The sequence below is a fragment of the Parambassis ranga genome, chromosome 12 (assembly GCF_900634625.1).
Source record: "Parambassis ranga chromosome 12, fParRan2.1, whole genome shotgun sequence".
Lineage (NCBI taxonomy): Eukaryota > Metazoa > Chordata > Actinopteri > Ambassidae > Parambassis > Parambassis ranga.
Genome location: NC_041032.1, coordinates 14,310,384 through 14,451,566, shown reverse-complemented (window position 1 = coordinate 14,451,566; position 141,183 = coordinate 14,310,384). Strand labels below are relative to the sequence as shown.

Genomic DNA, 141,183 nt, shown 5'->3' with positions numbered 1-141,183 from the left:
CAGGGGGCAAGCCAGGGGCGGTCAAGGTGTAAGGTGTCGCCGAAGGAGACTGGCCAAGTGTAGGGAGAGAGCAAAGACAACTTCAATCAGTGCAGGCTAATCCCCTCAAAAATACGGGAAGGAATCTTCTAATATTTTTAGCTGATGATTCAGGGGGGAAAGAGACCGGTGGACAGACGTGGATGGTTTGAGTGATATCAGTTATTTCAACAAAACAAATGCTTTCGTTCTGAACAGTCTTGCACTGTTATAGCAGCACATTATGATGACAATGACGGCAATTTAGGAATAATATGACAAAGGATGCGTTTTAGCTTCAGTGGATAAGTAGGTGACAGCACAAAAAACACAATAAAACACAGATTAGCACTAAATTAAACACAACAGGGGGAGAAAAGGTAGGCCGCTTCGACACTGCTGAGTAATCTATAACCATTTGTATCATAAACATTACTAAAAAGTCAAATAAATGATCACAGCATGATTGAAGACAGCTATAAAAACACAGCTGTTTGTGCAGGAGTTTAGCTTACTATTATTGACTAACACAGCCACTCCTGAGAGAACTAAAAAAACAGGAAGCTGTTCGAAACTGAGACAGACTCATACGTTTGTTGATTGTTTCAGAAAGAACATTTGCTGCTTTGTATATAGAAAAAAAAATGCTTTTATGTGCTCTAAACAAAGCTTATGGTGACTTGAAGTCAGCTGACACAGCCCATCCTACATGGTGTCTGGGAACTACGTGTGTGACTGACAGGGGGTTTTATACTGTACATAGACTGAGATATTACCATAGGCTCCTCACCACCTGAGACAGTTTGAGCTCTTGTTCGTCTGGTCTGGGAACTCTGCTGGTGACAACAATGGACATAAGGTCTTTAGTTGCTTTCACAGTGGAGGTAAAAGGGGGCAAGTATTTGGGCAGCGGTGAAGTTAGAGTGAGGACAAAGCTGAATGGACAAAAGGGGGAGGTATTCATTCTCAAAGGAGGTGAGGGGTGGCAGAAAGAGAAGGATTGGAGTCTTTTGATTAGGGGCCAGTGAGAGAGAGTTCAGTGGCTGTGAATTAAAAAAAAAAAAAAGTGATTCAATAACTTGATTACACACTGTCTCATTGGTGAGTTTTGTATCATAAATCAACATTAATTGGACAGAAAGAGGAGAAGGAGCAAGCAAGGGAGGACACAGGTTCTTTTCACTGGAATGTAAATTGAATCTGGTGCCAATGCAGCACCTTTAACTTCAAACTAGGCAGGATAGTACACTCGGTCAGAGAAAAGAGGTGTGCCTCGAAGACGTAGGAGCTTTGAGGTGATTTACAGCTGATGATCACAAAAGGAAGTTTCAATAAACTTCATGTGGACAGCTGCACACAGGTACCAGCTCTCTGACAGCAAAGAGCATTAGACACACTATAGATTGATAGCGCAACATGCTATCACTCGATAAATCTCCTAATAATTGCAGTAACAGTAATGCAGTCAGCGTTTCTGTTGAGAAAGCTGAGATCTGTAAAACGTGTATTAAATATTAAGTACAAAAACATTTTCTCCTTTCAGACACGACAGCGTTGTTATTCAAAGGAAAAAGGCTGACATCAACTTTTACTTTTGCTTCAGCACGGCAGAGCTCCCCGCTGCTATGACTCAGCCGGGTGACAAACATCTGATTCAGATCTTATGACGGTGTGTTGTCTCCACTGATGCTACGACTCCAGACTGCTTGAACCTATTTGCGGCTATCCTTAATCTTACGTCCTACTAGGACGGTCAGTCTGCGGGGTAGATTGCTGTAGAGCCAGCGTTTCTGTGATTCATCAAACAAAAAGTGGAGCGTGACTCACAAAGAAGAGCAACTAGTGAGGAAAGAAGAGGTGTGGCCATCCTACAGAAACAAGTACAAGTGAGGAGGAGAGAAGGAAGGTGAAGGTGAGGACACATGCTAGGCAGCATCATCTGAATAGGTGAAAATATTCAATTGACAAAGGAGCCTTGATTTAATTCTGCATGTGGTACAGCCACCACAAAAAGACATGCTAAGAGGGAAGAGACAACAATACCGACCTGCTAAGGTAACAAGAAAAGGAAGGGGGTAAAAAAGGAAAGACAACAGGAAGGAAGGAAGGAAGTCAAGGGTTTAGACATATGTACCATAAGAGGAGGAGCCTGGGCCTGATCGCTGACGCCATCCGTCATGCTTGAGGAACGGAGTCTGTTTGACAGCTGGGTCTGTTTTAAAGCAAGCAGGGAGAGATTATAAAGTTTTTCACTTCAGAACGGCACGTCCTGCAAATTGTAATGTGACAACATTAGGTCAGATGTGGTTTGGGTCAAGTCTCACCAGAGCAGAGCTGGGGCCTGGCAATTCACCATTAGTGTCAGGGGTGAGTGACAACCTCAGATTTAAATCTTCCGAGAACTCCTGTGTGACGGGTGTTGGCGGATGTTGCGGCGTCATGATGGAGGAGGGACCAGGAAGCGACTGGGTCAGGCTCTCGTTATCCTCCTCTGTTATGAGTTCCCAGGACTAAAACAAGGAGACACAATAGAATATGTTTTAGTGTGACCGGGAACAGCTGTGACCATATAAATATATATATATGTATGTATGTTTATGTTCTGCTCGCTCACGTTATCTATGTCTCTGGGCTCCAGGTGCTCGTTCTCCAGGTCTTCACTGATATGGCGCCTGGAACGGAAAACGCGGTGTGCTTCCTGATGGATTTGCCGCTGCTGATTGTCACTCTCGGTCTCTGAAATCACATCCCTGAGAGAAAAGAAGTGGTGTGACATTATAAATCACATGTCACATGTCGGAAAAGGGCCGGAAACATTACAGATTTCGCTTAGATTTTTCAGCTTTAGTCAATTCATTTGCATACACCTCTCTTTTATCTGTCCCCAATATAAAACAGTCTCCAGGAGATGATTATTCTGTAAATGTTGTGTCTTGTGCTGTGCCAACATACATGTTGGAGGGCCGTTTCCACTGTGTAGTGCGGTTGTTGTGGTTGACATAGTAGGTGCGTCCCAGGTTGTCCACCTTTTCTTCCCAGCCTGGAGGCAAAGGAGGCAACAGTTGCTGGGGTCTCTGAGAGCCCGAGTCTGCAGACTCATCCCATCCCTGAAAGGGAAAGTCCAGATTTTTTTGCCAAAGATGGTCACATATCCCAGCAAGCCGCTCATCACACACTAGATTCAAGCATGGAAATTACATTAAACATGTGGTTGGTTGCATTTTTTTTTTTCCTGTGTTGTGGTTTTCAGTGTCTGAGTTGACATTTACTGGTGTTTATTTTACTCTGAAAAGCTGCCAGCAGCCTGGGATATCTGAACAAAATGTAAGGCTGACAACACTTGAAAGGATAGGTAGGCTCAGATGGAAACCACAACAAACAGAGAGCACTAGTAAAGCATAATACATATCACTTTGAAGGTGGTGGAGGATAGGAGCATCAAGTAAAAAACATTTTTTTTTTTACAGTGAGAACATGATGTGAAGGGAGGTTATTCGAAGTGGCTTAAAGGTTCAGAACTTTGTCTGCTTCGATGTCACCTTATCTGTGAAGCCTTTCACTGTCTTATAACACTTACTGTGCTTTTACCGCTCCTCCACAATCCACAAGAAGTCCAAACTTGGATCACACATACACACGCAGGAACACACATTAAAGTAAAAGAGGGAAAGCTTCCATTTCTCCAAATAACAGGCTGCATTGTAAATGATTTTTCCAGACTCTGACCTGGAAAGGCTTTTACCAGATTCTGGCAGCGAGATGCTTCCCAGAGAAAATAACAAAAAAGAAGAGCCATTCTTTTTCCCCCCCGTCTGCTAATTTCTTCTCCTGCTCTCACATTTCTGTTGAGACATTAACTTTCTACTGTGTTTTCACTGTGAGAAGTGAAGGTGAGAGACTGGAAGGCCATGCTTTAGGTAATGCTACATCAACAGTTTACAGAACCTTACCTCAGCCTCCTCTCTTATTTCTCCAGCCTCTTCCTCGTGTCCTCCTTGTTTGGGCAGATAAGCCATTTTCAGGCGCAGGTAACCCTTCACCCTGGACTTGTGACTAGAAGGATATGTCAGCCTTTTAGTCCCATATGGAATTTCACCTTCATTTTTCAACACTTAATAAAGAGGGAAATTTATATCTACAGACTGTTTCTCAAATACGTTTGTCACATCCAGTACAAACTGACCTTCTTGGCCGCAAAAGGAAGTCTTTAAACGTGTAGGGACGCTCCATGGCGGGGTCCTCTGTCTGCAAATTGAGAACAAATGTTCATTCATTTCAACAGACAAGTGATTGTGCATGTTAGACACTATCAAAATATTGACAGTGTCACCAGTTTAGAGGATGGGTACAACCGATCTGCACATGTATGCATTGCTGTACTTCTCCTATTACATAGCAGACAAAAAGTCTTTTGTAAATTACAGCTCAGTGTGATCCTGACTGAGCCGAACCAATCTTTACTGACTGCAGCTCACCACATACTGATCTGCGAGATACAGCTGATATCAAAAGTGACATCTAGGATGCCGGTTTTAGTAACAAAATCTGAGATGCAGTGTAGCTATTAATGACGTATATGTGGCGGCTCTCGATCTAGGATCCACTGGGGGGAAAATGTAGCTAACACAGACTGCTTCTGAAGAGTCAACACTGCTGTCCTGATTCATGAGAAATAAAAGAAATCCTTCTACAAAAGGCCTTACAGAGTAAGGAGGTGATGCCAAACGTAATGTCCAGTAACTATGAATAAGCAAGAATAACATCCTGATAAAGTAAAGAAATGAGTCGACAACATTTATACAAGGCTGCTCAACCACTTTATCTAATAGCTAAAATAAGAGTTTCAACGTTTTGTCCTCTGGGCTTCACTCCTCAACATGACTCAGCTGTAGCTCTTATCTACTCCTAATTTCCAGCCCCTGTGGGATGCCAAATAGGACATTAATAATTAACCCCAACAACTTTCACTGATAGGCTTTTAAGTTTGACAGCTTAGACGGAACTTTAGAGAGACACACAAGCAGCTCCAAGCTAAGCTGGAAAAGACTCCCAAGCAGCACACACCGATTCTGCATGTTGTTGTCGCTCTTATTTTCCCCACTAAGCTACACTTTCCACATATATGCGAGTGTGTGAATCTGTCAAGTGTGGCATTCCCGATTGGCTCTTGAAGGTAGCCAGCCCTCAGCAAAGTCATTCTGTTTACATTTAAGACAACCCAGTTTCCATTTCTACCACCAGTAGAGTGCCGCAACACTTTCTCACACTCCAAGCAGGCACACACACACACTCTCTGCCTGACCTTCACAGAGGTTAATACGGCACAGCAAAATTGAAGATAAGAAACAGCTGAGTATTCAAAACAGTGAAAAGCAGTCAAGTCTGCCCACACAAGTACACACACTCACACACACACACACACACACGTGTAATAACTTACCGGCAAATGACTGAGAGGAACATCAACCTGTCCCAGGAAATCATCTCTAGTCTGGGGGAGGAAAGAAAATATAAGGTCACCTTTAGTGGTGTAATTTTAGAAGTAACACATTTTTTTGAGCGTGTCTGGGGAAAGCCAGCGTGTCCAGCAGGGGTAGTGAAGGGAAAAACCACAATGTCGAGTTAAATTAACCATGTGCACCAGTATGATTTTGTGTGTCTTTTGTCACAGATGGAGAGAAAGGCAAAAAGATTTTCATGTCATAGGCAGCCCCATCCAGAAATAGCCTTATTTATGAACACCTGTGGACATCTGCAGCCAAAATACACTACGGTAACCACTTTCTGCTACATTTTACAGAAACTACTGCACCAAATCATACAATATCTTCCGTTGTCAGGTGTTACAGTCACGGATCAGGTGACTTTAATATTATTTTCTCTACAGATCGGCCCAGATTTCTGCAGGTGTCCAGAGAGAAGGCTCAGTGTAGGATGTTATTTATGGACAGGCCCCTTTTGCATCACATTATAGGAGGAAAAACCTGTGAAACCAGCAAGGAGAACAACATCCACAGCCACCAGAAAGAAGCCAAGTCAACTAGACAGAGGGAGAGTCGGACAGATATGACAACAGGGGAGAACAAAGGAAAGTGTATGTTTTTAGATTTCAGAGGCCCAATGATTTGTCCATGATCAAGCAGTGTTTACCTGTCCGAGATGAAATAGCCCATTCTTGGAAGTAGCCTGTGTGTGGGACATAACTCATTTAGACAAGAGGCGTGGACTGACACCGATTTGACAAGAGACGCTGGGATGAAATAGTGCATTGTAACCTCCGTAGTCCAAAGTTTCACTTGTGTAACTATGGTGTGGAGGATTTAATGAGTTTGCAAACAGTCTGCAATCTGCTGTGTGTAGTAGTGTGCTCTGAGGCTTTCATGCACAACGGCAGAAATGTTCAAAGTTGTGGCATCTGTGAATGATGCTCCACTGCAGCACAAAAATGTGCAGTCATAAAAAGCATGAAGTGATGGAAACATTTTCCAGCTGAGCTCAAAGTGAGGGAAATCCAGTATATGCACTTGATGTGAGAATGAAATTTAATCATATTTGTGGCCTCCTAACTGTGAAGTAGCAGAGAAGAGCTTAAAAATGAGACAAAAACAAGACTAAAAGAAGCGAAACATTAACATCTACAGACAGAAAGTTGTAGCTACACAGTATTCAGACTAACTTGAGGTGTAAAGCTACCATGCTGGTTTATTCTAAAGAATAAGTAGAAGCAGTGTTAGGAAGAAAGTGCACCGGTTTTCCCTAGGGCTCTATGATTTCCGCGATCACGGAATTGCGGAATTGGCCGATCGCAGAATTTGACATAATTTGACTGTAGCGCAGTTTTCGCGTGTAAGAGGAACGTATGTCTGGGGAAAACTGCATGAAGGGAAGCTAATCCGGGTAGCACAAGAAGCCCCTTCCACAGACTGAGCCCCGCCCCTTTCAAAACACTGTAACCATGGCGAAGCGGCTGCATACAGCTCTGCCTTCGTCACCGAAAAAAAACTGCGAAACTCTGCGCCCCTCAGTACAGAGCCGAGCAGTTCCCGAACGACTTCTGTGCGCCACGTGACTCAATAAATTTAAGTTAGTTTCTATTCAATTTAGTCATTTACATTAAAAACACAACGCTTCTGGTAGTAAAATAAGGTCAAAAAATGGGATTCCCAAAAAACTATACTGTAAAAAACAGATTTCCCAACAATTAAAACGTAAAAAAACGTAATTTGGGACAAAATAAAACAGATTTTATAGGGCCCTACTTCCCCCACTGTTAACAGACCTGGAATTAAATGGTGAAAGGTTAGAAATGAGTCACATAAAAACACTAGGTTATTAATGCACAGGCACATAAACCAACACTTGTTAATGTATTTGTACTCTATCACACACACCTACACTGAAACACACAGTATGCACATTAAATTACTCCATCTGGGAAATGATAAGTCACTGCTAACTTCATTTCCCAAACGACTCAGATGACTCATTACCAACAAACGCCTGAGTATGACAATCCCATAGTAGTCTCCTTCACCTATGTTGGTCTGTATTAATGTGAAAATGATTGTGGTCAGTGAGTCACACACAGTGTAAACAATATTAACAGCGACCTCGCTGCTTCCATCTTTTGAAAGAGCAATGCCTGTCTCATATGGGACACATGTCCTCTCTAGAGACTTAGTGTTTTTTTTACATCCTTACCCATAACAAGCATTTTAAGCTGTGGGTATGTGTATGCAGAGGGATATAATTGCAGAGTCATTTAAGGGTCACATTTGAGCCTGCAGCTGCCTCCCAGGACCAGGTTACATTCAGAGAGGGAGGAGGGGACAAAGGAAGAGGCCTGATGCACGTATGAAAACATCGTGGAAAATAACTCACGTTTACTGCAGGTCAGTTTACCCAGATAACCACGTAACATTCGCTTTTTGAGTTTTATATAGATTTTGGTTTCTGTGAAACACACTGCAGTCTCCAGGTAGCTACAGCACATCTGATCTGAATCCACAGATCACACCAACACAACTCTTTTTATGGATACTGTATATAAAGAGATGTTGCTGTTCAATTCACACGTTTTGGGCCTTAGTAAGTCTCAGATATGAACAAGTGAGTAAAAATAAAATGTGCTTTAGACTATGAAGAACTAAGAATTGGCAATGCAAGCTACAGGACTGCTATGAAGCTTCAGGACACCATAGGAGTATATGATATAGGGCCACTTGGATTCAGTCCAGGCTAGCACTGAGGTGTGAAGAGGGTGCCTCACCTACTTGACAGTCTCCGTGCTGACACGACTAAATTACAAGGGCATGAACCTCAGAGACATCAGAGCTGACAGAGAAAAGCCCTTCACAACAATAGCACTTCTTAACAAACGATGAGACCAAAATAAAAACAGAGTCCCCCTTCCCATCCATTTGCAGTCCTGCCCCAGGTAAATATAGCCGGTCTAGTGGCATGCAGAGTCTCTTTGTGAATGGCAACTCGTGGGGATCTAGGCAGGGCGGAATAGCTGTCTGCAGCTATTCCGTCTGGCACACATGCACACTCATGTTATCCCGTGCATGGGTTTTAAAAGGGGCACTCCAGACTCCAGGCAACCAGTTGGGGAAGACCTGTCATTAGGTCTAAATGAGGATTTCCGAGTTCTAGAGAAACAGGATGCCAGAGAGTCACCACATGTCAGCATATGACTTAAATGAGCTAAAGAAGGTGGCGTGCAATATGTATTCGAGTGTAGCCTAAGTGGTACCAACGTACCAAGTAATTCTACTCAATTGCATTTCCTTCCAGGTAAAACAATAGCACCTGTTTTTATATGTGTATATTTTACAACGTGTATTGTTTACATAAGTAGACTTTTTGTGGCATTGACTTTCACCACCGCACTTTTGGCACACATCTTCACTAGAGCAATGTCAACTTGCAAACTTTAATTAGACTAGGGCTGCAACGATTACTCAAGTACTCGAGTAATATTCAAGGGCAAAATGCATCAACAACTAATTTAGTACACGGTGACTCATTTAGTGACGTCATCAGGAATGATTCTCTTGCGTTTTGGGGCGCAAGAGGTCCCGGGTTCGAGACACGGGTGAGCTGTTCACACACACACACACACTTTTGGCGCCGGGCATGGAGGCGGTCGTGGGCTGAAGCTATGACACTGCAGCGGTCCAAAGCAGGTATCCACCTGCTGCTAGATGCAGCCGTAGCTTTACGCGTGATCCAAGTATTCAAGTAATCGCAAAAATAATTGGCGAGTATCAAAAAATACTCGTTTGTTGCAGCCCTAAATTAGACCAAGTCAGAACACTTATTCTTATTGACTAGTCAAAATGTGCACACATGACTTTTAAAGAGGCTTTAAATAATTATATTTCTTTATTCCAGGGGTGACGAGGTAGACATGTTGTGGACCAGAGCAGAATAAACCCTCAGGCAGCACACTGGAAAGCAATTTGTTCAGACAGTTTCTTTTGGAACCAAACTATCTGGAGTAATCCTTAAGTTAAAATCTATTTTTATGTAACGCTGCATTTTTAAGGTTCAGTTCATTCTACGTAAACACTGAGGAAAGCTTGTGCATCGCAGACCTTTGCCTTTACATCGCTTTGGCAGCGGACAGCAACATCGAAAGACTTTAAGGAAAAACACTGATGTTGCTTTTGAACCTTTTAAATCGTTATTTGGGCAGTTATGACATCTTAGTTCTTAATCACCTACAGAGCAGCTGCGAGGATACACATCCATACCAGCCTAGAACCAGAGAAGGCAGGCCGCCTGCCTGTTCTCAAAATCAACAACCACGCTCGAAACAGACTAAAGATAGAAACAGCCAACTCTTAAAGAGCCCTGACTGCAGCGTAAGGGTATTATCAAAACTTAAGTGTCACATTTCTGTGAAACAGAAGGCAACAAGTGCGGGGTGGTGGTGGTGGTGGTGGTGGGGGGATTATCCATCATACGTACGCCTGTTCCTGTTTTTCTTTCATAACTTGAATTGCCTGTGTAAAATTTCAAATGCCTGTGGTCATGAAGTGAAAGAAAGCCAGTGTGTGATTTAGCTCAGCAACTGCGTCTGTGCTTCTCTGTTCCCAGAATGTCACCACCCTCTTCCTGCACATACAGATCTCTCCTCATCTGAGCTGGGGCCAGGTAGTAAAATAAAAAAAAAAGTTAAGTACACCAATCTTTACAGATTAGAGATAAACGTTTGTGATAGTGACTACATAAATTTCCCTCCATCTGTAACCTTACTATCAGCCATGCTTTTGGCAAGACCATATCTATACTTACTCCACTTAATGTCATGTGACCAAGATAAGGCCACTATTTTGTATTTTTTACCAGAACACTGAGGACAATGAGTCTACAAATCACGTGAGGTGTTTTTAGAGTTACAGATGAGCTTGTTTCATAAGCAGATTAACATCCTACCAAACTTTTTCAATAATCTTTACCTTGGGATTATTCCGTGTCAGTTCATGGCCAAGACTCACATCCTGATCTCCACCTCCAGCTGGGGTGAAATATATCTTGAAATGTGGCTGTCTTCTGGGTGTTTCCCCACTGATTTTAAACGTACAACCATTATTTCTGTTTCTTGTTTCTGTCTCCTCGTCCGTTTGATCCTCCTCTATACTCGGGCTGTCAGCACCAGTCTGCCGATTTTTGTTTTCCAGCAACAGCCTCTGATGAGACGAACTTCTCTGCAGTCGAATTCTTGGGTAACGCACCATACGACAACCCCTGGAGCTGCCGTGGTCAACATCTGTGCATTCTGGCTGTGATGCTGCAACCTGTTGTCTGGTCTGGCTCTGATCCTGGTTCTGATTTTGCTGGAGCTGAAACACTAGTCTCTGTGTTGCGCCATTAACACCAGAGCACTGGTCTGGGCTCTGCTGCTGAACGGACCAGCCGGAACCACCATAAGGAAGAATTCTGAAGTGCTGGACATCAGAACCATCAGAATTCCTTTGGATGCAAATGGCGCCAACACTGATACCAGGTTGGCCTCTGCTATGCATAGTATGTCCCCTGGATCCAATACTAAAGACCCTACGCTTTGGAAGGTTCGGCCCTGTGAGAATAGGTTGCGAGTTCGAAGACTCTGGGCCACAGTATGGAGGAGGTGGATGATGTGGAAAGTCGACTCTATTCAGCGGTTCGGTATAGGCAGGCGCAGGTCCTGGAGGAGAATAACAAGGCGGCGGGACATCGTCAGCCTGGCCACTGGAGTCTCCATTACCTGAGCCATTTGATCGCTGAAGAGAAATGTGCATGGACGAGCTCTTCGTGGGACGAGGCTCTGTGTAGGAGGCAAGCTGGGGTATAAACATGGAGGAGCTGCGTTTAAGCGAAGGCTCGGAGCGCAAAGCAAAAGCCGCCGATGGGACGTGCTGCATAGCTGACTCCTGAGAAGGCCTAGACCGCGGAGGTGGCTGCATACGGAGTGCCATGACCACATCATTGTCTCCCTGCTGCTCCTCAGAGTCTCCCTCCAGTATCTCCGGTGCTGTGTTACTGCGGCCTGAGCCAAAGTACAAACGCAGACGTTGTGCCATTTTCACCTCACGTCCCACAGCTCCCGCTCCCTCTCACGTTCTCTCTGACTGCCTGTTGGTTCTCTCCTCTGGCTCCTGTCTCAGTCTTCTAGTGTCGCCCACTTCTCCTTTGGCTGGGTAGATGACTGATCCTCTTTTTTCTTCCATTCCTCCCCTCCCCGTCTTCCCCCTTCCCCCTCCCTCACTCTGAGAGACTCTTCCACAACTTTCCTTCCCACAGTAAACGTACGGAGAAATTAACATACCGCGAAAACATAACCACAGCAAATAGCTGACACCTTCACACTCAGCACTAAGACGAGAGGCAGAGTGAAGTCTAAAGAGAGGAAGGGGAGAGGGGGGAGCCCCAAAAAAAAAAAGAGAGAAGGATCCCTGTATACCAAACTATTAGTACTACCAAGCACTAGCGACAGACAGCAGAAATAGCCCTAAGCCGAGTGACAGCCAGCATTCCTGACGTGATTGGATAAGAGCTGCCAGCGCTCCTGGTTTCCGAGGTGACAGTGGGTTGCCTGTCAGTCATGTGACTACAAATGGCCCCACCACCTCCTGTTACAAACCTCATGCTGCCCTCAAAGTGCCAACTGCCCCCCTCTACTTCTGCTTCCCCCCTGTCCCACCCTTCCCTTCATTCACATAATCTCTTTCTAACACAGTGCATTCATCTGCCTTCACATCTCTCATCAAAGTCTATGTACTTTTTTCTTCTGCCGATCATTGTGACATTACTTTACCCAGAAACTCAAAACATCATAGTCAATATGGGCAATTAAACCACGTTGTACTGATCAGAGCAGCACCCTACGATGGTGCCAAGGGGGAAAAAACTGAGAAGAAGAGTGAGAAAATGAAACAAAAATGCCCTATCATATCCTCTTTTAACCAGGTATACTGCTCACATCATGACTTACTAAATACCAGCTAGAGCCCAGAGTGTAAACCACACTCAGTTTCTTCTTCTTGCAGCTTGGATATAGAAGAAAGAGCATAAGGAAGGAAGTTGTTGCTAAAAATGGACCAAAAAAAAGTGGCAGCAGAGTAAAGAGCAGACTATCTGACAGATTGCAGCTTTGATAAGGCAAACGGAACAGTCATCTCTGGGGAACGACGTGTCTACTTGAAAGAGAACGGCCATGCACGCATGTCTCCCATACACAGCCAAATACTCAAAACTGGCTGGTGGTTTTATAGGCCACTCTGTGCGCATCCAAAAACCACCCAGGACACAACTCAGCTGTGAACCTAGTCTGCAATGCTAAATGAAATCAAGCAGACAGATTGCGATGCTTAAGTGGTTCTAATATTCTCTTTGGCTTGAGCACAGAGAATTTACATACAACATGGTGTACATTCATTAAAGAACACCTTGTACTGCTTGACAGCAGTGTAATTCACCAGAGTATCAGCATGTACTACTTTGCCCTGAGGCTAGAGTTCGTTAAGGAGTTGACTGCCTCCATGCACAGAGCTGACAAAGTCCCTATCATTATTTGGCATTTCAGAAAAACGTGGACAAAAAGTGAGTGCCTTGTCTTTAACTCTATGACTGATCTGACCCATGTGCGTCACCTTGTCTATCTCAAAAAGCAACCAGCAACAAGTTAAGTGATGGTGTATCAGAAGAGAAGACAACAAGAATCAAAGCTCTCCATTGTGCTCAAGGGGGCAGGAAGAAGACGAGCCTTATCGACTGGAGACAGAGAATCAAGAAGGAAGAGAATGGAGTACAAGAAAGAATCATGACTTGGCAGCCAGTTCTGATGACACGCTGCCTACAGAGTGGGGCAGAGTCAATAAATGTGTATGTGGAATGTTATAGAGAATGTTCTGTATAAAAAAAAAAAAACTAAATGCCAATGTGTGGTCCTATGGCAGCAAGCCCAGATACCAAATAATGACATAACATGCATGCTTCAAACTAGACACTACACTGTATTGTGGGACTACACAATCTTTTCTCTCAGTCTCTCTACTGTATAAATACAATATTTTAAGCTATTACTTAAGAATTCATCAGTTTTACAATCATTTAAAAAGGTCGAGCTTATACTTTTTTTTATCTCGTCTGACAAATAAACCACAAATTAACAGATATAAAAGAGCCAGCAGCCCCTTCGAAAAAATACAGACCAGTGTTGGAGGAGCTGCCTTGGCATGCTCCTGGAGGTAGACACAAAGCACCTCCTCAGACATATAAGGAGAGGACTGTGCTTGAGGCTGCCTGTGCTGTGCTTTCTTGTGTCATCGTCTTCTATGCTACACAACAGACAGCTCCCACTGTAGTGAGGGGAGGGAGGAAACATTAGAGCTGCCCTTTTCCTAACAGGCCGAGTGCCAACAACCCCCCCTCCCCACATCCTCAGCGGGGCCGTCTGGAACCAGTGCATGCTCTGATTTTATCAGTATTTGAAGAATAATGCACATTTAAACACATCTAAATGAGATTAAATCAGAAAAAAATCTTTCCAAAGAACTACAGACGGCACTGTTACAAAAGACACTCCCAACCTCCAGCGATGGTCAGCCATGCACAAAAGCAAAGGCCCTGAAGCTGTCAAGACCCGTCATGAGGTCCTCACAGAATGTGCCTTATCAAGCTATAAATTCTAAAACAACGTTGTTGTTGCTGCATCTGCCGTTTCAGATCCGCACAGTTGCTAAGAATACATGACAAACAAACAAACAAACACACCAGACAAGCCTTTTTGCTTCTTTTTTGCTTCTGCAGAGTTTTTTTTTTTGGAATGTCAACAACCACTTCATTCACCTCCATCGCTGCTGAAGAGGGTTCACAGAGGTGAACATTAAACACGAGCGCGAATTAGCCGACTAATTATGAAGATGTACTTGTTTTTTTTTTTTTTTAATTGCTGCAACACTTGACTCGGCAGGCTTAATGTAGTTGTCATGGCAACTGAGGGCCAACAACAGGTTTCATTTCACAAGTCAAGGAAAGCAGTGTTCTCGTCTGTATGGGGGGGGGGGGACATCTGAGCAGAGAATGTTAGAGCTGCTGGTGGATGACGATCCCAAAAGGGAGCAAAGTAACACACTGCAGAATGTAAACTGTGCCGAGAGTTCACAAGAGGAAAATGGTGAATACACAGAAGAAATCAATTTCTGCCTGCTTGTTGATGATCTCCTGGGTAAAATGAATACTGACCTATTCCAGGAAAATACAGCAACACCGCCTTTATAACTACCACATTTTATTTGGAGACACATTACGTTTTATAAGCATAACCGAGCATAAAATAAAGTGCTATTGGAAAAACCATTATCAGCAAAGGAAGTGTAAACACTTTAACGTAGACACACACTGCATGAAGTAAAATAAAAAAAAAGGCATGACAACTGTACGCAACAAAATAAAGCTGCAATTAAACATAAAACAGAATGAAGGGAGTGAAGTGTGTGTCTTACCAATCTGTTTTCATCAAACACCTCAAAGAGCAGCCGGTGATTCTGTGGACACACCTGTGTGGGCAATAAAATATACAGAGGAGACGTTACAGGCGTCAACCAGTGGTTATAAAGCATGAATAACTTTAAAGGGACACTTTTGCGTCACAATAACTCACAACTACAACATAGCACTAAACTATAATCCTATATAAATAGCTGGTGAGGACTTGTCATATATATGTGGAAAAACTTGTAAAGTCTAGTAAGGCGGGGCTCAGCTCAAGATTAACAACTCTAACACTACCACTCCAGATTAAACCACTGCATTGACAGACTGCGTGGAGGATTATCAAAAACACGAACTCACTCTGAAGAAGAATTCTTCGTTCCATTTGGGGTTAAGGGTCTGAAACACAAAACGTAGATATGGTCATATCGTCTACATTGAGTAAAAAGACAGAACAACAGCATCTTAAGTTTCCACAGAAAGCAGAACAGATGCATGAAAGCAAAAAGAAGAGGCCCGGTGAGAAAATTAGGCTCAGTCTCGTACACCAAAGATCCTCTTATGTTGTTAGAGGAAGTTTGTAGCAAACAACACGTCCCTGTGATTGGCATTAGTCTCTAGATTAACAGCCCCTGAAGATTTTCACCCACTTTTGGGATGGATCAGCTCAGGCAGACACACTCCTACAGACTTTCCCTCTGCTGACTGATAACTATGTGACACTTCTCATTAAAATTCCTCTGGTGACTTAAACACTCAAATGTCAATGAAGTCTTAATGATTAATAAGCACAACATTTTACAGCGGCGATAAAATAACATCCCAGTTAAAACAACTAGAATTACAAATGGACCCAATGCACTTGGCAAACAAAAAAAATCAATACTAAAAATAGTGTAAATATCTAGAATGGCATGCCAAACATCAAGCATTGGTAAATGCCTTGGGGCTACTTGATGATGTCATCATTTTCCATACCATCTCTTCAGCAACAAAGATGCCATCAAAGGTGTCCCACTTAAAGACACATGGAGCCCACAGTAGAGCCGAGCAGCGATGCTTCCTTTTCTGCTCCACATAGCAGTGCATTGTCAGCTATTTATATCCTATAAAGCAACCATGGCCACTGGCAGCATATGTCTGCCTGCATGGAGGCTTGTGCTGCCCAACTCCAACAGAGGGTTTTGCTGGCAGCTTACTTGTGGCTAACATTAACCACCAGGAAAGAAAAAATCCACCCAAGAAAATAAGAAAATGCAGAAAAAAACAACAACAACAGGCTGTATATTATATATTATATATTATGAGATATGGCCTTGGTGGTGAATAATACCCACAACATTACAGATTTTATTTTAAACCATGCAGCCCAAAGCGATCCACAAAGCTGGAAATAAATACAGACTCTGAAATCCAAATATTTCCTGTATGCTGTTCAGATTAATAGTGACTAATAGCTCCCCCTACTGTGAAAAGACTTCCTCCCCTAAAATAGGTCACTGGGGGAAAACAGCTTGGCCAATGTCTCCCTCTAGACTCTCCTGAGCAGAATAAGGAAGGCGCTGCCTTATAGTGCCTTCCTGTGGTGTCCTTCTCTGTCAGGATTATGTGATTGGTTTGCTTTGTAGGGAAAATACTAGCAATTTGGTCAGGTGATCTCAAACCTGTGACTTGCGAAGGTAAAGGACAAAGTCACGTTTGAAAGATTGTGATGTAATTGTGACGTGCGGCTGTGGAAGGAGATTACAGCAGCAGGAGACACTAATCAGAATCAGTATAAACAGAGAACTGTGCAGGAAACAAGCATCAATATTTTAGGACTTACCTTTTTGATCGTTTTCGTTTGGACTAAAGCAAGCTCTCTGTTTTCATCCGCAACATAGAGGGAAAGTTTGACATAAGGATCGCTGCAAAAACAAAGATAAGAACTTTTGTTATTTAAGCACAAACTGAGCATTGCACACTCACCCAATAATATGTACACATTATTTTGCTTCGGCACCCACATCCAAACAATAGTAACTTTTTCCATACCGAGGTCCCCTGTCCTTACATAAACCTAATATGATATTAACCATGGACGCAGGTGCCAGAGCCCATATTGCTAGATTACACTCATTGCCTGCTTCCAGACCTGAAACCCGAGTCTGGCCAGCAGACAAAAACTGCTTGCATTTGGGTATTGTGCGATAAGGCCATAATGTCTAATTGACGGAGAGGGCTAAAAATAGAAAAGGCAAAACATTTTAAAGGTGAGCTGTGCAGATACTAAGCAGAGAGTGTGTGTGTGTGTGTGTGTGTGTGTGTGTGTGTGTGTGGCAGTATAAAAATACCCAAATGATTTATCTGAAGACGCAGACAGGGAAGAAATCCCCCAGCGTGCTCTGGATAGAGCGGTAGAGATGTGATATTTACTCAGAAAACCAACTGCTCTCCTGATGTCAGCCCCCGCAGGCAACATGAGGTACAGTGATGGGTTTTTAAAATTTACAAATTCTCCCTTTGAGCTTTCATAACTCTCCGACTGTTTTCATATTTCATATGTAAATACAATATCCAAAATCAGACAGCTACTACTGTACTGGGTATTTCTGTGCATACTTTAGCAGTGAATAACAACACAACAGAACATATGGTGTTGAAATATAATAATAATCAGGGTGCGACAATTTGATTGGGGCGAACAGATTTAAATGTTGTTTTTAATTTTGAGTGTAAAATAAAATCTTATGTTTTCCTGTAGTGCTTGCGAAGAACCATGGTTACACAGTGTCAGCAGGCATTACGGTGTGTTTCAGCACAACAAATATGTCATCCAAACACCATACCTAAGTAGAACCCCTAGACTTACACTGGCTTCTACAACACATTGTTACTGACTGCTGCTTTGTTGTCACCCCTTTGCGAGGCACGATGTATAAACCTCCCATCAACTACATTACAACAGCAATTTCTTTTTCTGGTAACAAAGCCTGCATCTGTTCAGCACAGTTTGAGGTTAGAACGTCTTGTTTAGAAACAGATCTAAACAGCAATCTGATACCAAAATTAGATTTTAGTCAGCCAGCTAATGTGCTAATGTGCAGACTTTCATTCACAGGAAGGTAGAGGTTGGGTGTGAGCAGAAGAAAGTGCAGAAGACAGACCGACAGAGCAAAAAAAAAACAATGAGTCGCAAATGTACCCCCAGCAAAATTGTAGTCATTTGATTGCTAATTAACATTTTCAAGACCCCCACCGGCTCTAATTGTGTGTTTGTGCATGTTCTGTGATGTGCTGTGACTAAACAAAAACAATGAGTCTACTGTATCTGGGCCTTTTCTCGTCTCCTTCCTTTCTACTAACAGAAAGTCCTGCTGAGGGAGACAGACAGGCTACTTCTGGTCAACATAAGATTAAAGGACGCCATGGGCTGCAGGTTGGAAATTGTAGCTGGGCCCGCTTGTAGTTTCATTGCATGGAAAATCTGTTTCTATCAAGAAAAAATAAAATATCAGGGTGAGAATACAGATGCAATAGGAACAGATTTAGAGCTAAAAGGAAGAAAAGGGACAAGCTGGCACTGTTTGAGGCATCTTCTGAGGTGACAGACTGCCAAGTCAGCACTGTCTTCTGTGGTAGCTCACCACATATCAAGACCTCATTCAGTGTTTCTTCATTACAGTTGAGCTTTCTCCCGAGCCAGGCTGAGCTGTCCTGCCAGCAAGCCATCAGGATGCTAACACATGCACTCTGGCATGCGAGTAGCACTCACACAGTGCTAAACATGCCAAGCTCTTCTTCCGACAGTGTCCGCTTTCTCAAAGCTCAGATACAATACATCACTATGATTAACAGAGCGGCAAGTGTTCACATTTAGATGAGACTTGCACAAGAATTCTCTTTACCGCCATTTACAAATGGGTGTTGTCTCGTCATCTATCTAGCATGTATGTAAAGAATGATATTTAATCTTTCCTAGAGGCCATCTCTGAGGTATACATGTTTGCACACAGCAATCCAGGCACTTGGGTGTGTTTATGAAGGAAAGGGAAGCAGTTAGGCCCCGTTCACATTCACACTAGAGTAGGATTGTATCTGGATAGTCTTTAAACTGGATACGTTCAGACTATTTTCAAATCTGGCTATCACACACGCGTGTGTCCGCACTCAATCCGGCTTAATCCGGCTTGTTTGCAGTCCTCCAAACAGCTAGGTGGCGCCTCGTAATATACAGAGTGCGTTCAGGCTGCGGTAGGACGCGTGTGCACTTGCGTTGTGCATTTTTTTGGTCCCGTGTCGCTGCTTCCTTTGTTTTTTTTTTGGTTTAAAAAGCAGTTTATTCCTTCGTAGCCCTGTGTAAAATAAACTCGGGGCAAAGCTGTCATAGTTCGAAGGTTGTTTACATACGGCTTTTGTACATGACCCGCACACTGTCCCCGTGAACCGCTAGCTGCATTTGCGTTCAGACCTAAGCCACATTTGAGCCAATCAGGCTAGATCCACCTCCGAGAGGTGGATTGAAATCAAGCTGGATATAGCCGGATTCGCGGTGTTCACACTATCAGGATATATCCAGATACGGCCTGAATCCCGCTCTAGCCAGATTGATTTCCCCAGTATGAACAGGGTCTTATTGAGCAGAAGTCTCAATATTCAATGTTACATCAACTGTTCTTTCCCAAATACATAGCACTGATTTAATGTGAATGCCTGAAAAAGGTAATAAGCAAATTAATTCATAAATAGTCTTTAGTCCCAGGACATCATTTCAATCCCCCTTCAATCAATTAAGTTCTCAATATAAATTGCAAGACTGAACGTTTATAATCTTTATAAGAATATTTCCACTTAGCACTGGAACAAAATGATAATTGAGAGCAGGTGGTGGCACAAGGAGAGCATGCTGGGATATTAATTTATCAACTTTGTACTCGCTGTGTTCTGGCACAGCGAGTACAAAGTTGCAGATAATTGCAATTCAAAAGGAGAAGTTGCATTGCTCAGAGAGAGAGGAAAAAAACAAAGAGCTGAAATATAAACACACAGAAGGGTATTATGTAATATCAAGTTTAAAAAAACCATATTAATGGTTACTCTTCTCAGAATTAAACATGATGAGAGAGATCCCAAAAAGTTTAAGTTTAACATCAGGGTGTTCTCACACGTGTGAAAGTATGTGAGATGTATAATTATTAGTATTTTATCTAGAAACACTTAAATAGAGGTGGGTTATAAGTAGTATGGGAGAGGTGCATGGGTAATCATTGATTAACACATTGGAGTTCAAGGTCTTTGCAAACTAGAAGGAATGTAGTGAAAGTGCTCAACGCTGTCCTGTCCAAGGTTGAAAAGACTAGAGAAAAGGAGAGCTGCCAAGTCAAAGAACACAAAGGTACAGCGCAAACTTTTATAATAGGTAACATTCTTTAAATATAAATGTGCCTGATAGGCCATCATATTACTAATAGTGCAAGACACCACCTCTATAATTACATTTTAACAGGCTCACGCCTCTCACAGTGTTGATAGAGAGGTGACATATTAGGTTTAGAGCTAAGAAAGCCTCTTAGACTGAAAAAACTACCTTGTGGTGATACCCACCTGGCTCCAATGATGTCTTTCTTTGCCAGATCAATTCCTGCAATGACCTTAACCCGCAGCACTCTTGTTTCATGCTGCAGAGAAAATGAGAAGACAGACAAAAACACTGAGTAAGATTCACAACAAAATGGTGTCAGAAGCTCACATTCATCCCACCTCAAGTATTTTAAGCTGCCGGCTGCACTAACTTGTCGTTTTAAGTCAATAACCCTGACCTAGAAAGAAGGATGTTGAATGGGAAAAGCTTTTCTAACCTTGCTGTGAGACATATAAATAGCAATTCATTATTCTGTGTAGACTAGCACTGTTTTTGATTGGTCTGTTTCCCAAAAAGCATCTTTTTTGTAGGTCTGAAAGCAAAATTAATGACATTTACATAAAGTCTTAGATCAAAGTCTGTCACAGTTATAGTGCTAGGGACAGTGGCAGAGGAACGAGCCAGGATGGGAACCCAGCTGCTACCTTTTGACCATGGTGTGTTGGACTGGGGGTGTTGCATTACTGAGTGTTTACTTCACACTCACAGGAAGTGCATTGTCTCATGGAATGCAGACCCCTAATTGTGTTTATCTTTACTTGAGGGGATTACATGATCTGGCCAGTTCAAAGTGTATTTGTCAAGACAGGTGTCCAGTAAATTGGCTTAAAAATAAGGCCAGATGCAAGTCTCTCCTGCATCCTTGGGAACAGTGGCAGCTGAGATTACTGATGTAAGCACAGAACAAACTCAAAGATCCGAGGCACACCCTCATATTACTCTGACACAAATATCACTTCATATACTCCTTACTATTTCTGACTACATGAGTAATGTCTGGCAGGTAGCTGAATGATCCTATGACAGCTGTTCTGTTAGAAAATGAGCTTGTTTGTCATAGCTCCCAGGCTTGACTCGTGACTATGATGCTGCTGTGTAACACAATAGTGTTTGCATCGTATCAATACATAATTCTACCTTATTTATGATAAGTCTGAACGGTCTAGGGTAACGCTGAGTCAACTCGGTTAAGCCTGAATATCGACAGTGCGGGACCTACATGCCTAAACTCGTCCAGTGGGCAGCTCACCATCAAGGAGGTGGGGTGGTAAAGGTCTGACAGAATGGTGAGCTTGTAATTTCATCTAGCTCATTACCTCCAGGAATCAATCGAATTCTCCTGCCTGCATATCTGTATTTAAATATAGCACTTTAATGTACTAAGCTACAAGTCGTCCGTGTGTTATAATAACAATCGCGGTGGTATAAAGCTAGCTTGGTCATAAGTGGACGGGTTCAATTCCAAGACGAAGTGATGCGTCCATCACTTGATTTGAGGTTGGTAAAGTCCTGGACAGGCAGATTATTGACAACTGCCTGAACGTTACAATGGACTGTTACCGTGGGTGAGGGCTGGTTAGCTAGACATTCGGCTAACGTTAGCCATCTATGGCTGAACCTCTCGTGAGAGACATAGATGTTTACATATTAAAAAAAAATAATAAAGTTTTGTTGAAATTGAATCTTACCTCGTCTTCTGAAAGCCCATATATTGGCTCGTAAGTCGCAGCCATATAGCCTGCGGTCCACGCTTTACACACAAAATCAAGCCGCTTTTCCAAAGCTAGGTACCTAGCCTTGAACAATAAAAGTCCCACTTTCCTCTCTCTGCCGTGCGGTGGTGGTAAAGTCCACGGAGGGATCCAGTCCTAGAAATGGCACGGGGGTTGGTTCAAAGCCGGATAACGTAATCTCAGCCAGCGTGATCACTTCAGGACACAACTTGAAAATAGAAAAAAAAAATGTGTCCAAAATGTTTCGCTTGAGACAAATCGCTTGTGTCAACTCCCAGAGCTTATCCCCTCGAAATGTTATGATACTTGACTTCCTCCTGACAGCTCAACCAATCGTGTGCCGAATTCACGTGATTGTTGTCAACGGTAACCAATCAAATGCGTCGTCGATTCCCCCAACTCCACCAGATGACCAATAAAAAACCGAGGAGGGCGTTCCACTGAAATCTGTCATGTGTATGTTTTTTGCATGTGAAGGTATGTCGAAGTTCCCACGATTTGTTTTTTTTTTTTTAGATATTTTAATTGCATATAATATATTAAGCTAAACAGTGGTTTTGTGAAGAATGTTCTTAGTCTTGGCGTGGCTTGAGGCACACAGCTAATCAAACATTAAACTACTAATCGAGACCAAGATTTAAAGTCAATGAAGCGGTATATTTAACTGATTAATCATTTAAATACAAAATCTCTCTATACAGATTTAAATTCGAAACCTGGAAACAATCATTAATGTTTTTATTACACAGTGTTTGTAGCCTTAATGGTAGTGTAGCTTTTGATAAGGTTATGGTTAAAGTTTGTAATCTATATAATCAGTTTTTAAATTAATTTTGGTCTAAGCTAATGAATAATGACTTAGAGCTACTTGACATTCACATTAGGTTACTTTCTTAATATGAGGACTGTGTGTACATATTATTAGCCACAAAAGAAAACCACTGTTATGGTACTTTTAATCAACTTTTTTTTAAGTTTTATTTTTCTATTTTACAGTCTACAGTTCTCCACTTATGTATTACTCTGTTAGTACATTTGCACTGTGTTGCCCTGTTATTTATGCTGCTGTAACAACTATATTTCCCTTTGGGGGATCAATAATGTCCTATCTTATCTTTTCTTATCTTTAAAATATATAAATCATTAGTAAAAGGAGTTATTCATGACTACAGCCATCAATTACACCTTATAAAGCCTTTATGAATGGTGCTTTAATCAGGAGTGTATATGGTGTTATTTCACAGTGATAACATGCTCCACTGAGTTACCTGACAATTATGTAAATAGTAACTATCTATTAATAAATAAAATCATTCTACATCCTGCCATTATTTATATTACAGTAAACAATAAAAAAACACTAATGATTCTATGATGCTTTAATCTGTGTTTTTGTCCATTATTGATTATTATTGCTAGCATCATTTCTTGTCCCATATCCAGATTTCTAACGCATAAAATAGAACTACAACAAGTATCTGTGAAGATATATGTTTTTCAAATACACACAAGAACTGTTCACATGCACAGGAAACAGTCATTACACAGTATATTACAGTTATACTTTGCATTTAGTTACTCAAAGGTACCAAAAACATTGGGTTTGGCATGAACCTAAAGAGGAGGTCCAATGGGAGTTCATCACAGACTCCCATTGGTTGTTATGAGCTGTGGGCAGGACAGAGGAAGCTTTTTATTGGTCCAGTGGAATGTCAATCAAAAGGTCAGGGTGCAGCAGCCATTTTGAAATTCTGATAGTTCCAATGTTTACAAGGAGGAGTCTTCACGGTGAATACTTTGCCTGAGAATTTGCACGTCTATTGGAACATTTGTATGAAACAACTTTGCTAGCTTCTCGCTTTCGCTTCTGTCACGGATGTTTGCGTGTATTAGCCAATAGATGTTTGAGCTGAGAGGCAAGGGGCGGGTTTTCAACGTAATATATATATATAAAAACCGTTTGTCCACGCAGACATTCAACGGACCCAGATCAAACGAGTGTTGTGGGATTTATTCTGCTTTCAAGTGACCATGAGGAAAATCGTGCATATACGGCAATCAAACTGGTGCCAAGGTTAGTCAGACTGTCTTTTATTTGCTAACTTAATGTTGTTTTTTATTATCACCGTGTTCTGCCCGAGCCCATTCAAGAAACCACAACTATTGCATTACGTATAGTCTTCTGACCTCGACAAACATCACTTAATTTTAAATGTTATTTTGCTTTGAGGGTAGCGCAAACTTTCAAATTCGCTATTGCAACCAATAGGGAAAGGCGCGTGCAGCGCTACGAGAAACGTCCCCGCTTTAAACAGCCATCACTTTATGTCAGTGACGTCAGAAGTTTTTTAAGAAGCTTTGTTTCTTGGAGCTAACCGTAAATTGCATTGCGTGTTTTTCTTATGCAGTTTTTGGAGGTGATACGTGATGAGCATGGCCTTGATCCAACTACCAGCATCAGTGTCTACTACAGCGAAGCAGCAGGTAAGTGAAGTAATAGATAGTATTAGTAGTAACAGTAAGACTAATTGCACTTTCAATTATTTTTTTCTTATTTTTAAAATTCCCTTCTTCATCTGTTATGCTTGTTTTAGGTCAGAAATATGTGGCTCTGGTTGTACTTGTGGATCTGCAACTGCAACTTTATTTATAACGCAGTTTAAAAACAACCAGGTTGACCAAAGTGCTACAATCATCTAAAAATGCAATAGAATAAACTAAAAACAATAAATGAAAGAATATATTAAAACTAATTTAAAATATGTTAAAATATTAAAATTAGATAAGATAAACTAAAGTAGAATAAAATAAAATCAGGTCAAATGTCAACATCTCAAGTGGTGCCAAACGCCAATGTGAACAAGTGCGTTTTAAGAAAACATTTAAAAACAGGTACAGAGTAGGCCTGTCTAATGTGCAAAGGCCCGGTCCCCTCTGAGCTTCCGATTAGTTTTAGGTACACTTGGTAGCAGTTTGTCAGCTGACCTGAGAGCCCGATGAGATGTGTAAGGAAGGAGAAGCTCAGAGAGGTACAACGGGGCAACGCCATTCACACATTTAAAAACAAATAAAAGCAGTTTAAAATGGATCCTAAAATGCACAGGCAGCCAGTGAAGGGAAGATAAAACTGGATCTGGATGAGGTCTGGGCCACAAGGTTAAGTCTTCAGGCCGGACAACTTTGCTTTTTTTTTCTTGCAGATAATTCTCTTGCACCACAAGTGCTGATGCTTTGATGTCGATTCTATTTTTGTAGGTGGAGCTGGCATCAACTGCACAGAGGGTCACAACACTGAGGGTGCAGAGCTGGTGGACTCTGTCCTGGATGTGGTGAGGAAAGAGGCAGAGAGCTGTGACTGCCTGCAGGGATTCCGGCTTACATTCACTCTGGGTGGCACAGGCTCTGGTATGGGCACCCCGCTTATCAGCAAGATCTGTGAAGAATACCCCAACATGGGAGTCACCACCACCTGCCTCGGGTTTCCCAGGACAATTAAACGCTGATCTACACAAGCTGGCTTTAAACATGGCACCATTACCTCGTCTTCACGCCAGTCTTTACTCTCCTCACAAGCAGCCAGCCGTACAGATCACTCACTGTGCCAGAGCTCACCCAGCAGATGTTTGATGCCAACAACATGATGGCTGCCTGTGACCCACATCACGGACACTGTCTGACAGAAGCGGCAATCTTCCGTTGCCACATGTCCATCAAGGAGTTGAATGAGCAGATGCTGACTGTGCAGAACAAGAACAGCAGCTACTTCACTGAATGGCTCCCCAACAATATCAAGACCTCCCCGAGGCCTAAAGATGGCTGCCCCCTTCATGGGGAACAACACCGCCATCCAAGAGCTGTTTAAGCGCATCTCTGAGCAGTTCACAGCTATGTTCAGATGCAAAGCTTTTCTCCACCGGTACACAGACGAGGGCATGGATGAGGTGAAGATACTGAGGCAGAGAGCAACATGAACAACCTGGTGTCTGAGTACCAGCAGTACGGACTGTTTCAGGAGGAGGCTGATGAAGGGATTGCTTAATTTCAGTGTCATGTTCTCCCTGTTCTGCAGCACTTTAGAAGGATGCCACTTGTTCTTACAAGGTTCCTGGTGCGTTTTCTTGCATCAGTGGTCTGACTGTTCTTGTATATCGAAGGACACTATAAATTTGTCATTGTGTCACAGCACTTGATACAGTGCCAATGCTGAGTATTTTTCAGATGTTCAGAATAAATTTAGTAAGAAAATTGTCTTTTTCCTCTGTTTTCTGCAAGTTTATCTGAACAAACTATAGTTCACCCTGTTCGGTCACTGCTCGCCACCTCAGAGGAGATTAAGTTGTAATACCAGATCAAAGTTATTATTATTATTCCAACACAAACACTCATTTTGAATGGATTATGTTTCCATGACTGTGTAAATCTGACCACTGAAACGGTAGATAAGCTGTATGTTGGGAATGTATAACTACTGAAGATTTTACTGAAATCTAATCAACAAAAACAGGCTTGTTTTTATTGCCATGAAACCATCAAATGTCTCAAAGCAGTTCCACCAAAACACCACAAGGTGTCACTATATAGTTGTGATTGTTACATTTAGTCTTGCTCTCAAGTAATGTAACATAAAAATCACAGCAGCTCGCTGTTTTATTGAGGTAGACGTGCAGCTCAGCCATACACCTCCACCTCTGACTCTTCATCATGCTTCTCCACCATGCTTTGAAACACGTGTGAATATACAAGGGAAAACATGACAGCTGACAAAAACAAAATCTCCATAATACACACACACACACACACACACTCCTGAGCAGCTACAAATGAATGAGATGCAATTGTGTTTATTTCCTTATTCACATATTCAAACATTCACACATGGCTTTGTCACATAATGGTACTTTTGAATGGATGTGAGAGCAGATGGCTTCATTATATAACACTATTGCTTCTAAGTAGAGCTGAAAAGGGGAGGGCCAGAGATTTCCTAAGCCTCTCTTGATAGAAGGCTGTCACTGTCTGAAAGCAGAATTGTTCTATGAGTGTACACACAATATCTGCATATATTACAGATATTAAAAAAAAACCTTAGCTGTGCTTTCTATTAAACACACACACCTCTCTATCTGTACCATAAGCCCACAGGTTTTCCAGGAATCCCCTTAGCCATCATCTTTTTTTGTGGCATGTGATCTCTCTCTGTGTAGGCGTGGCTTCCCAGAAAGTGCAACAACAATGAGCAAAAAAGGAAGTTTAGCTCTGCACACACAATGATCGGATACACAGACAGATCCCTGAAGATCCCTGAAGGAATCTCTCTGCTTCTCTATTGTCCCAGCTGTCTCCGTTTCCTTGGAAACAAAGTCTGCCTCAAAAATTTTTGTAAAACTGTGATTTGTATCTGCAGGGAGCGACAGCTCATGTTGCTCCCACTGGTGATTTAGAATCTAAGAAACAACTTATGATTTATCACAGGAGGCATGTACAGAAGAAAGACGTTTATATTTTCAAAGAACTGGGTGCAAATGTACATACTAAATAAATGTACAATAGGTGTATATATACATATTCACATCAAACGGTCAAAGTTGAGATAAACTCCCACTCAAACATTAACATATGAATAACTGAGAGTGACTCACAGCCTTGGAGAGATGTCCAACACTGGGAGACGTCAGTATGTTTACAGCTCTCAATAAGAGGAACCGGTAAAAGAATAAACATTGTTTTAGCAGGACACATCGTTCACAATGTGTTTTACAATATTTGTTCATATGTAGAGCCTGTAGAAGTTACTAAGGTAGCGGCACCATGTGTTGAGCTGAGCAGAGAGGTGATGAGAGAGGTTTGAAAAACAGCAAACCCAATCTGCATCTGGGACGTGTTAGATTTGTCTGTGCACTATATTTACGCCTGTTTTTGTAGCTGCGGGATCCTTGGAAAGCCTGGTTTCTGATGGAAGCAACAGATAAGCTACATGTTTACATTTTTTTTGAAAGGATGCCGGGGATCCTTACATACCTGTGTTTTACTCCCACTCTCGCACACAGACACACACACACTAATTTTCCTGGAAAGTTACCTTAACGATCAGACTTGCAACTCTATCCCAGGCACACACACACACACACACACACACACACACACACACACCATGTCCTGTAACCATGACTTCAGAGGATTTTAGATTACCTCCGTCAGGAGGGTGACTTTTAAAATGTTTTGAGGCTGTTTCACCAGTGACAGCATGATCCATGGCCTTAAACTGAGACACTCAGGGTGGGTAATAATAGTGAGTGAGTCTAAAATAGGTCAAATAATAACATTTTCTTTCACTTTCTGATTTGGGAAAGAAAAAAGAAAAATATATGCACAGAGTAAACTGTGAATAAAACAAATTAAAACATCAACAAAGATCTTTTTTTGTTTGTTTCATCTTTAATTTGGAGCAATTCTCATTGAATCCAGCCTATAAATAAAAACACGCAGCCCAGGACAGGGTCTGTGGCGGTTTGACACACGGGGCGGGCGGAGTTTACCGGGAGGCTGGGCTCCTCTGCCCCGCCCGCCTCTAGGATTATAGAGGTGCGGAGGCGCAGTCAGTGGATGTTGCGATTTCTTTCAGTGAAAAGACAGCAATAGGGTGCCCGGGACGCTCGGTAATGTTCGTGCGTAATCGTCCGCAATCATCCCGGTAAAAAAACAAAAAAAACAAAAAAAAACAACAACAACAACAAGAAAAGCAGTTTCAGGTGGAGGTTTCAGGTCTTCAGCGGAGCCACCACGGTCAATGCGCGGAAAAAAGAGAGTGAAAACTCCTGTCAGCTGCAGGTAAGTGACTGAATCTCTTAATAGAACTAGATAACAGACATATTTGGGTTGCCAGTTAAGAGGATGAGGATGATGAGGAGGTGGAGGAGAGTTTCCAACAGATGCTCCATGCATATTGGCTTCCAGCCCAGTTAGGAAGAAGTTGGTGCCTTTATAGCACCAGACTGATCAACTCAATACTGGATTACAGTTGCCTGCAGCTTACTGACTTTTTCCACTGTTGCTCCTGTGCTCTGGCTTTATTTAGCCTGCTCAAGTGATGGACATGCTGTAATCATTACGACACACTTCCTTTCTCTGGGTATTTAAAGCATTTTTTAAAAGTAGTAGTAGTTTATTTTTATATTAAGCTCAGTAATATGTGTGTTTGTGTCTGCTGACCGGCCCACACCCAGTGACAGGTGTCATATCTAAGGCAGGAAAAATGTCCTTCCAACTTTTATTAACATTTTGTTGACATTCACGTAGTGGTGACGGCGGCACCAAAATACGCCGGTGACTGATGTTGTTGTTGTTGTTGATGTGTGAGGAACAGCTTCATTGTTGTTGTTGTTGTTGTTCCCCTCTCACCTTTTTCAATGTGTACACAGTTCGGCTCATCAAAATGAATGATAAGCAAACATTGGGGCGACATGGGGTGTTTGTACACCCACAATCAGACGAGCACACACCTGCAGAAATAACTCAGTCCTGGCAGAACCACCACGCACATCCAAATCAGATCTACTGGGCAGCAGTGGCTCAGTGGTAGAGCAGGGTTGTCCGATAACCAGAAGGTTGGTGGTTCAATCCCAACTTCTCCCTAGTCACTTTACCTGCATAGACTCCAGTGTACTCACTGGTGTATGGTGCTCTTTGCTGGGCTGCCTTAAGCAATTTCCCCATTGTGGGACTAATAAATTTCTTTTTTTTTTTATACCTATAAAAAATCATTTTAAACTAATAGAAACACAGTAACTGCAGCAAGTCTTCCCTTTAACATGCCAACCTATTTCTTTACTTCAATGGGGTCAAAGATCAGTGGGTCCATTATTATCACTTGCTGCCATAAAGGGTTGCGTGGTTTGCCGTCCTTGAAGTCTTTTTTTTCCCACTCACCGTCACAGGATAGATTGGCCCTAGAAAAGAGGAAGCACAGTTCCACAAACAACAATGAAGCATTGCAGGTATTGTCACTGAAATGGGCAGCTTGTGGCTTGGAGTGTTGGTTTTATGACACAACAACTTAATTCATGTCACGAAGGGCTCCCCGTTTATTCACGGCTGCTGGTCTGATTGTTTCCGTGTTTTCCATTTCCAAGGAGAAATGTTTTTTTTTTAGTCTTCCTCTTCTTCAAGAGCTCTCACACTTCATGTAGCACTAAACAACTCATTCTGAAAACAACAGCATGTACAGGTTGTGCTTCACTGGCGGTACGACTTTATCCTTTTGAGGTTGACAACACTTTTAACACCACAAAAATCAAAGTGCTCCTGCGTCATGTTGCTCCTCTCGCTCTCCTCTCTTATGAGACACTGAGAAAAAAATTGTTCCTAGAAAGGCGTTGGCGGTGGTGTTCAAACCAGTTTTTTTACGGTTCCAGGAAGTGCTTAGCTTGTTCCAGTTGGAGCAAGGATCACAGGTAAAGATTCTCCTATGAGCTCAGGTGGGCTGATATGTGCTATATATATATATGTCATGTATTCCCTCAGTCAAACTGCTCAACAAACCAAAATAACACACTGTAAAAGATACATTATTTACTCAGGGCCAGGGGACCATGACAGCGATCAGCCACACGCAAAACCTGTTAGTCTACTTTGTGAATCTACACTCCCTTGTTAAAAAAATGGAGCTGTAAACTATGCACCATGGGAAAAAATGAGTCAATGCATTCTAGTTTGATTTATTATATAAGGCGGTTATTTTATTTGCACTAAATGCAAGTTAATATAAAACCGAAATCTGTGAGTGCAACATGCAGTAAATCATTGAGGGTATGGTGTGTACTTTGCTTGTTCTCTAAGACCTTCCAGATGAGAGAAGCGGGTTTCTTAGAAACAGGCCTGCCTGTTGCTCAGCTGGGTCTCTCAGCCCTCCTGAGGACATTGTGACCCTGCATGAGAAACATCCCATTATTACCTTTGATATAGGTCGGGCTGTTGCTATTCAACCATATGCCAGATGATCAGTGTTTACATTCACATCCTTTAAAACGCATCCACTCCAAACCGTTTCATACTATGAGGGCATTGACAGCCATCAATCCTGATTTGTTTACTCTCGCCTGAGATCTTAGCCTTACGCTGACCAGTCTGGTTTGTTTCTGATTTATTGTGTGTTGGGTTATTTGCGTTGGGCTGATTTTTATTTAAAGCACACCAGCTTCTCTATAACTTTTGATTTTTTTCTTGGTAATTGGCATTAAATGTGGTTACTTATTTCCAGGTCACATGTTTGACACCAGTGCTTTGAATGCTGTTTGTGATTCACAAGGTCTCCGTGTTTGCTTAAGCACTTAACTCAGCAAGCAATCCTCTACAGATATGTTCACTTTCTTTAATAGTTATAGAGAATATAATAGAAAGAAAAATACATTTCGAATTTTACGTGCAGGACTGTGTTTTTTTTCTTCTATGAGGGGGAGGAGGATCGCTCTGTTGGCTAGCTCCGTTTCCCAGCTTAGCAGCTTAGCAGTTTGGGCTAGTGGTTACGTAAGAAGGCTATATGCAGCTGGAGGCTAATCCAGTGCCTTGATCTTAATGCCAATTATCAGATCATGATGACGTTTTTGAAATTAAGGCACCATAAAGACAAGCCGGTCAGAGTAACTTGATAAAAGTGGAAGTGCAATAAAACAGGCTTCCCTCCACTGTAAGGCAGCAGGCAACACACACACCCCCCCTCCAGGCCATTCCTGTGACATGTTATTAAATGTAGAACTTACCTGGAAGTATTGTGAAATGCTCACAGGGTTAACGCCAAGAAGAGACTGTAGAGAGGGGGATTTATGTGTCATTGTATGTTGAAACTTGTCTTTAGAGTGATATTTTAGACTAGTGTAGTGTAGTGTTGACATTCTTAGAAGTAAGTACCATGAACTGATCCTGCATGTTTCCACCCAAGAGGCCTGCTGCTAAAAACAACACACACGCCTAAACACACATAAAAGAGTTTCCTATGAAGCTACTTGAAAGCTGACTTCTCACAGATGTAATAGTCCACCTCACAACATAGTAAATGATGGACAGTGTCATGTTTAGTCACATGCAAATAAGAAACAAATAAGCGAGGATCTCAAAAATGCCGTCAGGTGACAGCCCGGGTTTTGCATTTGTTTTCTTTTTTCCTTGACAGCACAATGCTTTTATAAAAGGTGTTGTAGGACCTGTCACATCGTAGGGCGCTCATGTTTCTCTACAGTATAAAGTCTAGCACCTGTCTGTGAACAGCAATAAAACCTGTTATAAACACATAACCCTCTATCTAAACTGGGGTGGGTTTTATGTGATGACTTATATTTGCAGAATTCCTAATAACACTTTAGACTTTCTAGTTTGTTTGTTTGTTTTTTTTTATTAATAGCAAAGACGGCATAAGTCATGCACCAGTGCACCTACTGCACGTCACACGGTTTCGGATGTCTTCTGTTGATACTAGGTTCACCTACGTCACATGCTGCTGTTTCTGTGACTGGTTGTATGTCGATCCAAATGCATCCACAGGCAGTTTATTGAGCATCTGGACCGCTCTCTGGAAAACCAACTGGAACACACAGAGACCAGGCTATTTCTTTGGGGGGGTTCTGAGGGCTATGTCACATAAACCTCTCTAGGACCGGTCTCGTCACATTGTCAAAATCAGGAACACCCTGTGGCACCAGATGTGCATCAGTCTGTCTGTCACAGGCTAACTTATAGTTTCTCACAGGACACTGATTGGTTAGCTACAAGCACAGATCCTGGAACCCGATAAAACAGATTGTCATGTGGGCTTTTTCAACCATTCAATTCAAGAGCTACATTTCTGAGGTTTCTATAGCTGTTACAAGTTTGATCTTCCTCACTCTGCTTTTTACCCAGCAGGCAGCCAGCCCCCTTAATGTCTGAGCCTGCCTGATGTTTTATTTTTTGCCAAGGTTGGACAGTTTCAGGGCAACATCCTCAAACAGAATACAACTAATTCAGTCTATATGGTATTTTTCTTTAAGGTCATTCTTCAGCAGCCTGAGGACACCGAGATACATATTCAACATGATAAGAGTATTCAGAAGCAGCTCATACCAGAGAAAACATGTGACAGGAAGTATTTTCTGCCAGCTTTCAGCTTTCGCTGATGCAACATTAACTGCCCCCATCTCTTTAACCTCTGTGTTATCCCCTCCGCTCCTCCTTTCCTGGGTTACAAGGCCATGCTGAGTAATATCTAATAAATCTGCACATGGCTAGACAAATGCATATTTTCAAGTCATGCAATGAGGACTCAGGCTTGCCATCAGCAACACAACCCAGCCCCCTGCCTGCTGTGTGTGTATGTGTGTGTGTGTGTGTGTGCGTTTCTGTTGTTGAGGCAAAAGCCAGAACTTGCAATGTTATGCAATCAGTTACGCTGCATGTGCCAGCTGGTAGAGGTATTCAGAGACTGACAGATTTTTTTTTTTTAATCTGCAGTGAAACAGTGTGCATTTCCTGTATAAGACCTTTTTTTTGATCCAGGTCATCACATTTAGGCTAGTTTGTTCAGATTTTTTTGTTTAGGTCGTGTATGCTAAGCGACTTCCAGCTGCATTATTATCCAAATGTTTTCCTAAGCACGACTTTACCTCATGAGACAAAGTCTTCAGATGCTTTAAATGAATCTCATTGTGCACTTCAGTCTGAAAAATGGCTTAAAAACATCTGCGCTGCCTACGTCGTGGCCAGTTTTGCTCCTAAACATCTTAGGCCAAGGAGCTTGTCAAGAGCACAGGTAGGCCATTTCCTCTATTCTCACCTTTCTCTTTTTTTTATTTCTTTCTCAACAGCTAAAACTTGCCATGATGAGGAAAGCTGGGGAAATCATCCTGCTGCTGTTGCTGCCATTTGTTATGACACATGCAGATGGAACACGTAAGTGACTGCCTATATAGCCAAACACAGCATCTTGTTAAGGCTTTGACAGTGAGTTAGGACACCTGTTCTGTTACAGGAAACAGGAGCCTTCATAAGCTTGCCTGGGGACATTTTTGTGTGTATTGTAAATTATTCACAATTCACATCAAAGAGAGAACATTTTCCAGTGTGGTTGTCCAGTTATTGGTAATTGGAGTTTGTAGTAAACTAGAACAATGTGAACGCACTACCTGCTTTTTTGTAGGTATTCTGCAAGGATGAATTTCACTCAAGCGCCTGCATTCCATCCTCTAATCCTTACAGAAACCACCACCAGAACATTGACAATATGCAAGCAATGTCACCCCCAGTATTAGGCCGTATCCTCTTACAAGGCTAATGAAGCTAAACTGCATCACTTTATCTGAACTCTTGCAGACAATATGATGTTAGAAAAACTGCAATGCAAAGCAAGCATTTAGGGGGTTACATCCTTTGTTGATTTAAAAAGTTGTTCAATATTTCCTCTTCTCGTTTGTCTTTAGATTATAGGATGCCAGGGAAACCCACACTGACAAGCTGCCGTTCACCAGAAAAAGAGACCTTTACCTGCTGGTGGGAGCCAGGCCCTGACTGGGGGCTGCGCACCACCTACGCCCTATACTATCGCAAAGAAAAGTGAGTAACTCGTGAACTGAATGCTGAGAAGGTTTGATCTGGTCCGCAGTAGACAGAGGAGCAGATTCAGATTCCCATATGATCAGTGTTCCAATACTTTTTTTAGTCCAATCCTTTTTAAGAAATTGTGTGAAAGGTCAGTATGGAAATATGTGTAATGATGCTTGAAATGCATGTTTCTGGGACCTCAGACCTCACTGTGATGTTGAAATATTTTAGAGCCCTCTATAAATTATGATTTGGTGGACGTGACATTATTGTTATTATCATTTTTTTTTTTAACTCAAAGTTTTGCGTGGAATGTCTGTTCCCCTCCAGTAGCACAACAAATGGAGCCAATGATAATAGACACAGCTGGAGAACATCAATGTGCAGAAAACCTTCACTGTGATCTCAGATTTTCATTTCAGATAATCATCTTCTGTTGTAATGAGAGAAATTAATTGCTGCTCATTGTTTCAGGATTCCCAAGTTTTAAGCATTCAGCATCAGCATTTTAAAATGTCTAACTGCACAGTAAACGCCTCTTTGAAGGGTTGTTTTATGTCCTACAAGACTGATTTTACTTTTAAAGTTAGACTTACATGTAGAGTGCCTCTTCATGCTCCTCCAGAGGACACCATGGGTCCATCTTGCACCCTAAATTACACATATGATGCCTGAAATTCAACAGATTATTTTACAAATAAAGAAAGTCGCTGTTTGTTGCAAATAGTTAACTTTACATGACGTTCAGGTGTGTAGTCTTTCTAACTACGTATTCCTATGTTTCAACGGTTTGTAACAAAACTAAACTAAGTCTACAATAATTGGTCTCTCTCCATAGAGCACCATTCATATTTATTTTTAATAATTAGCGTGCCTTGGGGTCCCACGCAAGGTGCGTGAGTGAACCTTACAGTTAGCATTCGCAAGCTAGTGTCGTTAGCTAATACTGTTAATCGGCTGACCTGCAGTCAGCTGACAATTCAGTCAAGCGGGCAGAATTTTGGCCACTAAATATTAGTACTTCTCATTTACATATGTATCATATTATTTCTTGATATTCAGTCCTAAGGCGCCAGACATCTCTAAGCTACTTGAACAGAACAGTTTCTGTTGTGTGTTGCATTTCAGCTGTAACAATACATTATGTCAGCTGTGTTCTGCGTTTTTTGAGACAAAGGCAGTTTGAATTTTCTTCACCAGCTCTGCTGACATACAGCACTTTAAAACAAAACAACCTGAAAGTAAGGAAAAGTAAAAAAAATGTCAAGATTCTCATTTAAGCACCACAGCTGTGCTTTACTTTTAATATTTTTTTTGTCACAGTTATTGGCTCTAGATCTGTGTCTGTAGTTTAGAACAATCTGTCCTGTACTTATCTTGCTCTTATCCTCTATTCTTGTCTGTCTACAGAGGTATCACATCACATGAACTGCTGGCTGTTCTACTAATGTAACTTATGCATGTGAGTAAAACCCTTTCTGCCTGCCTCCCTTGCAGTTCTGAGATGGTATACGAGTGTCCTGACTATCGCACAGCCGGGGCGAACTCCTGCTACTTTAACAAGAACGACACGTCCATCTGGGTCAACTACAACATCACCGTGGTGGCCACCAATTCTGCAGGAAGCACCTTCTCAGACTCTGTGGATATAGACGTTGTCTACATTGGTGAGGGGAAATAATGTTCGCAGGGTGGGGGGGTGGAGTGGGGTTCTCATCATTTAGCGTAATGTCCCAGACACAGTTTTCCCCTAGGGATTTAAAAAAAAAAAAAAAAAGTGCACTTTAACACACACCCACACAGCTGCTCGGTGACACACTGGGTTAATGCTCTTGGAGTGTTCTAAACATCCCTCTAGCTGCTAACTGAAGGTCGCCATTTAAAAAAAAATACTTGGCATAGTCCTGAATACAAATATACTAAATGAATTAGAGTGAACTTGTGATAAAAGCATTTATATATTTTCTAATTTTCATACTCCTAAATAATCTCAGATTCCTTACGTTGTCATTTTGTCATGGTAGGCACTGGAAATTCACCTTAACACTAGCTGCCAGCCACCATAATGTGGAGAGAAGTCACACAGTAACTGCACTGTTTTCGCCTTTGTGAGTGTCTTTACAGCATCCAGCTGTGTTGGAACGTGAAAAAATATTTTTAAGTGTGAAGATTGAGCTGTTTCTAATTCTTAGACTGGCAGCAATGAGCAGCAATCTAAGAGCTTCCCTGAGCTGTACACACTTCAAATACAGATTATTTTAACAGACAGGTTAAACATAAATAAGGAGCAGATCTTTTTTTATAGTACATAACAACCCATAAATATTAAAGGGATGTTTTACAGTACTAAATACAAAGGCAAGTTGTTCAGGGTCATGAAATATCCAAAAGGGAGCATTACCTATATATATATATATATATATATATATATATATATATATATATATATATATAAAAGCTTTGCCCTTGAGGCTCCTTATCTGAAGGTGCACGTCTTCCCTTTGTTTTTTATTGTTGTACTGCTGCAGCTGATATAGTTATCAGGCTAAAGCGTTATCTATTTGTCTTATTTCACCATTGTCAATTATATGTCCCCTAGAGGCTAACTCAAAGCCTAAACTGTCATTTATCTCTGTTATGTTGTCACTCACCCACCCACACACACACACATCAACAGAAATACTCTAGGTCCCTCCTGCAGTGACAGGGTTTAACCGCTGGAGGTGTCAATGGGTTTATTGTGACACAGTCTACACCACACACTTGTCTTTTGGCAATAGAATTTCCTTTAATTGGATTTTTCACTTTCTCCTTCTACCTTCTCCAGTCCAGCCTAATCCTCCAGAGAGGGTAACAGCGACTATACTGGAGGACAAAGGCTGGCCTTTCCTTCGGGTGTCATGGGAACCACCACATAAGGCTGACACCCGGTCTGGCTGGATCACTCTCTTTTACCAGATCCGTGTCAAGCTGGAGGGGGAAAGTGAGTGGGAGGTGTGTAGATCATGATTTCCTCATGTTCGATTGACTAAACTCCAGTCGTGGACAAAGTAATGAAGCACTGCTTCGTCAACAATCCTACTTAAGTGAAAGTCTTAAGTACTTACTTACTACTTACTTAAAGTATTAAAAGTAAAAGTACTCACACAATTAGTTGTTTCATTGGATGAGCTGATAGAGCCACCTGATCATTGGATGAGCTGATAGAGCCACCTGATTGGTTTAAACTTTTGAGACAGCAACACAATCCATATTTTTGTGTAGATCGAGGCAACATCTAAACTGTAACAAGTAACAACAAACATTGTAGACCTGTAGTGGAGTAGAAAGTATAGTATAATAGCTGCAAAATGTAATAGAGTATTCACTATTGTTTTTACTTAAAGTATAAATATGTAAAAAAAATTACTTAAGTACATTAAAGTAGTTATATTCCAGCACTGCTAAACTGTGTCCGCGTTGTGTGTTGTTCTTCTAGATGCACTATGCAGGCCAGCAGAAGACCTTTAACATTTACAGCCTGCGGTCAGGTGGCACATACCTTGTTCAAGTGAACTGTAAGCCCGATCATGGCTTTTGGAGTGATTGGAGTTCTACGTCCTATGTCAAAGTTCCTGAATGTGAGTTACCACAAATCATGCACCTCACTTTCTGTACTATTTAAGACCCTCTCCAACCTTTTGGGGACCCTTTTGAATTGTGCTAAAACAATCACATTTGTTGGTGTTTTTCAGATTATACCCGAGAGAGGTCGGTGTGGCTGCTTATTGCACTCTTTTCTGCCTTCATCTTTCTCATCCTCATATGGCTGATACACATGAACATCCGCAGGTAAGGCTGATCGGGACCTCTTCATGCTTAAATCTTAAAACTGTTTAGCTGTAAAAGATCTAATGGGATAGCTGTAAGATTGTATAAGTGGGCGGAGGTTTTTTTATGCAGCACCATCATGATATGAAACATCAAAGCGATAATGGAATATTGCAAACAGTTGAAATTATGCATCAGTGTCAAATTAATCATGTTTATATAACCACAATGACTAATTATCATCCCACTGATGTTTCACTGCTGCCCACAAGCTAACATAGATGTTGTTTTTTTATGTCTTAGCCTGAAGCACTGCATTCTGCCACCTGTCCCTGGACCTAAAATCAAAGGATTCGACAGGCACCTTCTCAAGGTAACATTTGTCTCTCTCTCTTAACCTGCTGCAAATAATACGATCAATTAAAAAAAACTGACCATTCATGTCATTACTGTGCAGAACGGCAAGTGCGATGAGGTCTTCAGCACACTAGTGGTGTCGGATTTCCCTCCAACCATGTCATCTAACTATGAGGACCTGCTGGTGGAGTACCTAGAGGTTTATATCCCAGAGGAGCATGAACTGATGCTGGAGGAAAGCAAGGATCTACATGATGGTTTCCTTAAATCCGAGGGCTCTGCGTCGGACAGCGACTCAGGCCGAGGCAGCTGCGACAGCCACACCCTGCTGATGGATAAGTGTGGAGAGGTAAAAGAGAAACAAACGGATCAGGAGGGCGGTCGGATGGGGACAGAGGCGCACACACAGCAGGCAGACTGGGATGAGTCCCATGAAGACATGGTTAGCCCTGATATGTCTAGTGGGAGGGTGAAGACCTGGCCTTCTGTGTTTTCTCCCCTGCCTCAGTACAGCCCCAGCCCACTACATCATCCCAACACACTAGAGACAGCCTGGCAGCAGCAGCAGCACTACCTTTCCGACACCCTGTTGCCTGCAGACTCCTTATCCTCTGACCTTTCTCAGGCTGGCCACAACATCAAAGACACTCCTTCATCAAACTACTGGAAGTTCTGCTTAAGCAACAAGCGACCTCACTTGCTCCAGACGGATGCCCGGTGGCACCTCCAGGCTCACAGCGATGTCAACATTTCCAACATCAGCCACAAAGAAGCACCTGCCTGTACATACCTGTCCAGTCTCCGGTCCACTGAGTATGTTGAAGTCCAGAGGGTGAATGAGGAAGATCGGGTGCTTCTTCATCCGGTTTCTTCAGAGCGCCATGACGGAAAAGACTGCCTCCAGTTGTGCCATGGGGAGGACTACAGCAAGGTGAAGGGGGTGGACATTGACAACGTGCTGCTGCTGCACAGAGAGGTAATGGAGGAAGAGGTGGACATGTGCCTTTGTGACAACCAGGAGACAAACGGAGCAACAGAGAGCTGCTACACTACTATAACTCCACAGAAGCCTACAAGCTGCATTCAGGCTCAGGCGATGAGCGGTTATGTTGACACTGCCACCATGTTCGCCCAGCCCTCTCACTAGGCAGGTGTGGGACGTTACAAAGTGTGTGTTATACGCCGAGGCTGACACACACACAAATAAAACACTAACACTGGATGACTCATTCAAACAATGGTTGTGAAAACCATTGTTTGAAGTCAGGGGATTGCTGTTATTTATTTTTCAATTTCTTCTCTTGTAAGAGATTTTTTTTCTGATCACAGTGCAGCGGTGTTCTCTGATTTTTGAACATCCAAAATCATTTTTGATTAACAATCTTCATTCAACTTTATAAGGATTTAATACAATATAAGCTTGAATAAATTATGTGGTACTCTATTTTGTCATGTGTCGTAAATCATCAGTCACTTTTTTTACCAGTTAAAATGATGCTTGTTAAATCACATTGCAGAAAACATCATGTTTTACTGTGCTTCAGTTTAATATGTGTGCATATTCCCTATAGAACACTACAATATAAAGCTGCTTGCTATGTACACGTATGTATATATATATATACGACAACATGAGGTTCCTAACAAAGTGAGACCAGTCCAAATGTATTGCTGAATTTTTCACTCCAGAAACTATTTGTTATATATCTATAAGATGGCATTTCTACACAGATCCTTAGTTTTTTAGAAGGGAAAATAATGTAATGCTTGGATGTACAGCACTGTGCTTTTTGTATGCATGCATATGTATCTGTACAGCTATACGAAAACATGAGATTTAAAACACCCCTCATCTTTTTTTGAAAAGCTTTAAAGTAAAGATAAAATCATATTGATAATAAATTTATACGAAGCGGTAATGAACTGTTGTTTTGTGTTTATTGTTATATTACCTCTGTGTGATTGTCCTGTAGACCAACATGGGACCTTATTTAAAAAAACAAACATGCAGGATATTTTGATCTTGTTTAAATTATACATATTTTTCACTATGCCAGTCAAAAAGGGTATTTGGAAGAATTGTTTATACAAAACTATAAATTGGACGTATTTAGGAGATACTTGTCCAGGCTACTACTTCCGGCTTCAATGTTGTTCTGGAAAACAGGAAATACCAACTTCCTAGTCCCAACTTGAACGCACCCTCAGGTCCCACGTGACCCCTCCCGGTCCACAGGAAGATGGCGGAACTTCGGCCACAAAATGCCAAAATAAAATTCCAACTAGATATCACAACGATATTTTTATTTTTATTTTTATTTTTATTTTTATTTTTATTTTTATTTTTATTTTTATTTTTATTTTTATTTTTATTTTTATTTTTATCGCTGTTGACGCGTACGTAGTTTGACGTCATGGGGGCGGCGTAACTCTGGTGCAATCAGAGCTCACTGTCCCCGCCCCTTTACAAACTCACTATTTATGTGTCAAAGGTTCTTTGGCGCTGCTGCTTGTTGCTGCTGAGTGTTTTAACGCTGGAAGAACTGAGACACTTGTGTGCTCAACATGTATAAAGTTTTACCCTGTCTGAGTGGCCGCTGTGCGTTTTTAACAGGACAGCAGTCCCGCTCTTGGCCCACTTGGGCTAAACTCCACTTGGCAAGTGGTGAGTTACCATGGAGATGAGCAAAATCCACGGCTAGCTAGCTAGTTAGTAGTTGTTTGTTTTGTGCTGCTTGTGCAAACTGAGAGTATGTTCAAGATAGGCTTTGTGTGTTGCACACTAAGGCAATAAACAGGTGTTTAATAGCTTTAGTTTATTACCGTTATATTTTAATTTAGCAAAGCACTTTAGCATGCTAATGTAACTTTCTGTAACTGCTAGCTAACTTTTTTTTTTTTAGATTTAGCCCAAAATTATCCGAAAAGAAACATGAATAAAGCCATAACTCTGCAATGTGCCATATATATTGTTTTGAAAATTATTATTACATTATTGTGACAAAAAACAACCACTACTGTTGGTATTTATAATCAGATTTAAATGTTCATTTTACACACTCTAAATAGTCATATTTGTGTTATTTAAACTGACCTGGTGTCCGTCCATGTTACAGCAGTTTACATAAATGAAATAAGACCAACAACAAACATATCACTAGACATCTTTAAAATGTCACCTTACTTGACAGCTGCATCAAATGTGATGTCTTCATTTCTGCATTGATTTATCATATGTTGCACAATGTGAGACCTAAGGTTATCTGAATGTCAACTACTACTATTTTAATGATGTTACCTGTAAAACCAACAGACACATCAAAAGCATGTGTAATTTTTTACCTAATTTTTACTTTGATTACTAATGAAAATAAGATATCACTTCTTCTGAGTCATATGTCACTGGCAGCTTGTTGCAAGAATGGCTACAAAATGTCACAGAAATGTCAATGCCAAGCTGTGATCTGCCTCTTCCAACTCTGTATCTGATCTGCAATCACATTTGTTTCACAGGTGCTTTATGTCAGAAATCAGCTTTTAAATATCCCCACACAGACCTGCCAGAGATGCCACCATGCCAATTCATTCCAGAGGAGTATAAGGTAAGAGCAGAACACTGCACAATTTTGTTTTTTAATAAAAACCACCACAAATTCATCAATGTTGTGGTATGCAATGAAGAAACATATTTGTTTTTGTCCAGGGCATGTCTAAAGAGCGGATGATGGAGATCCGTAAACAAAATTGCAACCCCATGACCATGAAGGTTACCTCTTATAAGAATCCGGTGTTCATCCACCAGGGACACATGCAGTGGCTGTGGGATGTGGATGGGAGGCGATATCTTGATTTGTTTGCTGGTGTGGCTACTGTCAGTGTGGGCCACTGCCATCCGTAAGGTCAACACAGTACACAGTATTTGTTTTGTTTTTTTAAATTAATGCTCATTAGCATTGAAATTCTGACATCTGTAATCACAGGAAAGTAACAGCAGCTGCAGAACAGCAGCTGAAAAAACTGTGGCATACAACTAACATCTATGTCTATCCCACATTGCATGAGTATTGTGAGAAACTGGCTTCCTACCTCCCAGATCCTTTGAAGGTATGATGGTGTATTTTTATACTGAACGCCTGGGGGGAAAGGCTGTTAGGCTGTGATTAAAATGCTTTCCCTCTGCCTAGGTGGTGTACCTAACCAACAGTGGCTCAGAAGCCAATGACCTGGCGATGCTGATGGCTCGGCTTCACACAGGCAACTATGATATAATCACTTTCAGGTCCAAGTTTTTCTTTTTTTTATCATAAGTGTTCTGTTTTTAGTGGTTTGACAAGTTCCTTCTCTGTTAACAAACTTTTCAGACACAGAGAAAAGAGGCACAGTTTAAAGAAACTACCTCTAGTTTCTACTCAGCAGCTTGATTAAGGTCTCTGTAAAGTTGTAAATAATTCTTTTTATTTTCTCTCTAGAGGCTCATATCATGGTGGCAGCCCACAGACCATGGGTCTCACGTCGAACGCAGCATACAAGTACCCCATCGCCAATGGTTTAGGATGCACAAATGTGTGTATTGTGGTGCCACTCACAATCCATTGTATGGATTCTATAGATTCTTGAAATACACTTCCACCCAGTGTTTCATGATAGCTTTGTAGTCCTTTGTAGACAGCAGCTGCTGTCGGGTTCACCCAGGTGACTTGATTTCTGTCCAACAAACAGACCATGTGTCCTGATGTGTTCCGAGGCCCGTGGGGAGGAAGTCACTGCAGGGATTCTCCTGTGCAGACCATCAGAGAGTGTAGCTGTGCGGAAGGTACACAAACAAACACACACACACACATGTTCTCATGAACAAGGAACAACAATATTAGTCTAGTTTTTTTTTAAACAGTTTGTTCTTTGCTGCACACACAGGGTTTTTCTCTAGCACTGACCAGCGTTCAAAGTCTCCCACTGTCGATCATTGACTCCCTTCAACCTTTTAACCTTAATAACATACCTGTGTCTTTGCTTAGGAAAATACCAGGAAATGCGTGATATCTACACTAGTTTTTACACAAAACAATCAACAGCAACAGTGCAGGAACATATTACATCAACATGGTCAGCCACAAGCATATACTTAATGGACAATATAAGCATATGAAGCTTTAAATATATAATTTGATCATTGCTTCTTTAGATTTTTTTAACTTTTTCTCACAGGTCATTGCATGGCCAATGAGCACTACATTGGACAGCTCAAAGAGACATTTGCTACCAGTGTTCCAAGTAGAGTTGCTGCTTTCTTTGGAGAGCCAATCCAGGTAAAAGAGACTTTTTTTTGTCTTTGTCATCATTTCTCATGTTCATTGTGATGAAGATTTGTGAAAGTTAAGATGTTACTGTGGGGTGTGAATGTGTCTGGTTTATACAGGGAGTAGGAGGAGCTGTGCAGTACCCTAAAAACTACCTCAAGGAGGCTTACAAACTCGTAAGAGAGCGAGGAGGACTCTGCATCGCTGATGAAGTGAGATTAAACTCTTTTCATTCCTACACAGATAACACTTAACACAGGCGTTGAGCACTTATACAATATTTCAACCATCAAAATAACTATTTACCCTTAAGAGAGAAAGACTTCAAGCATGCTTAAACATCACTGGACTGCAGTGTTGTCTTTGACCTTCCTGAATTTAATTTTAAAAATGACCTGGCAGGTCCAGACTGGGTTCGGGCGAACAGGAAGCCACTTTTGGGGTTTCCAAGGTCATGACGTTGTTCCTGATATGGTTACAATGGCAAAGGGCATTGGTAATGGATTCCCAATGGGAGCTGTTGTAACAACACCTGGTAAGATAATACTTCAAGACATAAGTACCAGTGTTTATACACCTGTTTGCATAAGTTAATCTAAAAAAAAAAGGAGGGTGCATCATGTAATATTTGTCATTCGTCATTTCGTTTATGGGTTGATGGTCCGTCCATCCCTTTCTTGTAAACACACATTTCACTTTGAAGAATGAACTGATTGGATTCAGGTAAAGGTCTCTGTGTCCTGACCATCGATTGTAAACAAAGATGGAGACTCCGCCCACTGCTTCTTCACACTTCTGCCATGGTTTGTGAGTCCTCCTCTTCCTCCTCTGAAGCTTCCCATCAAAGTAATTGGTTTTGCAAAAGTCGAACTTGAATGAGTTCATTATTGTTCTAGCATGTGATGAAGTGAGACGCCGGTAATTATCCACATATGAGTGATGCAACTTGATGCGTAGAGCCTCACAGCAGCTATTCTAAATTGGCAAGATGGTGACCGCTGGTTTCCCAGGGAGCAGTGACTCACACAGCTTTATAATCTTCCTGTGACAATAATTTGGACGCAGTATTAGCAATTATACATAATGAAGTACAGTTAACTGAGGCAGTTTTCTCATTTTATTTTGTAAACCATTTTAAGCAGGTTCTGATGGTAGGCAGGAATTATACAGTATAGTGTGTGGGCAGATGGAATGGCTGATTCCCAGGCTGTGACTCACCCAGGCTCTCTGCCAAATCTGAAAGACGAAACATCAGTAGTGGCTTTGAGTATTTGAAAGATGTGAATTGATTGTGATGTGCAATCACTCCCATCAGTACAACACCGCTGGAGACCGGTGAGAGTAATATAGGAAATAACAAATAGCCGAAGCTCTCTCAGCCATCCCCTCGGCTGTTAATGGCCTTTTCTATATCTTTGAGCACATCTAATGTGTTGCTGCTCACTATAAAAATGTCCTTATATCCTCATCATAGCCCCGTGGATGTGCAATCACTGGGTATTGTTTGTCAAAACAGCTGGTTGCCATAGTGCCCTCTCAACTCTTGCTTCTTGTTTTTTCATGTCACGTCACCCTGAAATCCTTCATAGTTTTACAGGTACAGAAACCTGGAAATCATGAATCATTTGTACTGCATGTGCTTTTGGTTGGAGGTTTTTAATATGACTCTGCAGCGGTTGGAGGTGTGAGCTTGTTAATTTGTGTGTTTTTTTTTTCCAGAAATTGCCGCCTCGTTCGCCAAAGGAGTTCACTTCAACACCTTCGGAGGAAATCCTGTTGCGTGTGCTGTTGCTTCATCGGTGCTTGATGTAAGAACACTTCAACCTTTACTACACTAATCACCAATCACACAGATTTAATTTTTTTATTATAATAATATATTTCTTTACAGGTTATTAGAGAGGAAGGCACGCAGCAGATCAGTCTTCATGTGGGCACCTACTTGATGACAGAACTGGCAAAACTCAGGGACAAGTATGAGATCGTTGGCGATGTCCGCGGAAAAGGCCTGATGATCGGTGTGGAAATGGTCAAAGACAAGGTATCAGGTTTGGAACAGACGCTCACCTCTCCTCACATGCTTGTATAACGTGTGTGTGTGTGTCTACTCTGCACTGTCGCCTCCTGGGGCCATGGTTCAGCAGTGCCCCAGTTAACCATTAGCTGCAACTGCAATTGTGAACAGACTGCACGTACCTCTGTCGGAAGTTTAATGTTTAAAAAGAGCCCGTAAAAGCAAGAACGCCATCACAGTCTTGGCAATAAATTATTTTTTGATGGAGCGCCACTTGGCAATTAATATTTTCCACTGTGTTTGACACATTTGATCACAAATCTGTACCATGTGTGCAACTTCAATGTCAGAGTGTGGGGCTTGATGCTGAGATACAATGAGATGCAGGGAAGAAAAAAAAGAGACATGTCTCAAAAATGCACACTTGACATCACAGTTAACCTACCAACACACACAGAGAGGAAAGGTTCTTATTAACACTGGACGACAAGGTATTTAAAAAAAAGTGCTTCATGCTGAAAAATCTTATGAAAGGACCATTTTTTTGTGTTACAAAAGTTCAGTTCAAATTATGAAAAAGTGCTTAAATTGCCTAAGTCTTAGCCATTTGGTATAATAAGCCAGGAAATTGTAGCCCTTCAAGTCGGACTCACACACACTCTCAAGCCACCAGTCAGCAATTAGAGGTCAGGGCACAATTATTGGACGCTTGCAGCAGGACCAGTGGTGGAGGAAGTACTGAGGCTTGGTACTTAAGTAAAAGTACAATTACCCAGCAAAATATATACTCAAGTAAAAGTAGAAGTGCTACATCAACAATCCTACTTAAGTAAAGGTCTTAGGTACTTATATTTAAATGTACTTAAGTAAAAGTACTCGCACACTGAATATATATTATTGATTTCCATTGCAAAGAATCTGAACAGGTTAAAATAATCAAAGAAATCATCTCAAATGAAAATGGACCATGTGTAGTTAATGTACATGTTCAGTCCAGAAGCAGCTATGGACAGGTCTGTGTGTCATGAGGCAGGCTGTGGGCATCAAGTGAACAGAGAGGCTGCTGATAACAAACAGGCATTCAGCATGTTTACTGTGTCAGTGTTCCTGCTGTAGATTCATGTTATGATTCATGTTCATCAGACATTAATGGATGGACCTGTGTTAGCAGACAGCAGCTAACTAGTTAGCTAACTGAGCCAGAGCACCGGCATCATGACTGAGGCTCCTTATAGAAACACAGCTGGCAGCGTGACACCACCTCCATGCAGAGTCTGACCTCACATCAGTCCAGCACTGTGTTCATCACATGGAACAAACACTGTAGAAAGGTAGTGGAGGAGAAAGTACAGATAAGTATGCAGTATTATTTTTACTTAAGTAAAGTATAAATACATAAAAAAATACTTAAGTACAGTAATGAAGTACAAATACTTAGTTACTTTCCACCACTGAGCAGGACAGTGCTCACATAGCACCAGTCATTTTGTTTTTGTTACTGTAACATCCAACCTCTGTCTTATTCTCTGCCATCTGCAGGCCAGCAGAGAGCCGCTTCCTGCTGAAGCAATGGTTGAGATCTTCGAGGATGTGAAGGACATGGGAGTCCTGATAGGCAAAGGGGGAGTTTACGGACAGGTAACAGCACCCACCACCACCAAGTTAAACATGCCTGTTTACATTCCATTTTATATTCCGCCTCTTCCATTTGCATTAGCAAAGATTCATTTTGTTTTGTTAGTTCCTTCAAAAACACTTTTTTTGGTCATTTGATGGATGAGTCTTTCAGTCGGACCATTTTGGGTAATTTCTGCCTGTAAGCTCTGCTCTGCATGTTTCACCCAACAAGGAATGCACATACTACAGACGGCTTTTATTGGCTCTAGAAAGTACAATGCTGCAGGTATTTTGTGTTTTAGCTGCTTAGTGATAATTATTACTGTAGAAGTTACCTGTTAATTGGGTAAGAGGACACAAAAATGACTGCATTTATAAACATTTCCTCTTGAATTGTTCTTTTAACATCTCCCCTGGAATTACCTTTTAATCAAGCTGAGCACAGAAACAAAATGAACTTAGCAAAGTCATGCCAAACAAATTCCAGGGGTGACTCATAACTCCAAGAGGCACTTACCGTATTTACCCTTAATAGTTTTTCTTAGAAACATAACAATCCTTTAAATTCCTGTTGTTCTTTTTTTTTCATCATTTAAGACTTTCCGCATCAAACCCCCCATGTGCATCACAAAGGAAGATGCCGATTTTTTCCTCGCGGTCTTTAACAAGTCCATCCACAACTACATGGAAAAAAGATGAACGTGTGTCGAGGACCGAACGTGGAAAGTCGCCCGGCAGGGGATCGCACTGTTCAGATTTTAAACTGTGAAAATGTCAGCATTAATCATCATGACTTTTCATAGAAGACTACCTCTCTTATTGAATTTGCATAGCCATTAGATTTAAAAAAAAAAAACTAATCCTACACTGTGCTGTAATTATGCTGCTGACACCTAACTAACCTCACTAATGATAAAACATGCTTTGCTGCTGATTATGTATAACTACAGTGTTTGCGATTATTATATCGGTCACACTGCCCTGAATACAACACCGTCTGTGGTTTTTAATCAGGAACATTAAAAGCAACCGGTGGATCAATTACCGCCTCTCTCTGGATAACACGTCGCCTTGAAATAACAGGAAAAATGTCAAATTTTCACCACAACAAACATTGATGTGCAAGAACCCCTGACTGTTCACCGGCACAATCAAGTGTGTGAATGTCTTGTTGCTTTGCCTTGACACTTGTCGGACTATAATATTAGTTGACTGTTGTGGCCTCTTCATACTGTTTGCTGCATTTCAATGTGATGAGAGCAGCCAGTGTGATCACTGTTAAACATAATGCCACCTACCTAAGAGACTTTAGTTGCCAAAAAAAAGCGTGCAATCTTACAGCAAGCATGACTCCAAAGACTGGACCTTGTGCTTCACACAGACTCAAGTGCAAACTAAAACTTAGTAGATGCACTAACAGAAGTGTGATGGATGAGCCACCATGGGAGGGAGACGCATCATCTGCCAAAGATAAGAAAAGATGGAATTCACGCAGTGTGTCCTAAAAGGAACAAGAAATAAAACGTAACATGAAATAAATCAACATTTTTATGCAATGGTTTCTTCACGGTGTGTGTGTGAGGGCAGCACCAGAACCAGAGCAACGGCCTAATACAGCACCTGGATGTGTAGTTCTTCTTCCAACGTGGGTTAAGTACCTCAGCTACTTAGCACATCTGTTTTAGGCTGGAAGTCGGTGTCTAGACAAGTGTCACTGCACATGGTATCAAACCTGGAGTAAGCTGCTGCTGTGTTTGAACATGACAGTGATCTGTTTTACCTTGAATGTGGTGCATTACCATGGAGACATGATCGGTTGACCGATCTGTTTATGTTTATTTGGTTTTTATCTCAAGGACCGTAAAGAAAGATGTTTAAGTTGACCATGTAAGTTTCTGGCATCAGGACAAACACTCCACTCCACCCCATCAAATGAGCTGTCCATCAGCAGATATGTAACCAGTATAACCAGAGCAATGTGCGTGTATCACTGACCTGGATGACCCGGTTGCCGACTCAGCCCTTTTTTTTTTTTTTTTTTGCTGTGTCACTTTTTAATATGATCAAAGGTACAATCATAAGCAGCTTTCTGTTTTGTTTCAGATTTGTGAATTACAATGGTGATATGATTTGGTGAGAAAATGTTGTGGGTTATGAAGTGAAAAGACAATTTCACATTGGAGCTGCAGCTTATTATGCAGAAGGCCCCACAGGCTTCCCATGCATGCATTTAAGCATCTTATGCAGGTAAGAAGAGAGGTTCTGTGGAAATGAGAGGCAATGATCAAGACAGCCCCTATAAAGCAGAGGTTCTGCAGGTGCTGACCACAGACCATCTCATCCTTTCTGCCTGGTGTTTTTCTCACTTTAACAAGCAGCTCAGATGTCTTCTTCTTCCACAATGTTAAAAACAGTCCTGCAAGGGCAGCTGTCCGTTATATGGAGGAAAAAATGAACAAAAATGTCCATTCCTAAACGGTAATAATTAGCTGGTTTGATTAGAAGTAAAGGACTAGAATGTAATTTGGGTTTTAAGGTCATATTTCACACTGATATTAAGTGAGTTAAGTTGTTTTTGTTCACTAATATAATACTTACCAAACACTTCAGGAAGAACTTCACCGCCTCCTCCCTCACACATACATGAGGAGGCCTCTTAGTGCTGCTGCCTGTAGATGAGCCACAATGTCCCATGTCTCAAGAGTATCCAGTGAAAAACACTCAAGCGTATCAATTAGTGTAGTGCCATTGTGTATTTACAAAATCCCAAACACTTAGAATCAATGAAGAGGATGGAAAATGGGTCAGATCATTCAGAGCAGAAACAGGCAGTAAAGTAAAGTTAGCCTGGACCTCATCTCATCTACAGACAGAAGGAAAGAAACACAATGGCCGACTTATGTTGACTTTGCTCCAGATATATCGTCTCGTTTTACAGGCTGGTGTTCTGCCTCTGAGGTTGAAAACGACCTGATTGTAGTGGAACAGTTTAAGAGTTCTTTGCCGGGCGCATGTTGCTGTTTACATAAATGAGAAGAAAGTTAAAACAGCCTGTAGTTATGGCTGATGAATATGTCTTAAGACATGCTAGTGGTGCCGCAGTTGGTCATGTGCCTAGAAAGGGTCCACAAAAAGAACGTTTCAGGTCCCGTTCTAATACATCTCCGGGATTTGTTCCTGATCCTGTAAATTCAGTCGTGAGACAAGTGGAACAAAGAGCAAGCTTGATAAGGCTGGCTGGAAATCAGATGATTCCTCAGTGTATGTAAAGTCAGCTGGTCTGGTGTCCTCAGTATCTGATTTAGGTGATAATGAGGCGTTTCCTTCCTCAGTCCAAACAGCTGTTGGAGCAGAACCTCCTGTATCCTGCAGGTTTTCCATCGCAGTCCAGCTTTGACTTCATTCATTGCAACTTTTGGTGTTTTGAAGGTTGTTCAAACTGATCAAGGAATCATTTTCATGTCTCATTTTTCATTCTCAGGTACTTAAACAGCTTGGGGTCAAACACAGTTCATAGCATCCAGTAGTAGTAGAACAACTAGCAGTGTCTGGTTCAGGTTGTTTTGGCTCTCTCTCTCTCTCTCTCTCTGGCTGCTGCTGGTGTGACCCGGTGCCACCCTGACCTGGAAGGCTGGAGCCTTCTAGGCCCTTTTTACTATCAATCATACAGTATATATCTCAACCTTGTACACCATTTGCCGCGTGGTTCTCCCTGTGTTGTGTCTTAAACCATTGCAGGCATAACAATGTTTATCTGCTTTTTATCTCAAGGACCCGTGGGGAGAGATGTTTATGTTGACTGTGTTATTTCAGGCAACAGGACAAACACTTCATTCATCACTATTCACATACAGTGACTGAGGCCACTACATCAAATGAAATGTGTGTGTGTGTGATCAGCAGATTTTGCCATCTCTCCTGATACATTTTCCAGCATGTATAGTCTTAAAAAAAAACACAGGAAGCATGTGTTTCCTCTGTTAATGTGACGAACCAATCGGATCGGACAGAATATGATCAAAGGTACAATCATAATGAACATGTTCTGCTTTGTTTCAGATTTCTGAAATGCAGTAGTGATTTGATATGATTATCAGTCACAGGAAGAAGAAGAAGGCCCCACAGGCTTCCCATGCATGTCTTTTTGCATCTGAAAGGTAAGAAGAGAGGTTCTGTAATAGCTTTAAGATGTTATTAAGTTACACAAAAGGCTGGGGATTCAGTTTTGGGGGTCATATTGCAGCACATATGAGCATTAAAATGAAGGCTGCTCTTTGGAGACATAAAGATTAAGTAGCAGCATGTATCAAAGAACTACAGAGCCCCTCTGACATGGTAAAAAAATAAATAAATCGTGACCACGAAATATGTATAACGTGCACACGAAATACTAAGTTGTGGCCACGAATTAGTATCGTTATTGACAGGGCGCATGGGAGCGGGCTGCCCGACCAGGGAGCACCTTTCCCGGGCAGCAGGGAGCAGTCAGTGTCCCTCTCTGGGGAGATGTTCTGGAGCACGGTGCAGCTCCAAGAGCGCAGGGGAGCAGGGTGGCCGGCCAGGACGCATATGTCTCCCCGGGCAGCAGGGAGCAATGATCGTCCCTCTCCCTGTCCCTGGCCCGGGCAGGAGTTAAAGCAATATGGACAGGGAGAGGGACACTGACTGCTCCCTGCTGCCCGGGAAAGGTGCTGCCTGGCCGGGCAGCCCGCTCCCATGCGCCCTGTCAATAACAATACTAATTCATGACCCTGAAATCCCAACCTTACTGATAATGACAGGAAGACAGGCTTCTCCTTCCCGCGCAGAAAAGACTGATAAGACCCACAAGGACACCTCTATCTGTGGCCTCTGAATGTGTCATTATGTTAAATAAAGATCACTGGCAGCTGAAATTAACAGCAAACATGATTCAACAGTTTTATCATTTCTTCGTTTATTTTGACACACGAACTGAAAGGCGCCTCAGCTGGCCTGTTTCCTTATTCAAGTGAAATGTGTGACAGAAGAAAATGTCCCTGTGCTACTGATGGCTCAGCTCCATGCAGGCAACTTGTAATAATAACATAATCAGGTACAAGGACAGGACACTGCACTGACATAATATGAATGAATAAACATGATAACCAGTGATTCTACAGCAAAATTCGGCTTTTAGCACTATTTGAAGATATGAGTCTTACAAGGCTTTTACACACACAGTCCCCTGGTGTGTGTGTGTGTGTGTGTGTTTTAATTGGGTTTGCATCTTGATTGTAATTGAGTTTGCAATATTCCCCTTAGGCAGATATAGATCTGCTCACAGGGCACGGAGGGACACAGCTGGGTGAACAGACAATCACAGCGTTAAATCAGATTTGTTATGTTTGATTGAACTATTCACACAGGATCACAACATGGCAGGAGTGGGTGTCCCACCTCCAGCTCACTGTGTGCACATCTCAACGCCACAAGGTCCAGATGCACTCCACTATGAGTGGATGCTCGGAGGAAGCTGGTTGCCATAGCGCTGAACCACATCGTTCACAAACCCTGCAGGAAGCTGTTGCAGCTTTGAAGTCACACTGGTACCTTCACCTGTGACACCTGCAGTCTGACGAATTTGAATTTGCAGCAGCAGCAGAGTGAAGGTGTCAGCTTGTTTTTGTTTTTTTTTTGTTTTTTTTTCAGGTGTGAGCCAAATAATTGCTACTTCCTTCCTCTGTGTGTGCCGTTAGAGATCATCAGGTGGTGCCGGAGGACATTATCCATTTTCACTTAGTTCTTCCAAACCATGGTAGTTTTGTATAAATGTAAAATATGTGCTGGGGCTCATGTTGTTTCTTACACATACTTTGTCAAAACAGCCTTTTTTTGTTGTTCTTCTTCTTCATGCACACAGTACGCTCGATTCAGCAGCCTACAAGAGGAGGTTTGTCCTTCCATCTTCAGGCATGCACACTGGTTGAAGGGTCCTTAAGCAACCCACTAACCACCAAATTGCTGCTAATGGTCAGCCCATAAATACATGGGAAAAACTACAAAGCACTTCAGATAATGACGCAGTTGTACATAACATTCATGCTACAAATACATATTTTTTTTCTCAACAAACCTTTGTCATGTCACAGTCAAACAAGGATAATGAAACATCCTCTGTGTAATGAGTCCGGTAAGTGCCATTGATTTCAGTGTAGCAACATCTTTTCTAATTGAAATAGCACCCTTGAATGTACTTACCAGGAAGGTCTGGCCCCCCTTCATCAACTGGCAACAACATAACAAGAGAGAGGCCGCTCGTTCTTAAGCCTCATTTCCTCCAGAGTGGTAAGTTTGGATTCTACAGTGGCTGACGGAGCTTAATGCACTTTAAATTACAGAATTCGTCCTTTTGTCATATTTATATATGACTGCACTGTTTTTTTTCTGTAAAATTGGATGGATTGGATCAGAATTACACTCAACAAAAATATAAACGCAACACTTTTGTTTTTGCTCCCATGTTTCATGAGATGGACTTGAAGATCTAAACTTCATTCCAGACACACAATATTACCATTCCTCTCAAACATTGTTCACAAATCTGTCTAAATGTGTGATAGTGAGCACTTCTGCTTTGCTGAGATAATCCATCCCACCTCACAGGTGTGCCACATCAAGATGCTGATCTGACATCATGATTAGTGCACAGGTGTACCTCAAACTGCCCACAATAAAAGGCCACCCTGAAATGTGCAGTTTTGTCTCACAGCAAAATGCCACAGATGCCACAAGCATTGAGGGAGCGTGCAATTGGCATGCTGACAGCAGGAATGTCAACCAGATCTGTTGCTCGTGCATTGAATGTTCATTTCTCCACCATAAGCCGTCTCCAAAGGCGTTTCAGAGAATATGGCAGTACATCCAACCGGCCTCACAACCGCAGACCACGAGTAACCACACCAGCCCAGGACCTCCACATCCAGCAGGTTCACCTCCGAGATCGTCTGAGACCAGCCACTCAGACAGCTGCTGAAACAATTGGTTTGCATAACCAAACAATTTCTGCACAAACTGTCAGAAACCGTCTCAGGGAAGCTCAACTGCATGCTCGTCGTCCTCATCAGGGTCTTAACCTGACTCCAGATCGTCGCCGTAACAGACTTGAGTGGGCAAATGCTCACATTCGATGGCGTCTAGCGCGTTGGAGAGGTGTTCTCTTCACGGATGAATCTCGGTTTACATTGTTCAGGGCAGATGGCAGACAGCGTGTGTGGCGTCGTGTGGGTGAGCGCTTTGCTGATGTCAATGTTGTGGATCGAGTGGCCCAAGGTAGTGGTGGGGTCATGGTATGGGCAGGCATCTGTTATGGACGAAGAACACAGGTGCATTTTATTGATGGCATTTTGAATGCACAGAGATACCGTGATGAGATCCTGAGGCCCATTGTTGTGCCATACATCCATGAACATCACCTCATGTTTCAGCAAGATAATGCACGGCCCAATGTTGCAAGGATCTGTACACAATTCTTGGAAGCTGAAAATGTCCCAGTTCTTGCATGGCCAGCATACTCACCGGACATGTCACCCATTGAACATGTTTGGGATGTGCTTGACCGGCGTATACGACAGCGTGCACCAGTTCCCACTAATATCCAGCAACTTCGCACAGCCATTGAAGAGGAGTGGACCAACATTCCACAGGCCACAATAGACAATCTGATAAACTCTATGCGAAGAAGATGTGTTGCACTGCATGAGGCAAATGGTGGTCACACCAGATACTGACTGGTTCTGAGTCCCCAGACCGCCAATAAAGCAGAAACAAAATGCACATTTCAGGGTGGCCTTTTATTGTGGGCAGTTTGAGGTACACCTGTGCACTAATCATGATGTCAGATCAGCATCTTGATGTGGCACACCTGTGAGGTGGGATGGATTATCTCAGCAAAGCAGAAGTGCTCACTATCACACATTTAGACAGATTTGTGAACAATGTTTGAGAGGAATGGTAATATTGTGTATCTGGAATGAAGTTTAGATCTTCAAGTCCATCTCATGAAACATGGGAGCAAAAACAAAAGTGTTGCGTTTATATTTTTGTTGAGTGTACTTTATTTATCCCCGAGGGGAAATTATTTTTTCTTACAGACAATAGAAATCAAAGATAAATTGAAATATATAATAAATATCATGCATGAATGTACCAGTATGAATGTGCAGTGTCTGAGTGACTGTTACAGTTCAGAGTTCAGTAGTTTGATTGACAGGCAGGAATGACTTCCTGTGTCTCTCAGTGGTGCATCGTGGGAGTCGGAGTCTGTTGCTTAACGAGCTCCTGTAGCTGGTCAGCACAGTGTGGAGCGGGTGAGAGGGACAGTCCAGTATGGTCTTTATTTTGGGTCCAGGTCCTCTCCCACAACATGGCCGCCCTTCCTGATGATTCTGTTGAGTCTTATGTTTATGTCCCTCACCCTCAGACTGCTGCCCCAGCAGACACCAGCACACAATGATGGCACTGGCCACCACAGACTCAGAGGACATCCTCAGCATCGTCCTGCAGATGTTGAAGGACCTCAGCTGCTTCAGAAAGTAGAGGCGACTCCGGCCCTTCCTGTAAACAGTGTCCACGTTCTTACTCCAGTCCAGTTTGTGGTCCAAGTACATTCCCAGGTATTTGTACTCCCTGCGTATGTATTTGAATGTCCCTGAAGTTGTGATAATGATGGAGCTGCAGTTTGTCATTCATACAGCATTTAACCACTTCACAGACATAAATGTGTTAAACCAGCAGATTTAGCAGCAGTCCATTAATTTTCTGTATTTTTAGTTTAACATGTGTCCAGCTGCCATTGTAGGGAATGTGAATTCATTCATCAATGCTGCCGTACTCTAAACTCATATCTCCATTAGCGAAGAGGACAGTAGCATCAATAACTAAAAAAAGCACCATTCACTCTTTTATTGAAAGAGCCACAGGCTGACCTTGAGGAGGACTCATTACACATGCCTCTGTTGCAGCTATTAGCCTGGAATTTACTTACATGCAGCTGCTTACACTGGTTCCTATGTACATGTTAGCGCACAAATTGACCTTGCCAGCATCCATTAAGCATAAGAGCTTTGTTGCTTGGATGCACTGTAGGCAGGTGGATGGTGCCCATACTGTTCTGTGATGAAGACAGAACATGTAAGAAGAGAAAAGCCTCGTGTTGTTACTGAATGTGGCGTCACCTGTCCATCCTTTCACATCTTCCCTGTAACCCACAGGTCAGCTGAGACGATGGAGTGACACCTCTGAAGACGTACAGAGACAGGTACTAATACTTCATCCAGCGGCTTGCTTTGACCGACTGTGAGAAACTCACATCCTCACATCTCCAGCAAGGATATTTCTACGTCTATTCAGTGCAATCAAAATGTCAATGTCACAACTCGCTATTATTAAAAGAAAAAAAACTTGAAAATTATGAAATGAATAATTAGTTTGACATTACAGCACTTTACACACACCTTTCACATGAATAATTTGCAGTGAATGTGACTTCCCTGACCATTTATCCGGCCGCCAATATTCACAAGTGCCTGCTCTGACTTGACGTGAGTACTTGTCTTTATGGAAATTGTGTACCACTCTCATCTTCTCTTCACTTTAGGCACTTCACCCACATAAAATGGACAAAAATGAGCAGGTTAATACTTCTGTTTTTTGTCTTTTTAGTACATTCAAACTGTTAACAGTTTTCTCTGGACTTTATAATAGGTACGCTGCCATTTCAGTGACTCACTCATCAGAAAAAAAAAAACGTATTATTCCTAATTTAATTGAAAAACATAAAAGAGTCCAAGGTTGTATAAATACTAACGTGCAGCATCACCTTTATTAGTAATACCACCGCAGAGCTCTTTGTGAAGAACAAGGAGAGACAATTCCAGAAACAGTACAAATACATGTGTTCTCTACACATCCTGCATGAGAAGAGACTGTCATAAGTTATGGAGAAAGAAAGAAGAAGTTTTTATTCCATGCCGGAAGTCATAATTGGTCTCTGTTTAAATGATGATACAGCTGTCAGTCAGCAGGAGCAGTTCATGTTAGATCTCTTCATCGTGCCTCTGCTGAGTCAGACTCTTCCAGGTGAATTTGTGCTATCTGTTCTTCCTCTTGTCTTTCTTGCTCTTGTTTGAGGCGCTGTGAGGAGCGCCTGCAGAGAGCGCGGAAGCATGGCCGCTCGTCTTCAGATGGTCAAACAGCTTGTTTCGCGTGGGGAACTCGTGGTTGCAGGTGACACAGCAGAGGATTACTTCCTTCTGCAGGAAAAAACCAGGGGGGTAAGTAGTTTAATATTGACAGTATAAATCACATTAAATTAGCGTGAAACTGTGTGAGGACATTGTACAAACCGCAGGAAGCTGCTCTGCCGTTTGAGCCTTGACGTTCTTTGGTTTGTCTTTTCCTCCGGCCTTCTTCCCCTTCGTCTTATTGGAGCCGCTGAGGTGGTAACCACACGACAGAGTCAAAATCAAACAGCAAGGCACAAGCTGTCACATTTTAAAACTCCTCTGTGATTTAATCCAGCAATTAAGTGAGAGTCCTGCTTGTCCTCATCACAGCTGTCAGGGAATCAACTGCAGTGTTTTTTTAATGTCCTGCTCATGAAAGGACTCGAAAGCCTTTGATAAAAAAAAAAAAAAAAAAATGGGGTTCCTGTTTTTCCAAAACACCAGTTTCCTCTGCTTTGAAAGTTGCATCAAGGATCTTTGAACTTTTTTTAAATATGCAGGCAAATTCCGTCTTTGTTTGTCCGAAAACAGGAACTAAAACCGTGTGTTTGAACTTAGAGGCATTTTCTTTATTTCTTGTTTAAAGTTCAATTCACACAGAGACACTATGGCAGGTTTTCCACAGTCTGTGTAATCACTGGGAAACACTGCTTTCGTCATTCGGTCTCAGATTGCCTTTATTAGAACATAAATTCAGAGAGCTGACTGTAATTGGATCTAATAGGGCTTTATTGCATCACAGTTCTCTAGAAATCAGAGCTTCACACGGTTGAACCTTGACCTTTTGACGTCTGTGGGTGGAGGATCTGGGTTTTCCGCTGCCTTCTCGGGGGCATCTTCCTCACAGGCGGTCGTTGTTGGTATCTCCTTCACATCGTCCTCTGAAGCATTCTGCTGTGTAGGAGGAGAGCATGTAAAGGAAAGTAAGTTAAAGAAAACGTTTAAATTAAACCCAACACACACACAATAAAAGTAAGATGTCACTCACATTTAGCACTTTCTGCTGTTTCTTTTTCCTCTTTTGTTTTTTGGACAACCTGCAGAAGAACCAGAAAGATGAAATTATTATTATACATCGAACTTATATAGCGCTTTTCTAGGACACTTTACAGATGCATTATTCATTCACACCACATTCACACAGAGTGGCAGTGGTAAACTACAGATGTAACCACAGCTCCCCAGGGGGAGACTGACGGAGACGTGGCTGCCAAGGTGCGCCTACGGCCTCTCCGACCACCGCTGATTCATTCATACACATTCATACACCAGTGAGTGCACTGGAGGCAATGTTGCCTTTAGAGCAGGGCAGAGCTGGGATCGAACCGCCAACCTTCCGATTATTGGACAACCCTGCTCTACCACTGAGCCACTGCTGCCCATTACGCTGCTGAAAATTAGGTATTTTCTTGCTATTAACACATGCTTAATTATTTAATAAGACATACTTTTGCCGTGGCCTTTCCTCTTCTTCCTCCTCCTCCTCCTCCTCTTCCTCCTCCTCCTCTTCTTCCTCCTTTCCATTCTCCTCTCCATCCACATTCAAGCCTAGAGACTCATCTTCTTCCTCCAGCTGTTGCCGTAGCAACGCCACCATCTCCCGATGCTTTTTGGACTTTTCATGGTTTTTCATGCTGTAGTGGTAAAACACAAAAAAATACGTGTAAAAATGAAAACACGTGTTTACGTTGTACAATCCGTCAGGTTACTACTTCGTGTCATCCTGTTTCTGTGAGTGTCACAGATTAGAACAGCGGTCTGTGTGCTAATTAAATCACACTCAGAATATGCATGTATTTAAATGATAATTTAGCGTGTGGGATCAGAAGATAGAAGGAAGGTTTAGTGTTTGGGACACTCACGCTTTATCGGATTTGAAGGATTTGTCACAGGCTGGACAGTACAGATCATCGTAATCGTCGGTTATAAGGTCTTCACCATCAGGCCGCTCTGCTTCTATGAATACATGAGGAAAAAACTCAACTCTACAACAGAACTTTGGCTACATTTTAATAACAATTGTGTAGTTTTGCTAACCTCCTCCCTCATCTCCATTTCTCTCCTGTGTGTCCACGTCCAGCTCTTCCTCCTCGCTCTCAGACGCATCTCCAAACTCCTCTCCATACTGAGCTTCCATCTGCTGGAGCTCCTTCTCGAGCTCAGACATGGCCGCCCAGCTCTGCTCTTTGTACTCCTCTGCCAGTCTTGGATGAACAAACAACAGAGTATGAGGAAGATGTAGAAAATAAATAATCATCACATCAATCATCCCAGGTATCTAATCTCTACTCACTGGGCCTGCTGAAGCTTCTGTTTCCGTCTCAGTTCCTCCACCTTCTTACTCTTCTCAGCATTCTGCTCCTCCACCAGCTTCCTGTGGGCTTGCACACGGCGGTCACGCTTACGGACAAACGCCACCAGCTGTCGTACCAGGTCGTTGCGCTCCTTTCGAGCCTTTTCTCTGGTCTTCTTGTTCTCCTTCTCCATGGCCCTTTTCTCCCAGCGATTGGATGCCTGTCTCGTATCATATTCCTCCTTCCAGGCAAAATTCTTGCGAGTGCAGAAGCTTTGCCAGTAGCCGTAAAACACATGCACTACCTGTCGTACACAAATAAAGCCTGAATAAGTACACAAACGTGGAGGAGGTTTGTCTGTACTCTTTCAGTACTGTGTTCATTTTAGCCTGAGCAATGTGTTTAAATGTGGCTTACAGTGTCATAATCACTCTGGGAATCTCCAAAAACAGGAAACTCCTCGTCCTCCTCTTCATCCACCTTAGTGTGCTCCAACTCCTCCTTAACAATGGACTCAAAAAGATTCCTATAAACTGTATAAAAGCCCTAAAGGGAAAAACAGTGGATAGAGAAATAAGAATCAATTTCATGGAATTTCCTCTCCCACAGGGGTTCAGGACAGAAGCTGCTTTTATGGTGAAAAATCCAGTTAAATTTTAGATGCAGCAGATTTTTGTCAATGTGTAACAGAATCCTGGCATGCTTGACCACAAACAACACTAACCTTCTCATCATCCCCGTAGCCAGAGTAGCAGGTCACGGTGAAGTACTGCAGCAGGTCAATACTGTCGTCCTCATAATCGCCACTCAGCCCTCCTTTCAATAGAGCATCTCTGTGATTGTCATACCTGCCGCAAAGGCAGCGACAGAGGAATCAATACAGCCTCAACAAGATACTTGACTTCCATGATTTGTAAACGAGGTTGGTGTGGAACATTAAGAGCCGTGCAATCAGTGCCCCGCTGGTAGTGAGAAACACATAAACGCAGGGATGAAGCAATATATATACACACCAGGCTCGCTCCTGCGGATCACTCAGGACATCATAAGCTGCCTGAATCAGCTTGAACTGCTCCGCCGCCTCCTCAGCATTGTCCAAGTTTTTATCTGGCAAATATACAGAGGACATCCATTCAGGAATATTGAATCAATCACTCAGCCATGAATGGGAACAAATCAGTGACTGAACCTAAACAACACTTTATTGATTGTGTAAAGGGTAGAAACACTGAATCCTTTAAAAGACACGAATGGCTGCAAATTAAAATCAGTGACTGAGCCTTAACTCGTCTGATAGTATTATGTTATATTGATCTACAAATGGTAGAACATTGCTTCCCTGGAGTGCGGTATTGACAGCTTCACGTTCAGGGTTCCAGCTACAACTCACCTGGATGCCATTTCAGGGCTAATTTGCGATATGCCTTCTTCAAGTCGTCATCTCCTGCGTCTCGTTTTACACCCAACACTTCATAGTGACACCTCATTGTTACAGAATTGTAGGAAAAAGCGCTAAATGTGTTCGCGTTGTCCCATGCGAGGCTATCGTTAGCATTTAGCTACCAGTAGCATGCTAGCAACAAGACAGCATTTCTGCTGTTTATCTTAAACAATCACACTCATTATGTGGTAGCGACTATACTGTAATGTTTGTGCCTTACATGTTCGAATCTATTCGCTGTTATTTAACGCTTCTATGTTAAAAAAAAAATACTTTACGAAGGTTATTGTGGCTGTTCAAGATACAGTTGCTGCTAACCCGGTCTGATGCCGCTGATTCTCGCGAGAATTCCTCTGTGACCTTTAGCGGAAGTTGTATCATTGTTTGTTCCGGATTCATTCCGGTGTTCTGTCGATTTGTGCTACCCGTAAATATGTAGTCCTTGCGTTCCTGCGCTTGCGCACAAAAACCAAGTTTAGGAAGTGATTGCTACTGTACACTTTTTGACTAGGTAGCAATATTTGACAGAACACCGCTCCTACGTTGCCCCCTTTGGCTAAACTAGCTAAGTGATTGGCCAAAATATTTGTTATATATTACTGTACATATTATATATATATTGTACAAATCATTTTTGCATTATTTTCCCAAATTTTTTTAGTTCTTTAGTTTTTCTTCTTCTTCTTCTTCTTCTTCTTCTGTATGTTTTTTGGCGCAGCATATCTTCAGCATACATTGACCGATTTCAGCCATTCAACTATCAAATTGTTAATCTCACAGAGGACATCCCGGGCCAACTCTAAGTTTTTTGTTTTCAAAAAAATATAATTTTTCAAATATTAAGCAATTTCTGTGTCATTTTTAAAATGGGAGTCTATGGAGGAGCCTTCAAAACTACCTTCAACTTTGACATGTAACTACTTCCACATGCTTTCAGCTACAGAAACTGTTCAGCTCTTCGAGGGCTATTAAACTCGTATTCGGATTTGTTCAAATATGTTTCGTTTTCAAAATATTAATACAAATTCAAAAGCCATTTAACATTGAAGTCTATGAGAGCCCTTCAACGAGGGTCATCTGCCAAATGTATCTCCTCCTATTGAGATTTTCTACTTATTTGCATTTTTTTATAACTTTATTAGAACTTGAACAAAAAAGAACAGTGCCAGGGGGTTACATATACAAACATTTTTTTACAATGATAGAAAAATATTGAATAGAGCACATAAACGTAAAGTCTTTAGAGCTTTTAAATTATGAGATGTTTCTATAGTTTTGATGTACTGTTTGGCCTCATTCCTAAATACAACAAAAAATGTATGCTACAAAAAACATTTGTGATCTACCAGGTAACTTTAAGTTTTTAAAGTTTAAAATTTCCACGCCCCTTCCACTCAAATCTAATTCCTTAAATGGCCACTTTGAACACCTGTAGTGTTATCCGTTATCTCATTATGCCCTCTAGTGGTGAAAGTTGGGTCGGACTTTTTGGTGCTGGGTCTGCACTACCACCTCCGCGCCACCAGTGGTCGCTGTCCCTATACCTTCTACGCATGTGTTGCTGTACGCGAGACCTGCGTTCGGTCCTGTCGGGGGGGGGGTTACAAACATGTCGGCGTTCAAGCGAAAACGTGGAGGACAGGGTCCTGGTGATAAAAAGGCTAAAAAAGTAAAATTCGTTGTGGACGATGGCAAAACAGCGAATGAAGTGGAACCGGAACGGAAGGATGAAGTTACAGTTCCAGCTCCGGTTTCGATGGTTAGTCTTTGGGCTTGTATTTAGCCAGTGGTGTCTGTTAGCTAGTTAGCTTACTGTATTTTACTTGCGCATAGTTGATTTTAAAACAAATATCTAGTAGCTATAATAAATACACTAAGTGACGTTATTTCAGGTGCAGGATTGTACAGGAAAAAGTTGTTAAATTTCAACTTGGCGGGCTTTATCTGTGATTTATCTCCTCTGGATGCATCATTACATGAATGGATGTCATGGAATCATTTCTTCTGAACAGGGCAAATGGACCAACAAAGAGAGGGTTCTCATTTTCTCATCCAGAGGGGTCAACTTCAGAACAAGACACTTGATGAACGATCTGAGGACCTTGATGCCTCATTCCAAAGCAGGTTAGTGGCGTGCACCCTTCACTGTGGTGCTTCTGCATGGACGCTTTTACATTAATAATGTGACTATTTCATGCCTAGACACAAAGATGGACAGAAAGGACAAGCTGTTTGTTGTCAATGAGGTGAGTGAGTCTGGATTTATAGCATACACCTGTACTCATAGACATTTATGGCAAGAGCTTAAATTCAGCGTTCCCTTTCAGGTGTGTGAAATCAAAAACTGCAACAAATGCCTCTTTTTTGAGGCCAAGAAGAAGCAGGACCTCTACATGTGGTGAGTGTTTGGTCATTGTTTGAGCTTCCTAACATAATGTTGGCCTGACTAAATTGAATCATGTTCCATTCTCGCAGGATTTCAAACTCCCCTCACGGACCTTCTGCAAAGTTTCTGGTTCAGAACAGTAAGTTATCTCTCATGTGAGTGTTACAAATGTCTGTCATGCCATGAAGCTAATGAATATATGGCTCCTCCTATAGTTCATACACTGGCAGAACTCAAGATGACAGGAAACTGCCTCAAAGGATCCAGGCCACTGCTCTCATTTGATCCTGTAAGTAACAGTGTCTGCCTCCAAGCCAGGGATGAGGACTGAGATAAAAGCTTTCAACGTTTGTTGATTTTATTTTTGTTTCATCTCCCAGAAATTTGACTCGGAACCCCACTTTGCTCTGCTGAAAGAGCTCTTTACTCAGGTGTGTTTTCAGTATAACATCCAAATCAAATCGTCCAGATATGACTGCTTCTAAGCTCTATCTGTAGTTGTGATTATTGGCTTTGATCTGATCTTGTCGTAGACATTTTCCACACCACGCTACCACCCTAAAAGTCAGCCGTTTGTGGACCACATCTTCACATTTTCCATCGCAGACAACAGGATATGGTTCAGAAACTACCAGGTATGGATTCACCACAGTTTCATACTTCAAGGCTTAAAGCAACACGAAATCATTCTGCGTTGATTTCTCTGTCCTCTCATGTCCAGATAATAGAGGAGGATGCCTCTATAGTGGAGATTGGGCCTCGCTTCGTTCTCAACCTAATTAAGATCTTTCAGGGCAGCTTTGGAGGACCTACACTCTATGAAAACCCAGTCTTCCAGTCTCCCAACTTGGTAATATTTAGTGCATGATTATGTGATAACTACCTATAGTCTGTTTGGAGTGTTTTCATACTTTGATCACCTTCTCGTGCACCCACAGCACCGACGGCAGATCCGACTGTCAGCCGCAGCCAAAGTGCGCGAGAAGCAGATGGTGAAGGACATGCAGAAACTGAAGAGGGCCGAGGCTAAAGAGGATCTGGACAAAGATGTGACGGCTGATGTCTTCTTTACGCCGGCTGAGGAGAAGCCCATTCACATCCAGACAGAAGCACCCGAGCCCAAAGTTATGAAGAAGAACAAAAAGAAAGCTTTCAAAAGACAAAGGATGAAGATGGCACGCAGGTAAACTGGATGGACTGCTGAGTGAATGACCTCCTGCTGCCGTGACTCAATATTGTGGTGGTGGCAACCGTGCAGTCAGATTCCAATATCATGAGATATCTGTAACTCACCCCTTTAAATACTAAATGTTTAACAGAAAATCCTGTTCCATTGAGTGTCTCATTGTTCCCTCATCATGAGGAGTGTAGCTCGTCGGATTTTCAAGACTGCAAACAATATGTGCCCTTTTTAATAAATGAAATAGTTCCATTAAAAAAAAAGAAAAGGTTGTTTTCTATGTCATGGAAATAAAACTTTTTCACTTGTTGTCGGTACCCCATCTCCATACCCCAGATCACTCATGTAGAGTTACAGGCAAAATTCAGTGAACTACAGAAAAGTGCTGTAAGATATAAGATTAGGAAGGCAACACCTTCCGGTCCAGCAGCAACGCTCCACTCAGATATGTTTTGTTTAAATAACCCCAGCATCACTCAGGAGCTTATGTAAAAGTCAGATTGAATGTGCTTTCATCACTCCTCTTCCACGTCTTCATCAGGGCAACAATAATATTCCACAAAGCAGATCTGTCCATCGTCATTCCTGACCAGGTACTGCAGAGACAGGAAGCCCCTGTTGTCTGTCCGTACAGAGACTTTACAGGACAAAGCCAAAGCCTTAGTGGACGGCTTCAACAAGGACATCTTGTATCTGCCAAAGAAAGAACAACACCAACATGAAGCTTTAAATAAACTTATCATGGACAGATAAAGGGGCAGTTTCCTGCAGCTTACCTGTTGGTTTGGGTCTTGGTGCACTGGAACAGCTCCATCATGTCCGAGTCTTTGGAATAATCATAATGGGCGTTTCCAGAGTTTCCAAACGTAGACAACCTGAAGAGCAGATGACATCAATGTAATCCAAACCAGAGTCAGCAGGGACCTTCAGTGACTGACATGATAACTGTTATCATAAACCAGCATTTTTTTTGTAGAACAGAGAGTTCGCTTTTGAGGGTGCACCTGAAGTACGGCTGGCTGGGTGACATGGTGATCTGTAGCACTTCACTGGTCAGGTCCAGTTCAGAAAAGGCTTCCTTCAGACCCTCTGACTGTAGAATGACCTTTGAAAGGAGCACAGGAGTGTTAATCAGCCTTAAATGACTCATTCTTCAAAGTTTTGTTATGAAACAGTTTAGTAAACCTTGTTCGTGACGTTGGTGCTGCAGAACTCAAAGTCTACTGGTTCTTCTGGTTCTTGCGTGTTAATCTTGCAAACTGTCACCACACCGCCCTCCTCCAGGAACAGTGTCAGAGGGTAACCATACCCCTTGTAGCACATCCGCAAGACAGTTGAAATTCCTGAAACAACACAGGAGGGGAGCCCATTAACACGTTACGTCGATCCAAAGTGAGCAACAGTCCAACATTTTCCTTTTTCTTGTACCTGGTAAAGCACTTCCTCCAAAAATATTCAGGCAGTCCAGCAAAACAGTGAGGTTAATCTGAAACGTCACTGAATCCTCCCTTATGGTGAACTCTTGAAAGATATCAGCCTGGAACAACACAGTGCAGCTTTGTTTATGTGAAGTCAGGACTCTGCTCAAACATCATGACCTCACACACACCTGGATGAAAGCATTGGCCTGCAGGCACTTGGAGTCTTCCACAGTGACCCGGAGGCCGTTCGGTGTAGCTGTGAAGATGGCGTGGTCTTTGAAGGAGATGGCTTTCAGTATGTTGGAGAGATTGCGGGCATTATCCGAACAGGCCACTAACACGTACTGTTCATCATCGCCCTGAGACTGAGTGGACAGAGGCATTGTGGCGCTGAAATAACAACACACAGAGATACACAGCGTCAGAAACTCTTCCTAGAACTTTGGTAAAGTAATCTGAGTTACTGCAAATCGGATATGTTGATGTATTTCGAACTGTTTTTAAGCTAGGCTATAATGTACAACAATAAGACGTAAATAAACATGCTCCACAACATTTCTCTGCTATATTGTACTATTACAATATTAACTAAATGTACATTTTTTTTCCTAAAATGGCAACATAAGCTGTAATTGTGTGTCTGTCACTTACAAAACTGCGATTCATCAACTCATACGACAGTGTTTTGAAGAACGGCGCCCCGTGTGTCTCAACTTCCGCTTTTCTCTTCTTCTACGGATATAAAAAAATTGTGTTTACGTAGTTACGTTCCAGAGAGTTCCGAGAGTCACAAACACGAGGATTAGCTCGTCCTGTTCGGCTGTGCATAACGACATTCGTGATTTCGTGATCTACAAAGGTATGGACGTGTTTTAAATTAAACTTCTGCGGCTGACAAAATGTGATTTAGCTTACTTTAGACTCAGTTAGCCACCGAGCTATGGCAGGGAGCTAGCATTAGCAGTTAACAATCAGTCTGATGTCGGGTGGTGATAAGTGTTTAGCTAATAAATAACCAAAGTAACATATAAGATACTTTACCAAACAGTCAATGTACCTAATGTACATTGGTTAAAGATTTAATTACGTATCATGTAAAGAGAAGTGCTTAATTCTTCTTCGTCGGTTAGCTTACGCAGCTAACGTTAGCTTCTAAACACCAATCATGCTGACATGTAGAAGGTGATAAATAAGTCCTGGTGATTATCATGTTCCTGCTAAGGTGGTGTGAAGAGGAACCGTAATAAAATACATTTTCTGTCATGTATTGATTATGTCTCAAAGGTGCCTTTTGTGATTGTACTTCCGGTGTAATGTCGCCCCCTGTCACAACCCCGAGAATTGAAGTACAATGGACTCAGCTTCTCCACATATTCTCATGTTCCTTCTCCTCATTTTTTTCCCACAGGCATCACACAGATATTGTTTCAATAATAGAGCTGCTTTATTAAACTTTTTGAATCTTGATCTTTTTTTTTCTTCTGTTCCAGGTTTTTATTTTGTATATAACAGCCTGTCTGAGCCACAGCCATGGTGTGCATTCCCTGCATTGTGATTCCTGTCCTGTTGTGGGTCTACAAGAGGTTCCTGGAGCCTTACCTCTATCCTGTCATCTCCCCCATTATGAATCTATTCTGGACCAAAAAAGCAGTCCAGGAGACTGGTACAAGCGACCAAAAACACAGTGAAAACAGCAATGGGATTCATAAGGTGAGGTGATAGAAAAGCAATTAATGATGAAAATTTAATTCTGAAACTTTATTGATATGCCCACAGTGTGTCAATGGTCTACTATTGAATTTTGAACATCAGAACAATTTCTGATCACATGGTGAACTTGCTGTTCTTATGTCTTGCAGCCTGAGGGGAACAGTGAAACCATATGTAATGGATCAACAATAACAGCAGATAAGAAGACAGACTGACACCTCTATATGTTTTAATGTGTTGAATACAGTGTAAATATTCAATTCAAATAATGTAGAGAAAATACAAATTAATTTATCAATCTCTTTTAACATTTTTTGTAACCTTTCAACAGTTTGTCTTAATTGTTTTCATACTGATGATGTATTTACTGAACATTTATTTCCTGCATTAGATATTATATCACATAACATAGATTTCTTAAATTAAGTTTATTGCTGCTTGATGAGTGAATTAAAGAAAACCTATCAATGTAAAAATGCTTCTGTATTTCTTATAGCTTACATTCTACAGTGAAGTCATTAAGGAATTTATTTTGGTGGACGATTGTTTGATTGTTAAGATACATCAAAACCATCCACACATCTCTTAAATAAACCATCAGCCTCACTGCTGACTGCTGCTGTACTCAAGTATCATACTCTGTGCAAAATACAAAGTTTACATTTAAAATACGTGGAGAACAACAACAATCTATAGTCTGAAGCATGTTTCTCTCAATATGTGCTGGTTATATTTACATACTGTCAGTGGTTAGTACTTTTACTTTAGTGGTGGTATGAGTACTTTTACTGTATCTCTGCCCCTGATTCTTTATCCAGCACCTTGTTGGGTGGACTGATTTAGATCTCTGCCAGAAGGTGACCAGATACGGAGGACATCAGCCAGCAGCAGAGGGCACAGGAGGCCAAAGGACACCCAGACACTCATATATGTTGGCATCCTGTCCGGTATGAATGAAAAAGAAGATCTTCACTGATCCCAGGTGGATGGACGTTCACACTCCACTGCAGCAGCAGCAGCAAATGCACGCACAGCAGAAAACGGTGGAGGCTGTTCAGAAGTGCGCAACATGTTGCTCTCCCCCTCAGCAGCGCCTGGCTTCCTGACATCCAGTGCCAACATTTCTTCTCTCATTTATTCCCTCCCTCCGGTCTTAACGCAGGTCTGTGTCGCAGGCAGGAACTCATTATGGACTGACATGAGAACACTTTGACCCAAATATAAAAACCCGAAACTCAGTTGATCTGAATCATTTTATTCAAAGCTTAAAAGCAAGAAGTGGTGCAAGTGATTAAGATAGAAAAGCAGTGACATCAACATATTAATCAGGTTCAGAAAATATAAAAACACTCAATAGTCAATGGTGAGGTAATGAAGTGAGAGTGTTCAACACAACAATGAGCAAACAATGAGAACTTTCACCAATGATCATACACGGAAGAAACTATTCAGATTATAATATGAAATCAAGCCAGATGTTTTTTATTCATTCATGGAAAACAAATCTCTCTTAGATCGCTAATTAAATCACTTCAGCCTGATTAGAGATTAGATTCTTTTCCATAAGAGCAGACCTCACACTGCAGAGAGAAGAGCCGAGGCCTGTGAGAGGGTCTGGCTCTGAACAGAACACATTTTGGAGGGAACACACAGTAACAGCAGCTATGAATAGTGCTCAGGAGACTTATTTAAAGGTAAACTGGGGACATTTATCAGAGCAGTGTCAGCTGCACTTCACTTAGTTATTTCCTGCACTCAGTGCTCTTAAATTTCTGATTTAACACATAGATTTGACCTTTTTAAACAGGAAATGGTTGGTGGCTCCACACACACACACACACTCACACTCATACACACACACACTCACTCACTCACTCACTCACTCACTCACTCACTCACTCACTCACTCACTCACTCACTCACACACATCAATACAACAAGGACGCCAAACTGAGACAGACTTTGTTTTGGTTCCCATCATCTGAGCTGAACACACACTGTGAAAACATAAAAAGGTGACACAGTCTACAAAGAAACTTCAGTGCTGTTATGATGTTTTGTGTATAGGCTCGTGTCACACAGTGCCTACTCTTCACCGGCCTGCTGGACGCGTCCAGGTCCACAGCCGCAGCTGCGAGTCAGCGGCACAGAGGAAGTAACAACAGAGCCGGAGGGGTCCATGAAGACGATCGGCACCATCTCCTGGGAGGTGGGCTGACAACACGGCACCTGGTCCTGGACAGAGACACCGACAGGAGGAGTCAGACATGAAGAGATCAGAACCTCCATGAGGCTGCAGACGCTCACTGACAGAGGAGAGAAGCTCCTCCACAGTCTGATCACACGCACACCTCATCCGTCACAGTCACACCACCTTCTGTCTCCATAACACACTCCTGATTGTCTGATCGACCGACTTTGTGGAACGCTTTGTGTTTGGTACATTTATGTTGGCAGGCAGAAGGAGAAACAGGCTTATCTGCTGGCAGCTGTTTCCCCTCCACAACACACCGAGGTGAACTCTGCCGCAGGCACAGAGCAGGAACTGAACATTACAACGTTTCCTTAAACACTTCTTTCAGTGCTGAGATGACAGAGAGAATCCTACCTGTGAGCTGGCAGCCTGGATGCTGGAGTGAGAGGGTGGACATTGCAGAGTGTTGGAGGCAGAGCTGCAGAGCGCACACTAAACCATGGTCAGGCTCACAGGATGGATCACCCAGTCCCAGCCCACATCTGGTGAATGCAGCAACTGAATTACTATATTTAAAAAACACACACCTGCAGTCACAAATATTCACATAGTCAGGTACCTTGCATGAAGATCTCAGAGGCCGTGGAGCAGCACTTCAGGCTTGTGTTGTTTCCACTGTCAGGGGACACAGAGGGGACTGCTGCAGCTGGAGGGACGCAGACAGAGACGACAGACTCAGACCGGGACAATATGAATCCAGGAGGGTTTGAATGGTTTTATTTGTTCTCACCTGCAGTGTCTCTGTGAGAAGTGGAGCTGAAGGTTCTCTTCCATTGCTCCCTGATGCTGTCCAGCACACCAGCAGGGAGCTGTGGCTCAGTCTGCATGTTGAGCGCCTGCGGAGACCCTTCCTGATGGACTGCCAGGACTCACCCTGGCACCTGAACATCACACAAAATGACTCTGATATTTAAAAATCAACATGATCTCAGTGCCCTCCATGAACTATGGAAACACTTTACAGATGTTTGGCTGAGTCTAATGATTGATTCCACAGCTGAGGCTTGAACAGAACAGTGTGTTAATTCTCTGAACATGATTCCTAGAAATCTATTTAAACCACATGAACCTGAACCTGACAGAGTCCAGCACTGAACGTGGCCTCACCACACACCTCATGAGGAAAATAATCAGTTGATACTGACCTGCGGCGTGAAACAGGAGAATCAGCAGGTTCTTCTTTGGATGGATGCAGGACAAAAGCAATGGAAGAGCCCAGAAGCATCGTCATGACAACGAAGGCAAACGACATGGTGGCTGAGCAGGATGGCGGCGTCTGTGGATGAGCTGCTGTGGAGTGTCTGGATCTGTACGTCTGTTGGAAGGAGGAGGAAGGAGTGACTAGACGGAGATGCTACGCTCGGGCCTGGGAACCTGGCTTTTTATCTTCCTGTACCCCAGCTTGGCCTTGAGATACTTAACATTGTTGTCTCGCCCCCTGTTCTGTGTGAAAGAGTGTGAGGAGGATGATCCAGCAGAGAAAGGAAGGGAAACATTCAGGAATGAGAGGCAGGAAGGAGGAAAAAATGAAGCACAACAGTCCAGGATGAAGCTCAAACTATGTTTTATTACATTTTAAATTTATAACTGAATTCATATCTCACACTGTAGACCTGATAAACACACAGGAATTCCACAGGATTGCATTAGTGAGCATGATTCTTTGTGACCTGAACATAATGAAATCTAATGCTGTTTAGTCAAAGTTTGCAGCCAGCGGGCTCCAACACACAATCAGAGGAGATGACATGTTTTTGAATTAAACTGATAGAGCACCAGCCGCCCATCCACTCATGCACATGTGTGTGTGTAATTATCAGTTCCTTTGACTGCTCACATTTTTTGAAAAGCTCTCCTGATGAACACAATAACAGTATTATTATTATTATTATTATTATTATTCCCCTGCAGCTGTTTCTCAAGGGCGAGATCTTGGAGGTAGAAATGTAGCACAAAGCTCGGGGGGCTGCAGCAGCAGGTGATGCTCGTATCTGATAGGAGGAGACAAAAGGAAAAGCTTGGCAGCAGTCAGAGTTTGTGTGTGGGTCAGTGAAGGGTCAGAGACATGGAGCGGCCTCAGGCGACCTCGAAAAACTTTCTCATAAGGCCCAACGTGGCCGGTTTGTCTTATATAAGTTGACATCAAACCATAATTCACCCACACTGCCAGAGGAATTTGAAGCCTTGGATTATTGGTAGGAACATTTTTCAGAAAAAGCAACAAAAACATCACCTTGATGTTGTGAAATTATCATATAATAGACCAAACAAAGGAACTGTGTGTATAATGTAAACTTAGCATCAATGTTGTTGCATACTCACCTCTTCATTTTATACAGGCAGACAATTAGCCTGAATACGACCACACACACACACACACACACACACACACACACACACTGGAGGTCACTGTGGGACACTGTAGCTTCAGACTTCCTATCAACCCTGAACGGTCAGAGTCCTTGAGTATCGGACATCTTCCACCTCCTCCTCCTTTATAGTTCTGCTACACTGACAGCTGCTGGCTGCAGCACAAAGTGCCTTTATCATGCAGCTGTTCTCCAAAAACACGGAGACATTGTTTAAATATATAGTATCTCAAGGCATGTAGCATGAGGGGAGTTTTATTATAACCGCTTCTGAAAGATTGGTGTTTTTTTTTTATCGCTTCACAGGGGCTGGAGACATGTAGCAGTAACAAATCAGGAAGTCAGAAATTCAAGTGTGGGAGAGACTAATACAGAAATGTGTTGCTTTTTATCAACAACAAAGTAAAACTCCTGCAATAAATATTACCTTTGTATTAATTTTTCTTTCTGTAATATGTATTTCATATTTATTTCTTTATTTATATAATATTGTATTTATTATTTTATTATTTAATATATATATTTTTAGTTTAGCTTATTGTTTTTTCCCTTTTTTAAAAAATAATTCTTATTGAAGACGAAACATGTTTTTAGCTAAAATAGCTAGCTAAAATCAACCTTTATGTGCCTTTATGTGACGCTATTTAGGCAGCTAAAATGTGTAAAATGTCTTTAAAGCCTTAGTCCTGTAATGTGAGGTGTTCACTATATAGTTTAGGTGTCGTCTGGGTCTCTAAAGTCTTTATGTGACCACAAAATTAGACATAAAATGTATTGTTTAGGGCTAAAAGGCACCAGCGTTTATTAGCCGCATGTCATTTGGCTACGTCACCGACGTAATCCACGCCTACATGATGTCATTACGCAAGGGGTGGCGACGTGGAAAACATGGAGGACAGGGATATGTAGAGTAAACTTAGCTGTCAAAATTAGAGCACAATTCCAAGTATTTGTCTTGGTACGTGACTCTCGGTGAACAGTTTGGGCAAAATTTCAAGTTATTGTAATAGAATTGTTTCGTCTTAACGGTCCAGGGAGCCAAAAAAGAGCTACAGAAACTGCGAGAAGCATTTATGACAGGTAAGCCGAGCGGTCAGCTGATTTTCAAACGAGCAGTGAGCGTTAGCTGCTCTCTGAATAGTAAGTTGCTAAAGACTGTTTGACCAGACACAGTTTTTAAATCACTTGTTTACGTAGCTATGATTTGATGCTAATTAGTGACTGTCAGTGTGCTGTGTTGACTGCGGAAATGACCAAGGACCAGGCTATTTCCTGTACCTGACATCAGTGTGAGCTAGCTAACGTGCAAGTTGCAGATACGTGTGCTGTCATATTACTTTTTTATATCTATTTTTCCGAGAATGTAATATATTGTAAGATGTTACAGGCAGTACACTGTTAGTCACACAGAATATAATGTGAAAGCAGCATCTCCAGGTGTCACGTGTACCTTCCTTTTAGCTTCACTGTATGCCTCTCATGTAAAATAAAACCTCTGTGGTTTACCATTGCTGGACACCTCTGGTGTGCTCCAGTTCACCTGAAGTGGTTACACCTGTATGCCAAAGGTGTGGCATTTCAAGAATACAAAGCATACATCCTGGTTCAATGTGTGTTACCCTCTAACTTGGCCTGCCATGAATGAATGAATTAGAATTGGTGAGAATCTATTACCAGAGACGGGGCAGTAATAGCCCTGGACTCTAGGGCGCACCATTCAACACATTTTTGAGATTGAGTGTTAAATTGAAGCATCCTTCCTGTCGTAGAATTCAGGCTTTGTGCACCTATTAGATCACTTTTTAATGCACTTGCTTCTCTTCAGGATTTGTCATATGCCCGGAGAAAAAGCAGTGAAGAGAGGAGAGTCTGGCTGAGTGAAGCCAGTAAAGATGGGAGCCAACACCAGCCAGGTTAGTGACCTGTCTGATAACCCCAGCCTCAAGGCCTTGGTTGGCACGGAGTCCATATCGGAGAATGACCCTTTCTGGAACCAGCTCATTTCCTTCACCTTCATCAGCCCCACCAGCAGGTAAACAAAACCAACATGTGGGAAAAGCTGTCAGGTCTGTCAAGCTGTGTGCTTCACTGTTGCAGTTTTGTACTCTCAAAACTGTTCCACTGTTCTCCATTATGGAACTTTCAGATTATGTTGTACTGTATTATTAGATAACAAATATTGCTGAGGAGTAATTGTAATCTTATAGTAACATTTGACGACGTCCGTTAGGACTCACACCCAGGATACAGCTTTGTAGCAGGATGTTTGCAGAGCCTTTCTGAGTAATGATGAACAAGGTTATCTTTGTGCTGAGCTACATACTCATACCATAAGACACCACTATTCATGATAGCTTCACTTCTGTCACTTCTTTGAGTTTATAGTGAATCAAATCTCTTACATGTCTCTCCTGTTTTGTTCTGTGTTAGCATTTGAGAAGCTATGATGATCAGACACCGCATTTCAAAGGAAGCCAGTAAGCTTAGCTTAGCATAAAAAAAAAAAAAAACTGGACACAGTGGCAAACAGCTGTTCTGGCTCTGTTCAAATGTAACAAAAACAGTACATAGAGTTCTATAATTAGCACATTAAGTTCCATCTGTTTAATCCACAGTATAAAAACAGTCTGTCTGTTAAATAATAGTTACATCATTGACATTTTTCTGGCCAGAAGAAGATGCCAGGCAACCACTTACACTGCTGGAGGAATTCACATTCCTGGATAACTGCATGATGAGCAGCATCTTCTCAGACACTCAAAGAATCAAAGAAATACGTCAAGTTATTGACTCAGCTCGAGCTATATAACTCGTCTACTTTTCTTACGCTGGTATTATACACATGTTTTCTTGTGTGTTTCCCCAAAAAATATTATTTTAAAATTGGTACTCTTACTCAGCGTTTCCTGCCTTTTCTGGCTCGTTGAAACTAATAAAACGTGTGATCACGTTAAAGCCCTGAGGGGAGGCTATTTAAACTGAGTGGCACTCCCTCTCTGAAGCATACCGCACACAAGGCTGACATGAAGCCACTTGACAGAACTGTGCGCCACAAAAGAAAACGATTCCACATCGAACAAAAAATGTATATGTGGTGTCAGTAAAGCATACATTTTCCAAGGGAACTAATGGGTCTGTAAACGTTGCATAACATACATCGTACTTGATCTGTGAATTTTCTCATTTGTCCCCTGCAGGCAAATAATCTGAATGTTTTTCTTTGTGTTGCAGTTTCATAGCAAGGCAGCAGAGGACATGTAACACAAGCTTTCTGTCTATTTTAACTGGTCATTTCCATCTCTGTTTGTATACAGTGGAGACTCTAAACTTCTGGAAGAGGCTGTAATACCCCTGGCCAAGACACTCAGTATGTTGGCTGTAATATAAAATGCTTCATGTGTGTGTTTTTTATGTCCAAGATAATTTCATCTTCACTTAAATCTACATTTTAGTATTAATTCTTTCATGATGATGAATGATCAACATTTGAGTTTTCTCTTGTTTGTGCAAGCCTGTTAATGATTATATCTCTTTTGTTTTTTTTTTTTGCCCCAGTTGAAAACAATCCCAGAACCGGGAACTTTGGCGCTCTTGTGAAAATTTTCCTGGGAAGAACCAAAGAGTTGAAAATCTCCACAGAATGCCAAGAGTGAGTATGAGAACCACAGAGGAGCGAATGACCTCTGATGACTATGTCTGTAACGATACACCCTGCACAGGCCAGTTATTGTTTGATCACAGGGAAAGCAGGGAATCTCTGTTTTTTTAAAAGGGAGAGAAACACTTTCCCATGAGAAAACCGCTGAGGTATAACCACTGACATATGTGGCAATATTGTGCACTTACTGCCAAGCTCCATTTTCACAGAAGTCGACCCTGCCCAAGTCACCAAGAGCTTTGGGTGGGAGTTCGTATTCTCTCTCTCTCTCTTTTTTTTTCTCACATTTCTTTTTTGTTTTCCCACAAATCTACATTTCGTGGTGTCACATAATTGGCCTGTGCACACAGTTCATTTGTGGGACTGATTACACACCTCTGTGCTGGCTCTCAGGCTGGATGTAAATATACTGTAATTTGTGTACGGTCATTATCTGCAGCCCTTTCTTAACTGTGTTGCATTCATATCATATGAACAAGTATGATTTTTACCTGCACTTTTTGCACCATTGATCTTGATGCCATCAATGCTGTGGATGTCTGGAGGTCTAAAGACACCTGAGTCTATGAATTTCTTAAAAAATAAGATCTTCTAAAACTCATTAATCATCCTTGTAGTGTGTTTTTTCGTCAACAATCATACAGCCTTTTTCAGGCTCTATTCAAGCATACTGAACAACAAGGTCCGCCAAGCTTTCCTTGTTAAATGAATGACATAAACAAATGGCACGTCGCCAGATTTAAAACGCCCGTGAGACATCTTTTGTTTCTCTCTCTCCACAGCCAGCTGTTTATCTGGCAGGCCCACAATGCACTCTTCATGATTCGCTGCCTGCTGAAGGTGTTCATCAGGGAGATGAGTGAGGAGGAGCTGCACCTGCAGTTCTCCTACCAGGAGAGGGCACCAGGCTTCTGTGGAGGTGAGCTCCACCATAGTTTGATGATAAAGACGAAGGCGTGCCACATGTAGAATAAAATAATGTGATGAACACTGTAGATACTTTTGAGAATCTTTACACTACACAAATTATAATCCTCATAATCTACTGTGATAATGTGTATATATGATATGTGTAACTAAGACTTTGTTTAATATCCTAAATAGAATGAACTCGGATTAATTAGTCATTTTAAATGACTAAATTTAAATCCATCCATACATCAATGTCCGGCTTATATAGGGGCCAGATCATGCTAGATTATCAGATCATGTGATTATCTGCATCCACACTGCTGGGAAACAAAAAAAATATATATAATGTAAAAAAATATAATGTAATAATTTTAGGCCACATTGCCCCTCATGCTTTTTTCAAATTATGTTAAAAATAATTCTATGCAGAATTCAAATGTAATATGTAATCCTTATCAGCTAATTTCTCTCAGTGTTATACGTCTGTGCATTGAGCATAAGAATATGGTGGTAGAGAAAAGAGACGCTGACTGAAATCAACAGGGAGCTGCCATATATGTCTCATATAATAACTCCCTCAACCCCTTGTGTAGAAACAGGAAGTGAAGACCTCCTGGAGGAGCTGCTGTCCAACCTTGTACACCTGATTGTTGAAGTGCCCCTGCTGTAAGTAACATGAATTAACCCCCCCCCCCCTGTGTCTTACATATATACTAAAAAGGGCATACATACAAGAGTGATCCTGACGTGCAGTGAACATTCATTTTATGACATCAGCTTCTTCGTACTGCTCTGAGGATGAAGACGCACGTGCTTTGAACTGTGTGTTTGCATGATCGTAGCCTCATATTTCCTCCATCGTTTGTGCACTTCCTCCTGTTCACACAATGTAATGTGCACATGAACACAAGGGTCAAAGGAAGTGTAGGTGGGGACTTTATGGAAAAAAATAAATATGCTCCTTTTGTCTTAGGCTATGGATATATTAATCACCACCACTCGGAAAGATTGTTATATCTGTGCACAAAGGTTGGAAAACGGAGCCGGCATGGGCTGATGTTTTGTCAACATGCATGTTAAGGGGGCCATACTTCCTGTAAAGTCACTGTAACCGACTGACACAGAAGTCTCTATGGTCCGCCCTCTAGTGGTATTGTACGTTCACAATGTAGCCAGTTAAAGAGCAAGGATGCATGCGGCCTAAGTGTCCACACACACAGACCTAATAATGCGACCTGCGATCGTTTGTTTGACAGCAACATGTCGGGTGACAACAACAGTTTTGTGCAGCTTCTCAGCCTAGTTTGAGTTGTTTGTTGTTTCCTGGTGTTTTTCTGTTGTTAGGTAAGTTAGTCATAGAGCAGCTAATGAAAAGCAGTTTGTATGTGTAGCTCTGTTTGCGTGCTGCACTTGCTTATTCACTTCATGATTTGCTAACCGAGAGAAGATGAAATCCATTATGGAACACGCCAGACTGACGCGCTGAAACTCTGAGCTGGCAACGCGATGAGCTTGAAGGGATACTGACATGAAAAGACGGAGAGGGCGTGTTGGTTTGTTTGGAGGAAGAGAAATTGCTTGAAATGAGGAGAAGACTGAAGGGGACATAATGTTTGAAAAATGGGATCAGTCTTTGCTTCCTGTGTGTGTGTGTGTGTGTGTTTGAATTAATGAGTGAATATTTCAGCGTGTTTACTTATCAGTGATGATTTATTTTGAGTGACATTCTGTCAGTCTTCTCTGAAAAGTCGTCTCTGCACAGAAAATCTCCTCTGCACTCCACACCAGCTTGTTAACACTGTCAAAACAAGTTCAGAGAAACATGACTGACATTTGCTGTCTCCTTGACGCAGCATCGTCCACTCGCCCTCTGTGTCGTTCTGGATATTCTCCTCTCACTGTCTACCCATCTCTTCCCTTAATCCGTCTCTCTCTCTCTCTTTTTCGTCTGTTCTCTCCGGACATCAAACCCTGGCTCTTGTATAAATGCATTCAGCATTCCAACGTTATTCATTGTTCCACGTTTAAAGACTCTCCCTGTTTTTCTTCCCTTCAACACTTTGTGGCTGTCAGCCCATTTCCTCTGTACGTGCTCCTGGTTTGGATGGGAACCTTACCATTCTTTCAATGCAGCTTCCCCAAATCCCAAGCAGACTCCTGCACCTTTTGTGGCTTTGTTTCACTAGACAGATTAATGGTTATTTTTCCAGGTACAGGTGTAAAGCTGGAACTGAAAGTTACGATAATCTATTGATAGATTATCAAGTCATTGTCTTGGTTTAATGTCAAACAATCTACTACTGATTTATTACATGATGTGAATTGTTTCAGTCTGCTCAACATACTGGTCTGATTCCTTATTAATAACTGAATTTTCAGTTAATAATAATTTAATATTGTCTGACCTGGTTTAAATAAATTAGTGCTGGTACAGTGAAAACCTGTGTAATCCAGATTATGGACACATTTTTCCAGTCGTCCATGACTAAAAGAAATGCTGTAACGAATGTACACACGACATCTCTTACGCATGTGGATATTTAGTGAATTGGGAGACATATATGATGACAAAGTGCAGACATTTATTCACATGAACTCTTTGTGTATGTGTCTCTTCCTGTAGTGACATCACATATAGCATCCTGTTTGAAGCAGTGACCATGCTGCTGGTGTTCTTCTCCTATCAGCTCTTCCATAAAGACATCCTCCGAGATGGATTAATCTACCAGCACGTCATGAAGGGACGATGGTAGGCGAACAGACTCTTTGCTACTCTAACTGATACTCTCTGATCCCTGTGTTCTTTCAGACAATCCCATCACGTTCCACATGATGTCTACATCTCCCGTTCAGTTCACAGATACAATGTGTTATCTTGTGGACAAAGCAAAGTATAATGGCTGATTGGCTAACATACAAAAAGATAGTAAAAGTAAAACACTGACGCACAGCTTTCTTGAATCTTATTAGATTTAGATACATGTTACACTTTAAGTGTGTAACTCTAATAGCAGTTTAAATGGGAAGAGGACAGAGGCAATTTTCTTTAAGGGCTCTCGTAGCGTCGGAGCCAAATGAGAGCAATGATGTCGGCGGATGGTTGGTCAAAAAAAAAAAAAAAACTGTGACAATGTCCACAAGCATTTACAGCTTATGTGTGCCTCAAAATACCTCACTGGATGTAGCGGTAGACATGCACGCTGCATGCTTATGCCTGGGTTCTGCTTTTATTACACCATTCTAAGGATGGTGTCTTTTGTTATCTATTAGAGAAGGTGTGAGTAGGAGATAATAAGAGTGTGTTAGCTGGAGGGAATCATTTAAAATTGTGATATTCAAATTCTATTCTGTTGAGCAGGAACCTCTGTGCTTTTGCTCTGAAACAGAGGCTGTGTCACGCTCGGATTATTTACGGACGCCCCTGTAATTGTTGAAATGTAGAGTGCTTCCTGTATTATACCCTTTTATAAAGAATGCATAAATGCTACAAACACAGTGATTAGGGCCTGTTTTTGAAGGAAACCTATTGGTTCAGTGCAAACACAACACATGTAGCTGCAGCACTGACTGACCTAATTTTCAAAAATGTAGATAAACACTGCAAGTGTATTGAGATAATGCTCCCTCCTGATGCATATGAAACCCACTGGGATGCAAAATGGATATAAATATATACATAACAATGTTTTCCTGCTCACTTTTTCAATCCTGCTTGTCTCTTGTTTTTTTTCCCAGTTTGTGTTTAACCAGTCGACTGGTGAAGACTCTACTCTACAACTTCATCAGGCAGGAGAAGTGTCCTCCTCCTGCAACCCACATTTTTGAACCGAAAGCTGAAGGCGGCTTGCTGTACGGCCTGGCGTCTGGCGTGGCAAGTGAGTGTGCTCATACACACATGGATGCAAGGTGCCTTGTCACACTTTGTAGCCTTGGGCAAGGATTATTCTCCCTTGTGAACGCACACACAAACAGCTGTTGACATCACAGCCTCATGTATTTGTTGCTATACTTCGTTTAAGTCCCCCTGAGCCCTCGTTTCCAAATACGTACAGCTGATCAGTAGGATGTCAAACTCTGCCTTTACACCCCATCTTCTCTTCTTAGGCCCCGTTCACACTGGGGAAAAAAATGTGGCTTAAGCAGGATTTGGCCGCATTCCAGATCAATCCAGATGTGTTTTTTTCCGAGTGTGAACACCTCCAATCCGGCTGAATCCAGTTTGATTTCAACCCTCGAGAGGTGGATCTAGCCGGATTGGCTCAAATGTGGCTCAGCGAATCCGGCTAGCCACATTATTAGCCATATCACGAGGCGCCACCTAGTGGTTTGGAGAACAGCAAACACGCTGGATGAAGCCGGATTGAGTGCGGACACAACTGTGTGCTAGCCAGATTTGAAAATAGGTCTGAACGCATCCAGCTTAAAGGCTGTCTGGGCTCAATCCTACTCTAGCTGGAATGACTTTCTCCAGTGTGAACGGGGCCTTAAAGAGTGACTCTCTTGCATGTTTGTTTTTAGAGTTTTTTTAGCTCATGCACAGCCGGCGCCCTTACAGCGAGCGGCCTTGCTTTTTTTGTGTTTTTGTGGACACAACTAATTAGTGGTTGTGTTGGTGTTTGCACAGAAGCTCAAATTCACCCTCTGATGACAAAACACATGTCACACGGGCTGTTTGTGTAGTTTCGGACATAGAATTTAGCAAGCGGTTAATCTCAGATTGTTTTATTTAAATGATTAAATGAAAAAAAAAAATCACTTGTCACTCATCTGTGTAGCACTCTGTCCTAGTGATGCTGCCTCATCTCGCACATGAAAAAATAGTGAGAGAAGAGTATTTAATGGGAGAAATGAAAGTGCAAGCTATGCTAACAGCGTGATGAAAACGATGAGTCAAAACTGAATGCTGTGTGTGTGCGTTTGCTGTGTGTTTGTGTGTAAAAACCCATGTTTGTTTGAGTGTGAGAATAGGGCTGGGTTTCCCCCCACAGATAAATGCTCTTTGTTGGTTGTTGGTGGCAGATTCCTATCAGTGAGCCATCACCATTCAGCCCAGCCTGTCTGTCTCTGGCCAGTGATCGGCTCGATGAGTTATGGTGCCCTGTCCTGTTCTGTAATCCCCTAGAGCCTGTCTGTCTGCAGCCGCCTCCCTTATACACACACGCGCAGACCAACAAAGACACAAGCTCTCTTATACTCAGTGCTCAGAAACAACACTTGTTTTCTTTCTCTGTCTCTCCGTCTCGTATGGGTACAAGCCTTAAGGGTTCGACAAAAAGCAAAACAAAACGCTTGTTGTTCTTTACTAACAGTAAATATCTGATAAATGTCTAGAAATTTGCCTTAATAAATGTTCTGCAAATTAAAGGAGATAAAGCTGTCACCAAAAAGGTCATCTTGTTATAAATGGTTAGCGTCCTGTGAGAACAAATGCACAATGAGCTGTAGAGGAGTTTTTAACATCTTGGAAAAAAAACTCATGATGATGCCATCAAGATAGACCAGAGCTTCGAGCTATTTGTGGCTAGACTTATTCATAACGGTGCATTCCAGTTTCATTTAGTATGCTGGAAGAGGAAAAGTGGAGGAATCAAGTGAGGTGATCACCAAACTGTACCCTCCCTGCACATCAACATCCCCAATTTACACCACCTTTGGTCTCATTTACTGGTTGCCAAAGTGGTCATTGTTGCCTTAGTACGTGCTGCCAATCTTCCTCTGGCTTGCTTTTTTCTCTGGAGGTGGCTTCTTCTTTAACTTTTCATATTATTTAACACATTGATGCTATTGACTGCGTGTTATGAGGTATTCTAGGTTGACATGCCAGACTGTACATTACTGTTCACTCACTGTTGGATTTTTACAAGAGCCAGACACTGGTCATTGGCAAAGCAAAGCAGCTCTAGAGTTCCTTTGCCATTTTAATGTCTCTGGGGTTGGATGTCTCCTCTCGTCTTGCTGTGTCACACTCTGCTGTCTGAGTCTGAGCAAGTGTCTGCAAGGAGGATTATCACCCAGACTGGCAACTCGGAACGTTTTGACCTCCTCTCCTTTCCTCTCTTGTAAAATAATAAAACAACGATAATCGATTTGTTACAGCACTAAACACCTCGTTATGTTTACATACCCATAGATTGATATATGGGAGCTAATGGGATATAATTATATTTTAAAAAAAGGCTGTGGAATGTTCTCACATGTCGTGCATGTTTATGTTAGACAGATCCTGGGTTAGTGTGAGTTTATGAGAAGAGTGTTTGTTTATTGTCTGTACAGTGTGTTTCCCCACATGCATTTTTTTTTTTTTTGGACCGTCATCTTAACTTTGGCATGCATGTGTGTGGGTATCTGCGTGCTTGGCCACAGCGGTGCTCTAAATCCCTGATGTTGTATTTCATTCGCTGTTATGTAAGTAAATAAGTAGCACATTTTGTCTTGTCTGTGTTCACCAGCAGTCCACATCACAGTCTGCGCTGAAGCATAATGTTCTCAGCTGTTAGCTATGTGGAATCATTTCCAGCTCCCTTCTCTAGTGTCTCTACTGAGCAGAGGTTGAGGTGTTCACATGGTCAGGTGGATGTTGAATGTGATATAGGCGAAATCTAATATACCTTTATGGAAACGACACAGTTATGGCTCATGTATTGCAAGGTATTGGGGTTTTAAATGTTGTTAAGGACAGTAAGAGATGGAATTGGACATCAGTGTCTCTCTCTCTCACATCAACAGCTCACGTTCTCTCAGAAACTGGTAATTTGTTTGGAGTTTTTAGAGACATCTACTGTGTACACATTCAAATGAGACTTGTAAAGAGCCGCCTCAAAGGTTTTGGAAACAGACTGCAAGTAAATTAAGACTCTCCAGGCACAGATGTGTTTGATGTGTCTCACAGTATCACAGTAAGTCCTCAGGCCCAGACTCTGAATTCATTGCATCAGCCTCTGTATAAGTGTGTGACCTTCTCTTTTCCTCACTTTCCCCTTCCCCTTCCTCCTCTTCATGTCCTCCTCTTTTTCCACTGGGCCACTGGCCAGGGCCGGAGCAGCCTAAGCAGTGTAGCATTATTGGGTTTATGTGGTGGGCAGGCAGACAGGCAGAGGGAACAGAGCCAGACGGATAACAAACAGCACCCACTAAGGTAAAATAGAGCTGTGTGTGTGCGTCCAGGAAATGTTGCTGCCAGCCTGGGCTCCCTGACACTGTTGGGCCAGTCTCTGTGGTGCCAGTGATGAGATGAACAGGGCTCCGTCACAGCTTGGCCCCTCTCTCGCTAGAGCTTGTTTCCTCTCACACACTGACCAGCAGAAGATTATCATGTGGAGAGAGAGAGAAAGGAGAGAGACTGACCATCAGTACAAATTATGTCATCAATTCTCCTGGGGTTTTCTGTTTGTTGTGAAAGCACTTTGTTGATGTCCTTTCGTCTAGATATAAACAACATTCTTCCCCTCCTGCATACACATTCAAACACACAAACACTGGAGTTACAAGCCATTAGTGACTTTAAAGGCAAACCGACATAAACAGAGACCCATGAAAAAAGTGGTTTATTTCATCCTCATGTCACCTGTTATTTTCTGCTTGAGTTATTCTTCAATGCTGAAACATATCAGCCCTTTAAACACATTTAAAATCCTTCTCATTTGCTGTCATAGTTGTTAACATTAAGGGTTACATTAGAATAATTCAGCCAGAGATTTGTTCCGTTCTTCCAGCCTTCAACCTCTAGATGGCAACAAATCTACTTGGCTTCTTCTCAGATTCAGCCGCTTGTACTCTGTGCGCACCTACGACACGCTCACACGCTGCCTCTCACCAGTGCTCGCTTCGTGCATTCTGTCTGGCCAGACGTGCAGGAGCCAGAGACTGTCATCTGTGTACCTTGCTGTCTCGTGCTTTTCGTGATGCCTGAAAGCGCCAACACTTCAGTGGCTCTGTAAGAAATTTCTTTCTCACCCCCCACCCCCAACAAAAAAAAAAAACGAACCCCTCTCCAGCTGGCCTGTAGTTCCAGTTTCTCTTTGTTCTGTGGCGCCGTCTATGTTGTTTCAAATTTCAGGTGCTGCAAAGCATTGTGTGTGTGTGTGTGTCTGACTCTATTGTGCCCACTTTGGCCTTGATTACATCAGTGTGACTGCACATACTCTTTCGCCAGTCGTTTCCCAGGGAAGTAGAAATCAGTTAAGACTGTCAGCCAGCCGAATACTGGTCGTTTCGATTAAAAAGGCTGCTGACATACTTAACCTAACTACTCTTCTCTGAATCCTTCTCAGATTACCCATCTGTTTGGATGATTCCCTTTTTACGGAGCAAGTTTTGGCTCAATGTTTTTAGTCTGCATTACATTCACTCTCTTAAAATTACAATGCAATGTTTAACGTCTAAAAAAGTTGCTATCTAAAACAAAACAAAGCTAAAGCAGAGTATCAGATTCAAATCCATCTCCTGCTAGACATGTAAACAATCCTGTAATCTGTTTGATCCACACTGAGCATCTCTTAGCAGCAGCTAACATTTTTATTTCTCTGTGGCATACTGAATAGTGCTCTGTGGGATTTAGGTCAAGGTTCCAGGAGGTACCGTTCTACCGTTCTAAGGCGTTTGATTTTCTTTTGGGCAAAATATTCTTCCAGCAGGCAGCTGGCAACACATTGACTTCTCCCACCTCCATGATTTCACCATACTCTTATTGCAGTCTGGATGCCATTCTTTTCTTGGCTTTCATCATCACACGAGATTTCTCCCCTCAGATTCCTCGAATGATAATTATCATCAAAATGGCACATTTATGAAAGAGGCATTTCTGTGCATGTCTAAAATTTAGAAATAGGTTTCAATAGATACTTATCATTATTATTCATACCTCTTTATCTGTGAACCAAGTGGACTCTGGTTGATTTCTGAGGCACACTTTGCTTCTGTTCTTGTCTGTTTTTGTTGATGTGACTTATTTTGACAGTCCTCGAATGCATCATGAGGCTTTCTGACATTTCAGTCACGATCATGATCAAATCTAAGCTTATGTTTGTTGCATTTCTCGATTTTTTTTTTTTTTTTTTTTTTTTAAACGGTGCCAAAAACTTGCAGCGTTCACATTTGTGTGTATTTTTATCTGCTTGTTCCTCTGCAGGTGGTCTGTGGAGTGTCTTCACATTGGGTGGAGCTGGCAGCAGAGCCGGAATAGACCAGGAACACAACCCTTTACCTTTGTCCAATCAGAGCCTTCTGTTACTGCTGGTTCTAGCCAATCTAACAGATGGGCCCGACTGGCCCAATCCCTACCGCCAGGCAATTACTTGTTTCAGAAACACACAAGGTAATAAATGCACAGTCGACATATAGTTTATTTTATGTCTTTATACATACCATATTTGAGACAACTGTTTATATGTCTTGATATGTAACAGAGGGCAATGAAGCACTGCATTTATAATCCTGATAATATTTACCCTTGCACATGCAGACACGTCGTCACTGCCTGTGGAGCAACCTCACACTTTCCAGATCAATTTCAACAGTCTGTACACAGCTCTGTGTGAGCAGCAGCGCTCTGACCAGGCCACCCTACTACTGTACACCCTGCTTCACCAGAACGCCAACATGAGGACATACATGCTGTCAAGAACTGACATGGACAATCTGGTGGGTAGGACAGGCATGACGACACTCAGACTTTATGATTTGTGTCTTGAGTTTGACATTTCTCAGCAAGGTGGAAGGAAGGAAAAATGTTTAAGAAAATACATTATGCAGTCTTTCCATACACACTAGGGGTATGGTTGTGGAATGGTTTCATCCCGGACCATTGCCATGGCTCAGTAAACAGCCAAGATGTATGCAGTGGCAGCTGGTGCTTTTCTGTCCATGTGGAACGGCGCCAGCTATTCCTTATAGGCGAATGAATGTGCTAAGGCGTTAAGTGAATGGAAATCAATCAGCTTGTCAGATGGAATACGATAATGGTAGACATTCAGGAATGAAAAAAACATCAACAAAAAGTATGCAGGAAATTATATTTTGAAATATTTTCTCTCTCTCTGACCTTTCTGTGTCGCTGCCTATTTATGGTTTTAATAAAGTACCATAATTAACACATCTAGATTGCACTGTTAATGAGCTGAACAATAAAGCACTACTGCATGACAGCATTATTAGCTGACATTTCTGCTGAGTAAATTCATTGCTCCACACAATAGCTACCGAATGCCTTCACTCTGACAAAATGAGCGGTGGAGAGTAAATCTTTTGAACCCTGCTGTCATTAGCTGATCACCTTTACCATCTGTGTATAGAAGAGGATTTAAGTGCATGCAGGTAGAGTCTACAGACAAATCTACTACACATCAGACGCCTTTTAAGAAAGATTTAAGGCTTTGTTTCTGACAGGTGTTGCCCATCCTGGAGATCCTTTACCACGTAGAGGAAAGAAATTCTCATCACGTCTACATGGCTCTCATTATTCTCCTCATCCTCACCGAGGACGATGCCTTCAATCGTTCCATACACGAGGTGGTAGGTAGAGACGTACTTCACATCAGCGTTATTACTTGCAGTCAGTCATCGCTGGTGTTTTCAACAGGTGTGTCTCCTTTCCTCTCCGGCAGGTATTGAAGAACATCTCATGGTACACAGAGAGGTCATTGACAGAGATCTCACTCGGCAGTTTGCTCATCCTGGTGGTCATCCGCACCATCCAGTTCAACATGACCCGGACGAGGGTAAAAAAATGAGAACACACACATTTTTATGCCATATCCAAGAAAGACATGACGATTCTGAAGTCTTTACTTTTGCCTTTCACATTAAGGATAAATACCTGCACACCAACTGTCTGGCTGCACTCGCCAACATGTCAGCCCAGTTCCGATGTCTCCACCAGTACGCCGCCCAGCGCATCATCAGGTGAGCATGTGTGGTGTCGGCGGTCGTACGAACGACAAAGCAAATGGAGCAGAACGGAGGATGATAGAATGTTTTAAATGATAGTTCTGTTCTTGTATGCATTCACTTTCTGTTGACCTATCCCAGCACTCATTTCGTTCTTGTAAATTTATTCAGTGACAAAACAAAAAAAAAGGAAAGTCAAATACAGGCACAGATGGTCAGGTCTATTTATACTTTGACCTTAGATTATACGTTCCAACTGCAAAGTGAGGAAAACTCTCAACATTTCATGAGGTTATATTGCTGTACTGTACAGTTATAGCAGCACGGGCTGCATTAAAACAGAATGAGGCACCTTGGCAGAGGGTTGTGCAGGGTTTTTGTGTGTGTTGAGCTGTAAAATCTTTACAGCTTTACATTAATTGTTATCAGACAATGGGGGCATGACTGAAGATGAAAGTTTCTACTTTTTTAAATTCATGCTGCATGTAGCTGTCAGACTTCAAAAAAAATCCACTGCTGCCATATTTGTTTTAATAAAACATATCTTAAGTGAAGCATGAAACCAAAAACCAAAATTGGTGGAAAGGCAGAGAGTTCTAATTCACCCACAAACACACACATTTCAATGATTCATGTTGAGTCTGCACAAAATATTTATCATTGTAGTAACCTGACAACGGGGACAGCAGAAGAGAGTAACAACACAAAAAGTATTGAGAGAACTGTGTGTGCATGTGCAGAGAGGAGAACATTGTGTAACATGAGGGAACTTGAGGGAAAGGGTTTGGCCCATGAGGAGATGAAAGAAGAATCCCAAACCACACACACACACACACACACACACACACTCATACACACAGAGAGAGAGACACCAAGTCATTCATGTCTGTTTGTTAACTCGAGGCTCACGGAAAGAAACGTTTCCTTCCCAGAAGACGTGCACTCATTCACGCACATTCAAGGATCTTCTTATCTCCCTGCCTATGTGTCTCTCTCCATATCTGTGACTCTAGTGCTTTCAGTCAGAGCAACACTGTCTGTGAATGTGTACGTATCTGTCCGGTAGAGTAGAGCAACTGACTCCACGTCTGATGATAATGATAATGATGATGACTGTGATGGCCTGGGTTGGGCTAAGCTGGCTGGCTGCTAGATAAAGGAAATTTCCTGCCAGGAATTTCCAAATGTCGGCCAGGCAGCATTGATCTCTGCTCCATAATTGACTCTAGGAGAGAAGCTTGCCTGGTGCTGTTTATTTACAGGCAGCAGTGGGCTGATTTACCACCACCACCACCACCACCACCACCAGGACTACCACACACATCTTTCCTCAGTATTTTATTCATCCTTTCCTTCATCAATATTTCCTCCTCTGCTGAATTGTTTCTTTCTCCCCTGCCTCCATGCCTGGTTCCCACATTTCATGGTTACAGTCTCCAAAACATTCAGTCTACTTGCGTTGGACTCAGAGAGTGAATAATGCTAAAGAGCCAGTTTATTCTCAAAACTCCTACCTGACAAGTTTCTGTCCATCATATAAGCAATTTATGTGCTGTATTTCCAGACTTTTACCAAGCTGATGAGAAAACCTGTGTCCAAAGAAATGTTTTAACAAAAATTATATTTTGTAAAAAATGGATTTAAAAGGTTAATGTGTCCCGGTGAAACCAAGTTAAAAAGGAAAAAAATACATAAATTCATGAATTAAAATTAATTATGAAAGACTAGTGTGAACGGCCTTTTCACCTTATTATAGCTGTAGCATCATTGGGTCAAGGACAGACACATTATTGTATCTTCATCCCCAAAAACACTACAAAGTGCACACATTTTCACAAAAATTACATTTGGTGGTGAGCAGTAAAAATGATTTTTAACTGTCATTTCCACTTAACACTGAGTCTAGACAGAATCCCGTGGTCAGGTGGAGACAGTTCATTGTTAGAGGTGAACTGTGTCTGTCACTACTGCAGCCTCATAACTGATTTTTTGGGATCCCGCCAGCACTGTGGAAGTCTTTTGTGTTGCTGTTTCCTGGACCACGTCCATCACTGCCTCAGCATAAATGATGGTTAAGACAGGGCAGCTAGTCACAGTGGGTTATTGTGGGCAAGCATCCCAGGTGGAACTTTGTCGGTGGTCTCTTTGTTGAAAACAGAAAACCTTTAATACAACGTACAACAGATTGTTGAGTAGTTTGGGTTCTTTTTGACATTAAGTCTGAACAGAACAAGAAGACCTTCTCATGGCTGCTCTCCATTTGGTCAATTATCTTGGATAATGAATACTAAGGGATTTTTATGTGTGCATGTCTAATGATGACAGATGGACAGGTGCAGCTCTGAGGGGCTTATCAAGAGTTTCCCTATCTTTTGCTGTAACACATTAACACACAAATTAAATATTAATCACCCCTGTGAACCTAAATAGAATATTAAAAAGTTTGTAATTAAAACAGAAGGTCACTTGTCATGTTCATACGAACATTTTGTATTAAGCACTTTTGTTTTAATGTCTCTTCTCAGACACACGTGTACTATAAGGCTGCTCACTGCGATGTAAACAGTGCATTAATAATGCTGTGTGCAGGGAAGTACCCTATAGCTAGTATACAAGGTCACTCAAGCAGACAACACGCACTCCCATCACACAAAATGGTACACACCAAGTTAAGACTTAACCACGTGCATGTACAGATGGTAAACAAAAGCTGCAGTAAGTAATAGATTGTGATTAGTATTCTGAATAATCTGCCAGTTTAAGGATTATTTTGTTATTCTAAAACTTTTTATTATTAATTATTATTAAGGCTCCATTTAGAAATCAACACAATTCATCATTAACCTTATTTAACCACATTAATTACAACATGTACATAATGATGTTTTGGTTGTTTTTTGGTCTTTATAGAAGTGTGTTATTCATCTGTACCTCTGTGTGTGTGTTTCTGTCCCCCCTGCAGTTTATTTGCTTTGCTTTCCAAAAAGCACAACAAGGTTTTGGAACAGGCAACCCAGTCTCTGAGAGGCAGACAGGGAGACAACACAGCCCTGCCAGACTATGTGAGTACAACAAACACACACACTCTGCAAGTTTAGTTTATTGACAGTTGCCAAATTATGACTACATGGATATGGGATGGTAATTTGACATTTTTGACACTTATGTAAGTGTGTGGTTACATGAGCATGATTATCACTCAGAAGTAGCTGAGGATTTTTTTTTTTTTTTTTTTTTTAGACCTTTTTGCTTGGTTTAAAAAAACAAAAAACAATGATTGATAGTGCTCTCATATATGGCCATGAAAGGTTCTAAATGTGAGATCTATGCTGCATAGCTTGGTTAGCTCCCTGGCTAACTGCCCCTGCCTTGTATCACTCATTAAAACACATTTAAAAAGACTTCAATGCTTTTCCTCTGCCATAAGTGTGAAGTAATTCTGGCAAGAAATGCAAATTATTAACAATTTACTACCAGGATGTTTGAACAGTGAGTCTATACATATTGTGTTGTCGTATCATTTAACACACACACAATTGGACATAATCGCACCATTAATCAGCTTTACTGGTGAAGCAATATAGCAACCTAGCCAAAATCACTGGCAGTGTTTCTGTGCTAGTGGTAGCATTAGCAAACTATATAGCAAGCCATTTTTAGTATGATCTGGTGTTGGCAACAGAGACAGGAAAGAAATGTCTAGTTTTTGGCAGTATTAGGTAATTAATACACTTCTTCAGATTGTTACATATAAAATCTTGAAATATAAAGCTGTATGTATTCAGGTCTCATGCTAGGAGACATCAAGACAAAAAGGCCCTTTGTCTTAATGTGTCTCTTTGTCTTCATGAAACATGTCTGATCAGTAAAATTAGCAGATAAAAATGCCCAAAATATAAAACAAATACATTGATAAGACGTAAGAATATGAGTAATATTAAAAACTCACTGCAATGTGTGTTTTAGAGCTTTTTCTGTTGAGTATCAATACGTCTTACCAGTAGCCACACCTGACTACTATTGACTATTGGCAAACACAATAGTGTGTATTTGCATTCTGGCGACCCCGCCGTAGGGTCTGTCTGTCTGGCTGTCTCATTAGATTTGCTTGTCCTAGATAAATGTATGTACGTAAACATATTTGTGTGTGTATGTGTGTGGAGGAGGCCCCCATAGATGCCCTCAGGTGTTGGAGAAACGTGAGTGTATGTGAGTGCTCCTTCAACCATGCAGTGACTGTCTGAAGCGGCCCCTTATAAACACACATCTATATACAGACCTATACACACACACACACTCATAAAAACATATATAATGCAATTATCCGACTTTGTTTTGATGCATCCTCCCTTGGGGGCCTACTTTAATGCTGTGTTTTATTTACTCACATGTGTAATCGCACACTATGTATTACTGAAAAAAGGACGAGAAAAATGATCAATTATGATTGACAGGTCAGAGTTTAAGGTCTGACCCTTTGCGAGCTAAAAAAAAATATTGTCGTGCGTCCTCGAGCAGCCAACCGAATGCTGCTCGAGGACGCATGACAATATTTTTTTTTAGCTCGATAATTTCCATGGGATTTTTTTTTTTTTTTTTTTTTTACAAGGTTTTCTTTCTAGTGTCTGACATGCAGTCTAGGTCATAGACTTTAAAGACGGAGTCGGACAGCTTTTCTGATACTGCTCTTATCCTTGAGCTTAGACTACACTAACTCTATGTGACATTGGTTCCCATGTCTACAAAGGATCATATGTCTGCCATCCGCCACTAGACGTCAACTTTTTATTGACATCTCTTGATGAAGGGGACATACTGTGTTGTTTACCCTCTGAACAGGTGCACACCTTTCCACATTTCAGGTGTGCTCACACAGAAGCTTTTCCCACATCTTTGATTGTAAATATTTAATGTAAGGAAGCGCTGCTCTATTAACAGTTCGTGTTTCTGTAGTCTTAGCTCTCCACGATGCCTTTATTGAATGATAAATACTGAAAACCTGCCGGTATGGAGATTAGCTTCCTCTGAAGTGCTCATGGTGTGTAGTCTTTTTGGCTCTCGCCCACTGTTTTTATGTCGTTTCGGTGTGTCTGGGCTGGTAGATGTCTTGGAGTGTTAACCAGAAACCAATGCTGATTGCACCTTCCACCAGATGTTATTTGGTATTGATTGTTTTCTTTCTCTCTTGTATCACTGCGGGCTGCTAAGAATTTTCACAAGTGGATGCAGCAGGTGGTGCAGGTGAAATAGAAAAGCAGACGTTTAACCAGTTTCGCAGAGATTTAATCTCGGCTCTTGTGGACAGAATGGTTTTGTGGATTGCAGTCGTGCCCTATGGTCAAGGTAGAAATATGTCAACAGCCACTGGACGGCTACCCTGCAATTTACTACCGACATTGATGGTGATAAGGCAATGATTGCTTGACAGAGATGATCCCGCTGACTTTTCCTCAAGTATACCTCCATGACGTTTGTCGATAAATTTGAAATGGTTGGATGGATGACTGTGAGAATGGGCAATGCCTTAAATTAAGAGGTTTAACATGATAAATATAAACCCTGTTTAAACTTCTTAAACTAAAGTCTAATGACCTCATGGTCTGGATAAGATCTGTCATTGGTTTGAGAGATGTGACATCTGAAGGAAGTACTGCTGCCTCATTATGCCGACCCCTTTGTTTCCTCCATCCTTCTCCACATCCTCTGTTACTAGTGGATGTGGCAGTGTAATTGAAAACAGCCTGCTCCGCTGCTAGTCACAAATCCTGGTCTTATCGTGGGAGGTGTGGATGTTTAGGGAACTTTAGGGAGAGATAAAGAGGAGCAAAATGCAAGGAGGAAAGAAAAACAGTAGAAAAAGAGGAGAAAACAGGCCGGAGGAGAGGAGAGGAGAAGGGAAGATCGGGGTTTAGCCTGGGTATAAGTGTGTTTTTGTGACAAGCATCTGGAAACAATGTAATTTGGCCGAGTCTGGCTCTGGAGAGAGAACTAATGTTTGTTTAATGTGGGATTGTCCTGGACATGTAATTGCCCTCTTTACGAGGGAGAGGCTGAGAGGAGGATATGAAAACACATCGTGAAACGCTCTAAGCTGCGGGTTAAAGCTGGGTTCATTCTGCCTATGTGTTAAAGTCTCCCTCTTTCCCTGTGTCTCCTCCTTTCTTTTCCTCCCTCCCTCTTGATGTCTGCCTCTTGGTCGCTGTCTCTCTTTCATTTATACACACACACACACACACAGAGAACACACCCCACCGTCCCTGAATGTGTTTGTGCTGCTGTGTCTGGTTAGTGTCAGGGGTAGAAAGAGTGAAGGGTTAGGGCCCCTTGAGCCCCCTGAGGGAACATCCAGAGGCTCCCAGTCCAACTAGGGCAGCTCTCATGGGGCCTCATGGTTGCTCTTTGCAACGTCTGCACCTCTGATTACATTTTTCTTTCCCTTGTCCGTCGAAATATGTGCAATGACATACAGTATGTGCCTGTACATACAAACAAACAAAAAAAAGAAGGTCCTGTGTTGCATTGTGTGGATTGTGTGTCACTGTAAATGCCTTCAGCCAGTGGTAATGGTAATGTTACTTCTCTGCCTGTTAGTCTGTTTACTGTTGCACATTTCTGGGAAGCGTCCACACACACACACACACACACACACACACACAGACAGCCAGAAGCATGTTGGACCACCCTGTCTATGTGTTTATGTGTGCTGGTTGAGTCACAATCTGTGATCTCTTTTTAATAGCCAGGGTAGACACATGCATTAGCTTTGTAGCACCATTCCTCTTGTTTAAGGGGAAAGCAGAGCCCGGGCATATATCAACAGATAATAAACATGATGTCTCATGTTTATCAGTGCTTTTAGGATTCGGAGACTTTGTAAACTAAACTACGACTACATTATTTTTGCTATATCCACACTCATCTTTTAATGGTGTTCCAGCCCAACTAGAAATTAGTCAGGAGCCTATATGGGAGTAAAAATTAAATAAAAAGCAGCTCCATTTTTTGCTTGTAAGTTTACATGTCCTGTGTAAAATATTGGCCTCTCGTTTTGGGAAATATAAGTGAGCAATGTCTTTCAGTGCCTTCTTTGACTCTTAACTACCCCTGTGTGTGATTTCTCCACAGTAAACGCACATAGACCCACTATGGGTTTGGTATATTGTACTGTACATCGATGCTCAGGCTTATAACCCACAGATAACCTAGTCAGTCACACACACAGAGAGAGAGACATGTGTCATGTCTTTCGTGTTGGAACCCTGTACTTTTAAAAAAATGCATCACACAAATTGTGTTTCTCGCTTCTTGTCTCTTTTCCCCGACAGTTTTCCATCATTCCTCATTGATCTGTCTCCCTACTGGAGATGTCTTTATAGCCTCCTCACAGTCGCAGTCTCGCGTATTTCTAACGTATACTTCTCCATCTCTGGAGGCGGTTACATGTGGCACTTTTATCGCCTGGCCTTACGCTGACTCTCTTCTATATGCATTTCATCTAATTCCACGGAGCTGATGGAGGCACTGATCATTGACTCATCATGGGCAAGGACAGAGATCAGCGTCTCTCTTCATACATCGTTTACCTGAAAGCAGGAGCTGATTGATTGAACTGTGAACGTTACATTATCCTGTCACATTTCTTACAATCTTTTGATGTAGAGCCAATCTTGTCCAGCAGCCTGATCTACGTTAGTGCACATACAGAAAGCTTCTTGTCATTTGGAATGAAAATAACTCAAGGGGAGAGATTGCAGAAGAAATAAGGAAGGTAAACGATACCTATACATTGCACAGTTTCATACTATTTCAAGCCTTTGATGTATTTACCTACTGCTGAAGATTATGCTCATAATTTGTTGTCTAGGAAACCATAAAATAAGGATGGTCGCTTTCACTACTTCCATACGTTTCCTCACATGGTGTTTCTCAAAAAAAGAAATCGGTTTTTGTTATGTGTAAGGCAAACAAACCTCTTTTTATTCTTTTTAATACACATTACAAAACCCTTTACTAGTCCATTAAGTACATTTAAGAATCCTTAACCACCCGTTTGCATCTGGAAAACAAAAACACTCACAGTGGATTTTGTGAATCATGGTTTCGCTGGGTCATGAGCTGGGAGGTGAGACGTTTAGGGAAGTTTTTGAGCAGCATCACCTCCATCCTCTTTAAAGATGGGGCTAATTTGTGGCCTGAATTCCCACTATGGTTTTTAGTGTTATCTGGTGTAAATGAAATGATTTTCTCTCTCATGAAATCCAGCCGAATACCATTGTCACATATTTTAAGTAACCTTTTAACCTCTCAAAGTAGCTCATTATGTCGTCCTCTCAGTCTCATCAGGCTGTGCACTCCTCTCATTAATGCAGTATCCTGCTGGGAGCGGAGAGCTAATTCACACACTGAACCCCCTGTTTTTTTTTTGGTTCAATCATCTTTCAGTTTTTTCTTCACTTTCCCACTAAAGGCGATGATAAGTCTAGTTGTTAGTTTACTTGTTAGCCAGTCTCTCTGTCTGTCTCCCTCCCTCTGTCTATTCTTGGGCAGTAGGAGTGCCACCCCTGCAGGCAGCAGGTGCTCTGGGGTCCTAATGATTGTCTGCTTCCGAATGATAATTAGGGCAGCCCTGCTGCGCCCTGATCTTTTCGTGATCGCAGCACAGCTCATAGCAGATCAATTAGCACTGCCCACCTATCTGCCAGATAGCGGTTGCAGCTGTTGGCGCCATCTTTTTTTTGTCATTATCACCCACGTCATCACCAACATTACGGCTGTTTTGCCTCTAAGCCCTCTGCTGTTAGAGCTAGTCATGTCTCAGAGGAGTAGTGTGCTTATTTAAACTGATAATAAGGAATGTGTCTGCAGATATTCTTGACCTTCCCTCCACACAGACAGCGATCCAGAAATCACACATGTCCTAAACACATCCTAGACAAGAGAATGGCAGACTTATGTTGACGTTGCTGGGTCAGACACTGTCTTTTGCTACATACTGTGTGCAACAAAGGATGTTTTGTGCATGTGTTAGACTATGGAGTAATGAGAGGCTGACCTGGGCGCAATGCTCGACAAAATGGTGCGATTATGACATGACCGTGGTGCCATAATGCAGGTCAGACAATGACCTATTTAAAAAAACACTCCCAAAAGACAGGGCAGGCTGCTTCTACTCAGCCAGGCTGACCCTCGCTGTCTGTCCACGTTGGATGTTTTTATCTTCTCTTCATCCCGTTGTCTCTCTTATTCACACATTTGATACGAGCACAGGTTTTTCCATGGTAACATGTCACCTATTGTTTTCTTTTTCTCCCATCTGGTGGCTGAGAACAGACAGATCTGGCTCTGTAGGTGTGGTCGCTCCTTCAGTTAGTGCATCACTGTTCTGTGGTCTTCGTCACTACTCTTTCTTAATATGTCTGGTTTGTCTGCCCTGCAACAGCCTGGTGTGAGCGGCGGGGCCAGCCAGGGAATCACTAAGCTATTGGTTTAATGATGCCAGCTCCTACTTTACAGGGATTTGCATGTCTGTGTCTCTAAACACCCTGTTCACACACAAACACTTGCATAAAATCATGTGTGAGTATGATAGGATGGCTAGACACTGCCCGTCCCCGCCGCAGATTGCATCTAGCATGCTCTGTCATTTCGGTTGTCAGACAGATAACGGAGGTCAAACGTACCTGCAGACATAACACATGTGGGCCCAGCGTGTTGAAGATTTAGCCGCAGAATGAGACAGATGGAAATGCTTACAAACATACACAGGCTTTGCACACTCCAGCAGCCTTCTGGTGAGGTTTGTGTAAACGTTGAAACAAGTAAAATGGGACAGGATCATTGAGGCTAATGATACAGCTCATGTCTGAGGCCTATGTTTTCCTGGGTGGAGAGAAGACATTAAATAGCAGCATGAGTGGTTGTGACTAAATGACAATGCAGGAGGCTGGAAAATAGCACATGACTGGAGAAGAAGCAGAACAGAGGGAGGGAAGAGGAGGACAAGAAGAGGAAGGGGGAGAAAGAAAGAAAGAAAGAAAGAGGCAGCAATGGTTTTATGCAGTCAAACACACATGTCAGGTGTTTTCCGGCTGTTGGAGGGTACATTTTTGGGGGGAAACAAGTGCAAAAGAACAGAGTGGGAAGTGGAAGAGGAGGAGGAGCCGCCAAGATATTTAAATCCTGTCTGGGTTTCAAGTAGACCATGGACCTCTTAATCTCATCCACTTGACAAACATACACACAGGGCCAGGCAGACGTCTAGCTAGCCTATTTTCATGTGACCTGAATTCCCCAGTGTGGCATTTTTTTTTCCCCTGCCAGACTAATCTCATTAAGCTGGGTGCAGAGCTGGAGAACAAACACACTAGGCATCCCTCACTCCTACTCTGCCTTCATCTCCTTCCTTTTGTCTTTTCTTCATCGCGTTCGCTTTCTCCACCAACTAACCACCCCCACCACCACCTACTCTCATCTTCTCTGCTCCCATTTTCCTTGCCGTCTCCCTTCGTCTTCTTCTTCTTCTTCCTCCTACTCAGTTGTCTCCCGTATCTGGTTGTCCCTGCCTTCTGTCTAATTATGGCCTGCCACAGTAGAACACAGTGGAGCAGGTCTGGCTAGGCAGTGGAGTTGAGCTCAGAGATCCACCTCCTCTGCTTCCAGACGCACAATCAATCCTCATTATAACCGGCCCTCCTGCCTACTCGCTCTACATCGTCTCCGAGCACACCTTCATCCACCAGCTTGTGGAAATCAATGCAATACATTATTGCATCTGTGTGGCAGGCTTAATTCATAATCAGTCCATAACAAAATACGTTTATTTACAGTTATCTTAATCCCCGTGGCTACTTTCAGGAGGTTATTATGTTCGTGTGCAGGGGGGGGAGAAAACACACGGCAGCAGGAAAAGTTATTTATAAGATAAGGACTTGTTCCTGAAGCAGGGCAGTGAAGATGGAATATAAAATGCTACCACATGCAGTTCTGCTACAGATGGTTAGCCCAGATTGGAGGTGGAATCTCAGCTTCCAATCAGCTTGCAGTGGCAGTCTCGCCGGGTTGCTGTTTAGAATCTGGCATTAGCGAATTCTTGGTCAAAACGGGTCAGCATCAGAACAATGAAGTTTGTCACGAAAATGAATTTTTCAGCATAAGTCTGGAGGCCTGTGTGTTTTTTTTTTTGTTTTGTTTTGAAATGTATCTCATTGTGCAGAGGAGACGATCTTTTTATCACAACGCTTTATTCATTTATGCACATTAAAGATTCAAATGTCTTATTCAGCACCTCATTCTAATGTATTTTTACAGGAATTACAGTACATCCAGCGGGATACGCTTTGCCCATTTTGAGCTTGAATATGTAGCAGGATGTAAACCCAAAGGAAATTGCTGATGAGTGCTGTCTAAGGCGAGGCTTCCTGCACAGTAAAGAGGCTGATTAAGTAGCTGAACTGGTCAATTAAACATTTGGAGAGGTTAAGTATTTCTTTCACCATGTTACATCTGATGCATTGTGTGTAGCAGTCTCTGTGTTTTTTAACTTATATATTCTTGTTCTAGTCTTATCTTGGCCATGTCCCTGATTGGTGTTCAGCCCCCTTTTTTTTTTTTTTCTCTTCTAACAAATCATCATATGCAGTCAAAGTCTGCGGTGACACACTGCAGGAAGCCTGTGTATCTGCACTGAAGCCTCATCATCACAGGAGGTATTACTGGCACAGTGTGGAGCACATTTTTACAGGAGACATTTTGACATGCCACATTAAGAAGAAGAAGAGCACGGGTGTGAATGATAACGTGGCTGAATAGAGTATAGCTGCTTCACTTTTGAGAGGCCCCGCTGCACGGGTGTTCGGCCCACCTAGGACTGATTTCATTAGAACTCTATTGCATTAAGATAAGCTGCTTTGAATGTTCTTGACTCCTGTGTTGTCTTAGTTGGTATTTTGTTGTCTCAGCGTCTTAGCCGTTTACTTGTCATTCTGCCCAACATAGACACTGTGTACTGGTTCTAGATTAAGGCCAATATTATATAGCTACTCTCTCATCTTGAGCTTCTAAGTTAGGATGTTCTGGTACTGTTACTCTTTCCAGAGCCTGATAATGATTCCTGAACGTATCATATCAGCGTAAATATAAAAAGTACAGCACATTTAATTGCACTGTGCTTCCACATTATCTTAAGTGACTCATAAAGTGCTAATAGATAACCTCTATATATAAAGCTGCTTCCAATAAATTTGAACTACATTGTAGCCAGAAACACCAGACCAACAAGTTCATTTTCCTGGCAGTGCTCGGCTAAAAATGAGATCAAACATTCATTGTTTTGTATTTTTAGATTGGCTTGGAAACGGCATCATCCTAGGGGCCTTATCTATAATGCCATCAGCACCTAATACATTTTGCAGTGCCCTGCCTGCACTTGTCACTTGTCTTAAACTGCATTTGCCAATTCTTTTTTTTTTTTTTGTTATCTCATATAGGAGATGTTCATTTTCCCACAGTCTGGGCAGTTTTCTTAGCCCGTGTGAGCATCACAGGCGGGATGTTATCTGGTCATGTGGGCGTCTGTCTGTCTTGTAAACACATTGTTGTGAACACAGTAACTACAGAACAATGCATGATAAAAATCTTTATTCTTAAACCATGGGTTGCACATTTGGAGCCAATGGCTTGATGTGATTGAACACCTCATAACATGGATTCCCATTAATGATGAAAGTGATTTGCTCAGAACTATTAAAGCCTTGCCTGCAGGTTGTTGTTGTTTTTTTTTTTAAGAGCTGCCTTAATAAATCTCGGTATGGTCATATTAAGGTTAAAGGTTTTCAATCTCCAGGAAGCTAAGCAATGAATGTAATTATTATTGGGTCTATGTGGATCTGATCCCTTTCTGTTATTGAAAATTAATTTCTTCACCTCAAGGCTCAGCAGGTTTTAGAAAGACCTGTAAGACCGTATTGCGACCCTTCCTTTATGTGTAGAATGACTTCTCTCTGAGTCTCCTTCTCCAGGGCCGTTCTCAACACTGACACAAAATACCACAAGAAGAGAGAGTGGACAAACAGTTGGTTGTTTGGAACACTTCTTTTTGTTTCCTTTGCTGCCTTAACCTCTTAGACATAGTTACTGTGTGAGTAATATGAAGTTACAGCATGTCTAAATCTAGCCGATTAATGCATCATCCTCAGTCAGTACCAGAAGAAGTATAAAGAAGAAATAGTCAACTTCATCTCCCACAAATTCATTTATACTTTGGCCTTTTTCACATGTGTTAAATAGTGAGCTTTTGACGTGCTGATGGGGGGGTTTGCCTACTGCTGCTGGGTGTACAGGTCTTCATTCAGAAACTTCATGAAGATTTCACCTAATAAAGGTCCTTAAGCCAGAACCTTTCTGCTTTGTATGTGCTTTTGTGGCTGAACTCTGTAAATAACCCTCATCATGTCAGCAACTCATCACCCTGCATCTTTCTCTCTGCCAATCCCAGACCCTGTTCTTGCTATACTGTCACCTGTCACTACCGACAGTTGTCTTTGCCCCAGGAGGAAACATACTGTGACATGACCCGATCTGTGGCTTACAAGATCACCTCTCTGTTCCTGGCTAAGACCTTGGCTGACATTCTTCTTTCTTTACTTTCATCCTCCTCTCTCTGTCTCTCTCTCTCTGTCTGTCTTCTGCTGCCATTTCCTCCCCCCACCCACCCCCTGCTGATCAATCTATTAAGAGACAATCATTTAAAAAACACTAAATAAGTGAAACCAGTGTAGTGTGTGGGAAACCAATTAACCTTTAATCCTCCCTCTCCCCCAGGCCCAGGACTTGAATGTGATAGAGGAAGTGATCCGCATGATGCTGGAAATTATCAACTCTTGCCTGTGCAACTCACTGCATCACAACCCCAACCTGGTGTACGCACTGCTCTACAAGAGGGAGCTCTTTGAGCAGTTCAGGACGCACCCATCCTTCCAGGACATCATGCAGAACCTGGACACGGTCAGTCTGAAGTGAATTAAAGGAAGTTTGCACCTCAGCGCACTTCACCTCATGTGATGGTGTTTACAGTATTTTTTTTTTTACATGCAAAAAAGTCTTCTATCTCATCTGTCTGCAGGGAAAGTTTAAAACACAGGCAGTTGTACTGTACGGCACGCTGGGCCCTGTGAACCTAAGTAGCATTGATGAATTAATCAATCCTCTTGTGTCGAGAGGCTCTGTCTCAAATATGCAGTGAGAGTGTGTGCTTTATAGGGGGAGGAAGGGACAGCACGAGAGAACGCTGTTCATTCATAGCTGTATTAGTCATGTGGAAGAGAAAAGGAAGCTTTGGTATGTGTATGTGTGTGAGGGATGGGGGGTTGCTGCATACATTGCCATAGGCTTTGGTGTTATCCATAAGTATGAGGGAGGCATGCTAGCTCGAATCCCTCGGTTAAGTCAGCCTCCCTGAGGCTATTCTGAGCCTTCCTTGCGCTTGCAAATCTATGTGTGTGTGTGAGCATGAGATTCAGGATAAGAGGGTGCTTTTTTGCTCCTCTAAATTAACCCCATATGGGAGGCCTTCAGAGTTAATGAAGAGATTAGTATTAGCCAGATGTAGACCTGCACACACACACACACACACACACACACACACACGCACGCACGCTTATTGCTTGTGTGTGCTCTAAAATCACTAAAGCAACCAGAGAGTACGAGCAGAGAAAACATTGCCCTGAGATGCTGTTTTACACTGTTGGTTTGACAAAAAAAAAGAACATTAGAAAGAATCAGTAAAACTGAGAGCTTCTAATTATCAAACATCAAACATTTCTCCAGGGGTAGGACCTAGCACAGCGGTGAAAACACACACACTCCTGATTCTTGTTTCAGCTTAAACCCAGAAGGCATCAGATCATTTGAGCTCCAGTGAAGTGCTTCTTTTTTTTTTTTTTTTGAAAGTGGGATAAAACATGTTGAATTTGTAATTTCATTTCCACTGACTAAAAGCAGAATCCGTGTAGTTTAACCGCGTCGACTCAACTGCTCTCGGTCACGCTTGTTTTTTTTTTTTTAATTGACATGTAAATACTCCTATGCTGCTTTCTATTTCTGCATAATACAGAGGCAGAGTAGCTAACTGTTGCTAGGACACACGACAACCTATGCAAATGTTTATTGGACTGTTGATGGAAGCAGAAATACACAGATTAAAACATGGTAGCTACGCACTGTTTAACAGCGGTTGCTTCAGCTTTGGAGGATTCACCACACCAATGTGATTGTGTGCAGGTCTCTAAGGTCTCGGCATGTACTGTAGCATGATGCCATTATGTTCTTAGGGGTCCATATTGCACACGGTGTCATCATATAGGGCGTGGCTCCTGAAATATTAATGTGACAGCTCCAAACAGTGGAGCTTTAGAAGAGACAGGGAGCTTCACGATGGAATTGGGAGTTGATATTGAACCTCAATGACATCAAGGTCCTGTGTGTGCATTTAGAAACAGAAGGAATTATTCATATTTTTACTTGCATAAACTGAAAACACGAGCAAGTAATAATATGTACAGTTAAATGTATATGGAATAAATGAAAGAAGCACGTTTTAGAACTTTCAATTTGTGATCATTCGGCATGATAAAACCAGCGTATCAGTGTTGTAATAATGTGATCAATGTCTACGTCTGGAGTGGGAGCTGTAACTTCCTGAAGGCGTTTTTCTTTTCAGCACTTGAGCTGAGTAGTTGTTAATTAGTGAATAATTTGCTGATTTTATTGGCGTTGGACAGAGTCCAGGTAGCCATTTTCCTTTTATTTCCAGTCTAAGATAAGCTACCTGTAGCCTTGTATTCAAGAGACAGCTGTATCAGCGGTATTAAACTCCTCCTCTTCAAGATATATTATCATTCAGTTGTATTCTCTCCACAAACCGAATGTTTTACGAACCACAGAGTGTATTTTTGGCATCGTTGTGATTGGCTGTTTCCTCTGGTGTGACCTTTAGGTGATTGGCTTCTTTAGTCAGCGTCTGGAGCAGGCTGGAAGTGACCTGTCGGTTGAACGGGTTCAGGAGGTCATCATGAAAGGAGCCCAGGCCCTGCCGATAGACAGACTGAAGGTAATTCACACACACACACACACACACACTCAAAACACAGCGGGGTGACAGATGGAACTGGATGAGCGGGGAGACGAGGAGTCGTGAAACATGAGGCTGTCTGAGGGGGGGGGTTTGTATGTTTGACATGACAATGCATGAGTACAATGTGTTGTCAGAGACGGAGTGGTGTGGTGGATTGGTGCCAGTAAAGTGAAAAAAGGGGAATTCGTTTGTGTGGACAGGTGAAAGAGCGAGAGGTGTGTGTGTGATGGGGATATGGACTGGGGCGAGGGAAAAATGGAAAGAGCCACTGGGACCTGAGACAAAAGGGCAAAGCCCAATTCTCATTAGCACTAATGCCCATCTTCATTCCATCTCTGCTGGCCTGCTCCACGCCAACATGTAATGACATTTCAAGGAGATGGGATGGTGGGGCTAGGGGGCGCTTTGTCATGGGCACATAAGATCGGGGGGAAAGAGGTGTGGGGAGGGGACATAAATCTGCCACCGCGCCTCCTTACCCAACTCTCCTGGTGGGTTCGCTAACCCCACCCCTCCCAATGCTACTCCATTAATCAGTGAGGAAATATGTAACCAGCGGTCTCCTCACCAGCACAGAAGCTCTTAATTGCATGTTTCATCATGTGTTTCATGTTCTATACTTGGCGGCAGGCTGCAAGGCATTTGTCTCGCTAGCTGTTGTGGAAGAGGGATGGCGCGCCGCCATGAGTCCTTGTGCTCGCTCTCTCTGTCTCGCTCACAGTCGGCACCTCGGATCGACCATAGAGCTGTAGAATTACACATGGAGTCATGTGGATAACCCTGCCGCGTCCTTCAGCCAGAGCACTGTACCTGTATCACACACTTGAATGTCTGTGTGCGTGGCGGGATGAGTGTGTGTCATCTCTGTCTGGATTCGTGTGTCATCGATGAGTTTGGATGTGCCAGTCTATGAGTGTGCAGCCAGTCTCGATGCAAACAGTGTTGTTGGGTCTCACATTGGCTCTGAGTGCTTTCCACAGGGGGGGGGGGACAGCGAAAAGAATATCTGGCCAATGTCTCCTCTGGGAGAAGTCCTCGCCGTTTGATGGAACCATCGCTCAAACAAACAGCTGTCTCTCCACCTCTTGCTTCCCTTCATCTTATGAGCTCATTCTGCTCTTCAGCCCTCATTGTGAAAATCCATAGGCTAGATTAATGTTGTGGAGAATCATCAATAACGTAATTACTCAGAAAAAAAAGGGCTGTTTGGGTCTCAATGAGTTGTGCCAGCATGGAGAAGGTGGACAGGAAGGAAATGTAAGATTTGTTCCTCACTAAAACCCAAAGCAGAGCATGTGTTTTGTCTGTTTTTCTGATATCAAATCAATCTATAAAAGGAAAAATGAAATTAAATGCCTGACAGTTGTCCAAGTAAACTATTTTTGTTTACATTTTCCTGATAAAAACAGATCCTGGATGTGTTATTAGGTGAGGTGGACACTGTGGACACAAGGACTGCTGTTTGTTTACTTTAGGGACTTGAAAGACCTGGACTTGCAAATTAAGGCCCAACTGAAAGAAAAGGGTTAAAAGAAGTTGGTAAACACCCCAAGGACAACCCTCGGTGCCTCGTCACTCAACTGTCTCTCTCTCTCTCTCTCATTCTTTGTGTGTGTGTTGTTTCAGGGTGTGTGAGGTTGAGTGGCGCTCATGGGCAGTGCCTGTGGAATGTGTTGTTTAGCCTGTCCGGCTGAAATCTGCCTTATTGAGCAGCGATAGCCTACAGACTCTGTGGCTCCGAAGGAGATGGGGTGACTGGAGGGGAGGGGGGGGGGGGGATTACCAGCTGTTACTCAGTACTCGGTTGCTGCTCAGAACTACTTTCCCACACATTCATGGATATGTATGTATTTATTGATGGGTCATTTTGCAGGTGTTAAGTCCCGATCACTCTTGTTTCAGCACCTTGAGTGACCCTGACGTCACACCTATCAAAGGCAGAGAAGCCGTCTCTGTTAGTTCTGTTCATCGTTGAAACTGTTAAAAATGCATTACCTCTCTGTTATTTCAGCACATAGAGAAAACACCATTAGACCATTATGTTGAATTGGCAGTGAAATATAACCGCAAGTGTGGGCAGGAAATGAACATAAACAAAACTCCCTGAAAATATATCATTTCTGTGTGAAGCCAGCAATCAGTAGTAACTATCATGACGTGAAGTCTTTTAAATAACAGAATCTGGACCATGGGTTTTTATCAAAGATTAGTATGTTGATGTAAGTGTGTGTGTGTGTGTGTATGTGTGTGTTGTGGTTTGTGTGTTTGTGTGTATCAAGTTATTTGCTCCCTAGCCGCATTCTTCTCTGTCTGGCTGAGCCCTGACTGCACAGCAGAGTGCAGAGGAGGAAAGGGAACACAGAGTCCTGAGCGAAGATATGAAGCCAGCCAGTCAGTCTGTGTTCAGGGGCGAGGGCCTGACCCACCAGGACCCATAACTAACTGATATGAGCCCAGGCCAAGTGGGCCCAGACTGCAGCCCAGGCTGAGAACGAAACAGAGAAGAGAGAGGGAGAGAGATACAGAACAGCAGGGACATACAGTATGTTCAGACAGGAAGCCTCAGTATAGCCAGAATAAAAGACAGAAGAGATAATATTATAGGGATGAGACGTGGTCGTTCGGAGATGCTCTGATTTTTATTTCCCAGACAGCACTCTGCTGCTATCTAAGACTCCCCACAGCACCAAATCCCCCGGTGGCTCTGTCCAAGATAGAACATAAGAGGAAAAATGGTGGCCATTGTGATTCAGGGATCATTTTTCTCTTTTCTCATTTTGTGCTCGGTATCTAGTGAAAGTGGTCACATGTGCACCGGGGACTTTATGTTCACGCCGTGTGTGTGTGTGTGGTCATAATTCATTTCTCTTGTTATTCTGCACTCGTTTGGATAGAAGATGTTTGTTGTAGCAGCCAAAGCTGCATCATCTTACTTACCTACTTTTTAGTCTCTTGACAGTGTGTGAGATCATGAGCAGCAGCTTTTATTAAAGGTGCAATACAACAAGTTTTGGAAGATTATTAACTTCAGAGGAGAGATGGTGCCAGCTCAAAGACTTTCTAGTTTATATAAAAGGGGGCAGGGGGGTTGGTAACAGACTGTGTCCTGACTTCTTAGAGTATATTTGTTAAAGTAAGGTTGCTAGGCAACGTGTAATGACCAAACAAAGACACTGCTCTCTACTGCAGCACATATATCTCTATAAAACCACCAACTTGTGTGTGTCTATTATTGACATTTGTAGGCTAGCAGACGCCATTTTGGCAGCCAAGGAGGCTAATTAGCATAAGCTTTAGCACTAAATCTATGTTTATAGAATATTGGTGTTTCATTGTGTCAATGTGAGAAGCAGACCGACCTGTTTATGACAAAATACAGCAGAGAAATTGAAATATAATGTAAGGTTTTAATATTTTTTCATCGTTTCAACCCGTCACACCACACAAATTGTTTGCACACACAGAGCAGCTCTGATCTGTTTTCACCTGCTTCTGTGCATATGTTGCATCGGTCCCTGCAGCCATAGAAAGCTGTTATAGTCACCATTATATTGTGTCAGTGTTCTGTGTGTATGCATGTATAAAATATAAGCCTGAAAACTTTACACGACGGCCACATGTTCTGCATATAGATGATGATTCATTTTCTGTTAACATATATTTGCACATTAATAAGGGAAATCCATTAAAAAATATATTAATGATAATACAACACACATGTTGTTTGAAAGTATGTTGACATGGCACTGTTTGCTGATTAATGCTTTAATTATCCTAATTGCCTAATTAGCATAACTGGTTAAGTTTCATATATCATGATGTTTATAGCGGGACATTACTCTGCTCAGCTGCCTTATGTTTTGTTTTTGTTTGTGCTTTTAAATCAACGATTTTTCCAATTAAAATGAAAAATGATATTTCACCAAAAGCAAACCCGGGTCGAGTAACCGTCACCCCGAGCCACCAATGATGGTTTGATGAGCTGATCGGGATCTGTCACCTACACACGAATACCAGTCAGGTGATACGGCTCCTGCATTGTGTCTCGCCACCACAATGACAATTGTGTGTGTGTGTGTGTGTGTGTGTGTGGTCTAGCCTCAGTAGCCTGGCATATGGCCTGTGACCCCACAACCCCCTTCTGTCTGTGTCATTATGATACCGATAGTGTGGCTGTGAATGGAGCCAGTCAGGACTCAATAGGCCGGACTGGGACCTTTGCATAAAGGCCCACGGCATCTGTCTTTCACCGCAGACTGATTACTGGCTGTGTGTGTGTGTGCACACACATGCGTGTGTAGACAGGAGGATATAATGAGGCACCCTTGTATTATTGATGCTCCTTTTCTGCTATCTACCTGCTGTTATAGGTGGGCTGGCAGGTGCTTGTTTGGTCTTGTCAGTGGGCTTGTGGAGGGATAAAAAACAGACATCCAGTCTTTGTTGTGTGAGGAGCATGAAGTGAAAAAAGGCAACTGATCAATTTTAATCAGTTTCAAAGCCCAAAATGTCAAACATTTACTCCTCATAAAGTGAAGATCTTTGAGATTTAGACTGTTGGCCGAACTAAATACATTGATATTCATGATTAATTCATAATGCAAATGATTAATTGTGCCGTCAATAGCTTCAAAACAAGCACGCATCCAGTAATTAATTGCAGTTAATTATCATCTTGAGACTGAAGCTTTTGAAAGCGGATGTTATTACAAACTAATGTCGACTCAACACAAGAGAAGTATTAAATATCCCATCTTTTAACAGCGAAGTGCGACATCTTTGGCATGTCCATCCTCCGGTAAATAGTTCCCCATAGACTCTGGCAAGGTGTTTTGTGTTTGTTTTGTGGTTCGATGCAGATAAACACACAAAAAAGAGCAACACTGTCTTAGACCCCGTTCACACTGGGGAAATTAACCTGGCTAGAGCGGGATTCGGGCTGTATCTGGATTTATCCGGATAGTCTGAACAACGCAAATCCGGATATATCCAGATAGATCTCGACCCACTTCTCGGAGTCTCTGGTTTGAACGCAAATCTGGCTAGCTATGTAGTCTGGCTAGTAGGTCTGCACGTATCCAGTGGATTCAACCCTACTCTAGCTGGATTGACTTTCTCCAGTGTGAACGGGGCCTTAGCAAGCAAGCTACCATGTAGCATGTTAAAACTACTCTTCTCTTCTACATTTTGTAATGTAGTATTAAAGTTGTGTGAGTCATGAAGCACTAGTATTACATGGTGTGTAGTCATCTCACAGTCAGACTCATCCTGGTCCTTCGTTGAAAAAGGCCCACACACTTCATTTAAGTCTGCCTTTTTTGTTCATTTTGTGTTGATAGAAATTTCCAGAGCTTAAGTTCAAGTATGTGGAGGAGGACCAGCCGGAGGACTTCTTCATCCCTTACGTCTGGTCCCTGGTCTTCAACTCTGGCGTCGGCCTCCACTGGAGCCCACACGGCATCGAGCTGTTCAGCATGGACTCCGGCTGAGAAGTCAAAGATCGTCGTCAAACCCAGTAAAAGAAACAGAAACTCAGCCTGAAGGTGTGTGTTTTGGGTGTGTGTGTGTGTGCATTACCCTTTATAGTATGTGCACGCTGCTTTGAAAGTGCCTCAACCTTGTACAGGATGGTGTTTGTTTTTGTTTTTTTTAACGCAGCACAGTCCCCTCCATGTGCCATCCAAGTCCCCTCCCTGAAGCCCCCCCATGTCCTCTCCCTGTCCCCTCCCTGTCCACTCCATGTCCCCTCCCTGTCCCCTCCATGTCCACTCCCTGTCTCCTCCATGTCCCCTCCATGTCCTCTCCATGTCCACTCCCTATCTCCTCCATGTCCACTCCCTGTCTCCTCCATGTCCCCTTCCTGTCCACTCCATGTCCCCTCCATGTCCTCTCCATGTCCCCTCCCTGTCTCCTCCATGTCTCCTCCCTGTCCCCTCCATGTCTCCTCCCTGTCCCCTCCATGTGCCCTCCCTGTCCTCCCGCCATGTCCCCTCCGTGTCCACTCCATGTCCCCTCCATGTCCTCTCCCTGTCGCCTCCATCTCCCCTGCTTCTACACTGTGAAGCTTCTTCCATACTGGTTCACGCAGCAGCTTCCGTTCATGTACAGTGACTTATTTAACATGAGCAGCTTCACCTGGTTCCACAGCACAGGCTCTGAGGAGCTCAGATCATCCCGCATTTTGTTTCCCCTTGGTCACAAAAAAAAAAAGGTCAGTTAGAATATTATGCACCCGAGTGTTACACTGGTTCACTTCCCGCTGCACTGAACATACTTTATTTAATTAGCTCTCTGTATTATACTACATATTAGGTATGATAAGGTCATAAATTTGTTTTAGTTTTTTCATTTCGACCACATGAATACAACAGGTTTGTATAAAAGATTTAGCTCAGAGAAAGTCCTGTGTCGGTGTCATTTAAAACGCCGCGTCCAAGTACAGTTTAATTAAAGCTTAACTCCAGTCCCTGGATAATATTAGGAGTCAGCATCACTCTGATTCATTTCATGGTTGCTTCCTTTCATTTATTTGACTTTATCCCGTCTTTGTCATTAGCATTTTTTTTCCTGTCGGTAACCCTAGGCAGAAACTTAAACTAGGACAGTCATTAAACCTCCTGTCCTTCTGTGCATAATTACACCTTCTCTCTTTAATTTGTTACCTTATTTGCATGTTTGACTAGAGACTTAAGTTATTTATTTCCATGTATATTGTTTTTTATATATATATTCAGCACCCCAAAATGTAAATGGTAGTAGCATCGATTGAACTGCTACTTATGGAAAAAAGGAAAATAAAAAAGTGATGGTACTATACTTGGATTATTCCCATGTGGGAAACTGGCTTTATATTATTACATATAATATGACAACAACTGTCATTTTTGTGGCAAAGATTACTTTGGAGATAGGAGTTTAAATAAAAATATGAATTAAAAACAACTCAGTGTCACATGGTTATTAAAGCAACAAAATTATTGAAGCATGTGTGGAAGTGTGGTTCCTTCCTCGGCCTCTAGGGGGCTGACTCCAAAAGTGAGACAATCCCCACAGACCTCCATTTTTTTTAGATAACATCGCCACATCAACTTCATGCACGTGTTGCACCTGTATTTGGATTAACCAGGAGTTTAGGCAGACTCGGTCAACATGGCGACAGGCGGATGCTCCCACACAGAGACCCGAAACTGCTCCTGAAGGTGATGTCGCAGACGGTTCATCCATATTATTTATTGATTTTTCAGAGATCGTGAGATGTGGAAAAAATATTTGGAGGGCCGGTTAAAGAAAATTCATCGTGTGCACGAGAAAATCAGTTGTCATTGTCCTGTACTTGAAGAAAGAATCTGTCAGCCGCTCTTCATATTTGCCACATTTTAGCACTGAATGTGTCTGAATCTGAAGTCTTTTTCCGTCATGGCTGCAGAGGCAGCAGAAATGGAGGCGGAAAACCACTTAGGGGGGAAAAGTTTATGGCACAATGGCACCCACTGTGCCGCTGGAGCTCCCACTTCCCGAGAGAATTTCATGCCTTTCGTCTCCATTGTATTGATTTTCATGCCTGAAATTCTCTTATTCTCAAGGACAATATAATGGATGCAATTTGATGTAAATGGCTCGTTTTCAGGATGGGGTCATGGGCAGGTTACAGTGAGGCTGCACGCTCAGGGAGACTGGGGAGCTGTCTCTCTCTCTCTCTCTCTCTCTCTCTCTTTCTCTCGCTCTCTCGCTCTCCACGCCGACCCTCACCTGCTTCCAGCTCTATTATCACAGTGCCAGATGGCGGAGCACGAGGTTTCCACAAAGTGACATGGCTCACCTTGTTCCTTTATGGTGCTGGGGTCACCTTACCATCAGCTCCCGTTTCAGTTGACAGCAGGAAAATGGATGGAGCAAGGGATTCTGGGATGGGTAGTTGTTTTTTCCTAGATGTTAATATCTTTTCCTGAAGGTCTAGGCTGACTAGCAGTGGAGGCAAAGGTCACACCCAAATCGCTGTCTACTGAGTGATGTAGAAAGTAGAGCACTAGAGACCAGTACTACTAGGTGCCCCCTTGTGACACAGAACTCATTAATATGACAGATTACCACGGAAACACTGGGAGGTCGTTAGGCTCAGTGGTTTTAGGATGAGGTCAGAGCAAGAAACAAGCTGAGAGCAGCACTGAATGACAGATATAAACACAAAAACACACACCTGTTCAGTCCTGCAAATCTTGATTGGGATGTCCCGGCTGGGTGGACCGTCAGTGAAGACAACAAAACCAAAATTTCACAAAGAGATGTAAAGACAGGCAGCAGCCAGACAGACTATCACAATCTTGATGTCTGCTAGATACCGGTTTGCCTATCTTTAGCCGTCACAAGAAGTAAACAGCCACTGCTCAGAAAAAGCTGGAGCCGTGTTACAAGATAGAAACTGTCCAGAATTGGTTGTAAACATGCTACAGAGACAGCGTGTACATTAGCATTTAGCTAAGTGCTGTAGATAGCATGCTAATGTGCTAATTGTAAACATGCTACCTGTTCTTATGAGCCTCTTAACATATTGGTGTTAGCATTTAGCTTACTGCCATGCTCATCAAGTCACATGCTACCTGTTCTTAGCCTTTACCTCACCTCGTAAGCCTTCCCTTAGGAGGTGAGCTAAATGCTAACGTGTGCCGGCATAAGCATTTAGCTCACCTCCATAGACTGCATGTTAGTTTGCTAACCAACATGGCAGACACTGTAAACTTGCTACTTGCTTTTATGAGCCTTTTATCATGCTAATGTTCTCACAAAGATGGCGGATAGCATTTAGCATTTAGCTCACCATCCCAGATCAAATGCTAATGTGCTAACTAACACGGCCGACACTGTAAATGCTACTTGTATTAATGAGCCTTTTAGCATGCTAATGTTCTCACAAAGATGGCGGACATTGTAAACATGCTACCTGTTCTTATGAGCCTTTTAACGTATTGGTGTTAGCATTTAGTTTACTGCCATGCTTATCAAGTCAAGCAGGTATTGTAAACATGCTACCTGTTCTTAGCCTTTACCTCACCTCGTAAGCCTTCATTTAGGAGGTGAGCTAAATGCTAATGTTTGCCGACATTAGCATTTAGCTCACATGTTAGTTTGCTAACCAACACGGCAGACATTGTAAAACTTGCTACTAAAACTGCTGTTTTGTGAGCCTTTTAGCATGCTGATATTGATAATAGCATTTAGCGCACCACTATAGATCAAATGCTAATGTGCTAACCAACACTGTAAACACTACTTGTATTAATGAGCCTTTTAGCATGGTGATGTTAGCATTTAGCTCACCTACCTGTTCTTATGAGCCTTTAATCATACTGACATTAGCGTTTAGCTTAGTTGTAATAAAAGAACAGTGCTTTTTTTTAAAACAATGTGCTTGTATGTTCTGTTTTTTTTTTTCATGCATAGCTGACATTTTCTTCCAGATTCACTGGATTTTTCAGCATCCAGAGCTCATCTCACAACATTGTTGGGCAGACAAAAAGACCGGCTGACATTGGTATCACTCAGACTGAAGGAATGCACAAACTGAAAGCAAAATGTTCCGACGCTGTGAAACGTTTTTCACGCTCCACATTGAAAAGATGTTTTTAAACGGCTTGAATGGGAGAAATTCTCAAACACAAAATATAAGAATGTTCCTGAAGCTATAGAGCAGGCTTGGTATGTTTCTGCTGTGAGGGCAGAAGAACATTCTGATATAAGGTGGTGGTATATTCATGCCTCTCCCTGCTTTGCTGAACTTTATAATAATATCTGCAGGTTGGCTCCATATTACACATGTATGTGAGGCGCTAAAAAATGCATCAGTCTGACTTTGATCCTGAAAAGTTTGGATCAATTTAACGTAATTAATAATTTATCAAGGTGCTTCTTTTATGCTTTGAGCTTCTGCTGAAGTTCTGAAGTGCCAGTTTTTTTTATGTATACCAACGAGAGCAGATCGAGAAAAGAGACCTGAGACCAGCATTAGTTTCTCCCCCCCTCCCTCCCCCATGGGGAGCCCTTAGCCCCTCAACCCCTCAGGCTGGGAACCACGGCCTCAGGGCATCACATTTACGTGCCTTTTAATGTATATACTGTATTTATTTACAGTGTTAACACCTGGCGGAGTTACACTAGTTTGGTGTTTTTCAAGGTATTGTTAGTGAAAAAGCCGTTCTGACACCAAACATGCCTCAGGTCCTGCTGCTCATTGTGTTTTTGATCTCTGCAATGGTCACATTTTAATGCCTCTCATTCACCGAAGACCTGCCTGGGACATTATTATTACTCGGAAGAAAACCTTATTCAATGATTTCACTACATATTCATACATAGAAATAAAAGTTTTCTTCTGTTAGAGAGAAAACATGACTTTGACTTTGTTAAAATGAGCCCAGAACGTGAGGATACACAGCTGACATTGAGATTCCAGGAGAAAAAAAAATATGGGTCACGCCATGTCTGAGGACGCCACACCGGAGCTTTGCCCTTTTCTCTCCTTCATTACTGTGGAACCCCCTCTGGAGAATCCTGTTTTTTCAACACCACACACAAGATGGGAACAGGTTTTTCATTATGCAGAAACATTGGCTTTTTTTTGCTATTTCCCGACAAGATATGAGATGTCCAAGTATAACTGGTGTCCTCAATCTTTTTTTAATTAAAGTTGTCTTATTTTTATCTTTCTTATCTTAGCAACAAAATGACCAGTTCCCAGTGTGTGTGTGTGTGTGTGTTCGCTCAGAATAAGCCTCTGTAATTGCATATGCATGACCTCTTGTCTGAAAGCAGTCACTGTGTCAATAAATTATAGTAAAGGCCAGGACTGCTATCTAGAATATTAATCACACTTCTTCCCTGTGTAACGCTCTTTTACCAGAGTGAGCGCCCTCTCTTGAATTAGCTCTGCGGGCTACTTGATAAACCTTAAAGAGGTTCTTAAAGCAACAGTTCAGCACATAGGCCGGTAGATTAGCTTAGCATAAAGACAACAGAAATATAGCGCTAAGCTAAGCTTCCGCTCAGCTCAAACTAAGTTGAATGTAGTTCCAGCGATGACTTCTTTTTCTTCTTCTCTTGTTATACTGAGGCCAGGCTTTACACCGACTCACCGTCCCACTCAGTGGTACACAGTGGTATTACAAGAGAGTACGGTCTGCGTCTTGATGGTTAGCATGTTAAGTGTGCATCAGTGCATCAACTTCTTATTGATTGTGCTAATCATTTTTATTTTTTTTTTTACACATATTTATATAAACTCAAAGTCAAACCTGGTGAGATCATTCATAATAACATGAGCAGATACCAGCTTCATTAATGCAAAGGACAGAAAAGGTCCATTTTGGGGGCAGATCCATTAAATTAATTGGCTGACAAATCACATTACCTCAATGTATTAATGCAAAGAAATCATTTAAAAAGCCATAGTGCAATAAGCTATGAAGCACCTGTGCTCACTGATCTGCAGCCTTCCATTGTGTCCTTATTATAAAGTGAGATATGGAACATTTCTGACCGTTTCTATTGGCTGTATATAGGAACCTGTTTGTAGAGATGCAGAGCTGCGTGTCAGGGTGTTATTTGTGTGACACACGTCAGGAGTTCTGTGTGATTGCAGTTTACCTTGTGAAATTATTTTTTTTTAATGTCACATAAACATCAGAATGCACCGGTTTGGTTTCATCTTTGAATCAATGTGAGGTGCTGCCTCATACATGGTGATGACAGAATGCTTATTAACCGCCATCCTGCACCTTTATGTGCTGTGAAACGCAGACAGCCTCTTCCAGCCAGACTGAAATGGAAAACGGTTAGATAAAATTGGCTACTTCCTGGAGTCTGGAGAATATAGTCACACACACACACACACACACACACACACAAAAGGCAAGGAGATGTACAGAGGGGAGGGGACAGTGTGCGCGTGCGCGTGCGTGCAGCTACTTCCACATATCCCTCTGACAGTCGTCGTCGCCCCCCCCCCCCCCCAACTGATTGCTTCCAGACTCCCTTTAAAAAGCGGCGCAGTCCCTTGCACCGGTTGGGCTGTTGCGTCGGCGCCAGTGGGGGATCCTGGGACAATGCGGGGATGAACTATTGACTAACCCCCTCCTCTTCCACATGCACGCACACACACACACACACACACACACACACACACACACACACCCAAGCCCGCACATTATCATTATCAGCCAGCCACCCCCCTGCCCTGCAGCGACTGTGTCACATTAACATACTGCTGCCTGCACCTCCTCCTCCTCCTCTGGACTACTGTCTGTCGAGGGAACTATTGGAGGACACACACACACACACACACACACACACACACACACACACACACACACACACACACACACACACGCACGCACGGACTATCAGGGCAGAAAAAAGTTTATTTACCCTGCATTCATGCTCATACATTAACAACTCGGCTGGGAGACTCTGAGCTGCAGCTTCTGTGGTTTGTGTGGATGATTTCAGAAGAATTTGCTCTTTTCTTTGTAAATCAGTGATTTGAACTTTACCACAGGACCTAATACAATAAATTGATCAAATCAAACCGCTGCGCCTGTCATAATAAATATGGATTCATCTTATAAAAGGCAACAATAAAGTGGGCAGCTCCTGTTACAGATCTGCTGTCAGGCGAGAAAGGAAAATTGATCCTCGGTTGATGTGTGATGTTCTTACTGGATAAATAAAGATGGGTGTTGATAATTAAGACATTCACACACGCGCGCGCGTGTGTCTAGTGAGTGTGTGTGCGTCTGTGTGTGTGTCACCTGAAAAGCCAAACGGCCAGTGGGCGGCAGTAGCGCGCTCCCCATCTGCGTTCCGGACATGTCACCTCGGCCTCACACGCCCTGAGTTTAGTCTTGCAGGCACATTTTAAACCCCCCCCCCCCCCCCAACAGTCCTGAACCTAAAGAATCTGGACTTTAGTGACCATATAACCAAACACATTAGGCAAAATGAAGCTGAATGATGAGAAAATGAAGAGAAGTTAACCATTAAAGTGATTTCCAGTTGACTCCCAGCAGCACACACATCTTCACCGTGTAGATTTAAACACCTCAGACAAGATATCATGTGTAAATGTGTAATCTTTAATATTCATATGTAACATTCACACACATTTCAAGAGAAAATACTTAAATTAGAAAGTTTGTTTTTCATTTATCTTCTTAGAAATTCTCATATTTTCCTCTTTTTTTTGGGGTTAAAACTTTCAAACATTTGGGTTTTTGTGTGTGTGTGTGTGTGCGTGCGCGCCGTGGGCTCTACTTATCTGTTGTTTGCGCAACACAATCACATTTCTTTTAAGCGACAGGGTGTCTAGACACACACGTGACCGGGCGCGTCAATGCGCACTGGAGACTGGAGACGGAGCAAGGGCACCCAAACCATCCGCCTCATTCGCAGACAGAGAGCCTTCTAAAAAAACCTCCTCTCCGGATCGGTCGCCGGCCTCAGCTCGCTTTTTCCTCCAAGCCACGGAAACTTTGTGACAGATACGAGCTTGGATTATTTTATTTTGAAGGAGAATCGGCGACTAAAATATAAACTGCAAGGGCTCGGCGCGTGGAAGCGAGGGTCTCTCTCTCTCTCTCTCTCTCTCGGTTTCTCTGGTGGGTTTTTTTTTTTTTTTTTTTTTACAAACGCAACTCGGCTGAGAGCTTCAGTCCTGGATTTGCTCCCTGGCTCTTCTCTTCGGACGAGCTTCATCCCAGCCAGCAGACCACATCCTCTGGCATATTTAGACGATAACGGATAATTTAAAAAAAAAAAAAAAAAGCCTCCGCAGCCCGGTGAGGAGCTCCACACACTGTGCGCGGTCGGATGAAGGATTTTGTGGATTAATGCTGTTGAAGACACGGCGGCGAGCTTCGCTTTTCGTGGGATCATTTTAGGCTTAATTAGGCCCCAGTTTGTGCCATTTCCACCGCGCAGATAGTTCGGGTTTTGTGACAGTGTTTCTTTGCTGGAGATCAGCGCGGACAGTGTTTTAAAGGGGGTCAGTCCACATCCAGTGGAACACGTCCAGGCTGCATGCAGGCAGCTGCTCTGTAGCAGTGCTTGCTGGATTCCCAGTGTTAAAACGCCTGGATGTGATGGTTGTTTACCCGCGGAGGTGAAGCTGACTGTCCCGTGAACCCTTTTTGTTTTTGGTGATCTAGTCTGCAAGGAGAAGGCGACAGAGACCAGAGACTGGCGTATGCTACAGATTTCCTCTGCTTATCCAGCTCCCAGTTTTTCCACCGTATTTTCTCAGGCTGCTTGTCATTGCCTGGACTCGGATCCCGGAATCTTCATGATTTGCGGACACCATGCTCGTTTTTTAGCCGGGAAATCCTCTTTTCGTCCCGCATGTTTAGGACCAAACGATCGGGGCTCATCCGGCGACTCTGGAGGAGCCGTGCGCCCGTGGAGGGCGACGGGGAGGCGGATAGAGGGACGCATGGCTCCGGGGGCTGCTGCATGGGCAAAGCGACAAAGGTTGCCAAGTCCAACGCAGGGTCGGAGGCTGAATTGAAGGCGTTGACCCACTCGATACTGAAAAAGATCAAAGAAAAACAATTAGAGGTGCTTTTGCAGGCGGTGGAGTCTAAGGGGGGTGCCCGAAGCCCCTGCTTGCTCCTGCCCAGCAAAGTGGACGCCAAAGTGGGTCAACAGTCTTACTCTCTCCCCATGCTGCTCTACAAAGTCTTCAGGTGGCCGGACCTCAGGCATTCCTCGGAGCTGAAGAGGCTGTCTTGCTGTGAATCCTACGGGAAAATCAACCCAGAGCTCGTTTGCTGCAACCCGCACCACATGAGCAGGCTTTGTGAACTCGGTGAGCTGGATTATTATAATAATAATAATAATCTTAATCTGTACAACAAAAGTTCTGAAATTGCCTTTAATTCTCTGGTGGTCGGGCCTCGTTTTTCTTTTAATCAAATTTCAGACAGTACAGTGACATTATGTCAAAGACTTACCAGACTCCTAAAGGGCTAATTAGCCTAATTCAGATGACATCACCCCTCTTGGCACAGTTGTCTGGAGTTTCCATAAGGTCAAACTTGACCAAAGCGTGCCAAGTGGCCTCTTCATCCTGTCGGCACAGCGGCGACAGTCAAATTTGGCATCTTATAGCTTATTGACTTATCATTTTTTTTAAATGATTAAATGTTAGTATCAGCTTCACAACTTTGCACTACTTGTTTCTTGGCGGTTTATTCCTTTAATAAAGATATTAGCAGCTTCATCAGCCTGTCTGCTATTTCAACATTTCATAATTGGCATTTCCAAAGTACAGAGCGACTCAGCCAGGGCTTTACAGTCTTTCCACGGTGAAGTTTCCAGGGTCAGTGTGTGTGTGTGTATGTGTGTGTGCTTGCTTGCTTGCTTGGCGTCCTGGGCCAAAAGAGGCCCGTATCTCAGTTTGTCCTAGACGCTGATAGTGGCCCTTCTGGCGCCAGGCGGCCCCCTGTTTATCTGCCTGCCAATGAAAGGCAATAGCCGCCCGGCCGGCCTCTCAGCCTGCCTGCCTGCCTGCCTGCCTGCCTCTCTCTCCAGGCGGAACTGACAGACACAAATCTTTTTCTCCCCCCCCCCTTGAAGAATGACAGCTCTTATCATAAAGTTCAGATCTCCCTCTTGTGTTCTTTCTTCTCATGCACTGCTTCTGTTTTTCCTTCCATGCAGAGTCTCCTCCTCCTCCATATTCGCGCTATCCCATGGACTATCTTAAACCACCAGGTGAGCTTGATTCACATTCATATGTATTTTTTTTTTACATTTGTTTTCACATAGTAAACATGTGTGTGGGGAGGAAATGGCTCCATGTTATGTTGTGATTTATGATAGCAGTGGAGTGGCACGCCTGGCTGGCTGGCTGGCTGGCCAGTTCTGGCATGGCTGGCAGCCAGGGCAAGGCAGTACAAAGTTGAGATACCAGCTATAGACTGACTGACTGGCTGACTGGCACATCACCAGGGGCTCTCTCTCTCCCTGTGTGTGTGGTGGTGTGTGTGTGAGAGAGAGAGAGAGTTTGTTGTGTGTTCATCTATCTATTGTGAATCGCAGCACAGAGAGAAACAGACAGACAGCAGCGTCTCTGGAGCCAGCCGGCTTTTTATCAGCTGAAATAATCAACAGATTAAGGTTCAGTGTGTGTCTGTGTGTGTGTGTGTGTGTGTGTGTGAGAGAGAGAGAGGGGGTGGGGGTGTCATTGTCCCATTATGAGCATCCATGTTTTTTTTTTGGGGGTCCTTTTAATTGTCTTCTTCCTCCACCTGAGCCGGACTCCAAATGCTGATCCCCCCCTCCAATCCCAACTCCTCCCCTGCTGCCAGAAAAATGGCGTTAGTTTATGTCATCACCTATTAAGTCAGTTTTGAAGTGTGTTAAATTTCATGCTATAACCAGAATAGTGCGAGACTGTAGAGAGGAGGGAGGGAGGCTTTGAGAAGGAGTCTCCTCGTGTCACAGAGAAGGTGACAAAGATATAAATGACTCGAGTGTTGTTAATTTGCTCAATCCCTTTTTTTTTTTTTTTTTTGCTTCTGTGCTCATGTGCCCGTCTCGCTGTGTGTGTGCTGCAGACGGAAAAAAGAGTTGCAACAATGAGCAGCCAGCTAGCTCGTTCAATCTGTAGAAGGAGAAAGTGGCTTTCAGTGAGTGGAAACAATAGGAAGTCATTGCAGCTGCAGCTGCGGTTCTTCAAAGCCCCTCTCTCTCTCTCTCTCTTTCCTCCTTCCCCTCCTCTTCCTTCTGTCTTTTGTCATGTCTATTTACCAAGCTCCAGCAATATTGTTGTACTTGAAAAGCATTTGGAATATTGATCCAAAACGTTGGGGGGGGGGGGGGGAGCGACCCTGCTGTCATTCTGTGGAGGTCAGTTGGACAGTTTCCAGTGATGAAAGGAAACAAGAAGGTAAATAGGAAATGCAGGCTGGACGCAGACAAAGGGAAATGATTATACAACTCACATGTCACCACCCTGTTTCCACTGTCAGAAGCAAAGTTGTTACTGGTGTGGGAATTACAGTGAGAGGAGAACAAGTGGAGAAGAAAGTTGACTTTCTACACCAAGTTTTTTTGGCGTTTGTGGTCCATCAAAGGAGACTCTGTCTGTGTATTAGCAAAGAAGTATGAAAGACATATTAATCGGACAATGGAGCATGCTGGAGGCCACACACACAGAGGACAGATGAGCTTATCATGCAGAAAGATGGGCGTCCCTCCCCTCCTTACTCACTGCCTCAGGGAGCTGTCAGTCAGCAGGTCCGTCCCATCACTGCAGGCTCTGCCAATTTATTCTACCCCATTCTCTGTATTTGCTTTATATTAAGCTGCATAGTTAACTTTTAGAAGGCTTCAAATATTCTGCATGCTGCGGAAGGGCAATGATGGTTTTATGAGTCCAGGGAGCAGGAAGTGGGGGTTATATGTGTCGGGCCTGCCTGTCCACTCCGGCAGCAGCGGTCAATATGAAAGCAGCGCAGACATAAAACGCTACCTTGTTTCAGCTCTGGGGAATATAAATCACACACTGTTTGGCTCCTTCTCTCTGATGCCCCCTCAGCTCGTGTGGTCAGCTGTGAACTGTTGCCCGTGGAGACCAGGGCAAGGCTGCTGGCAGCCAATGAAAGCGAGACAGGCTGGGTTATGCCCGTGCATCTCGTTACTGAGACCGCAGCAGCAGCAGCAGCACGGGACGCAGTCCGGACGGGGGGTACAGGGCGTACTGTTTCAAAAAAAACCACCTGAACAGGAGACCAGTGAGTCCTGGAAGCAGAAACACCATCATATGTGGATTAAATCATCTTCTCCTCTTCCATTAAACCTCAAACTGTGACAGATAAGTTGTCACTTGAGCTTCAAGTTGAGGTGAAAATCTTCCATAATACAGTCAAGAGTGGACTCAATGGATAGTAGGTGTAAGAGCAGCATTGACGTGCAGCAAAAGGAATGTATCATTAGTGAATACCAAGCTACCAGCAGCAGCAGCTCTGCAGCAGAGCTAGCCTACTCCCAGCGGTGTGCAGCACACACAGCGGTTTTGTTAATGTTCCATTCAGGTGTCATGTTGAAACTAGTCTACATCACAAGTCTTGTTGTGGGAGTTTAAGCATTCAAATGCAAAACATAAAATGAGGCAGAGAGAATGGCTTGTTACTCTGTCTCTGCCTGCTAGTGGGCCATAAATAAGATTTATAGGAAACAGCCTCTGATGCCTGAAGCCAAAATATTAAACTCCAACAAACAGTTTATATTGAAGTTTGGAGGGAAAACAATTATCCGACGATTAAGAGCAGTCTCCTAATATTTGTTCTGTACGTTGGTTATTGAGCAGGGATCAGAGCGTCTGACCCAAACGCTCGCCTCAGTCATTAGCAGAAAGAATACAGGCCCTTTCCAGATCAGCAGCTCGTCTATGCAGCGAAGCAGGGCTAACGTTCCTCCTGAAGCAGTGGATTATGGGGGATTATCAGGGTGTAAGAAACTCTCTGCTGTAAGTCTTCTGTGTGTGAGTGTGAGCTTCGTCGTCAGCGTCTTCATTAGGCATTGATTTCACCCGAGTGATTGACGGCCTCACAGCTGCTGCTGCTTCGCCGTCTCCGCTCACACACACACACACACACACACACACACACACACACACACACCATGCTAATTCAAAGTCTCTCTCTCTCTCTGTTAGATTCTCCAGACTCTGGACCTTCACCCAGTGAGACTGGAGGAACGACATACTCGGCCCCTGTGGGGCTTTCAGGTAAAAATCCCTGCTAATAATTTTCTTTTTATATCATCCACCTTCTACTCTTTCTCCATGTTTTTCCTTCTCCTCCTGCATTCCTCCCAACACACACACACACACACACACACACACACACACTCTCATCTCTCTTCCATACTTGTGATGATGAGGCAGTGATTGTGGGGGCCCCTGCTTCCTCTCTGTAATAAAAAAGCCAGTGAAGGAGGGTGGTGTATTTCTCCCACATCCACATAAATTCCTCCCTCCTGGCTCTTTGAACAACGCTCCTCTCTTCTCTCCCATTCCCTCTCATCCCTTTCCGTGCTGTGTTGTAATGGAAGACAAACACGCTGAACTGTTGTTTGGAGAAGAATCTGTTGTGTGCGTGTGGTATTGTGGTCAAAAAAAAAAAAGAAGGAGAAGAAGAAGAAGAAGGATGGCTTCATCTGACATTTGAGTGTTTGTTTGGGTGTGTTTGTGCATACAGGGGATGTCATTGTAGAATCTCCTCCTCTGGGCTCTGTGTGGATAAGAGCGAGACACAGGCGCCTTTCTTTCTTTCTAACTCTCATGCAGGACGTGTTTTGGGCTTCCTCAGCTTTTTCTCCCATAATCCCCTTTGGCAGCATTGCCTTCCTTACCCATTGCCCTGTCCGCAGGCTGCAAAGTAAGACGGTGTTCATGAAAGAGAGGGAGAGGGAGAGAGAGATTGCTTTCCTTTTGCCTCAGATGGTTCTCATTACTGGGCCTTTAAAGCCTGTTTTATGTCAGTTGGTGTTCGCTGCCCATTTCTCCCCCTCCTTTGTTTGGTGGGAGGCGGGGTGGAGGGTTTTTTGCCTGGGTGTGTATGTGTGTGTCCATAGATGGGGGGAAGAGATTGGAGCAATGCTTACAACAACCAGCTCAGCCTCCTCCTCTCCTCCTCCGCCTCCTCATTCAGAGCATCAGATGGACAGTAAAGTCCTCCCTGTGTGCATTAACTAAAGACACATTTTAGACCCAGTTCAAACTGTGAAACCTTAGAAGTGGAGTCTTAACAGGCGCCCCAATCCCTCCCTTAGTTCCCCCCCCCCTCCTTCTGTAAAAGGCGTACATGCTACCCCTCCTCCCTCTCTTCCACCTCCTCCCCTGTTTTCCTTCCTGGCGGTGGATGACATTGGCCGTGGCAGCCAAGCACCACCGTGAATGGGCCTCCTCAGAGGTAGAAAGTCCGGGGCAGGATGGCCGAAGAGCTCTGCCCTCATGATTTCTCTGGCAAGCCAAGAAAAAAAAAAAAAAAGGCTAATCCATTCCTCCTCATGCTCCCTCGCTCCCTCCCTTCTTCATTCCCTGCTTTTCCTCTTCGCTCCCTCCCTCTGGGGCCCTGACAAAAGAAACATGGCTCTCCCAGAGGCCCGCTGCTGACCTTCTAATTCACTCACTCTGCCCTTTTTATGTTCTTCTCCAGACATATTTACAGAGAGGAAGAAGGAAGGGAGAGGAGGGTGGATGTGAGGGAAGGAGAGTGGCAAAGACTTGACAAGAGTTGTACTGCTGCTCTGTTTTCCGTTGTAGTCGAATAATGTGTTCTTGTCATCTTGGAGGAAAAGACAGGTTGGCAAAGCAGCTGTAGCCGTGCTGTGGAGCTAAACAAGAACAGGGTGTGTGTTCTAATGTAAGAGAACAGTTCAGACAGCAACAAGGAGACAAGGTCTTCTGCTTTTTTATTTATCTTGGAAAAGGCCTTGACCGTCCAGGCTGGAAGGAGTTAAGTGAGCTGCGACAGCGACAAGCGCAAACGCAAACTAGGCTGCCTGCCAGGCTACCAGCTCCAAAGCTCCTCTCGCTGGCTCACGTCATCAGCTTGGAACAGAGCAGAGAGGAGGGAAGAGGAGAGGAGAGGAGGAGCGGTGGGGGTTGATTGCTTTGGAGGTCTGGAGCTCTGGGTGTTTTGGGTGCTGATCTTGTTCTGATCTAGAGGGGAAAGGGGGTTTTGGGTCGCCAAGGAATTGAAGAGAGAGAAACCAGATTTTGAAACGGAGATCAGATCGGGGTTAAGAGGGCGCTGGACTGCTGGGTACAAATCTGGAGCGGAGCCTGTGGTGGTGGAGTTTATGAGCCGCTCAGGAGGCAGTCAAGTTGTTGAGAGTGTTTTAATCCCTATGTTGTGAGACTGATGTGTGTGTAAATGTTTTCATGCTAATGCTAATAAAAGGATTCAAAGTTGAACACAACCAGCCATCTAGGAACTAGACCTGAGTAGAATTGAGCATATTTTCAATGGAGTTTGGTTCTTCTTATTGATTGATTGTTTGCAGATCAATACCTAGTGTGTACATTTAAAGGCATGGTATAGACTCCTCTTTGTACCAGCCTCTTGAATGTGTAGTATTGGTGTGTGTGTGTGTGTGTGTGTCAGTGGCATGCCTGTTGGTGCCATTGGGGACTGACCCAGAGTGCCTGTGTGTAAGAGGATCCAGTCAGGGCCGTGGTGACATGTACACACACACACACACACACACACACACACTACACATGCTTGTGCGCGCAGACACACACACACATTTTGACACATACACACAGGCAGGCAGATAGAATGACCTGGTGCGAGCCCTGGCGCACGGCCGACTGTCACACAGGCGCTTCCTCCCAGCGCAGGTTAAATTTAGGCTGAGTTGTATTCTTATACCACCAGCCAGTCACCTCACTCGACAGACAGTCGGCCAGGCCTTCAGTCAGTCAATTAGTCATCCGGTGAATCGGCTGGAGGTATAACCTTCATCAGGGGGCTCTGACAGAGATTAAATTTAGTCCTGGCACCTCAGCTCATTAAATCAAACTCGTTTCGCTGTCATGCAGAAGGCCCCAAAAGAAACAGCCCATTTTTGGTGCAAACCTACGTAGAGAGGAGGCCTGTGTGTGTGTGTGTCTCTGTGTGTGTTTTGCTCCTTGTTTGTCATAAGGCATTTTCAGGAAGTGAGCATTTTAAATCACCACTGTAAGACCTAAGACACTAACTCCCAGCAATTAAATGCTGGACTCAGAAACAGAGCACCCTCAGTCTCCCTCCTCTCCCTCGGCATTCCTGCCTTGTTTGGGTTAGCGGGGAGAGGAAAGGGCCGCGCAGGATATGACCTCATGTCTTTGAGGAAAAGGCGAGCGGACAGGGGAGGCAGTCGAGGCCTCATCTCGACGGAAAACAAACACTGGAGCTCACTAAGCAGAAAGAAAAAAGACATTTTGTTTTGCTTGTACAAAGAGAGAAATGATTGTTTCGCCTGTTAGCGAAGGGAGAAAAAAAAAATCAACACTTTGCTTTCGATTTTGTTGTTGTTGCTTTTTTTGCTTGAAGAGTTAAGAGGAAGGAATGAAGAGGGAGAGAAGATGGCGGCTTTGGGTGGAGGGAGAGAGATGGCCGGCAGCTCTGCTCTGTTCTCTGTAATTTGGAGGCTGTGTGAGTGGAGCAGTGCAGAGAGCCGGGCCGCTCCGTGCCGGGCCAGGATCTCTCATTACTCCCCACTTCCTCTCCTTGCGCGGCAGCCAAGCCGCCTCTTGGCAAGGGACTTAATTTTGGTTTTGGCCGTCCTCTGTTCCCCACCCTGTGTCATTATGCTGCACAAATCGAAAAAACAGCACAGCAGAGACAGCAGAGAGGAAAATGTGCCTATAGCTTGGTGTGGACTTACCTTAGCATAGCCCCTGCTGATTGAAAGGAGGGCGATGCAGATTTGGCCCTGAGCCAGAGCTGGAGGGAAGCCCAGAACAAGATGAACATTGTTTTGGTTTGCAGTCACTCTGTGGAAGTGGATTTTGACATTACCTCAGTGTATGAAGATATGAAGAGAGAGGGAGAGAGAGAGAGAGAGGGGGGGAATGTGTGAAGGGGAAGGGAGGGATAGAAGCCTCAGGATAAAAACGGAAATGGAAATAAGTGGAGACACATGCCTGTAAACCTGTGTGTGTCAGATTTCTAGTGTGACACACACAGTGCTGTTGTCTCCACCCACACGCCTGCTCATTCATGTTTGTCTTTTGTACACTCAGACTGGAGCTCATGTGTCTACCTTATATATATATATATATACATAAATAATCTCAGCGGCTACATCTCTATATCTACACCACACACACACACACACACACACACACAGATGTGCATAATCATTAATAATAATGCAACTAAAGAAGCGCAGACCGCATACAACTGGCTCTGCTGGTTGTCTGCCTCTCTGTTTGTGGTGTCTGTATGTTTTAGTTCCCACGGTGTTTTAGCACCACCACAGTGTGTGTGTGATTGTTCAGCTTGTCGGGTCTGTCTGTCTGTACTGCCCCGTGTGTGTGTGTAAATGACTCTTGAGATACACGTCTTGTGGGTAATCTTCTGACTTGTGCGTTTGCAAAAGTGGGCTGATGACATCATCACAGCCTGCCTGCCTGCCTGCCTGCCTGCCACTTGGTATCTAACTAACCGGTGTTTATTTGTCCTGTCACCCTGGGAAATCTGGGCTGCAGGGAGTGGTTGTGTGTCTGTATGTGTGTGTGTGAGGGTCAGCATGATGAAGTGTTGGAATAATAACTCAGCATGAGTGGGATGGAGGTGTTACAGGGGAACAGAATGTCCTTTAGTTAGCAAAAAAAAGCTGTAATTTTTGCAATAATGTGCATCCACATAGAAGATGCTCCCTAATTAAACACAGCAGAGATGTCCACTGTCACTGTACAGTGAAGCATTAGCTGGGAAAAAAACCAACATGCAGCTTTTCTTCTCCTTATCTTTTCCCAGTCGTGGCTGGATGGTTCATGTTAGAGATGGCGTGTCTGCAACTCATTCTCTCTATCTTGTGTGTCTGAAAGGAGTCAGATCTGTAGATAGTGAAACTGTGCCACTCCCCTATGTGGTTTTCCTGCCATCAGGGCTTATTTAGGTTTCCTGAACTGAGGGAAGGGCTTCAGCCGTTACGTAACCTGCCACCCTTAAAGCGACACTTCCTCTCTGAACCCACTACCATCCGTCTGTCTGTGCATCTGCCTGCAGAAAAGAAAAACTTACCTCATTGTTTTTGCACTACATAGTACACTTTTAAAATCATCATACTGCCCTGATAGACATGCACCCATTTGTGCACAGTGCACCTGCATGCATGAAAATGTTGTGCAAAGCCCTTTTGTAGGTCTGGAGGGCACGGCACAAAGCCTGATAAATGGCTCACATCATTGGAGTCAGCACTGGTTGGAGCTAAAGACGACATGTTTGGAGAAAAAACAATATGTCTAAGGGGAGCAGGGTTAGAAAGAAAAAAGATTACTGCCAGAGACTAACAGCTTAAGGCTACATTAGCTGTGGCTATGAGGGCTTTTCCATTTGCAGACTAGGAGGAACCTTCAAATCCAAGATGGCTACTGCATTTATAAACAGTAGTGAAGGTTGTAGCGTGGCTAAATACATGCACATATTGCTAACGTCTTAGTGTACAACTGCTGATGGAAGTCTTAGTGGTTACATTGCATTGTGGGTAGTGTAGGTGAAACATGTTTTACCAGACTCAGTGATGGTTTTTTTTTTGGTACTGCTTGCTTAACAGGTAACCTATTACGTTCAAGTGCAGACTGAGCCATTACTTTTCAGCGCTTCACAAAATAATCATAACCCTGTGCACCTTCTATGGCTTAAACCCACAAGGCCGTTGTGTTGTTTTGCTGTGAGATGTAGCAGAACAGCTGACCTTTCTCCCTCTGAAACTGTCACCATGTCATTGAATTCCTCGCCGCAAAGGAAAGTGAACTCAACAGACAAAAGCAATGCGCAAAAAACTCTTGAAAAAGAAAAAACCCCAATGGGACCAAATATTTTTTGTGAACAAAGAGAGAAGTGCTGGGCTTTCACTGCAGCAGAAGTACACACACACACACACACACACAGGGTTGAACATATATGGCATGGCAGACAGAACAAAAGGAATGCCTCCGGGGTGACCCTTGACCTTTGGAATAGACTTTCCCCGGCTCGAGAGAGGGTGTTGACTTAGAAAATAAGGCACCGTGAAGAGCCCTTCCTCCCCCCCTCGAGCTGTTTCCTTCGTGTCTTCCTCAGTCCTCCTTTCAGCCGCCGTGTGTGTGTGTGTCTGATGACGACAGGGTCAATACAAGTCTGAGCTGAATGGCACACACACACACACACATTATAGAGCTCTCAGGGATCGATCGACAGTTCTCAGGAGCCTCCTCACTATTTACCGATGTTGAAAGTGTTCAGAACTGAAGGCAGAAAATTGCACACATGACAGTATAAGCGTGTTACTCTGTGACTGCTGACTTCTAAGAATAGTTGCAACCTGGTGTGTGTGTGTGTGTGTGTGTGTGGAGTCAGACAGAGGTAATGATTAACCTTTCCAGACTGCCCTGAAGAGAAGCACCCCTCCTCCTCCTCCTCCTCCTCCTCTTCCTCCTCCCTTCAAACTGAGTCCAATTGTCTCAGCTAGCGTGGCGTCCACTCTTTGCGCTCAAGGGCCATTAAAAATCATGGGGGAGCTAACACCCTGTTCAAATCTGCTGCTTTGCAATGCACTGGGTGTTTATTTAATGGCAGATATATGATACAGTAGCCCCTCCCCTCCTAATTTACAGAACATAAGCTGATCATCCATTAAATGCTTAAAGAAAACACAGGAGCAATATGCTGTTTTTGCTCATTAGCTCACACAGCCTGCTTCTTATAAGTCACTGCATTGTAGTAGTGTTTGGATTGTAGTAGGGGTTACGTGTGGACCCCATGGGACAAACCAGAATGGGACAGACCAACAGACAACTGACAGCTAGGAGAACAGAAAGGGGTGACAGATGGCCTCAGGCTGCCAGCTAGCCAGCTTATCTCCGGCAAGGAGAAGCCCGAGACACGAGAGGCTGAGAGGCTGCAGCGCAGACGAGCAGGTGGGGAGGCAGACAGATACGCAGGCTAATGCTTCGATAGGCAGACATCCAGAAAGCAGGCAGACACCCAGACAGATGTACAGACAGCTCCGGGGGGCTGGAGCTGCTGCGTGGAAACACGGCGTTCCTTGCTGTGAGCCAGACACTCTGATGACACACACACACACACACACACCTATGAGGAGACAAACGAGCGTCAGACTGTAACACGAGCAGCAGACACCTCACACAAACACACGACGTGTTAAAAATTCAAATTCAGTTAAATGAGCCTTGCACTTGGAACAAGGTGTGTTGATATGGGGCCACTCAAATTAGCGTGTGTGTGTTTATAAAGGCGTGTGTGTGTGTGTGTGTGCTCAGCAGTGTGACTCATGTGGTGTGTAAGCTCTTCTGCTGTCAGGACAAGCTGTGAACATAGTCTTCACAAGGCGGCGCCCCACAGATGGAAGAGTCTGCTTGTCTCGCTTTCTGCTTGCTCACATACTGAACAGAGAAGTTTGTTTACCTGTATGGGTCATTTGAGCTGGACAGAACATTGCATCATGGGAAATGAAGGAGGTAGAGGCTAAAAGTGTTTTTCCACTGATTGGTAGTATATTTTACAACCAAGTGTTGCAAAAGGTTCAAGCATCACACTTTACCAGCTGACCTTTCCTTGTGTCCATGTTTTTTCCTCCCGTCAGTCCTTTGCTTCGTTTCTCTCCTCTCTGCGGTTCTCCCTTACCGCCAGTCTCTGAGAGGGGAGGAGAGGAGGAGAGGAGGGAGGGGAAACGGGGCAGTTAGTGTAGTCCTGAATAGCAGGGTGTTTTCAGGCTGCAATGACAGGCTCAGACAGGCAGCCGCTCTAATGACCTCTGACGCCAGGCCCTGTCTCTCTCTGCAATAACAAACACACACACACACACAGAGACACAGGGCCTCACAGGTGAGCTCCACCAGCAGGCCCTCTGTCAGCTGTTAAGAAAGTCCTTCTCCTTATCAGCCAAGCCTGTTCCTGTACATACATGAAAACCAGGTCCAGAGAGCAACGCTCTGTCAGGACTGGAGACATCAGCCTGAGACAGTTTCTGTCTCTTATCTCAAAGATAAATGCCTTTTCCCCTCCATTTAGTCCAAGGTAGATAGCTGGGTACTTAGTTTCCCCCAGCACCCCACGAGGATGGATTTACGATAAACTCCCCGAGGCTCAGCTCAGACCAAACTTCAAAGAACACAGCCTCTTCTCTTGTTTTATGGAAGGCATGCTTTCAGTTTTTCTGCCCTCTTCCCTCTCCTCCTCTCCGTCTCTGTCTCTCTTCTCCCAGCGTTGTCTTTTTTTCTTCCCTTTTTCTTCCTCCCCTCGTCTCCCCTCGAGTCTAATGAAGGCTAATGACAGGCCGGGGTAAGTCCACTTGGGCCGCAGAGATCCTGCAGCATTAACGATGCAGTTTGTCTCAGACGGGACCTTCCAAATTACCGGTTGTGCGTTCACAGCTACTGCCAGATGAAAGATGGGAAGGATGCAACTGAACTGAAATGCTTGTGTTCATTTTTTTTTTCCTCTCCCCAAAGCTGTTTTAACCTTTGCAGCTAGGAGATGAGGCTGTTAAGCAGTTGATAAAAATCTGCAGCAATGAGGCGGTGACCCTAAAAGCACAGGAGACGCTTAGAAAAAAAAAAAAATCAGGAGAGGAAGCAAAGTTGCAAAAGTAACAGTCAAAATATGTGAACAGCATTCCTTCTCTTCCCCACCCCGCCCCCTCTTTCTTTCCTCTGTTTCCCTCGCGCCTGACTGGCTCCCACTTTTCTAGCTGGGAGTAGCTGGGAGCCACATTTCTGTGGAATAGAGATATGAAGGGACGAGGAGGAGAGGTGGGAGTTAAGGGAGGGGAGGCGCTCTAAAGGGGGAGGCGGGGGGAGTTTTGGAAACTGGAGCATGGCCAAAGCTACACTTCTTTTACGCTTAGGGGAAACTTTAGACTGGAGAGGCCTGGCTTGTCAACGATTCAGACACCCGGGTTTGAGAGTTAACGGCCTCTCTCTCTCTCTCTCTCTCTCTCTCTCTCTCTCGTCAGCTCAACATGGTTTATGTGTTTACCAGAAAGTCATCACGGTTACCGAGGCTCCTCAAGAAGGCACAGATAGTTTATAATTTCCCTCCAGCAGGGTGAAGCGCTTTGCTTTAGAGACAGAGAGACGATCGCAACAGTCGGTTGACGTCATTACATTGTTGGCTACGCTGCTACAAAAATACAGCGAGCCAGACAGAAGATAAGCATTTAATGCCTACATAAATATTGTACTGCATGTGGACGCTTGTCTGCCAGTGTCTCTGAGTTGCTTTTCTTGTCTGACGTCCAGAAATTCCAACATGGTTTTCCTGTAAGGCAGAAATTGTGGATGACAGTTTAGTCTTGGCTCTTGACTAAAGCAAATTCCCCATTTCCCAAAACAGGGATAAGGAAGATGAAGTACGCAGCATCTGAGTAGATTTCTGATTGTTTGATAACACATCTGATCACAAGCTCCTCATGCACTCATCTTTCCCCCTTTTTTCTTCTCCTTTTCTTTACTTCTTCATCTAAATATCTGAGATGAATCAATGTTCCAATGTTTTTATTTGATCCTGAAGTCTGACCCTCTCTGTTTCCTCTTTCAGATTCCCTGGCATTGCAGGAGTCTGGCGAGCGGGCCCATTGGTGCGTGGTGGCATACTGGGAGGAGAAGACACGCGTCGGGCGCCTCTACTCAGTCCAGGAGCCTTCTCTGGACATCTTCTATGATCTACCTCAAGGGAACGGCTTCTGCCTGGGCCAGCTCTGCTCCGACAACAAGTCCCAACTGGTGCAGATGGTGCGGGCCAAGATCGGCTATGGCATCCAGCTGACGCGCGAGCCAGACGGGGTGTGGGTCTACAACCGCAGCTGCTACCCCATCTTCATTAAGTCGGCCACACTGGACAACCCGGACTCGCGTACGCTGCTGGTGCACAAGGTGTTCCCAGGATTCTCCATCAAAGCTTTTGACTATGAAAAGGCCGGAAGCCTGCAGAGGCCCAACGACCACGAGTTCACGCAGCAGCCTCGCACGGGCTTCACGGTGCAGATAAGCTTTGTGAAAGGCTGGGGACAGTGCTACACCAGACAGTTCATCAGTAGCTGCCCGTGCTGGTTGGAGGTCATCTTCAACACACGATAGCAGCGGCCTTCCTCACCTCTTCTGCCCCCCTCCGCCACAGACTTACAGACTTTTTTTTTTTTTTGTTCCGGACGTTCAAACACAGAAAAAAAAGGATTTAAAAGAAGAAGAAAGTATAAAACTCTGACGGACTTTGTTTAATAAATGACTAAGATTTAATTAAATAAGAAGCGAAAAAAATGTATTTTATGTTATATATAAATATATTATTAATTGTAAATATGAAGACGTTTTATATGCATCATTATTTATGTATTGTGCAATGTGTTGATGAGAAAAAGAAAAATAAGATGCACTTTGCTTAATATAAATGCAAAACAAAGAAATGCCAAAATAAAAAAAAAATACAAATAATATTTCTTGTCTAACCTGTTTCTGGGTTTGAGGTGTTCTTTTGATTTTTTTTTTTTTTTTGTCTTCGTCATGTCTAGCACCACGTCTAACTTTGATGTCATGATGCAGATCTTAAAAGCATTTCCCTCCGAGACAAAAATGAGTCAGACTGTGACAGAGCCATAACTCATTGTCGTCCCGCCCGCCCGCTCCTGCAGACTCATTACGCCTTCAGAAATGTTTTTCCTGAGTTATTTGGGGATGAATGTCCCTCTTCCTCTCTTGTCATTAACTGGCTGATGACATCACAGCCAGGAAGCAGTAATGACAAATTTCAGGAACCAATAAAGTCAACAGAGGGTCCGACTTCCTTGGAGGAGCCACTTTTGTTTTAAATGGCCGACACAAGAAAGAAATGCAACGTATCAAACTGCAGAAATTTGCTGCAGCCACACCTGAGGAAATGAAGGTTTTCTGGGAAAATGTAGTGGAAGATTTCAGCAGGTGGAGACGGTGGCCTATTTATGACCTATTGTATTTATAAAAGAAGAAGAAAGAACACAAAAGACAAAACAAAATCAGATTTCCTTCTAACAAACACATTCTCTCTCTCTGTGTGTGTGTGTGTGTGTGTGTGTCTGTCTGGGCTTTGTCCTGTTGCTAGTCAGATGGGTGTCTGTGAAGAGGATTACTACTGTAAGCCTGCTTTACCCACACACACACACACACACACACACACTGTCTCAAAGACCTACATTCAAAAGACCCACTTTCCACGCCATCCAGCCTCAATCCAGCCGTCCAGCCTGCACTCTGTTCAAGAACACATGGAATTTTATTGAGATATGAGCAGCACGACATATTTAGTGACGTCGGTGGAAGCAGGACTGAACTCTCTGACCATGTTGTTTATATTTATCAATAATGATCAAATCATTAATGACGTGCACAGGGTAATGCAGTTTTTTTGTATAGGATAATTTGACATGTTTTACAATTTAGAATAAAGATATTAAACTTAAATCCACACTCATAAACCCTTATATATAATTTTGGGTATTATGTAATCTAGAAATAAAACTTTATCGACAAAGATTATCAGTGATGTCACCACACATGCTGGGACCGTTTTCCTGCTTAAAACTCGTGGCTGTATGTATGTCCTCGTAACAATAATCCCACTCCCTGCTAATACAACTAAAGCGGCTCGGAGGTTTGTATATGTGTGTATGTGTGTGTGTGTGTGTGTGTGTGTGTGGTGGCCTTACAGTATATCCGTGACCCATGACTTCCCTCAGACAGGGTGACCCTGATTCAATAATTCCATTAAAACTGTTACAGATTTCCACTGCTTCTCTGCTGGCATGTACAATAAACATGAAAAGACTGAAAAAGAACATGGAACATTAAAGGGCCAGTACACCCTGTAAAGTGCTGATTGTTACCCAGCCAAAAACAGATTACTGTTCTCCAAATAACTTGAATTCATTCTTGGTCATCACATATAAGACATTATAATTCAATTCACCACTTTATACCCATTAAACCTTAAAAAAAATGGGTGTTTTCAAATTGACGAAAAGTGTGTGTGGCCCACACAGTGAGCCCAGGGTCTTATTTCTGCCTCAAAAGGACTTGGTTTCATTCTTCAATCCAGATTATAATCCAACCAGCCCATTTATACCTGTTAGCACACCTTTAAAGAGTCAATTTAAAGCCTCTTGATTTAACTGTTGTCTGTGATATGAACTATGCTCGTAATCCAACACTGGTCTTCAGTGACGTAATGCGCGTCCATGTGATTAGGGGGCGTGGCTTCAGGCTGAGCTCACATGGAGGCCAGCGTGTATTTAGTTTCAGCGTCAAGACCTCCTACCTCACCTTTGAAAAAAAATCCCTAAATAAATGAGATATCGGGCTCTAATTAACCCGGAAGCATCAAGTGTCAGAAATATTTCAGCTATAGCAACATTCATATGAATATGAAGCTAAGTGGCTAATAACATAGCAATTAGCTAGGCCTTCCGGTGAAGGTCATGTGGTCTGTTGCGATGTTTTAAACGTTAAACGACATTTCTGGATTAATTTAACCGTCAGCTACAGCTCTTCTGTGATGTTTATTCTGTCAGCCGCCGTGTTTTAGATGTTAACTATGTTAGCTAACACTGGTTCGTGGAGGAGCAATGTGGAGCGGGACATGGCTATCACCTGGATACCACCTGGATATCATTGACCTCAAGGGAACGGGATCCGTCTACTATTACGTAAGTCACATACTTATTTAAAGCTTTACTGGTGGTTAAAAGTGTTTAGTGTTCTTTGATGCTTGTTGTATTGATAAGCTGCTATCTGTGATCACGTTTGAGCTGCAATTGGTGTATTGGGTGTTCTCAGCGTGTAGTTTCTGGATGGTAAGCTTCATAGGCCGGTTTTGTCTTTAGTTAATTGATTAATTAGGTGATTGTTTTCTTGAATAAAATAAACATGACTAATGAAAACCGTTGATTATTATTATATAATAATTGTACGTCTGGATTATTTAGCAACTAAAGTGAAACTCTGCACAGACTCGTGTGTTTGTGGTGCTTGTTGCATGGCTAGTGCAGCTTTTTGTGATAAATCCCCTCTTTACAAGATGCTTTGCTGACTCAGACTGCCTGAAGAATATTGATTATTCATTTTTTCACTCATATTTAAATGCATTTCTTACATTGCGGTCATGTTGGGAGGATTGCTGCCAACATTGTGGTCTTTTAATTACTACATCCAGCTTATTAATGCAGCAATGATATGATGTTTTCATGTCAACATGAGCCATAATGTCAAAGAAAGGCTGCTAGTATCTTATGGAATCGTATGTTGGGACCTTGTAGGCATGTCATGGTAGGGCTAGTGGGGGGATGGTTTGCCTGTTCTTGACCTTTTCATGTCAGGAATGATGTTTTCTGACACTGAATCGGGCATAAACATCCTTTGGATTGTTTAGTTTTGCTTGAATGAGATGTATGTATGCAACTGTTGTTATGCAGTGTATATATAGATCAAAAGACCCCATATGTATTGTCCTCTTATGCCATGTGTGATCACCTCTGTGTGTGTTTGTGCTCATGTATGTTCATGTGTTATTGTCTGCATGTGGAGGTGCAACTCAAAGTCATGTGCTGGTAGACACAAAGCCACATCCCCCCCATCCCCCTTTTCCTCTTCCCTGGGGGGGAGGAGGATAAAGCTGGATCCATACTCCGCGAGACAAAGACATTTTCCCCCCCTGCAGACGTTACGCCCACAAAATGACGTCATTTTTTGTCTCTGACCGCCCGCTGATCCGCACTCCTGTGCACAGGGTCCGGGCCGAACTTTGTCTTTCAAGGCTGTGCGGCAACCATGCTGTGATTGGTCGGAATTTATTGTGGGCGTGATGAAAGTGGAGAAGCGCAAGAGCCTCTCCAGGTATATAGGTAGGTGTATAAACAGCGCTGATTCAACAGATTTAGATAAGACCATACTGGTTTGCATGATGAGCAATAAAAGAAAGAAAGAAAGGCAAGTCAGGGTGATTTGTCACCAAAAACTCCAGACAGCCATTCACACATACCAGATGGTGACTGTTATTACCATTCTATATACTCCTACATACCCGGGCATAACAGGCTCGTTAACAATGTCTGTATATCTTTGCTATTGTTACTTTTAATGTCGCATCTTCACAGCTCATCACCGGACAGTTTGAAGTATCGCAGGCACATTGGAACACAGTAGATGTGCAAATGTGGTCATAAAGGCACAAACACTGAATCTTTGCTATTGTTACTTTTAATGTCGCATTTTCACATCTCACGCTGTTGCAGGCACCCTCTCTGTATAATGCCCTCTTGCCATGGCACAAGTCCTTGTGGTGTGTAAAAAAACTCAGTAAAGTCTTTCCTTATAGTTTAGTGGGCGGGCCGTATGAGGAGTTCTGCACACACGCGTCTCGCGGAGTATGGTACCTCAGTGCGGAAAAGACCTTTTTTTTGTATCTCTTACCACCCGTGGAGCGCGTTCTCCGCTCTTTGTCTCGCGGAGTATGGATCCAGCTTTAGACAGTCTGTCCAACTGGCTGCTCCCAGCAGGAGAGGGGGCTGGGGCTGCTTGAGATGAGAGGATATGGAGGTGATGGGGTGGGGACAGTCTAGCCATGTTTACAGGCTGGAAGTGTCGCTTGGGGGCTTGACTACGGGGACAGTCACTTCTGGCATTCATATGCTTATTTTAGCTCCAGCATGGCCTCTAGTCATGTTTACATCAACCTCAGTGAATTGTGGAAAACCTGCACACAAACACAATGCACTTACATACGCTGTAGTTGAAATGCATGCACACACATGCATGCATGCACAGTGTCGGCTATAGCCGGCTCTTCGATTTCAAAGTCTTGATAGCCAGTCTGAAGTGAATTGAGCTGACAGGAGCAAGAATACAGCTCGCTGACATTAGAAAAATGTTTTGAGCACAGCACTTTCTATGTGATGAATGTTGAGCCAATATTGATCTGTTGCATAGAACAGTTACACAGAAGACAGATTTTCTCTGCACTGTTTGCAGTTGTAATTGGAATTTGTGAGTTTTGGTGCCAGTTCCAGTTTCTTCTTCTACTTCTGGGCTCTTTGTAGGGCGTGGAAAGAAAGAGATGCAGCATCTCTGAGAAGTTGTTGAAAGAACACTTTAAAAATGTAAGCTTGTTTTGCTACAGCAACATTTGCAGCTAGATAATAAAGAGGACACAAGTCACTATGCTACATGAGACTTGTGCATCAAATGTGATTAATCAGAGTAATCAAGGCACCTATAATGTGTGTTTTCTTACACTGCAGCCATCTTGTCAGTGGTTGTGGTGATTGACCCAATACTTTTGAACGATTTGGGTAATATTTCATTCATTAGATAGATATACTTTATTGATCCCCGAGGGGAAAATTCAGTATTGCCTTGAGGAAAAAGTGTTGATGATTCAACAGCTGCAAACGACTTCCTTAATTCCGTTTAGTTAAATATTTAAAAATTATTTATCACTGTGAAGTCAAAGAGCAGCAGCAAATCTACAACAGTGGAAAGCTGCCGATCACGTGTTTGAACTGTGAAGTCTGACTGCAGCTAAAATATTGATATTTCTTTTAGTTATGGATTTTTTTTTTCTAGTAGCTTTTTAAACATAAGAATCTCTCCAGTCTGTGCATGGATTATACCGTTAACACATCAGTCTAAAACAAAGTGACTGAATTGTTAAATTATAGAGAACAATCCAAACAAAAGCAGCTGCTTTGAGCAGCCTTTTGTAGGGATACAACCATCACAAACCTTTGTTTTCTCAGCTGACAGAAACTAGACGGCCTTTATATACCACCTTTAAGATGAGACCTCATACAATATCTATTTAATTTCATTGTTAATTTAAACAGCTCGGCATCTTCTTGGCAGCATGTGCCCTTCACTGAACAGACTTTGGAATGTAGAGCTGTGTGGCAGTGTGTAAACAACCCGAATCACATCAATAATTTGTGATATATTTATTTAAAGCCGTTTGAAAGAAGCTGACATTTTCTTCTGTAGATAAATGGAAGGAATATTTTGCTGCTCAGCACGGTGCAAAGATCCGACTGAAGGTCTGACTTTAGCTTTATTTTAATAAAAAGATGATTGTTTGGATGTCTGTATTCCCAACATTTTCTAGATTATGCTTTCTACACCCCCACGCACATCACATCACATTAAGCCACATACATCCTCCTCTTTGATGCCCCATCTTTTTTGATTTGTGTAGCATGTTATTGGTATGATAAATCAGGAGAAATGTCAGTGAACATCACCTATGAAAAATGATTGATAGATGCAATATCAGCATGAGACAAGAATCGCAATGACTACAATATCCTTTCCCTTTTCTTTTTCAATTACGTTATCCAAGAAGAGCCATTTCCTCTCCTGCCTCTTGATTATGAATTGGACCGTACGGTTGATTTGGATCTTTCTCCTAGAGGCCAATCTTCCCTCCCACAGAGGAACAATGTTGATGTCAGACTCACTGTCAGAGAGCTGACTTTAATAAAGCAAAGGGAAATTCATTTTCAAAGGAAGGAAGCAGCATGTGGAGACAAGACTAGCAGAGTTACCACAATGATGTCATAAATCAGAGGGTCTTCTGCTGTGAAAGTACACAAAGTACTCATATAGACTCACAGAGGAACCATCTACCATGTGGCCATGAGAGCAGCTGATTGGGCGTCTAGTCGGCCCTCTGTAGCAGCATTCCTTCCAGCAGGAGGGACGAGGTCCAGGGCTTCTCCACCACATTGCCACTGCTCTCCTCGCAGTTTGGTGTGAAGTGACAAATGCCTCCATGTGGATTACAGCCTTTCTGGTATTTTACAACCAGGTTAGCACTACATCGGCAACACAAACCTCAGCCACAGACACAGTCGTGAGATAAAACCCTGAGACCTAAAGAGGAGATGAATGTGTAGAGTTAAATGTTGGTAGACTAGAGGCCTGTTGTGTTTATTGGTCTCCATGTTTATGTGTGTGTAATGCTGACTTTGTAAGATTCCTGTGTGGATTGGAGTAAACGAGGGCTGTGGAATTTGAGTGGAGGGTAATCATAGCAGACCTACAGGAGTAACCAGATACCAACTGCCAGACTTCAGAGGAACGGGAATCCCTTTATGCCGACACACCACCTCCTTCAGGAGACACTTTGGCTGGGATAGAGCCACCCCTCCTCCTCTTTTAAACCAAACCAGGCTCTTCAGATGTCCAGGCTCTTGTCTATTCTTGATTATAGCCTGTAAAGTGCACTAAAATGTGACAGCACTAAAGATAACTCAATGAATTAGAGGTGAAGAAACTATAACTACTTAAACCACTTCAATCATGAAACGGTACATGTATTGATTTTATTTTGTCTTATATATCTAATGTGGCAGTAGCTTTTGGCACAAGAGCCAGGATAGGCTGCTAAAAGGATAGCATAGCAAGTTAGCATCATTAAACTACACATACAAGAGTAATTAAATGTGTGGAGTATTGTAACAAAGGAAAGAAAATCTGCCGCAGTGTTTAAAAACCGTTCAATTCCTCCTCATTTTTCCAGCTTCTTCAATTAATAACATTCCATTTATCATCGACTGCAATGGCAGATTAGTGTATCCCGCTATCATGGCAATTAAGCATCCAAAGACTGAACTGAGAAAAACAAAAACACCCAAGCAGTATCACTAATAGACAGCAATATCGTCTTCTAATAAATGTGGAGTGAGCATTTCAGGGGAGGGGGAATACTCTTAAAGAATT

General features: G+C 42.8%; 10 protein-coding genes, 1 long non-coding RNA gene and 1 pseudogene across 25 annotated transcripts in view; 8 read left to right on the top strand and 4 right to left on the bottom strand.

Annotated features, from left to right (window-relative positions):
• The window catches only part of nedd4l (NEDD4 like E3 ubiquitin protein ligase), a 35,090-nt gene extending 12,653 nt beyond the window's left edge, over positions 1-22,437 (bottom strand). Inside the window, exons 1-15 of one of the 9 annotated variants that reach the window (XM_028417997.1) lie at positions 22,090-22,437; positions 20,584-20,657; positions 16,826-16,907; positions 15,361-15,399; positions 15,012-15,065; positions 6,169-6,204; positions 5,459-5,509; positions 4,202-4,263; positions 3,969-4,071; positions 2,971-3,125; positions 2,633-2,768; positions 2,343-2,528; positions 2,153-2,230; positions 795-854; positions 1-49 (exon numbers count right to left, since the gene is read on the bottom strand). The exon at positions 1-49 is cut by the window's left edge and continues 89 nt beyond it. In XM_028417997.1, coding sequence (XP_028273798.1) covers positions 1-49; positions 795-854; positions 2,153-2,230; positions 2,343-2,528; positions 2,633-2,768; positions 2,971-3,125; positions 3,969-4,071; positions 4,202-4,263; positions 5,459-5,509; positions 6,169-6,204; positions 15,012-15,065; positions 15,361-15,399; positions 16,826-16,907; positions 20,584-20,657; positions 22,090-22,134 — 1,210 coding nt within the window. In that variant the 5' untranslated portion in view covers positions 22,135-22,437. Of the gene's footprint in view, positions 50-794; positions 855-2,152; positions 2,231-2,342; positions 2,529-2,632; positions 2,769-2,970; positions 3,126-3,968; positions 4,072-4,201; positions 4,264-5,458; positions 5,510-6,168; positions 6,205-10,484; positions 11,975-15,011; positions 15,066-15,360; positions 15,400-16,825; positions 16,908-20,583; positions 20,658-22,089 lie in introns of those variants that run through there. The other 8 variants (XM_028417998.1, XM_028417999.1, XM_028417991.1 and 5 more) reach the window with 8 other exon arrangements.
• On the top strand, positions 21,580-26,303 carry LOC114443715 (tubulin beta-4B chain-like; annotated as a pseudogene).
• Positions 26,304-28,729: 2,426 nt separating this feature from the next.
• prlra (prolactin receptor a) lies at positions 28,730-40,776 on the top strand. The gene is made up of 9 exons (XM_028417488.1): positions 28,730-28,962; positions 33,966-34,050; positions 34,578-34,710; positions 36,196-36,365; positions 37,526-37,692; positions 38,177-38,318; positions 38,433-38,529; positions 38,812-38,881; positions 38,966-40,776. The coding sequence occupies exons 2-9, from the start codon at positions 33,978-33,980 to the stop codon at positions 40,010-40,012; spliced, it is 1,899 nt and encodes a 632-aa protein (XP_028273289.1). The 5' UTR covers positions 28,730-28,962; positions 33,966-33,977; the 3' UTR covers positions 40,013-40,776.
• Positions 40,777-41,348: 572 nt separating this feature from the next.
• agxt2 (alanine--glyoxylate aminotransferase 2) lies at positions 41,349-54,232 on the top strand. 6 transcript variants are annotated; one of them, XR_003671442.1, is made up of 17 exons: positions 41,349-41,530; positions 42,379-42,467; positions 42,569-42,759; positions 42,846-42,969; positions 43,050-43,144; positions 43,335-43,428; positions 43,585-43,678; positions 44,071-44,171; positions 44,282-44,374; positions 44,565-44,697; positions 45,882-45,970; positions 46,054-46,203; positions 47,716-47,814; positions 51,853-51,950; positions 53,181-53,360; positions 53,464-53,569; positions 53,675-54,232. XR_003671442.1 is itself a non-coding variant. In XM_028417491.1 (14 exons), the coding sequence occupies exons 1-14, from the start codon at positions 41,431-41,433 to the stop codon at positions 51,868-51,870; spliced, it is 1,470 nt and encodes a 489-aa protein (XP_028273292.1). In that variant the 5' UTR covers positions 41,349-41,430; the 3' UTR covers positions 51,871-52,034. The 6 variants fall into 6 exon arrangements, 2 of the variants coding, with proteins under 2 accessions (XP_028273292.1, XP_028273290.1); XR_003671441.1 differs by having other exon boundaries at positions 53,464-54,232; XR_003671444.1 differs by having other exon boundaries at positions 46,054-46,210; positions 53,464-54,232.
• A 2,164-nt stretch (positions 54,233-56,396) lies between these two features.
• LOC114444167 (uncharacterized) lies at positions 56,397-60,256 on the top strand. The gene is made up of 6 exons (XR_003671524.1): positions 56,397-56,426; positions 57,024-57,070; positions 57,410-57,445; positions 57,943-58,085; positions 58,780-58,960; positions 60,118-60,256. It is a non-coding gene; the product is annotated as an uncharacterized LOC114444167 (long non-coding RNA).
• Positions 57,604-61,855, bottom strand: dnajc21 (DnaJ heat shock protein family (Hsp40) member C21). Of its 2 annotated transcripts, none has more exons than XM_028418588.1 (12): positions 61,722-61,855; positions 61,345-61,438; positions 61,056-61,179; positions 60,749-60,877; positions 60,331-60,635; positions 60,075-60,241; positions 59,900-59,993; positions 59,486-59,671; positions 59,026-59,074; positions 58,819-58,931; positions 58,158-58,245; positions 57,604-58,064 (listed from the first exon to the last, which is right to left on the bottom strand). In XM_028418588.1, exons 1-12 carry the CDS (start codon positions 61,816-61,818, stop codon positions 57,903-57,905), a joined length of 1,608 nt encoding a protein of 535 aa, XP_028274389.1. In that variant the 5' UTR covers positions 61,819-61,855; the 3' UTR covers positions 57,604-57,902. The 2 variants fall into 2 exon arrangements, with proteins under 2 accessions (XP_028274389.1, XP_028274390.1); XM_028418589.1 differs by having other exon boundaries at positions 58,819-58,928.
• Positions 61,856-63,345: 1,490 nt separating this feature from the next.
• bxdc2 (brix domain containing 2) lies at positions 63,346-65,481 on the top strand. Its single transcript, XM_028418219.1, has 10 exons — positions 63,346-63,531; positions 63,785-63,896; positions 63,975-64,018; positions 64,100-64,170; positions 64,248-64,297; positions 64,374-64,447; positions 64,539-64,589; positions 64,692-64,793; positions 64,880-65,008; positions 65,097-65,481. Exons 1-10 carry the CDS (start codon positions 63,382-63,384, stop codon positions 65,343-65,345), a joined length of 1,032 nt encoding a protein of 343 aa, XP_028274020.1. The 5' UTR covers positions 63,346-63,381; the 3' UTR covers positions 65,346-65,481.
• A 71-nt stretch (positions 65,482-65,552) lies between these two features.
• rad1 (RAD1 homolog (S. pombe)) lies at positions 65,553-67,550 on the bottom strand. Its single transcript, XM_028418220.1, has 7 exons — positions 67,411-67,550; positions 66,948-67,149; positions 66,767-66,875; positions 66,524-66,681; positions 66,343-66,443; positions 66,115-66,213; positions 65,553-66,031 (listed from the first exon to the last, which is right to left on the bottom strand). The coding sequence occupies exons 2-7, from the start codon at positions 67,140-67,142 to the stop codon at positions 65,854-65,856; spliced, it is 840 nt and encodes a 279-aa protein (XP_028274021.1). The 5' UTR covers positions 67,143-67,149; positions 67,411-67,550; the 3' UTR covers positions 65,553-65,853.
• c21h18orf32 (chromosome 21 C18orf32 homolog) lies at positions 67,486-68,945 on the top strand. Its single transcript, XM_028418221.1, has 3 exons — positions 67,486-67,618; positions 68,250-68,469; positions 68,619-68,945. Exons 2-3 carry the CDS (start codon positions 68,290-68,292, stop codon positions 68,682-68,684), a joined length of 246 nt encoding a protein of 81 aa, XP_028274022.1. The 5' UTR covers positions 67,486-67,618; positions 68,250-68,289; the 3' UTR covers positions 68,685-68,945.
• Positions 68,946-70,554: 1,609 nt separating this feature from the next.
• On the bottom strand, positions 70,555-71,975 carry LOC114443904 (dauer larva development regulatory growth factor daf-7-like). Its single transcript, XM_028418263.1, is given in 6 exon segments — positions 70,555-70,704; positions 71,078-71,205; positions 71,283-71,369; positions 71,454-71,558; positions 71,561-71,604; positions 71,869-71,975. Coding segments are annotated over 6 exon segments (621 nt in total).
• A 1,981-nt stretch (positions 71,976-73,956) lies between these two features.
• Positions 73,957-111,617, top strand: dym (dymeclin). The gene is made up of 17 exons (XM_028418388.1): positions 73,957-74,172; positions 74,918-75,124; positions 76,407-76,459; positions 76,648-76,741; positions 77,533-77,669; positions 78,256-78,328; positions 80,286-80,411; positions 81,398-81,537; positions 86,790-86,975; positions 87,123-87,301; positions 88,046-88,171; positions 88,264-88,377; positions 88,467-88,561; positions 91,509-91,608; positions 102,365-102,547; positions 104,538-104,651; positions 110,015-111,617. Exons 2-17 carry the CDS (start codon positions 74,985-74,987, stop codon positions 110,162-110,164), a joined length of 2,010 nt encoding a protein of 669 aa, XP_028274189.1. The 5' UTR covers positions 73,957-74,172; positions 74,918-74,984; the 3' UTR covers positions 110,165-111,617.
• Positions 111,618-118,057: 6,440 nt separating this feature from the next.
• Positions 118,058-133,716, top strand: smad7 (SMAD family member 7). Its single transcript, XM_028417657.1, has 4 exons — positions 118,058-119,526; positions 120,381-120,434; positions 123,382-123,453; positions 132,986-133,716. The coding sequence occupies exons 1-4, from the start codon at positions 119,061-119,063 to the stop codon at positions 133,522-133,524; spliced, it is 1,131 nt and encodes a 376-aa protein (XP_028273458.1). The 5' UTR covers positions 118,058-119,060; the 3' UTR covers positions 133,525-133,716.
• The last annotated feature ends 7,467 nt before the right edge of the window (positions 133,717-141,183 follow it).

Bases quoted from the DNA above. Each gene is read 5' to 3' on its own strand.
- prlra (XM_028417488.1), top strand. From the start codon at position 33,978: ATGATGAGGAAAGCTGGGGAAATCATCCTGCTGCTGTTGCTGCCATTT. The intron at 34,711-36,195 runs GTGAGTAACTCG...CCTCCCTTGCAG, and splicing joins CTATACTATCGCAAAGAAAA to TTCTGAGATGGTATACGAGT. The intron at 37,693-38,176 runs GTGTGTAGATCA...TTGTTCTTCTAG, and splicing joins AGGGGGAAAGTGAGTGGGAG to ATGCACTATGCAGGCCAGCA.
- agxt2 (XM_028417489.1), top strand. From the start codon at position 41,431: ATGTATAAAGTTTTACCCTGTCTGAGTGGCCGCTGTGCGTTTTTAACA. The intron at 44,375-44,564 runs GTGAGATTAAAC...ATGACCTGGCAG, and splicing joins GACTCTGCATCGCTGATGAA to GTCCAGACTGGGTTCGGGCG. The intron at 46,204-47,715 runs GTATCAGGTTTG...TGCCATCTGCAG, and splicing joins TGGAAATGGTCAAAGACAAG to GCCAGCAGAGAGCCGCTTCC.
- dnajc21 (XM_028418588.1), bottom strand. From the start codon at position 61,818: ATGAGGTGTCACTATGAAGTGTTGGGTGTAAAACGAGACGCAGGAGAT. The intron at 60,878-61,055 runs GTTAGTGTTGTT...TTTTCCCTTTAG, and splicing joins GCTACGGGGATGATGAGAAG to GGCTTTTATACAGTTTATAG. The intron at 59,672-59,899 runs GTGAGTGTCCCA...TTACCACTACAG, and splicing joins TCCTTCAAATCCGATAAAGC to CATGAAAAACCATGAAAAGT.
- bxdc2 (XM_028418219.1), top strand. From the start codon at position 63,382: ATGTCGGCGTTCAAGCGAAAACGTGGAGGACAGGGTCCTGGTGATAAA. The intron at 64,171-64,247 runs GTGAGTGTTTGG...CCATTCTCGCAG, and splicing joins AAGCAGGACCTCTACATGTG to GATTTCAAACTCCCCTCACG. The intron at 64,448-64,538 runs GTAAGTAACAGT...TTCATCTCCCAG, and splicing joins CACTGCTCTCATTTGATCCT to AAATTTGACTCGGAACCCCA.
- rad1 (XM_028418220.1), bottom strand. From the start codon at position 67,142: ATGCCTCTGTCCACTCAGTCTCAGGGCGATGATGAACAGTACGTGTTA. The intron at 66,214-66,342 runs GTGCACCCTCAA...TCTGCTCTTCAG, and splicing joins CCCAGCCAGCCGTACTTCAG to GTTGTCTACGTTTGGAAACT. The intron at 66,032-66,114 runs GTAAGCTGCAGG...TTTCTTTGGCAG, and splicing joins ACCAAGACCCAAACCAACAG to ATACAAGATGTCCTTGTTGA.
- c21h18orf32 (XM_028418221.1), top strand. From the start codon at position 68,290: ATGGTGTGCATTCCCTGCATTGTGATTCCTGTCCTGTTGTGGGTCTAC. The intron at 68,470-68,618 runs GTGAGGTGATAG...TATGTCTTGCAG, and splicing joins ACAGCAATGGGATTCATAAG to CCTGAGGGGAACAGTGAAAC.
- dym (XM_028418388.1), top strand. From the start codon at position 74,985: ATGGGAGCCAACACCAGCCAGGTTAGTGACCTGTCTGATAACCCCAGC. The intron at 81,538-86,789 runs GTGAGTGTGCTC...GTTCCTCTGCAG, and splicing joins CCTGGCGTCTGGCGTGGCAA to GTGGTCTGTGGAGTGTCTTC. The intron at 102,548-104,537 runs GTCAGTCTGAAG...TGTGACCTTTAG, and splicing joins TCATGCAGAACCTGGACACG to GTGATTGGCTTCTTTAGTCA.
- smad7 (XM_028417657.1), top strand. From the start codon at position 119,061: ATGTTTAGGACCAAACGATCGGGGCTCATCCGGCGACTCTGGAGGAGC. The intron at 120,435-123,381 runs GTGAGCTTGATT...TCTCTCTGTTAG, and splicing joins GGACTATCTTAAACCACCAG to ATTCTCCAGACTCTGGACCT. The intron at 123,454-132,985 runs GTAAAAATCCCT...TTCCTCTTTCAG, and splicing joins GGCCCCTGTGGGGCTTTCAG to ATTCCCTGGCATTGCAGGAG.